This window comes from Nicotiana tabacum, chromosome 24 (assembly GCF_000715075.1).
Source record: "Nicotiana tabacum cultivar K326 chromosome 24, ASM71507v2, whole genome shotgun sequence".
Classification (NCBI taxonomy): Eukaryota; Viridiplantae; Streptophyta; class Magnoliopsida; order Solanales; family Solanaceae; genus Nicotiana; species Nicotiana tabacum.
This window is the reverse complement of record NC_134103.1, coordinates 104,839,786-104,983,964: the sequence shown is the minus strand read 5'-3', so window position 1 is coordinate 104,983,964 and position 144,179 is coordinate 104,839,786. Positions and strand designations below refer to the sequence as shown.

The 144,179-nt window shown below is 39.0% G+C and overlaps 3 protein-coding genes, 2 long non-coding RNA genes, 2 other non-coding genes and 2 pseudogenes across 7 annotated transcripts; 3 read left to right on the top strand and 6 right to left on the bottom strand.

Moving 5' to 3' along the window:
* Positions 1-69,053: 69,053 nt before the first annotated feature.
* On the bottom strand, positions 69,054-69,239 carry LOC142178744 (small nucleolar RNA U3; annotated as a pseudogene).
* Positions 69,240-70,404: 1,165 nt separating this feature from the next.
* Positions 70,405-70,746, top strand: LOC142178369 (uncharacterized). The gene has a single exon (XM_075247709.1). The coding sequence runs from the start codon at positions 70,405-70,407 to the stop codon at positions 70,744-70,746; it is 342 nt and encodes a 113-aa protein (XP_075103810.1).
* A 15,799-nt stretch (positions 70,747-86,545) lies between these two features.
* LOC107794827 (uncharacterized) lies at positions 86,546-90,534 on the bottom strand. Its single transcript, XM_075247708.1, has 7 exons — positions 90,529-90,534; positions 89,990-90,116; positions 89,325-89,415; positions 88,144-88,800; positions 87,814-88,039; positions 87,065-87,681; positions 86,546-86,957 (listed from the first exon to the last, which is right to left on the bottom strand). Exons 1-7 carry the CDS (start codon positions 90,532-90,534, stop codon positions 86,546-86,548), a joined length of 2,136 nt encoding a protein of 711 aa, XP_075103809.1.
* A 189-nt stretch (positions 90,535-90,723) lies between these two features.
* On the bottom strand, positions 90,724-90,934 carry LOC142178737 (small nucleolar RNA U3). The gene has a single exon (XR_012706998.1). It is a non-coding gene; the product is annotated as a small nucleolar RNA U3 (small nucleolar RNA).
* A 2,368-nt stretch (positions 90,935-93,302) lies between these two features.
* Positions 93,303-95,710, bottom strand: LOC142178554 (uncharacterized). The gene is made up of 2 exons (XR_012706805.1): positions 94,652-95,710; positions 93,303-93,717 (listed from the first exon to the last, which is right to left on the bottom strand). It is a non-coding gene; the product is annotated as an uncharacterized LOC142178554 (long non-coding RNA).
* LOC142178728 (small nucleolar RNA U3) lies at positions 93,419-93,636 on the bottom strand. Its single transcript, XR_012706991.1, has one exon. It is a non-coding gene; the product is annotated as a small nucleolar RNA U3 (small nucleolar RNA).
* LOC142178555 (uncharacterized) lies at positions 93,716-95,133 on the top strand. The gene is made up of 2 exons (XR_012706806.1): positions 93,716-94,496; positions 94,623-95,133. It is a non-coding gene; the product is annotated as an uncharacterized LOC142178555 (long non-coding RNA).
* Positions 95,711-96,038: 328 nt separating the features above from the next.
* LOC107808822 (UPF0481 protein At3g47200-like) lies at positions 96,039-98,460 on the bottom strand (annotated as a pseudogene).
* A 20,501-nt stretch (positions 98,461-118,961) lies between these two features.
* LOC142178584 (alkane hydroxylase MAH1-like) lies at positions 118,962-120,793 on the top strand. The gene has a single exon (XM_075248429.1). The coding sequence runs from the start codon at positions 119,073-119,075 to the stop codon at positions 120,603-120,605; it is 1,533 nt and encodes a 510-aa protein (XP_075104530.1). The 5' UTR covers positions 118,962-119,072; the 3' UTR covers positions 120,606-120,793.
* Positions 120,794-144,179: the final 23,386 nt, after the last annotated feature.

Sequence of the window (144,179 nt, the reverse complement as noted above, 5' to 3'; positions counted from 1 at the left end):
AAATATACAGTACAAGAGATCTCCCGAAATACCGTTCCATAGTCCCAAAGTAAATATGCAGTACATGGGGATCTCCCGAAATACCGTTCCGTAGTCCCAAAGTAAATATGCAGTACATGGGGATCTCCCGGAATACCGTTCCATAGTTCCAAAGTGAATATGCAGCGCGGATGATAGAAATACAACTACATCTCGAAATATTTACAATTTAGACTAAGTACCAATCAGGGAAGAAGCAGGAAATTCACTAAGCATGCAGCACATAATTCACATAAACAATTAAGGCACGTAGACAGGTTGTATTAGACTAAACATGATAGCTACATATATTGGAATAACTCAATTAAGAATGAAAATAGATTAGTACTCATTAAAACGGTATAACTCAAAATAGTAGGAAAATATATTGCTGCGCGATAAGAAAATCGGGTTTCACCACAACTAGCCCGTGTACGTACTCGTCACCTCACGTGCACGACGCTTACGTACCACAATAGTTCCAAATCGTAAGGGGATTTCCCCCACACAAAGTTAGGCAAGCCACTTACCTCGAACCAAGCTTAATCAATCGGTCACAATGCCTTTCCCACGAATATCCGACTCCGAATGGCCCAAATCTAGCCAAAAGCAATTACATATCATAAATACAACCATAATAGACTCATCTAATTAATGAAATCAACACTTTAACAAAAATTACGAAATTAACTCAAAAATTTCCAGTGGGGCCCACGTATCGAAATCGTGTAAAAGTCACAAAATACAAACACCCATTCACTCACGAGTCTAACCATATAAAATTTACTCAAATTTGACCACAAATCCCCTTCAAAACTCGAAACGTTGTTGAAGAAGTTCTTCCAAAGTTTTCCCAATTTCAACCCCAAAAATCCGAAATTAAAGAGGAAATTAATGATAGATTAGTGGGATATAACCATAGAGGAGTTAAAAATTGTTACCCAATCGATATCTCTAAATATCCCTCAAAATCTCGTCCAAATCCGAGCTCCCTATCTCAAGTTTTTGGTAAAATGGCAAAACCCCCGTTTTTTGGAAACTTTAACACTGCCCAGCGATTCCTTAATCGCGATCGCGGAAATAGCCTCACGATCGTGAAGAACAAATTTGCTGCACCAGAAATTACTCTATGCGATCGCGTAAAATACCACGCAACCGCAATGCTCTGGCTCCCCTACTCACGCGATCGCGAACATCTGCACGCATTTGCGATGAGCAAAGCGCGTGGTCCAACTTTGGTACACTTAACCCTACGCGATCGCGACCTTGTCTATGCGTTTGCGAAGAACAACCTCACATCACTACGCGTTCGCATGCCTATGTCCGCGAATGCGAAGAACAATTCCATCCTCTGCCCAGCTAAGCCTATGCGATCGCGGATCACCCCACAAGATCACATATAATGAAACTAAAACTCAGACACCAGAAAACTTCAGCAACCTTCTAAGTCCAAAAATTGATCCGTTGGGCGTCCGAAACTCGCCCGAGGCCTTCGGAACCTCGGCCAAACATACCAACAAATCCTAAAACACCATACGAACTTAGTTGAGCTCTCAAATCACATCCAACAACGCAAAAATCACGAATCACCCTCCAATTCAAACTTAAAGAACTTGAAACTTCAAAATTATACAACCGATGCCGAACCTATCAAATCACGTCCGATTGACCTCAAATTTTGCGCATACATCATAATCCACATTACGGACCTATTCCAAATTCCGAAATTGGAAAACAACCCCGATATAAAAAATTCCACTACCAGCCCAAAATTCCAAAAATTCGACCTCCAAAACACAATTCGGACACGGCCCTATACCCAAAATCACCTAACGAAGCTAACGGAATCGAGGGAATTCCATTCCGGAGTCGTCTTCACACAGTTCCGACCAAGTTCCAAATCCTAAGGCTTAAGCTCTCATTTAGGGAGTAAGTGTCCCAAAACACTCTGAAACGCAAAACAAATTATCCCGGCAAGTCACAATAGTAGAAATAGATATGGGAAAAGCAGTTAATAGGGGTTCAAGGCTCTAACTCTCAAAACAACCGGCCAGGTCGTTACATACTCCCCCTCTTAAAACAATCGTTCGTCCTTGAATAGAGACATACCTAAAGTGGTGAAAAGATGATGATAACGGCTGCGCATATCCTGCTCGGTCTCCCAAGTCGCCTCCTCGACCGTCTGTCCCCTCCAATGAACCTTCACGGAAGCAATGTTCTTTGATCTTAGCTTTCTAACTTGCCCGTCTAAAATAGTCACTGGCTCCTCAACATAAGATAGATCCTTGTCCAATTGAGCTGGGCTGAAATCCAACACATGGGATGGATCGCTGTGATAATTCTGGAGCATAGAAACATGGAATACCGGATGAACTCCTGCTAGACTGGGAGGCAGGGAGAGCTCAAAAGCAACCTCCCCAACTCGACGCAACACCTCAAATGGACCAATAAACCTTGGGCTCAGCTTGCCATTCTTTCCAAACTTCATAAGGCCCTTCATAGGCAAAACCCGGAGCAAGACTCGCTCTCCAACCATGAATGCCACATCGCGAACCTTCTGGTACGTATAACTCTTCTGTCTGGACTAGGCTGCGCGAAGTCTATCCTGAATCATCTTCACTTTTTCCAAGGCATCCTGAACCAAGTCTGTACCCAATAATCTAGCCTCGCCGGGTTCGAACCAACCCACTGTGGACCAACACCGCCTACTGTACAGAACCTCATACGGTGCCATCTGACTGATAATTGTTGTTGTAAGAAAACTTTGCAAGTGGCAAGAACTGGTCCCAAGCACCCCCAAAGCCTATCACGCACGCACGTAGCATATCCTCTAATATCTGAATAGTGCGCTCGGACTGTTCGTCCGTCTGAGGGTGAAATGTTGTGCTCAACTCAACCCGAGTACCCAACTCATGCTGTACAGCTCTCCAGAACTGTGATGTAAACTGCGTACCCCGGTCAGAGATAATAGATACTGGTACGCCATGAAGCCTGACAATCTCACGGATGTAGATTCGAGCTAGCTACTCGGAAGAACAGGTAGTCATCACAGGAATGAAATGATCCGACTTGGTCAGCCTATCCATAATCACCCAAACTGCATCAAACTTCTGTTGAGTCCGTGGGAGACAAACAAGGAAGACCATAGTGATCCGCTCCTATTTCCACTCCAGAATCTCTATATTCTGAAGCAACCCATCCGGTCGCTGATGCTCATACTTCACCTGCTAGAAATGTAGACATCTAGCCACATACTCTACTATGTCTTTCTTCATCCTCCTCTACCAATAATGCTGCCTCAGGTCCTGATACATCTTCGCGGCACTCGGATGAATGGAGTACCGCGAGTTGTGAGCCTCCTGAAGAATCAACACACGCAAACCATCTACATTGGGAACACATAGCCTGCCCTGCATTCTCAATTCACCATCATCTCCAATAGTGACCTCCTTAGCATCAGCGTGCTGAACCGTGTCCTTAAGGACAAGAAAATTAGGGTCATCATATTGACGCTCCCTGATACAATCATAAAGAGAAGGCCGAGAGACCACACAAGCCAATACTCGACTCAGCTCAGAAATATCCAATCTCACAAACTGGCTGGCTAAGGCCTGAACATCCAACGCCAATGGCCTCTCTGTTGCTGGTAGATATGCTAAACTCCTCAAACTCTCTGCCCGACGACTCAAAGCATCAGCCACCACATTGGCCTTCCCAGGGTGGTACAAAATAGTGATATCATAATCCTTAAGCAGCTCCAACCACCTCTGCTGACATAAGTTAAGATCTTTCTGCTTAAACAGATGCTACAAACTCCAATGATCGGTGTAAATCTCACAAGGAACACCGTACAAATAATGCCTCCATATCTTCAAGGCATGAACAATAGCTGCTAACTCAAGGTCGTGGACATGATAGTTCTTTTCGTGCACCTTCAGTTGTCTGGACGCGTAGGCAATCACCCTACTGTCCTGCATCAACACCGCGCCGAGACCAATCCGCGACGCATCACAATATACTGGTATAAGACCCTGAACCCGTAGGTAATACCAATACTGGAGTTGTAGTCAAAGCTATCTTGAGCTTCTGAAAGCTCTCCTCATATTCCTCTGTCCACCTGAATGGAGCACCCTTTTGGGTTAGCCTGGTCTTAGGTGCTGCAATAGATGAGAATCCCTCTACAAAGCGATGGTAATACCCCGCCAAACCAAGAAAACTCCGGATCTCTGTAGCTTAGGACAGCCTGGGCCAACTCTGCACTACTTCAATCTTCTTCGGATCCACCTAGATCCCCTCACTCGATACTATATGACCCAAGAATGCCATTGAGTCTAGCCAAAACTCACACTTTGAAAATTTTGCATATAACTTCTTTTCTCTCAAGGTCTGAAGTGCAGTCCTTAGGTGCTGCTCATGATCCTCCCGACTCCGGGAGTATACCAGAATGTCATCAATAAAAATGACGAATGAGTCAAGATAAGGCCAGAACACACTGTGCATCAAGTGCATAAAAGCTGTTGAGGCATTGGTCAGCCTAAAAGACATAACAAGGAACTCATAGTGACCATATCTAGTCCTGAAAGAAGTCTTCGGGATATCCAGCTCCCGAATCTTCAACTGATGATAACCTAAACGTAAGTCAATCTTGGAAAACATTCTGACACCCTATAACTGATCAAATAAATCATAAATATGAAGCAATGGATACCTGTTCTTCACTTTGACTTTGTTCAACTGGCGGTAATCAATACACATCCGCATAGAACCATCCTTTTTCTTCACAAATATGATAGGAGCACCCCAAAGTGACACACTAGGCTGAATGAAGCCTTTATCAAGCAATTCTTGTAATTACTCTTTCAACTCCTTTAATTTAGGAGGAGCCATACAATATGGAGGAATAGAGATAGGCTGAGTGCCCGGCAACAAATCAGTGCCAAAATCAACATCTCTGTATGGCGGCATGCCCGGAAGATTAGCTGGAAACACATCTGGAAAGTCCCTCACTACTAGAACAGACTCAACTGTAGGGGTATCAATACTGACATCTCTCACATAAGCTAGATACGCGTCACACCCTTTCTCAACCATTCGTTGAGCTTTAAGAAAAGAAATAACTCTGCTGGGAGTATACTCTAAGGTACCTCTCCACTCTAATCGCGGTAAACCTAGCAAAGCCAGCATCACAATTTTAGCGTGACAATAAAGAATAGCATAATGGGGCTACAACCAGTCCATGCCCAAAATAATATCGAAGTCCACCATGCTGAGCAATAATAAATTGGCTCTGGTCTCAAAACCACTAAGAGCAATCAAACACGACCGATACACGCGGTCCACAACAAGAGAATCTCCCACAGGAGTAGATACATAAATAGGAGAACTCAAATAATCCCGAGATACGCCCAAATATGGGGAAAATTAATAGGACACATAAGAATATATAGAGCTTGGGTCAAATAATACCGACGCATCTCTATGACAGACTGGAACAATACCTGTAATGACAAAATCAGAAGCAATTGCCTCTGTACAAGCAGGAAGTGCATAATATATGGCCTGGCCTCCCCCTCTAGGGCGACTATACCTCCCCGACCTCCACCTTGAGCTGGTTGAGTAGGTGGGGTGGCAGCTGGTGCTGTAATCATAGCCTGAGGACCCGGTGGAGCACGCTGTGGCTGAAAAGTCTGTGGAGGTGCACCCCTCCTAATCCTGGGGCAATCTCTCACCATGTGGTCGCCACACTTAAAACAAGCTCTGGTAGGGCGTGGCTGTTATGACTGGCTCGGGCCAGGTCTGCTGGACTGGCTGCTAGGAACACCCCGTGCAGGAGGCACACTAAATACTGGCAGTGCATAATAAGGCTCCTGTGGTCTAGAAGGAGCTGGAACACCGCTGGAGGCTGGAAGAGCTGAATGAACGGGGCGGCTCACATAACCCCTACCATGGCGAGTTGCTGGGGCACGAGCTCCCGAATAATAACCAGCCTCTCGAGACCTTTTGGCCTCCCTCTCCTCTCTATCCCGAGAAAACATGCCCTCGAATCTCCTGGCAATACCTAAAACCTGCTGATAAGAAATATCCATCTCTATTTCCCTAGCCATACTACTCCGGATGTTGGGATTCCAAGCCCAATCTATTATCATGTCGTACCCTCTCTCGAACTGCGACAACTAAGGCCGGTGCATGTCAGGCCAAATCACTGAAGCGAACTGCATACTCTGACACAGTCATAACACCCTGGCGTAGCTGCTCAAACTTCGTGCGCCATGAGTCCCTAAGTCTCTGAGCGACATACTCTCTCAAAAACATATCCGAGAACTGAGTCCATGTAAGTGAAGCTGCCTCAGCCGGACTACTCAACTCATAAGCACGCCACCACTGATAGGCTGCTCCTCTAAGCTGGAATGTGGTAAAAGAAACCCCGCTCATCTCCACTACGCCTATAGTATGGTGAATACGATGACACTCCTCCAGAAAACCCTGAGCATCATCTGTAGCCAATCCGCTGAAAGTAGGTGGGTGGTACTTCTTGTACCTCTCAAGTCTGATCTTCTCCTCCTCAGAAGCTACTGCCCTAACCTCGGGCTGAGCTGGAGCTACCGGTTGCGTTGGTACAATCTCTGGAACCTGGTCGACCTGAACCCGCTGCTCTGGAGTACCGGCGATGGGAGTCTGTGCTCCTCCCCCGGCCTGAGATGTGGCAGGAGCAAGTGGAATCAATCCAGCCTGAGCTAAGGTGCTGAACATGCTCAGAATCTGGGCTAGATTCTCCTGGAAGGCTGGTGCAGGAACAGGTATCTCAGGTGTCTGCCCTCTAGCTTGAGCTACTGGGGGCTCCTCTGTATCAACTCGTGTGGGTGCTCTAGCTGCACCACGTGGACGTCATCGGCCCCGGCCTTGGCCCCGGCCTCTCGTGGCTCTAGCAGGGGGCGTGGGTGCCTGGTCATCAGATCCTCTTGTACGTGTCCTCCCCATCTGTGAGAGAATAGAATACATAAGCTTATAATCTTTGAAGTCAATAAGTTGTTTTTTCGCACGACAAGGAATCAAAGTAGTGAAAATTTCCTAACAGTTTCTTAGCCTCCCGAAGATACATACAGAAGTCTCCGTACCGAACCGCAAGACTCTATTAAACCGGTTTGTGACTCACGACACCTATGAACCTAGAGCTATGATACCAACTTGTCACGACCCAATTTCCCCTCCGTGTGATGTCGTGGCGGCACCTAGTCTCTACAACTAGGTAAGCCTAACATTTTGCAGAGTAATGAAATAAAAAAAAAAGGGGACATGAGAAAGAGTAGAAGGGGACTCCAAGGTCTGCACACACGGCAGATATACATTGAAGTCTCCAAGGCTGTCCCGGCTCACTGATAGTGCGGCTGATAAGGTGCACATGGATCTGCACACAGAACACATGTGCAGAGAGTAGCATTTGTACACCACAATCGGTACCCAGTAAGTGCCAAGCCTGACCTCGGTCGAGTAGTGACGAGGTCAGGTCAGGGCCCTACAGGAAAATATAAAATAAAAATGATATAGAGTGTAATACCGCAATAAAATAAAGGATGAAATTTAACAATAATGAAATCATAGAAGGTAACAGCTCAGTACACAGAAATCACAAAAGGGGATCTCCCGAGATACCGTCTCGTAGTCCCAAACGTAAATTCGTAGGGGGATCTCCTGGAATAACATTCCGTAGTCCCAAAGTAAATATGCAGTATAGAGGGATCTCCCAAAATACAGTTCTATAGTCCCAAAGTAAATATACAGGATATGGGGATCTCCCGGAATATCGTTCCGTAGTCCAAAAGTAAATATGCAGTACAGTGGGATCTCCCAGAATACCGTTCCGTAGTCCCAAAGTAAATATGCAATACAAGGGGATCTCCCAGAATACCGTTCTGTAGTCCCAAAGTGAATATGCAGTGCGAATGTTAGAAATACAATGGATGCGATCGCGAACATCCGCACGCGTTCGCGATGAGCAAAGTGCATGGTCCAGCTTTGGTACACTTAACCCTACGCGATCGCGACCTTGTCTCTGCGTTCGTGAAGCACCACCTCACATTACTATGCGTTCACATGCCCATGTCCGCGAACGTGAAGAAAAATTCATCCTCTACCTAGATAAGCCTACGCGATCGCGGATCACCCCACGCGATCGCATCCGTTGGGCGTCTGAAACTCGCCCGAGGCCCCTGGGACCTCGACCAAACATACCAACCAATCCTAAAACACCATACGAACTTAGTTGAACTCTCAAATCACATCCAACAACGCAAAAATCATGAATCACCCTCCAATTCAAACTTAACGAACTTGAAACTTTAAAATTCTACAACTGATGCCAAAACCTATCAAATCATGTCCGATTGACCTCAAATTTTGCGCATAATTCATAATCAACTTTACGGACCTACTCCAACTTCCAAAATCAAAAAATGACCCCGATATCAAATATTCCACTACCGGCCCAAAATTTCAAAAATCTGACCTCCAAACCACAATCCGGACACGCCCCTAAACCTAAAATCACCTAACGAAGCTAACAGAACCGACATAATTCCATTCCGGAGTCGTGTTCACACAATTCCAACAATGGTCCAAATCCTAAGGCTTAAGCTCTCATTTAGGGACTAAGTGTCCCAAAACACTATGACACGCAAAATCAATCATCCCAGTAAGTCACAATAGCATAAATAGATATGGGGAAAGCAGTTAATAGGGGTTCGAGGCTCTAACTCTCAAAACGACTTGCCGGGTCATTCCATATATAAATATTTTATATTCATCAAAGTGGTAACCCTTATCCAAGAGAATGTCCCGTTGAGGGTTAGATTTGATGAAGCCAAGGGCAAATGGGCTGAAGTCCAGGACGCCATTCTTGCTGCAATCGATCGTGAGGTTGCCTCCGCTAAAAGAGTGATTAACTTGGAGGCAACCTTGAACTCCAAAATCAAAGAGCTTGCTGTTGTGGGGGAGAAACACGCCTAGCTAGAAGAGAAGTACATGAAAGCTATCGAGCATAATAGGATCTTTAGTTCAACTGTCCGCGACCTCGACGTCAGCCTCAAATGTTCTAGGTCCACCCGGGAAAGACTGTTAGTCGAGGTTACCCAACTCAAAGAAGAACTTAAGTGTCGAGCGACTTCCCTCTCTATTGAAACAACTTATTCCATATACAACATCAGGAGAAAAACCTTAGAAGAGGCCAAAGCTTGTATCATTGACGTTGATGTTGAACTTGTTAATTCCCGAGAGCTTGAGTTGGCTGCTAAAAATGGACTCCCGATGCAGTCTAATGCTCCTGGTTCTTCTGGTTCTTGTTGAGAGTCTTCAAAAACTGAAAGGGATCGAAAGGCTATGATGCTGAAGAACAAACTGGGGAAAATGTTGAGCCATCGGTGGATTTACCTACATTTCCCGGGAATGCGAACACTTCTCTTCCTCCTGGTTCCGGAGGTGCTGCAGTTTAGCTTTTCCTTTCTTTTCCCATTTTGTACTTTTATCGTTTTGGCCCGTTCTTTTAATAAATACATATTTTTTGCTCAAGTATCGCTTGAGTCTTACTTTAGTTTGAATATCCATGCAAGTCTTTAACTTTTGCACTTGCTCAAACATTCTACGCATGTTGTTCTATTCACATTTTACTATGTGTAGTCTTTTATGCCTTTTCTTCAAAGCATTTTAGTTATGAGTATTATCCCTTTTACATGAGGGTTTCTATGAATATTTGCGCAAGTTTGCTTTTTGTGTCCTTTTCATATGCGGCTTCGGGTGTAGCTTTCCCCGATGGCATTTTAGAATCTAGGCATTGATTCTTCCGGAACCAACCCTTTAACGTGAGGGTTTTTTATCATAGAGGTCCCTCTTATGTTTATGGTGCTCTTGAAGATGACGTCTCCGGTTCATTACGGTAGTAACATTTGAAGTACTTGTTTAACTTTTAAATGACAAAGTTAGCTCATCGCTAAGACAATAAACAAGATAAAAAGAAAAAGGATTTCATTTTATTCCTTCAATTTTCAAAAAATACATAAGCATTTTGCTATGAAGAAAAGAAATTGCCAGTACTTGTGGATATCTTGCACAACTTGTTTCTACAGGGCAAGCTGCGCAGTCCCCGGTCCCGATGATGCATTTAGTTTTTGGATTTTTGTTCCCCGATTGACGTGTCATTCATTATTGTCGTATCCTCATATCATCCCCCCAATGTTCGAATGTGAAGAATGCGAATTGGAACACTGGAAGTCTTGTATTTTCGAAGATTCCACTAATGAATTGCTAGGTAATCCTTTATTCGGCAACATACCTTACTTCCCCTTAGGAATCCATGCTATAGAGCGAAAGAATACCTAACAGTCCTCTAGTGATTTGTGCTCGTGAACGATCGGGTAACCTTCTTTCGATAGCAAACCTAACTTCCTAGTGGGAAATTGCTATCAAACCAAATATTATCTAATCGTCCCCGAATGGAAGCTTGTTTGTTTTCTTTGCTATCAAAGGTCTTATTGTTGTTGTCTTCGTAATATGCTTTCTATCGCTACCTCATTAAAAACCTTGCCAGAAAAAACCCAATTGGGACAAAAACTGAACGAAGGGAAAAAGAGTGCATCACATACTTTTCGCTTGAATAATGTTCATCAGCAATAATACCTTTTTAGGTGTGCCACATTCCAGTTGTTGGGCAACTTGTCTCCATTATGGTTCTCCAACTCGTATGAACCTTTCCCAGTGATAGCTGAAATCCGGTAGGGACCTTCCCACATTGGATCTAGATTTCCCGCGTTGAGCTCCCGGGTACTTTGGGTTGCTTTCCTTAGAACCGAGTCTCCTACTTTAAAATAACGGAAGTTGGCTCTACGGTTATAATATCGCTCCATTCTCTTCTTTTGAGATGCCATCCTTGCATTCGCTAAGTCCCTGGGTTCCTCGTGTAGTTCCAAGTTGATTTTCATTGCTTCGTCGTTCGATTCTCCATTTGTCTGAGAATAGCTCAAAGTGCCACGACCCAATTTGCCCTCTGTGTGATGTCATGACGGTACCTAGTCTCTACAACTAGGTAAGCCTGACATTTTTGCGGAATAATGAAATAAAAATATAAGTTTAACCAACTATTCAATAATACACAACAATCCCAAAACCCAGAACATCTTGAATCACAAACTACAGGAGGAAAATCTAGTGTCTCTATACATCAGAGTCTATAAAAAGAAACAGAAGATAATGGACATGGGGAAGGGTAGAAGGGGAATCCGAGGTCTGCGGACGCAGCAGATATACCTTGAAGTCTCCAAACCTATCCCTGCTCACTGATAGTGCGGCTGATAAGGAGCACTTGGATCTGCACACGAAAAACATGTGCAAAAGAGTAGCATGAGTACACCACAAACGGTACCCAGTAAGTGCCAAGACTAACCTCGATAGAGAAGTGACGAGGTCAGGTCCGGGCCCTACTGGAGTATGATAATATAGCAAGGCAAGAATGAAATATCACAGTAAAATAAAGACTTAAATTTAACAAGAAAGAATTCATAGAAGGTAACAACTCCATACACAAAAATACAATAGGGGATCTCCCGGAATACCGTTCCGTAGTCCCAAAGTAAATATGCAAGACAAGGGGATCTCCCGGAATACACCGTTTTGTAGTTCCAATGTAAATATGCAGTACAGGGGGATCTCGCGGAATACCATTTCGTAGTCCCAAAGTAAATATGCAAGACAGGGGGGTCTCCAGGAATACCGTTCCGTAGTCCCAAAGAAAATATGAAGTACAGGGGGATCTCTCGGAATACCATTGTCCCAAAGTAAATTTGCAGTACAGGGGGATCTCCCGGAATACCGTTCCATAGCCCCAAAGTAAATATACAGCGTAAACAATAAAAATACAACTACATCACGAAATCTTACGATTTAGACTAAGTATCAATCAAGGAAGAAGCAGGAAATTCACTAAGCATGTGCACAGAGTTCACATAAGCAGTTAAAACACGTAGACATGCTGTATTAGACTAAACAAGGTAGCTACACATATTGGAATAACTCAATTAAGAATGAAATTATATTAATACTCATTAAAATGGTATAACTCAAAATAAAAGGAAAACAGGTTGCTGCGTAGTAATAAAATTGGGTTTTTCCGCAACTAGCTTGTGTACATACACGGAGCTCACATATCACAATATTTCCAAATATTAAGAGGATTTCCCCCACACAAAGTTAGGCAAGCCACTTACCTTGATCCAAGCTCAATCAATCGGTTACAATACCTTTTCCGCGAATATCCGGCTCCGAATGGCCCAAATCTAGCCAAAAGAAATTACATATCATAAATACAATCATAATAGACTCATCTAATTAATGAAATCAATGCCTTAACAAAATTCTGAAATTAACTCAAATATTGCCCGTGGGGCCCATGTCTCGAAACTGGGTAAAAGTCACAAAATCCGAAAGCCCATTCACTCACGAGTCTAACCATATCAAATTTACTAAAATCCGACACCAAATGGTCCTTCAAATTCACAATTCAAACTTTCAAAATCCCTAGTCTCAACTCCCAGGTGTGATTACAGCAGAACAAGCACCAGAAAAATCTTCTATGTCCAAAAATGATCTGATAACCATCCGAAACTCACCCGAGGCCCCCGATACCTCAATCAAACATACCAATCATTCCTAAAACACAATACGAAGTTAGTAGATCTCTCAAAACACATCAATCAGTGCTAAAATCAAAAATCATCCTCCGATTCTAACTTAAAAGAACTTGAAACTTCCAAATTCGACAACTGATGCCGAAACTAACCAAACCACGTCCGATTGACCACATATTTTGCACACAAGTCATATTCAATATTACAGATCTACTCTACCTTTCGGAATCGGATTCCGACCCCGATATCAAAATTTTCATTACAGGTCCAAAACTCCAAAATTCGACTTTCGCCAATACAAGCATGTATAAGCTACGGACCTCCAAAACATAATCCGGACACACCCCTAAGTCCAACATCACCTAACGCAGCTAACGGAATCATCGAAATTCCGTTCCAGAGTCATCTTCACATAGTTCCGACTATGGTCCAAATCCTAAGGCTTAAACCTCCATTTAGGGACTAAGTGTCCCAAAATATTCCAAAAACCAAAATGAAACCTCACGGCAAGTCACAATAGTAGAAACAGATATGGGAGAAGCAGTAAATAGGAGATCAGGGCTATAACTCTCAAAATGACCGGCCGGGTCGTTACAATTAGGGCTTCATCATCGTAAACAAGGGAAAATAGGGTTTCTCCTATGCTCGATGTGGCTGTTGTGCGGTAGGCCCATAGAACCCCGGGCAATTCTTCAGGCCAATTGCCTTTTGATGCTTCCAACCTTTTCTTGAATTTTTGAATAATCACTTTGTTCATTGATTCCGCTTGACCATTTGTGCTCGGATGATGAGGAGAAGATGTGAACCTCTTTATTTTCAATTCTTCGAGGAACTTTGTAATTTTTGCACTGATAAACTCTGGCCCATTGTCGCATGCTAGCTCTTTTGGTATTCCAAACCTGCAAATTATATTTTCCCACAGGAATCGACCATTTCGCGTTCTCCGATCTTCTGATAAGAACCTGCTTCCATCCATTTTAAAAAATAATCTATCAAAATTAAAAGAAACCTTACCTTTCCTGGAGCAGGTGACAATGGCCCGAAGATGTCCATCCACCTTTTCATGAATGGCTGTGGGGACAAAACCGAATGTAAGGATTTTACCGGTTGATGTACTAGTGATGCGTAGTGTTGGCACTTTTCACATTTTCGTACGAAATCTTTGGAATCTTGTTCCATGCGAGGCCAATAATATCCTGCCCGTACCAATTTCAGCACCAAAGACTCTATGCCTAAGTGATTTTCGCATATCCCTTTGTGGATTTCTCTTGTGACATAGTCAGCTTCTAACACTCCTAAACACTGGGCCAACGGGCCTTGGAAAGATTTTCTATACAATTGGCCTTTCTTGAAGCTATAACATGCAGCTTTGGCGCGTAACGCCTGTGATGCTTTGGGATCGTCTGGAAAATTCCCGTGCTCGATGTAGTTGATTATTTTATTTCTCTAGTCCCAAACCAGACTAGCCGAATTCACCTCATAGTAACCATCTGTATCCAGGTCTGAGCTCATCAGCTGTACCATTGTTCCGGACTCCGATCCCTTTATTTTCGTCGATGATCCTAAGTTTGTTAATGCATGTGCTTCTGCGTTATCCTCCCTCGGGATATAAGTAATTGAACACTCCCGGAATCCTTCCAAAAGATCCTGGACCTTTACAACGTATTGTTTCATACGTTCTTCTTTGGTATCAAAGATCACGTCGACCTTGTAAGCACGTAATTTTTGACCTGCACATTAAAATTATCTTTAATAGTCTTAGTATTTTTAGAATATTTATTTGAGTTTATTTTTATAGGATTTCACTTTATTATTAATTTTAATTCTAATTTTAAAGCACAAAAATTGAAAATTACTAAAATAGTTTCATTTTTTCTATTCAATTCAGGTATTAGGTATTTTTAGAAAGATATTATTTTTAGCCCATTTTTGCTTTAGTATAATCTTTGAAAATACCAAAAATAGTTTCATGTCATAATATAGTTATTTTAATTAATTAGGATTGATTTTTCATTTTTACGGTGTTATTTTAGAAAAGAAATTAATATGGTTTTTAGCCAAATTGCAAGAATTGTAGAATTAAAGGGCCAATTTTATAACCCAATACCCTCCAACATTCCAAGCCCAATCTATTAGCCCAATATACCATCAGATTTTGTTACCCTAATAAAGAATAATAAAGGAGCTCTCATGCACTCATTTGGAAGACTGAGCCGTCACTCCTCATAAGAGAACCCTCCATCATCTCTTTCTTTGAACTAAAAAAGAAACACACAAAATACAGAAAAAAGAGAAAGCACCTTCTCTATCTCCAAAGTACCATTTAAAGATCCCCAAAAACGCATCTCAAATTCACCCAAAATGCAACAGTAAAACGATCACAAAACCAACCCCAAAACCACTCCTTCTTTGATCGAAAATTGCCGGTTAACAATCCTCTATTTCAGTCACGTAAAATCAGCCTTATATCATTGCAAAAATGCCCCAAACCAGTGTGAAAATCAGCCTAAAACTACCATCCAAACCCGGTAGAGATGAATATGTTCGGCGACGTCGATTTTGGTCCAAGGTTCTAGTCTGTAGCTCGCTTGAGGATTATTGTTCTAGAGCTTCTATTTCCATTGTATCCACTCTAAAATTTCAGCAATAGAAAGTCTATTCTTCCATCTTTTTCACTGGTTATTTCATCTATGTGTCTCGTTATTTGTCGGCATAAATGAATAGACAACATAAAACTTTATTTCATTTTTGTTGATGCTTGGTCGTTTAATCTGATTATTTCTTTGTTTCCTGGGTTAATGTTTGAAGTTAATCTTATTTTAGTTTGATGAAATCTCAAATGGGATATTATATTGAATAAAACCAGTAATGCCAACAGTAGAGAATATTGAGCTGTATGGATTTTTGGTTAAACTTTTATCTTAGTTTGTCACGACCCAAAATCTCACCTGTCATGATGGCACCTATCTCAATACTAGGCAAGCCGACAATCTCAATAAACTCCCATATATTTTATGTTTAAAAACAAAATAATTAAATTCAACGGAAGAAAATTCACAAATACATATATAAACACTCCCAAACCCGGTGTCACTAAGTACATGAGCATCTAATATGAATACAAAGTCTAACTGACAAAATCATTGTCTGAACATATAGAACAGTACAATAATTAAACAGGAAGGGAATCAAGTCTGCAGGCGTCAAATATCTACCTTGATAGTTCCCAACATAATTAACTTCTAAATCAAGCAGACGCCGCATCCGGGAGCACCTGGATCTACACACGAGGTGTAGAGTTTAGTATGAGTACAACTAACTCAATAAGTAACAAGACTAACCTCTGGGCTGAAAGCAATGACGAGCTCCGTAGGTACAGTCCAGTATGAATAATGGTACAGAAATGTAGGCATGCTTTCAAGTTCAACAGTTTAACTCAGTATAAGTGAAAAAGATCAATATTGCACGATATGAGGAATATGACATCTCAGTGGAAAGACCTCATATAATACTGGTCACAAATCATTCGGTCACTCGGCACTGTTTATGGCCAATCCGGCCCAGGGGTGTTCCAACCCATATATATATATACAGATCGACTAACAGTCAGTCACTCAATACCGTATAAGGCCAATCTATCCCTGGGGAAATTTGTCCCCAAATGTAAATGATACAGGCAAGATCCATGTCCAGGTAAATTCATTACAATATAAATAAGTAAGGCAAGTCCATGCCCTAGGAAAATCCATCCCGAATATATATATAATCATCGTAAGTAAGGAAAGTCCATCCCGAATATATATAATCATCTACGCTCACTGGGGGTGTTTATAGACTGCAGAGGGGCTCCTTCAATCCAAGCGCTATAAATCAACCACGCTCACTGGGAGTGTGTGCAGACTCTCAGAGGGCTCCTTCAGCCCAAGATCTATATAAAGCTGACATGGCCTACTACAGACGGACAGTCCCAATCCATATAATAATAAATCCAATAAGGCCTGCTGCAGGCGGGCAACCCCGATCCATTTAATAATATAGCCAATAAGTCCTGCTGCAGGCGGGAAGCCCCGATCCATAAAATAGTAATGCCAATAACACTTGCTGCAGGCGGGCAGCCCCGATCCATAAAATAGTAAGGCCAATAAGGGATGCTGTAGGCGGGTAGCCCCAATCCATATAATAATAATGTATAAAGCCATTATGGCTTGCTGCGTCGCGCAGCTCAATCCCATAAATATCTTCACAATGGACAAATATTACTGGGTGTGAAATGTATATTTTTTTGAACAATTGATTCAACAGCAACACGATCCCATGGGTCCCAAAATATTTGCACGTAGCCTAAACATGATCTTTAATAGGAGCCTCAGCTCAATTTCTCTAACACGTGGAGAATGTTCAGATAATAACACGATTCATTAATCTTACAATTGTACAGGATTTATTCAAGACACAATTTATATGGTGCACGTCCACATGCTCGCCATCTATCGTGAGTGTCACCTCCAAATAATTTATATCATACTAAATTCGGGGATTCAAACCGTCAGAACCAAGTTTAGAAGTGTTACTTGCCTCAAACCATGTAATTCTTTACTCCGGTATGCCTTTGCCTCGTGAATTGGCCTCCAAATGCCTCGAATCTAGCCACAAATAATTTGATTCAGTCCATAAAATTTATTGGAATTAATTCTATAAGAAAAAGCTAATTTTCCATAAAAATTAAAAATATAGCTAAAAATTGCCCGTGGGGCCCACATATCGGAACCCAACAAAAGTTACAAAATCCAAACACCCATTCCGATACGAGTTCAACCATATCATTTTTATCAAATTCAGATAACAACTCGACCTCCAAATCTTAAATTAAAGTCATTGAAAATGTTTACCATTTTCAACCCAATCTTTACCCATTTGAACTCAACAATCTTTCCATAAACCTTATTGATATGTATAAATAATACTATTACATCCAAAATCATACTCTTAATCACCCATCTTTACCCAAACTCGAAATTGAAGAATAGAGGTTAGAACCTTACCTCTTGGGTGGAGATCTTGTGATATTTTCTTGTTGGATTTCAAAGCTTGAACAAGATCTTGATGAACAAAGCACTTGAGCTTCATCCTATCTCTAGAACACTTTCCTTTCTCTCTAGAAATGTCAGAGTTTTGCTCCCAAATGAGTCCCAAAGCCTATTTATCAAAATGGGTATCGGGTTATGAAAATAGAAATATTAACCCTCTGAAAACAGGTCTGCGGTCGCATAATGGACCGCAAAATGGGTATGCGGGTCACAAAATATTTGCAAAAATTGGTACCTAGAACTGGAATGATGTTTGCGGTCGCAGAAGCACTTTCGCGATCGCAGAATTGTCGCACAATCTCATTTTTCCAGCCTTTAGTAACTTGGTCATAACTTCTTTTAGGAATATACAAATGATGAACGGTTTGAAGCGTTATAAACTAGACTTAATGATATTTCATTTGATAGGTAATACACCATATAACACTTCGTATCATGAGAGTTATGCTCATGTAAAGTTAGGTCTTGTGCGTACTTACTTGAAACTTTAGTCTATTATGAAATTTCCAACTTCTACATTCGATGCCGAAACCTATCGAATCAAGTCCGATTGCCCTCAAATTTTGCACACAAGTGATAAATGACGTAACAGAGGTATTTTAATTTTCAGAATCGGATTTCAACCCCGATATCAAAAAGTCAACCCCCGGTCAAACTTCCGAAGAATTCAACTTTCGGCATTTCAAGTCTAATTCCTCTACGGACCTCCAAATAATTTTTCGGACATGCTCCTAAGTCAAAAATTACCATACGGAGCTATTGGAATCATTAGAATTAAATTCCGAGGTCGTTTACACATATGTCAATATCCGATCAACTTTTCCAACTTATGTTTTCAATTATGAGACTAAGTGTCTCATTTCAATTGTAAGGCATAAATCAATTGTAAGGCATAAATTGAGTAGTAAATTGGGGGACGGGGTTATAATACTCAAAACGATCGGCAGGGTCGTTACATTCTCCCCGACTTTACCATCTTACCACACATGTACCCGGGGATGATCCCACATCACTCTATTCCACATAGGCCTGACAACACAATACGACTGACAAATCCTTAATTTAACCTTAGCCCAAGAACCTTGGAGCCAAATTTCTAACATCCAGAATTCTTTTCAAGACCCGAATCTCACATCTACACACTGTATAAGCTTGGACAAGTTGTATCCAGCCATAACCATAATCTCATATATAATCACATAACATACTACACAACTCGCATACTCGTATCTACTCAAAACCAACCAAGTAATAGTATAAACCCCCGCATTCAACAGAACCTCATTCCAAAACCTTCGTACACTGCAAATGATAAAAGAAAAAAATCAAAAACTCATAACCACTCATCATATCAACTAGCCATGGAGCCCTCTCGCCCCAACCAGGACCATAATCCTCTCCTAAGCCGGCTTTCAATATTATCCTCCCACTATACCGGAATCAAACCTGATAGTATCCGCTCTAGGTCCAATGACCTTATATTATTAAACACAACTATCCAATTGATATGCCACACCAATATAACTCAGGCCACAACTGCGCAATTTGTGTACCCAAATATGGAAAATGTCTCAAAGAAGAGAACCGTATTGTAAGGTCAACAAGCACCTCCACAACTGTAATGCTATAAGCTCGTTATATATAGTAGAAGCAAGACACACAAATTTAACAACAGTAACTAGCTCTTCTAGACCTCACATTAACATCACTCGCACGAACAACTCACGTGTTATAGTATCAATATCTGGACCCGCACGGACAACTCACGTGCCAATAATATCAGTATATGGATCCGCACGGACAACTCACGTGCCAATAACATCATTCGCCTGGCATGGTCACATGCCTCCAGTCCAAGCATATCATATTGGAGCAATCAAATAAGTACACATGTATATGATAAATGAAATAAGATTTACATGCTCATGGACTGGTATAAATAATACGCCATAGATTAAGCATGTGCAAAGTCTGCTGTCCCATTTCAAATTGGCAAGTTAACGCAAAAATAGTAACTACCCTGTTTATTCATGGGAATTAACCTCTTTGTAACCTCAAATGTATCCCAGATAGTTCTCAACAAAGGTACGAATACAAGAAACATTATAACTTTACGCTTAACAGTCAACTCTAGGCATTTCATAAGCTAAGCATTCTTTCAGGTATGAGTAGTTGCCCTGATGCCCGCACATTGTCTCAAACCTCATACATAGGCACACTTATAGCGCATAGCTATCACAAATAATTAACGCAACTAGTGCCTCCACATAGTTAAAATAAAATACTCACCTCAACCAGGTCGCAACCTGAAATAATATACTTCTGAGAAATCCCAATCTCCAAATTCATCAAACAAATGAATCACCGTAACTGATCCCAACTCGAGCACTAGAATGACTAACACGTCTTCCATTCACGATCTTCCCATGAGAAATACTTTCATAATTCTTTCGTTCCACATAGAAATAATTTAAATATTAGCAGTATGTCAACCAGGTGGGTACTGCAATATTTCCCCCTTTGTTCAACTCCACATTACATTGCCCGAATGGGCTAAAAGACACGTGCCCCATTAGCACAACAACACTCAAAAGAGTAACTCTACTTTAATACCATCTATCAAATCCATACTCCGTGCGCACTACATCATTCACAAATAACAACTCACTCATCCCACAATTTTTATATACTCATAAAGCGCAATATAACCCGTATCTAGAAATTTCCTTACTCGAGTCATTCTCAAACTCCACCTCTGCAAGTCATCACCGATTCCCAAGTATACTTCAGACCAAAACAAAAAACAAACATTTGACACATAACCATGAATTGAATTGTCAATAGCAGGCTCTACCACTTGGCTCAAATCTATAGATTAAAATATTTGATAACTCACAATACCCATACTTTATTACTGCCTTAATATCTTAGTCAGTTCAACAAACATTCTTCACAACCTCAGGACACACAAACCATAAAATACCCTAGTCATCCGCTGATCTCGCATTCATTCTCTTAACACTCAAGTCAACTTTCTAAACCAGATTCAAATTCAAGTCTCAACACATATGCCCCGCTGGTAGAAAAAAAAACTCTATATTCACATCATAAGGAACACACCTATATAGATTACTCCGCAGGAGATAATCCACCTTCTTAGTCTCAAATTGGCATCTTGTTATACCCTTTCGCAGCCACAATTACTATGAAATCACTTAATCTTTCTGAGTCCAAACTCATTAACCAGACACGAGAATTAATTTGCCCAAAAAATTTAACAACGTGAAGGATCTTTCAAAACATTCACACTCGAGATTGTACGTCACATCAAAAAAATAAAAGCACTTAATGTCCTTCCTTTACATTTCAAGGAAACACTTCTTGTCATATTCAAATCGTCTTAACACACCCCGCAATCACATCATACTCATCACAAAGACATTCCACCGCTCATCAAGCCATAAATTCCACTCGTAGGGACATTACCGGACATATGAGTCCAAATGTACAGATTACAACTGAAACTACCGAGCCTAAGCTGCGGTTTAAACCTGGCCTCAAGTCCTCTAGACTGGCCCATCACCAAAATAAAGAATACACATCTTGAACCTATTTCATAGAATCATAAGTCGGTGATGCAGATCTGATACCGAGCGCTCATGTGAGCATACAAATGCGTGGAAGGAATTCAAAGAGTTATGTTTCAAGCTGAATAAATTTTGCACGATAGAATACAAGAAAGTGAAATTTTCCTAAGGGTTTAACAACTTCTCGAAGATAAGTACAGATGTCTCTGTACCGATCCACTAGACTCTACTTAACCTGCTCATGACTCGTGAGACCTATGTCACCTAAGGCTCTGATATCAACTTGTCACGACCCACAATCTCACCTGTCGTGATAGTGCCTATCTCAATACTAGGCAAACCGACAATCTCAATAAACTCCCATATCTTTTATGTTTAAAAACAAAATGATTAAATTCAGTGGAAGAAAATTCACAAATACATATATAAACACTCCCAAAACCCGGTGTCACTGAGTACATGAGCATCTAATATGAATACAAAGTCTGACTGACAAAATCACTGTCTGAAAATATAGAATAGTACAATAATTAAACAGGAAGGGAATCAATTCTGCAGAAGTCAAACATCCACCTTGATAGTCCCCAATAGAATTAACTTCGAAATCTAGCAGCCACCGCATCCGGGAGCACCTAGATGTGCACACGAGGTGCAGAGTGTAGTATGATTACAACTAACTCAATAAGTAATAAGACTAACCTCTGGGCCAAAGGCAATGATGAGCTCTGCAGGTACAGTCCAGTATAAAGTAATAGTAAAGAAATGTAGGCATGCTTTCAAGTTCAACAGTTAAACTCAGTACACGTGAAATAGATCAATACTGCATGATATGAGGAATATGACATCTCAGTAGAAAGACCTCATGTAAATATTGGTCACAAATTATCCGGTCACTCGGTACCGTTTATGGCCAATCCAGCCCAGGGGTGTTCCAACCCGTATATAAATACACATCGACTGACAGTCAGTCACTCAGTACCGTATAAGGCCAATCCAGCCCTGGGGAAATTTATCCCCAAATGTAAATGATACGGGCAAGATCCATGTCCAGGTAAATTCATTACAATATAAATAAGTAAGGCAAGTCCGTGCCCTGGGAAACTCCATCTCGAATATATATATATAATAATCATAAGTAAGGCAAGTCCATGCCCTGGGAATATATATAATCATCTACGCTCAGTGGGGGTGATTATAGACTCCGGAGGGGCTCCTTCATCCCAAGCGCTATAAATCAACCACGCTCACTGGGCGTGTGTGCAGACTCTCAGAGAGCCTCCTATAGTCCAAGCACTATATAAAGCCGATATAGCCTACTGCAGGCGGCCAGTCCCGATCCATATAATAATAAATCCAATAAGGCCTACTACAAGCGTGCATCCCTAATCTATTTAATAATATAGCCAGTAAGGCCTGCTGCAGGCGGGCAACCCCAATCCATAAAATAGTAAAGCCAATAACACCTGCTGCAGGCGGGCATCCCCGATCTATAAAATAGTAAGGCCAATAAGGCCTGCTGCATGCGGGCAGCTCCAATTCATATAATAATAATAATGTATAAAGCCATTATGGCCATTACAAGTGTTACTTACCTCAAACCGTATAATTCTTTACTCCGGTATGCCTTTGCCTCGTGAATTGGCCTCCAAATGCCTCAAATCCAACCACAAATAATTAGATTCAGTCCATAAAATTTATTGGAATTAATTCCATAAGAACATGCTAATTTTCCATAACAATCCGAACTTTAGCTCAAAAATTGCCTGTGGGGCCAACATCTTGGAATCCGATAAAAGTTACAAAATCTGAACACCCATTTCGATACGAGATCAACCGTACCAATTTTATCAAATTCTGATAACAACTCAACCTTCAAATCTTAAATTAAAGTTATTGAAGATGTTTACCATTTTCAACCCAATCTTTACCTATTTGAACTCAACAATCTTTCCATAAACCTTATTGATATATATATATAAATAATACTATTACACCCAAGTTTCATACTCTTAATCACCCATCTTTACCCAAACTCGAAATTGAAGACTAAGGGTTAGAACCTTAGCTCTTGGGTGAAGATCTTGTGATATTTTCTTGTTGGATTTCAAAGCTTGAACAAGAACTTGATGAACAAAGCACTTGAGATTCTTCCTCTCTCTAGAACACTCTCTCTTCTCTCTAACAATGTTAGTTTTTTGCTCCAAAATGAGTCCCAAAGCCTATTTATCAAAATGGGGTCGGGTTATGAAAATAGAAACATTAACCCTCCGAAAGCAGGTCTGCGGTCGCATAATGGACCGCAAAATGGGTATGCGGGTCGCAAAATGGTCGCAAAAATCGGTGCCCAGAACTGGGCTGTTCTGGTCCATTCTGCGACCAGTTTGCGGTCGCAGAAGAACCTTCGCTATCGCAGAATTGTCGTCGAATCTCATTTTTCCAGCTTTTTGTAATTTGGTCATAACGTTTTTGTAGGAATGTAGAAATGATGAATGGTTTGAAGCGTTAGTAACTACACTCAAAGATATTGCATTTGATAGTTAATACACCATATAACAATTCGTATCATCAGAGTTATGCTCATGTGAAATTAGGTCTTGTGCGTACTTACTTGAAACTTTAGTCTATTATGAAATTTCGAACTTCTACATTCGATGTTAAAACCTATCAAATCAAGTCCGATTGATCTCAATTTTTGCACACAAGTCATAAATGACATAACGGAGGTATTCCAATTTTCAGAATCAGATTCTTACCCCGTTATCAAAAAGTCAACCCATGGTCAAACTTCCCAAGAATTCAACTTTCGGCATTGCAAGCCTAATTCCACTACGGACCTCCAAATAATTTTTCGGGCACGCTCCTAATTCTAAAATCACCATAAATTCCAATGTCGTTTACACATAAGTCAATATCCGGTCAACTTTTTCAACTTATGTTTTCAATTATGAGACTAAGTGTCTCATTTCACTCTGAAATCCTTACGGACCCGAACCAACTAACCCGATAAGTCATAAATCAATTGTAAGGCATAAATTGAGTAGTAAATTGGGGAACAGGGTTATAATACTCAAAACGATCTGCCGGGTCATTACATAGTTAGACTCATAGATAGAAATTATCAAACAATTTTGCATTTAAATTGTCTGTGTGTGTTTGTATAAACTTTGGTTTTGTTGGGTTAGGCGTTGGTCTTTGTTGGTAAACTCGAAGTAAGAGTATTGCGTCTTTAGATAAAATTAACATACGTGAGTAGTAATTTTGACATTGGAAATTTGTTAAGCTATTTTTAATTTTATTTGTATTTTTTAAATTTTGACATCACAAACTGCATCCATTTCTGTCCACAATGTTATATCCATAAATCACACCTTACAATAATCTCAAATTAGATTAGGAAATAAATCACAAACATCGTAGCTTGCTTTAGGCGCGATTAAATAAATCATCGTGATATGGGTACGGTTCCCGTGGCATAGCCGTGATACATAATCCCCAATTCGTGTGTGCATTTCATGTGACCCGACCATAACTTCAAACAATAATAATAAAAATTAACATGTTATAAATCACGGGTCCGTTTTACGTGGCACGATTCAGAATGTGTACAAAAATAAATGAGTGCGCGACATCGCAACTTGTTCAAATAAATTTCATAAATAATTAAAAGCGGTATGGAAGTGGTAATGCTTAAAAGGTGTTAAATATGTAATCAGTCAGATAATTAGGCCAATTATTAATAGTTGAGCGACCGTGCTAAAACCACAGAACTCGGGAGTGCCTCACACCTTCTCCCGGGTTAACAAAATTCCTTACCCGGTCTTCTGTATTCGCGGACCTTAAATGGAGTCAATTTTCCTCGATTTGGCATTTAGAAATAAACTGGTGACTTGGGGCACCATAAATTATTCCAAGTGGCGACTCTAAATAAATAAATAATCCCATTTAGAATAATGTCACTTTAATTGAAAAAAATCTCGTATCCCTATCCCGTCTGAAAACGGAGGTGTGACAGATCTGGCGACTCTGCTGGGGAACGAACCCAGAATCTCTGGTTCAGGGTTCAGAATTCAAGCATAGATTAACTGTTATACTTGGCTACTTGTGATTGTCTGATATTACTTGTTTAAGCCTAATGTGCTAATTGTCGTTTTTTACCGCTTTGATATTATTTGAACTGTATATAAAATTATTACGATACCCTACTTCTCTCTTAGTCTTATAAATCTTCTAGGAAGTGTGCGCTTCACGTGGCGTCTTTGCTGTTAGTCATACTATAATCTTAGAACGAGGATCGGACAAGTTGCAAAGCAGGTAAAGCTTCTATATTCCCGGTACGCTGCCCCCTCCCCCTCCCCCCCCGGCTCAAGTTGTCCGCTCGGGTAAGCCTTGTCTAGAACTCCACACCGTAGGTTTAAACATAGAAGAACAAAGCCTCATGCCGGATCCCTATTAGGTATTCTTGTTTGCATCATGTGCATTTGACTTTGGGGACTCAACACAGGTGTACCCCAAAATAAAATGACTATCCTGATGCATCTTACGTGCTACTTGTTGTATTTGTTTGTTCTGGTTTGCATGTTGACTGGCTTCTAGAATAGGGAAAGAAAATCAAGAAAAACTAGGAGAGAGAAAATTGACTCGGTTCCAAAAAATCTCGGTACTTGAAAAAAATAAGTTCCTGAAATCTTATCGAATTTTTAGAAGGTTGTCACAAATGAGTCCGAATTTTCAAAAATGACATTTTCCCTCGGTCCTCAAAACCTATAGAACTACGCGGGTCTGATTCTCACCAGATGTGAGATACGTAGGCAAACCTCATCGGTTCCGGCCCACAATTTTAAAAAGTCAAATATATTTTCCTTTACTTCCTCCTTTAGAAAAGTCTTCCTTTGAGACCCCAATTTTCAAAAAATCCAAAAATATTTTTCTTTAATTCATTCTTTAGAAGTCGTTTCTTAGAAAATCCCAAATAAAAGAAATGTTAAAACAAATATATATATATTTATTTATAGAAGTCTTTCATTCGAAAAAAGAAACAAAAAAAATCAAAATCCAAAAATATTTTCTACCTTTTTAGAAGTCTTTCTCCCAAAAATCAAAAAACCAAATCCAAAAAACAAATCCAAAATATCCGAACTACGCAAGATCTGATTCATGTTCCCACATGATACGTAGTCAACCCACATCAGGTTTGATCAACCATTTAAAAAATATGACCTTGATAATAATAAGGACCGACTGAGTCCATTCTAACGTGTCTCTTGTTTTAAATTGTAAAGAAAGGTTGAGGTGGTCGGTTTGCGGTAAGCTAACAACACAAGATCCAAGGAAAAATGACAATTGGCATCGAAGTTGTTATGAGTGCTCAAGAGGCTCAGGGTTAGAGGGTTCAACAAGAGTCTACTGTGGTTGAGTAGAATAGAGTACTGAAGCAGCAAATGACTAAAATGTGTCAAGCATGGGCCAATGGCCAAGGACCGCCTTTTCTATTCATGGTTTCCCAGAGATTACATCCATCTCGACTACTACCATTTCAGTCTCATTGTCTGATCAATCCTATATACTTGGGTTCATTTTATAACCCAACTGCACGACAACAACTCGAACGTCTATTGTGCTCTCCCATAGTATGTCATTAACAACCAATCAGACAACCACTATTGTTATGCCCGTCTTCACCATCCCACAACCGACGGTGGTGCAGAGGAAATCTCATGAGTCACAATGTGCTACCCAGCAAGAACAATACCACTTCCTGAGTAACACTCTTACTTATTTGATCTTCCTGCAAAGTTTGAGAAGCCTGCCCCAAAGATGGCACAGGAAAAATGACCCAAAGAGTGAATAGCTTAGAACATCAGTTGAAAAATATGCAAGGGTTGGCAGGTCAGAAGAGTATTGCCTTCAAGGACTTATGTATGTTCCCCGATGTTCATTTTCCACTTGGTTTCAAGATCCCCAAATTTGGAAAGTATGATAGACACGACGACCCCATAGCTCAGTTGAAAAGGTATTGCAATCAGCTAATAGGTGCAGGAAGAAATGAAGAATTGTTGATGGCTTATTTTGTGGAAAGCCTTATGGGATTAGCCTCCAAATGGTTTATGGATCAAGACACATCTCGCTGGTATGTATGGGATGACATGGCCCGGGCCTTTGTCAAACAGTTCCAATATAACAACTACATCGCCCCAAACCGCAATTCCCTTTCAAACCTGAAGAAGAAACCAACTGAAAGTTACAGGGAATATGCCATTAAATAGAGAGAGCAAGCGGCTAGAGTTAAGCCACCCATGGATGACCACGGGCTAATCATTGTCTTCCTTCAGGCTCAAGAGCCAGGATATTTTCAAAGCATGATGTCCGTAGTTGCCACATCTCAGGCCAGAGGAGGAGCACAGACTCTCGTTGCCGGTACCCCAGAGCAGCAAGTTCAGGTCGACCAGGTTCCAGAAATTGTATCAATACAGCCGGTAGCTCCAGCTCAACCCGAGGTTAGGGAAGCAGCTTCTAAGGTGGAGCAGCTCAGACTTGAGAGGTACAAGAAGTACCACCCACCTACCTTCAACGGATTGGCTACAGATGATTCTTAGAGTTTTCTGGAGGAGTGTCATCGTATTTTCCGTGTTATGGGTGTAGCGGAAACGAGCGGAGTTTCTTTCTACTACATTCTAGCTTAGAGGAGAAGCTTATCAGTGGTTGCGTGCTTATGAGTTGAGTAGTCCGGATGAGGCAATTTCGCTTACATGGACTCAGTTCTCGGACATGTTTTTGTGAGAGTATGTCCCTCAGAACCTCAAGGACTCATGGTGCTCGGAGTCTGAGCATTTGCACCAGGGTGCTATGACTATGTCAGAGTATGCAGTCTGTTTCAGTGATTTAGCCCGACATGTACCGGCCTTGGTTGCCATAGTTCAAGAGAGGGTTCGATGGTTTATTGAAGGACTCCACCTTAGTATCCGGATTAGTATTGCCAGGGAGTTGGAGATGGATATTTCTTATCAGCAGGTTATGAGTATTACCAGGAGATTAGAGGGCATGTTTCCTAGGGATAGAGAGGAGAGAGAGACCAAGAGGTCTCAAGAGACTGGTTATTATTCTGGAGCTCGTGCCCCAGCAGCTCGCCATGGTAGGGATTATGTGAGTCGCCCCATTTATTTAGCTCTTCCGGTTGCCAGTGGTGTCCCAACCCCTTCTAGGCCCCAGGAGCCTTATTATGCACCACCAGTATCTAATGTGCCTTCTGCACGAGGGGATCCTAGTGGATAGTCCAGCAGATCTAGCCTGAGCCATCCACAACAGCCATGCCCTCCCAGAGCTTGTTTTGAGTCTAGCGACACTCGCCATATGGTGAGGGATTGCCCCAGATTTAGGAGGGGTGCACCTCCATAGACTTCTCAGCCACAGCGTGCTCCATCGGGTCCTCAAGCTATGATTATAGCACCAATTGCCATCCCACATTCTCAGCCATCCCGAGGTGGAGGTCGGGGAGGTAGAGGTCGCCCTAGAGGGGGAGTCCAGGCTAGATATTATGCCCTTCCTGCTCGTACAGAGGTAGTTTCTTCTGATTATGTCATTACAGGTATTGTTCCAGTCTGTCATAGAGATGTGTCGGTATTATTTGACCCACGCTCTACATATTCTTATGTGTCCTCTTCTTCTGCCCCATATTTGGGCATATCTCGAGATTCTTTGAGCTCCTCTATATATGCGTCTACTCCTATGGGAGATTTGCTTGTGGATCGCATGTATCAGTCGTGTTTGATTTCTCTTAGTGGTTTTGAGACCAGAGCCGATTTATTATTGCTCAGCATGGTGAACTTTGATATTATTTTGGGCATGGACTGGTTGTCACCCCATTATGCTATTCTTGATTGTCACGCTAAGACCGTGACACTGACTATGCCAAGATTTCTGCGATTAGAGTGGAGAGGTACCTTAGAGTATACTCCCAGTAGAGTTATTTTATTTCTTAAATCTCAACGAATGGGAGAAGGGGTGTGACGCATATTTAGCTTATGTGAGAAATGTCAGTATTGATACCCCTATAGTGGAGTCAATTCCAATAGTGAGGGACTTTCCAGATGTGTGTCTAGCTGATCTTCCGGGTATGCCGACTGACAACGATATTGATTTTGACATTGATTTGTTGTCGGGCACTCAACCCATCTCTATTCCTCCATATCGTATGGATCCTCCTGTTTTGAAGGAGTTGAAGGAGCAGTTTTAGAAGTTTCTTGATAAGGGATTCAATCGGCCCAGTGTATCACCTTGGGGTGCTCCTGTCTTATTTGTGAAGAAGAAGGATGGTTCTATGCGAATGTGTATTGATTACCGCCAGTTGAACAAAATCACAGTGAAGAACATGTATCCATTGCCTCGTATTGATGACTTATTTAATCAGTTACAGGGTTCCAAAGTGTTTTCCAAGATTGACTTACGTTCAGGATATCATCAGTTGAAGATTCGGGAACCAGATATCCCGAAGACTGCTTTTAGGACCAGATATGGTCACTTTGAGTTTCTTGTTATGTATTTTGGGCTAACAAATGCCCCCAACAGCTTTTATGTACTTGATGCACAGTGTGTTTCGGCCTTATCTTCACTCATTCGTCATTGTGTTTATGGATGACATTCTGGTATACTCCCGGAGTCTAGAGGATCATGAGCAGTACCTGAGGACTGCGCTTCAGACCTTAAGAGAAAAGAAGTTATATGAAAATTTTTCAAAGTGTGAGTTTTGACTAGACTCAGTGGCATTCTTGGGTCATACAATATGAAGTGAGGGGATCCAGGTGGATCCGAAGAAGATTGAAGTAGTGCAAAGTTATCCCAGACCGTCCTCAACTACAGAGATCCAGAGTTTTCTTGGTTTCACGGGGTATTACCATTGATTTGTAGAGGGTTTCTCATCTATTACAACACCTATGACTAGGCTGACCCAGAAGGGTGCTCCGTTCAGGTGGATAGAGGAATGTGAGGACAACTTTCGGAAGCTCAAGACAGCTTTGACTACAGCCCCAGTATTGGTATTGCCTACAGGTTCGGGGTCTTATACTGTATATTGTGATGCATTGCGGATTGGTCTTGGCCCGATGTTGATACAGGATGGTAGGGTGATTGCCTACACGTCCAGACAGCTAAAGGTGCATGAAAAGAACTATCTTGTCTACAAACTTGAGTTAGTAGCTATTGTTCATGCCTTGAAGATTTAGCGACATTATCTGTACGGTGTTCCTTATGAGATTTGCACCGATCACTGGAGTTTGCAGCATCTATTCAAGCCGAAGGATATTAATTTGCGTCAGAGGAGGTGGTTGGAGCTGCTTAAGGATTATGATATCACCATTTTATACCACCCTAGGAAGGCCAATGTGGTGGCTAATGCTTTGAGTCACCAGGCAGAGAGTTTAGGGAGCTTACCATATCTACTAGCAGCAGAGAGGCCCATGGTGTTAGATGTTCAGGCCTTAGTCAACCAGTTTGTGAGATTCGATATCTATGAGCTGAGTCGAGTATTGTCATGTATGGTCTCTCGCTCTTCTTTTTATGATCGCATCAGGGAGCGTCGGTATGATGACCACAATCTGTTTGTTCTTAAGGACACGGTCCAGCACGGTGATGCTAAGGAAGTCACTATTGGAGATGATGGTGCATTGAGGATGCAGGGCAGGCTATGTGTGCCCAATGTAGATGGTTTGTGCGAGTTGATTCTTCAGGAGGCACACAGTTCACGATACTCTATTCATCCGGGTGTCGCGAAGATGTATCAGGACTTGAGGTAACATTACTGGTGGAGTAGAATGAAGAAGGACATAGTGGAGTATGTGGCTCGGTGCCTAAATTGCCAGCAGGTGAAGTATGAGCATTAGCGACCAGGTGGGTTGCTTCAGAAATTGGAGATTCCGGAAGGGAAATGGGAGCGGATCACTATGGATTTCGTTGTTAGACTCCCACGGACTCAACGGAGGTTTGACGCAGTTTGGGTGATTGTGGATAGGCTGACCAAGTCGGCTCATTTCATTCTTATGATGACTACCTATTCTTCTGAGCAGCTAGTTCGAATCTACATCTGTGAGATCGTCAGGCTTCATGCACGCAGTTTACATCACGATTCTGGAGAGATGTACAATATGAGTTGGCTACTCGAGTTGAGTTAAGCATATCATTCCACCATCAGATGGACGGGCAGTCCAAGCACACTATTCAGATATTAGAGGATATGCTCCGTGCGTGTGTGATAGACTTTGGGGGTGCTTGGGACCAGTTTTTGCCACATGCGGAGTTTGCTTATAACAACAGTTATTAGTCCAGCAATCAGATGGGACCGTATGAGGCTCTGTATGGTAGGTGGTGTAGGTCCCTAGTGGGTTGGTTCGAGCCCGGCGAGGCCATATTATTGGGTACGGACTTGGTTCAGGATGCCTTGGAAAATGTTAAGGTGATTCAGGATAGACTTCGCACAGCCCAGTCCAGACAGAAGAGTTATGCGGATTAGAAGGTTTGCGATGTGGCATTCATGGTTGGAGAGCGAGTCTTGCTCTGGGTTTCGCCTATGAAGGGCGTTATGAGGTTTGGAAAAAAGGGCAAGCTGAGCCCAAGGTTCATTGGTCCATTTGAGGTGTTGCGGAGAGTTAGGGAGGTTGCTTATGAGCTTGCCTTGCCTCCCAGTGTAGCAGGAGTTCATCCAGTATTCCATGTTTCTATGCTCCGAAAGTATCACGGCGATCTGTCTCATGTGTTGGATTTCAGCTCAGTCCAGTTGGACAAGGATCTATCTTATGTTGTGGAGCCAGTGGCTATTTTAGACAGGCAGGTCAGAAAGTTAAGATCAAAGAACATTGCTTCCTTGAAGGTTCAGTGGAGGGGACTGTCGGTCGAGGAGGCGACTTGGGTAACCGAGCAGGATATGAGCAGTCGTTATCCTCATCTTTTTACCACTTCAGGTAGGGCTCTATGCTCGTTCGAGGACGAACAATTGTTTTAAGAGGTGGGATGTAACAACTCGGCTGGTCGTTTTGAGAGTAATAGCCCTGATACCATATTTACTGCTTCTCCCATATCTATTTCTGCTGTTGTGACTTGTCGGGAGGGTTCGTTTTGGTTTTTGGAGTGTTTTGGGATACTTAGTTCCTAAATGGAGGTTTAAGCCTTAGGATTTAGATCGTAGTCGGAACTGCATGAAGACGACTCTGAAATGGAATTATATCGGTTCCGTTTTCTCCATTAGGTGATTTTGGACTTAGGGACGTGTACGGATTGTATTTTGGAGGTCCGTGGCTTATTTAAGCTGGAAATGGCGAAAGTCAAATTTTTAAAGATTTTGACTGGTAGTGGACATTTTGATATCGGGGTCGGATTCCAATTTCGGAAGTTGGAGTAGGTATGTAATGTTGAATATGACTTGTGTGCAAAATTTGGGGTCAATCGGATGTGGTTTGGTTGGTTTCGGCATCGGTTGTCGAATTCGGAAGTTTCAAGCTCTTTAGGTTTGAATTGGAGGATGATTTGTGATTTTAGCGTTGTTTGATGTGGTTTAAGGGAGCGACTAAGTTCGTATGGTGTTTTAGGATTGATTGGTATGTTAGGTCGAGGTCCTGGGGCCTCGGGTGAGTTTCGGGTGCTTAACGGGTGAAAGCTTGGACTTAGAAGAATTCTGATGTTACTGGTTCTGGTGTTTTCGCACCTGCGGCGGCCCCGCAGAAGCAAGGCTGGGATCGCAAGTGCGCCTTTAGGCCGGGGATTCAGTGGTCACATATGCGACGAGTGAGCCACAAGAGCAGAGCCACATCTGCGGAAGAGCAGTCATAGATGCGGAGATGAGAAGGACCCAAGGTTCCGCACTAGGTGCGGAGCTTTAGCCGCAGAAGCGGTTAATGGACTGCAGGTGCCGGTTAACTGGGGTAGACTTTGCTACTTTTAAGCGAAAGGGAAGAGCCCGTAGATGGTGGCAGTCTTATGTTCTTGGCAAACCAGCAGATTCTCCTCCCATGAGTTAGGACAGGTTCACCCGTAACTTCCTGGACAGGTATATTCTACCCTCCCAGAGGGAAGAGTTGCAGTTTCAGTTTGAGCAGCTCCAGCAGGGTCAGATGTTAGTGACCGATTATGAGGCGAGGTTTTTTAATTTGTCCCGCCATACACTTATGATACTCCTTTCTGAGGCGGAGAGAGTGTGGAGGTTTGTTGCAGGTTTACATACTGGCATTCAGGCCACTATGGCTCGAGAGGTTGAGATGGGTACTTCTTATGAGCTAGTCGTTGAGATAGCCCACAAGATTGAGGGTGTACATCAGCGGAGCCGAGAGCAAGTTATGAGAGATAAGCGGTTCAGGTATTCGGGAGAGTTTAGAGGTGCTCCGTCTGGGGGCAGAGGTCAGTTCGTGAGAGGGCAGTCCAGCAGGCCCCCATATCCAGCACCACCGCCTCCTCGAGGTGCTCCAGTGCGACCCTATCTCAGTGCTATACCAGAGAGTTCTTATCGCCCACTAGCTATTCAGGGTCCTCCCAGTGGGTATTCAGTTCCCCAGGGCCATACTCTTAGTCAGCATCCCATCGCACCAAATAGTTATTACGAGTGCGAGGATCCCAGTCACATACGAATATTCTTCCCCAAGCTTCGGGGTAAACTAGTGCAACAGGGTCAGCAGCCTATGATTACCAGACCAGTTGCTCCACCAGTTGTCTGACCACCAAGAGGTGGAGGACAGGTGGTAGGGGCCGTCCTAGAGGTGGAGGTCAGCCAGGTGGAGGCCAGTCAGTTGGCGATCCAGCTTGGTTCTATGCTTTTCCGGCAAGACCAGATGCAGAGGCCTCTAATGCCGTGATTAGAGGTATTATTTCTATTTGCGGAAAAGATGCCTCAGTATTAATTGATCCAGGATCTACGTATTCATATGTGTCATCTTTATTTGCTCCATTCCTGGGTGTTTCTCGTGAGTCCTTTAGTACTCAGGTTTATGTGTCCACTCCTGTGGGTAATTCTGTTATTGTGAACCGGATCTACCAGTCCTGTATTATTACATTATGTGGTTATGAAACTAGATCAAATCTTTTACTGCTTGAGATGACTGACATTGAAATTATTCTGGGCATGGACTGGTTATCTCCATATTATGCTATTCTAGATTGTCATGTCAAGACTATTAACTTGGCTATGCCAGCGTTTCCTAGGCTGGAGTGGAAGGGTTCGTCTGTTAGTTCATTTAATCGAGTTATTTCTTTTATAAAGGCTCAACACATGGTTGAGAAGGGTTGTTTGGCTTATCTAGCCTATGTTCGGGATACTACTGTAGAGACTCCGGCTATTGATTCAGTGCCTGTAGTTCGGGAGTTCTCTGATATATTTCCTTCAGATATTCCAAGTATGCCACCTGATCGTGATATTAATTTTTGTTCTGACTTAACTCTAGATACCCAGCCTATATCTATCCTACCATATTGCATGGCTCCGAAAGAACTGAAATAATTAAAAGAACAGCTTGAGAAGTTACTAGACAAAGGGTTCGTCAGACCGAGCGTATCTCCTTGGGGTGCACCGGTATTATTTGTGAAGAAGATGGATGGAACAATGCGGACGTGTATTGATTATCGCCAATTGAAAAAAGTCACTATTAAGAACAAGTGCTAGTTGCCGCGTATTGATGATCTACTTGACCAGTTGCAGGGTGCTAGGGCGTTCTCTAAGATCGACTTGAGGTTGGGGTACCATCAGTTGAAGATTCAGGATTCGGATGTTCCGAAGACTATTTTCCGGATTAGATATGGTCATTATGAGTTTCTGGTGATGTCCTTCGGTTTAACTAACACCCCGACAGTGTTTATAGATTTGATAAACATGGTATTCATGCCATATATTGATTCGTTTGTCATTGTCTTCATTGATGACATTTTAATCTACTCGCGCACTAAGGAAGAGCATGAGCAGCATATGAGAGTAGTGCTTCAGACGTTGCAGGAACAAAAGCTAAATGCTAACTTCTCTAAATGTGAGTTTTGGCTAAAGTATGTAGCATTTTTTGGGCATATTGTATCGGGCAAAATCATTAAAGTTGATCCCAAAAAGATTGAGGCAGTTCAAAATTGGCATTGTCCCACTTCGGCGACTGAAATCAGGAGTTTTCTAGGTTTAGCAGGTTATTATCATCGATTCGTGGAAGGCTTTTTATCTATTGCAGCACCTTTGACCAAATTAACCCAGAAGGGTGCTCCGTTCCGATGGTCCGATGATTGTGAGGTAAGCTTTTAGAAGCTCAAGATAGCTTTGATTACAGGACTAGTGTTAGTGTTTCCTTCCGGTCCGGGGATGTATACAGTGTATTGTGACACTTCACACGTTGTCTTAGGTTATGTATTTATGTAGGAAGGGCGAGTTACTGCATATGCTTCACGTCAGCTGAAGCCCCAGGAGAAGAATTATCCGGTACATGATTTGGAGTTAGATGTGATTGTTCACGCTCTTAAGATTTGGAGGCATTATCTTTATGCGGTGTTTTGTGAAGTTTACACTGATCATCGCAGTTTGCAGCATTTCTTCAAGAAGAGGGACCTAAATTTGAGGTAGAGCAGATGGCTGGAATTGCTAAAAGATTATGATATTACTATCCTATATCATTCGGGCAAAGCAAATGTTGTTGCAGACGCCTTGAGTAGAAAGGCGGGGATTATGGGTAGTTTGGCTTTCATTTCAGTAGAGGAGAAGCCATTAGCTTTGGATATTCAGTCCTTGGTCAACAGACTTGTGCGGCTGGATATTTCATAGCCCAACCGAGTTCTTGCATATGTTGTAGCTCAGTCTTCACTATTTGAGCAGATCAAGGCTCACTAGTATGATGATCCACACTTAATGGTTCTTCGAGAAACGGTACTACAGGGTGGTGCCAAGGAAGTTACTATTGGAGCAGATGGTGTTCTGCGACTCCAGGATCGTCTATGTGTTCCTAATGTGGATGAACTGAGGAAAAAGATCCTAGATGAGGCACATAGTTCTCGGTATTCTATTCATCTAGGTGCTACAAAGATGTATTGTGACCTGATGAAATATTATTGGTGGCGACGAATGAAAAAGAACATAGTTGAGTATGTAGCTAGGTGTCTAAATTACCAGCAAGTTAAATATGAGCACCAGAGGTCAGGTGGCCTACTTCAGCAGGTGACTATACCATAGTGGAAATGGGAACGCATCACTATGGACTTTGTAGTCGGGTTGCCGTAGACCTTGCGGAAGTTTGATGTATTTTGGGTCATTGTCGACAGGTTGACCAAGTCGGCACACTTTATTCCTATTGTAACTACGTATACTTCAGAGAGGTTGGCCCAGATATATATTCAGGAGATAGTTCGGTTGTACGGTGTGCCAATTTCTATCATATCAGATAGAGGCCCTCAATTTACTTCACATTTCTGGAGAGCACTACAGAGTGAATTGGGGACCCGTGTAGAGCTCAGCACATCCTTTTATCTACAGACCGACGGGCGGTCAGAGTGGACAATTCAGATTTTGGAGGATATGCTCAGGGCATGTGTGATTGACTTTGGAGGTCAATGGGATCGTTTCTTTCCTTTGATCGAGTTTTCTTATAATAAGAGTTACCAATCCAGCATCGAGATGGCTCCATTTGAGGCTTTATATGGTCGACGATGTCGTTCGACCATCGGATGGTTTGAGCCCAGTGAGGCTAAGTTATATGGTACTGATTTGGTGAAAGATGCCTTGGAAAAGGTAAAGTTGATTAAGTCGCGACTTCGTACAATGCAGTCCGGACAGAAGAGTTACGCAGAGCACAAAGTGTGTGATTTATCATTTATGATGGGTGAAAAAGTTCTCTTGAAAGTTTCGCCGATGAAGGGAATCATGAGATTTGGGAAAAAAGGGAAATTGAGCCCAAGGCTTATAGGCCCATTTGAGGTGTTGAGACGAGTTGGGGAGGTTGCTTATAAGCTTGCATTGCCTCCTAGTCTATCGGGAGATCATCCGGTTTTCCATGTATCTATGGTCCGGAAGTATCATGCCGACCTATCACATTTGCTAGATTTCAGCACAGTTCAACTAGATAATAGTTTGGGCTATGAAGAAGAACCAATTGAGATTGTTGATAAACAGGTTCGCCACTTGAGGTCCAAGAGGATTTCTGCAGTAAAAGTCCAGTGGAGGGGGAAACCAATCGAGGAAGCGACTTGGGAGGCCGAGGATAACTTGTGGAGCAGATATCCACATTTATTCAGCACTCCAGGTACAATTCTAAACCCGTTCGAGGACGGACGTTTATTTAAGAGGTGGAGAATGTAATGACCCAACCGGTCATTTTGACTTTTAGAACCCCGTTCCCTAAAATAAAATTTCATGTATGTGCTTTTAATGATTTATGACTCGTGGGGATGGTTGGTTCGGGATTTGAAAGTGTTTGGGTTGAAATTGGAACACTTGATTCCTTAAGTTGGCTTTAAAAGGCCAAGTTTGACTTCGGTCAACATTTTGAGAAAACGACCCCGGAATATAATTTTGTCGATTCCAATAGCTCCGTATGATAATTTTGGACTCAGGAGCGTGTTCGAAATTTTATTTGGAAGTCCGTAGTTAAATTAGGCTTGAAATGGCTAAAATAGGAATTTAATTTTGGAAGTTTGACTGGGGTGTTCATTTTTGGATATCGGAGTCGGAATCTAGTTCTGAAAATTTTTATAGCTCCGTTATATCATTTATGATTTGTGTGCAAAATTTGAGGTCAATCGGACTTGATTTGATAGGTTTCGAAATCGAATGTAGAAGTTGGAAATTTTATGTTTCATTAAGCTTGAATTGGAGCATAATTCGTGGTCTGAGCATCATTTTATGTGATTTTAGGTTTCAAATAAGTTCGTATGATATTTTCGGATTTTTTGGTATATTTGGTTGAGGTCCCGAGGGCATCGGGTGAGTTTCAGATGGTTAACGGATCAAAAGTTAGACTTAAAACAACTGCTGCAATTTGTCCTTTCTGCTTGACATTCTGGGCTGTGATCGAGCCCAAGATCGAGGCCCAATATCGAGCCCAAGATCGAGGCACAGGATTGAGACCCAAGATCGAGGCCATGATCGAGGGTCATGATCGAAGGCCATACACGGACGAAGTTTTAATTAATTTCAGAATTTTTATTGAAAATGTAGTATTTTCTTATGAAATTGATTCTATAATTTTTGGTTAGATTCGAGCCATTCAGAGTGGGATAATCGAGAAAAGGGTCTACTAGTAGATTAAATTGAAGCAAGATTCCGTGCGTAGCTACTATTAATTACCCCATAGGTAATTAAAGTAATAATTGTTGCTAATTGTGGGGGCTACGTACGCACGAGGTGACGAGAGTCCGTGCGTAGCTACTATTAATGCTAAAGTCCGGGTAGTTTAGGACTTAAAGCATGAATTACTTGTGTAAATTGTATTCTTTGTTTAATTAATATTATTTGATTGTATTCTTTGTTTAATTAATATTATGAAAACCTCATATATATATATATATTGTGAATTTTAGATAAAACTATTAAAGGATGGAAATCTCATATACTTGATTTTCTGTTTAAATTAATTAATTGTTAAGAGAAATTGTTCTTCCTCCCGAATTTATCTTATAATAAATATACTCTCCTTCCAAAGGTACATAAGAAAATGTCTTCCTTTCTTGTGGAGCGGGCCGAACGCCTTGGTAGGATAGATGCATCTATGGATCGTGCCGCACGTCCATCGGCAGTGTACACGACACTCTGGATCGGGACGTACGACCTCGGCAGAAATAGTGCCTAATAATAATAATTACACGATACTTTGATAGTTTATTGCAGCTTTTAAAGCTAATTGATAAATTGAAAATTTATTGGAATTGAAGGAATTTAATTAATATATTGAGAATTGTTGCATTTGAAAGAATTTAATTATTTCTGTTGGTTAAAGAATAATCATTGTAAATTCTATAAATCATGTTGATCTAGATATTGCTATTTTTATTTTAATGATTATTATTGACTCTTAGTGGGTGTCAAGTCGGCCATCTCGTCTCTACCACTTCGAGATTAGTCTTGATACTTACTGGGTGCACGTTGTTTACGTACTCATGCTACACTTGCTGCACTTTTTGAGCAGGACTTGTATTTACATTATGTCTATTTTATTTCAGACAGTATTTGAATTTTTGTATAATCTACTAGATGCTCATACACTTGTGATACCGGGTCTTGGCACACAAACTAGTAGAATTTATTTTTGGATTTAATCCCGCTCCTGGATTTTTAATTACTAGATCTTTTCATATTGTCTAGATTCCTGCAAGTAAGAAGACTTTAACTACTCGGTTAATCTTAAAAGAATTAAATGTGGGTTAAAATTAATAGTTGGCTTGCCTAGCTATAGTGTTAGGCGCCATCACGACCTATAGGTAAAATTGGGTCGTGACAGGATCGGTATTCTGGGAGATCCCTCTGTCTTGCATATTTACTTTGGGACTACGGAATGGTATTGCAGGAGATTCCCCTACACATTTACGTTTGGGACTACGAGACGGTATCTCAGGAGATCCCCTGTTGTATTTTTGTGTATTGAGATGTTACCTTCTATGAATGCTTTCTTGTTAAATTTCAGTCTTTATTTTACTACGCTATTTCATTCTTGCCTTGCTTTATTATCATATTCTAGTAGGGGCCGGACCTGACCTTGTCACTACTCTACCGAGGTTGGGCTTGGCACTTACTGGGTACCGATTGTTGTGTACTCATGCTACTCTTTTGCACATGTTTTTCGTGTGCAGATCCAGGTGCTCCTTATCAGCTGCACTATCAGTGAGCCGAGACAGTTTTGGAGACTTCAAGGTATATCTGCCACATCCGCAGACCTCGGAGTCCCCTTCCTACTCTTCCTCATGTCCATTATCTTCTATATTTTCTTTTGATAAACTCTGATGTATAGAGACACTAGATTTTTCCTCTTGTAGTTTGTGATTCACGATGTTCCAGGTTTTGGGATTTGTTGTGTATTTTTGAATAGGTGGTTAAATTTATATTTTTATTTCATTATTCCGCCAAAATGTTAGGCTTACCTAGTTGTAGAGACTAGGTGCCGTCACGATGTCACATAGAGGGGAACTTGGGTCGTGACTGGGTCTCCACTCCCTAGTTGATTTTATTTTAGATATAGGGTCTCTACTCCCTAGTTGATTTTATTTTAGACATAGGGTCTCCACTCCCTTGTATCCTTTTCCAACATAGGGTCTCCACTCCCTAGTTGATTTTATTTTAGACATAGGGTCTCCACTCCCTAGTCTCCTTTCCAACATAGGGTATCCACTCCCTAGTTGATTTGATCTTAAATGCAGGGTACACCACTACCTGATATCTTTGCCAATATAGGGTATACCATTCCCTGGCCACAGTTTTCCAACATAAGTACATCAATCCTTAGTTGAGACATACTTTTGACAATAAAGGAACACCATCCAAAAAATAACCAAAAACAAAACAACAAACAATATATCATGATCTTTTCGGGGTACACCTTTCCCGACTTTTTATTTCTTTCAATAATGAAGTAGTTTAGAGTTTGTTTTACAAATAACTCACAAAACTTTCCTAGTGAAAACTGGGGCAGAAATATTTTGTTTGTTTGTTTGTTTTGGTTCTTGAGCAGGTTATACCTCGAGGCTCAGGGTTCGAGATGGCCAAAAAGAAGTCTCAATCCAAAATAGAGAAAAGAAAAGGAAAAGAAGTGAACTCAAAATACATAAGCAAATGAAAGATGTCGACTGCTCAAGACATGGTTAAAGTCACGAGTATTGCAGTCCCCGTTTTCATCAGAAGAATCCGTAGAGGAATGAACTAGCACCTGCAGCTAGCAAACATCAAGGTTCCAATCAAAAGTCTGCATGAAGAACCATTCAAGGCTTAAGATCAAGCTTTAGAAGACTTATAGATAGGAATCTTATAATTCATAGCTGATAGGTTTGTTTAGTTCCTTTATATTTTGATTTTTTTGTAAAAACAGGATCACGGACCAGAACCTCTAACGGTACCTCACTCGAATCTCTCATCCTCTCCACATACTCCATCACTTCATTTACCTTTGAACTACACGCGGCCTGATTCCTTTATAGCCAAGAATATGTAGGCAGCTCAGATACCAGGGCTCGGTCACAATCTTCTATCCATCTTTCTTTTCTTTTGAATAAGTGTCGGGTCAGAAATCAATTACGTCGCTTACTTGTTTCTTTTCTCAAAAACACTTCGTGTTTCCAAGCAAAGAGGGGTAGTTGTAAGCACGTAATTTTTGACATGCACATTAGAATTATCTTTGATAGTCTTAGTATTTTTAGAATATTTATTTGAGTTTATTTCTATTGGATTTCACTTTATTATTAATTTTAATTCTAGTTTTAAACCCAAAAATTGAAAAATACAAAAATAGTTTCATTGTTTCTATTTAATTCAGGTATTAGGTATTTTTAGAAAGATATTATTTTTAGCCCATTTTTATTTTAGTATAATCCTTGAAAATATCAAAAAATAGTTTCATGTCGTAATGTAGTTATTTTAATTAATTAGGATTGATTTTACATTTTTACGGTGTTATTTTAGAAAAGAAATTAATATATTTTTTTAGCCAAATTGCAAGAATTGTAGAACTAATGGGCCAATTTTATAACCCAGTACCCTCCAACTTGCCAAGACCAATCTATTAGCCCAATATACCATCAGATTTTATTACCCTAAAAAGGAATAATAAAAGAGCTCTCATGCTCTCATTTAGAAGACTCAGCCGGCACCCCTCATAAGAGAACCCTCCATCATCTCTTTCTCTGAACTAAAAAATAAATAGACAAACTACAGAGAAAAGAGAAAGCACCTTCTCTAGCTCCAAAGTACGATTTAAAGATCCCCAAAAACGGATCTCAAATTCACCAAAAATGCAATAGTAAAACGATCACAAAACCAACACCAAAACCACTCCTTCTTTGATCGAAAATTGCCGGTTAACAATCCTCTGTTTTAGTCACGTAAAATCAGCCTTATATCATCGCAAAAATGCCCCAACCCAGTGCGAAAATCATCTTGAAACCACCATCCAAATCCAGTAGAGATGAGTCTGTTCGGCGACGTCGATTTTGGTCCAAGGTTCTAGTTTGTAGCTCGCTTGAGGATTACTGTTCTAGAGCTTCTATTTCCATTGTATCCACTCTAAAACTTCAGCAATAGAAGGTATGTTCTTCCATCTTTTTCACTCGTTATTTCATCTATGTGTCTCGTTATTTGTCGGCGTAAATGAATAGATAACATAAAACTTTATTTCATTTTCCTTTGTTTCCTAGGTTAATGTTTGAAGTTAATCTTATTTTAGTTTGATGAAATCTCAAATGGGATCTTATATTGAATAAAACCAATAATGTCAACAGTAGAGAATATTGAGTTGTATGGATTTTTAGTTAAACTTTTATCTTAGTTAGACTCATAGATAGAATTGATCAAACAATTTTGCATTTAAATGGTCTGTGTGTATTTGTATAAACTTTGGTTTTGTTGAGTTAGGCGTTGGTCTTTGTTGGTAAACTCGAATTAAGAGTATTGTGGCTTTATATAAAACTAGCATACGTGAGTAGTAATTTTGACATTGGAAAGTGTTGGACTTTTTTTTATTTTATTTGTATTTTTTAAATTTTGACATCACAAGCTGCATCCATTTCTGTCCACAATGTTATATCCATAAATCATGCCTTACAATAATCTCACATTAGATTAGGAAATAAATATAAACGCTCGTAGTTTATTTTAGGCGTGTAGTTAAATCATCACGATTATGAGTATGGTTCCCGTGGCATAGTCGTGATACAAAATTCCTCAATTTGAGTGTGCGTTTCACGTGACCCGACCATAACTTCAAACAATAATAATAAAAATTAACAAGTTGTAAATCGCGGGTGCGTTTCACGTGGTGCGATTCGCAATGTGTACAAAAATAAATGAGTGCATGACATCGCGACTTGTATAAACAAATTTCATAAATAATTAAAAACGGTATGGAAGTGGTAATGCATAAAAGGTGTTAAAATGTAATCAGTCACATAATTAGGCCAATTATTAATAGTTGAGCGACCGTGCTAAAACCAATGAACTCGGGAGTGCTTCACACTTCTCCCGGGTTAACAAAATTCCTTACCTGGTCTTCTGTGTTCGCGGACCGTAAATGGAGTCAATTTTTCTCGATTTGAGATTTAAAACTATTCTAAGTGGAGACTCTAATTAAATAAATAATCTCATTTTGAATAGTGTAACTTTAATTGGAAAAACTCTTGTATCCCCTATCCCCTCGGGAAAAAGAAGGTGTGACAGACCTAATTTACCACCAACTGTGAGTCACATTTGATTTCAATAACTTCGGAATCAAGTCCCGGGGCCAATTTGAGCCATGCAATCAAAGTTTCAAACTCTGCATCATTGTTAGTTAGAGGGTTTGTTCTGATGGCCTGCCTTAAGATTTCCCCCGAAGGCGTAATTAAGACTATTTTGAGCCCAGAACCTTCTACGTTCGAAGCTCCATCCGTAAATAAGGTCCAAACCCTCGATGTCGATTCCGACACCATTACTGCCTCCTTGGTTGCCATAGGTAGTAGTCCCGGACTAAAATCGGCCACGAAGTCAGCCAAAACTTGTGACTTAATTGCAGTCCTTGGTTTATATTCTATGTTGCATTCACTCATTTTGACAGCCCATTTGGCCAATCTACCCGAGATCTCGGGTTTGTGGAGAATGTTCTGCAAAAGAAAAGTAGTCATCACAGCAATCTGGTGGCATTGGAAGTAGGGCCTCAGCTTCCGAGCGGCGACTACGAGAGCTAAGGCCTTTTTTTCAAATGTGGGTAGCGAGTTTCTGCTACAATTTTGCTAACGTAATAAATGGGAAATTGCGTACCTTAGTCCTCCCGGACTAAAACCACACTTACCACAACTTCTAAAACCGCGAGGTAGACTAGCAGTGTTTCACCATCTTTTGGTTTTGGGAGCAATGAAGGGCTTGATAAGTAATTTTTCAGATACCTCAGAGCATGTTGGCACTCCGATTGCCATTCGAAATTATTCTTCTTTTTCAGCAGTGTGACAAAGCCATGACATTTTTCCGTTGACCGGGAAATGAACCTGCTCAAAACTGCTAATCTTCATATGAGTCTTTGGATTTCCTTTACATTACAATTGATCCGGGATATCATCTATGGCCTTGATTTTGTCGGGGTTTACCTCAATTCCCCTTTGGGAGACCATAAACCCCAAGAACTTACAAGAACTGACCCCGAAAGCGCATTTTTTGGGGTTAAGTTTCATGTTCTGCTTCCTCAGGATGTCGAATGTTTCTTGCAAATGCTTAAGGTGGTCACCTGCATTCAAAGAGTTAACAAGCATATCGTCTATATAAACTTCCATGGTCTTTCCTATTTTCTTTTCAAACATCTTATTTATGAGCCGTTGATAAGTGGCTTTTTCAGCCCGAAGGGCATTACATTGTAACAATATGTACCGAAATTCGTTATAAATAATGTTTTTTCCTGATCTTCCGAGTTCATCTTAATTTCGTTGTACCCGGAATAACCATCAAGGAAACTCATCAACTCGTGCCAAGTCGTGGCATCAATCATTTGATCGATATATGGCAGTGGGAATGAGTCTTTCGGGCATGCCTTATTAAGATCTTTATAGTCTACGCACATGAAAAATTTATTGTTCTTCTTAGGAATTACAACTACATTGGCTAGCCAGTCCGATATCTTACCTCTCGGACCGAACCGATTTAAATAATCGGGTTACCTTTTCTTTGATGAATTTATTCTTGGCCTCGACAATAGGGCATTTCTTCTACCTTACCGGAGGTATGTTGTGATCCAAACTCAGCTTGTTCATGGCTATTTCCATCGGGATACCTGTCATATCCTCGTGAGACCATGCAAAACAATCAGCGTTAAGTTTAAGGAATTCAATAAAACCAGACCTGAGCTCGAGGTGGACTCCTGTCCCCAAATGAAATTTTCTTTCTATGAATTCTTCGAACAATGCCACTTGCTCCAATTCTTCCTTCGTGGACTTTGTTGCGTCTGTCTCTTCCGGAACATGGAAATATCTCGGCACCTGATATTGTTCTGATGACTCTGCTCCTAGGCTAACTCCTTCTAACTCGGGAAAAGGTGTCGGTTGCTGTAATTTCTATGTCGTGTGCTCCTTCCCTTTGCTACTGGAAACTGAGATTGCATTCATCTCCCTTGTTGACGGTTGATCACCTCTTATCTGATCGATTCCTTCGGCCATTGGAAACTTTAGCAATTGGTGATATGATGAAGGTACAACTTTCATCTCGTGTAACCATGGCCTTCCCAGGATAATGTTGTATCCCATGTCACCATCTACTACTTCTAAGATAATTGTTTTCATTACTCCTTCAACATTTATGAGAAGAAAAATCTCTCCCCGGGTTGTCACACTTGCAAGGTTGAATCCATCAAGGAGCTTTGTTGCCGGAATAATGCTTCCGGTGAGTTTAGTTTGCTCCAATACTCTCCATTGTATGATATTAGCCGAACTTCTTAGATCCACTAGAACACGTTTAATCTTAAAATCTAACGCATTTAAAGAAATTACTAGTGCGTCATTTTGTGGTAATAACAATACGTCTACGTCCTCCGTGAAAGTGATATCGTCTTCCCGGAATCTTTTACTACGAGTTATTGATACTTTATCTTTTTTGCTGCCGAAATGGTGACCCCGTTAATCTCATTCCCCCCAAAGATCATATTGACCGTTTGGCGTGGGGGTTCTTCTCCTGCTTTCAGAAGTTACGCGTTGTCTCTATTACGACCACAATTGTTCTTAGCTCGGTCACTCAAGAATTCTCTATGTTGACCATTCTTTGATAACGTTGCCACCTTCTCTCGGAGGTGTCGGCAGTCCCCTGTCTGGTGACCGTTCGTCCCATGGTACTCGCACCATAAGTTAGGATCTCTCTGGCTAGAATTGAATCTCATAGGTCTCGGGAGTCATATATCTTTAATGTTTCTCATGGCTGACATCAACTCTACTATACTGATGTTGAAGTTATATTCTGATAACTTGGGGTAAGAAGTGTCTCGACCCAAACCGTAGGGCCACGACGAGCACCCGGTGCCTATCTCAACCGAGTACCAACGTAACGTATCCTTCTTATCATACTATCATGGGTAAATGAACCAGGAAAGTTGTCATGAGATAACTAAAATTAAACATAAGAGAATACTCGACATGGGATGAGCCAACATGATATACAAGGTTATGCATGCGACATACAGGCCTATAAGTCTGACATGATCATTTATATACACAAAACATAGGCCGACAAAGCCATACAAGTATCCATATATATGAAATATGTCTACAAGCCTCTACGAGTACATAAATGTCATAAAGTTCGAGATATGGAACCCTATACCAATCAATACACGTCCAAATCATACTGACCAGATAGGCAACTTTGGAGCAAGTGGAGTGCACCAACACCTTCCGCAGAGCTGATAGCCGACTAGGAGGACTCTCAACCTGTCTATCGGGACCTGCGGGCATGAAACGCAGTGTTCTCAGACAAAAGAGATGTCAATACAAATAAAGTACCGAGTACGTAAGTCATGATAGTATTATGTAAAAGACATGAAAGAAACATGGAATAAAGAACTCAACATGTAATTCTGAATAGATTTGTGAATCATGAAAAATTTATAATGTCATGCATGTGCTCATAAATGCCATACCATGCATAGGTATATGTGTACATAACATGTCACGACCCAAACTAACCCCTGTCATGATAGAGCCTATCATGGAACTAGGCAAGCCGACTCATTTCCAAAACAAACCAATATTTTCATTTCAAATATAATTTCAAAGATATTTAACATAAAAACCTTCGCAAAGGAGTTCAAATCAAAACAAAAGTGCGGAAGGAAAAGCCCGACATCGGGGTGTAACTAGTCATGAGCATCTACTACAATCTGTCTAACAATATCAAGGCTAACTCAGCCTAGAAAATAGCTAAATACAACTAGAGGAAGATAAGAGGGAGAAGAGCAGGGGCTACGGTCGCCAAGCAGCTACCTTGCTATCCCCGAGAAATAGAAATCTTCAACTAGAATAATCAACAACCGCTACCGTGTCCAGCTACACCTGGATCTGCACACAAGGTGCAGGGAGTAACGTGAGTACGCCAACTCAGTAAGTAACAACAATAAATAAAGACTGAGCAGTAGTGACGAACAATAAAGCATATCAAGTTCATATCACAAAAATTCAGTAAAGTACAGTATGCGTTAAAAATCAGTGTTTGAATCAAATCCTCTAGTTTAAACCTGGTTCGAGTAAAAAATCATTTAAAGATATTTTTTAATAGTTTTTCAAACAAGGCTCAATGCAAAGGTGAGCAAAAATGATGAAATCATAAACAGCCCCTCGGGCCAAACCTCACAGTCACTCGTACCACTCGGGCATACCTCACAATCACTCTTGCCACTCGGGCATACCTCACAATCGCTCATGCCTCCCAGTCACTCAGCACTCGGCACTCGGTACTCGGTACTCGGCACTCAGTAGGTACATGCACTTACTAGGAGTGTGTATAGACTCCGGAGGGGCTCCTTCAGCCCAAGCACTATATCAAGCCAAATCATGGCATAAATCACTCTGGCCCTCGGCCTATATCAAACATGTTGCTGCGTGCAGCCCGATCCCATAATTATTTTCACAAATCAGGCCCTTGACCTCACTCAGTCATAAACCTCTCAAGCCACTTGGGCATTTCAGTAAAAACAGGGTGCTTAACCCAAAACAACATTTATATGCATCAAAATCGAGTAATAAAACTGAGTTATGTAGTAAACAGGTATAACCATGACTGAGTATAGGTTTTCAATCGAAAACAATGAGAGGATAGTAAGAAAAGCCCCTAAGGGTCCAAACAGCACTGGCGCAAGGCCCAAACATGGCATTCAGCCCAATTTACAGAACAGAAATGTGATTAGTTGGATTCACTAAAAATAGTAGAATGATACAAAATTCCGGGTTTCGTACCCTCAGGACTAGATTTACAATCGTTACTTACCTCAAACCGGTCAAATCTCTACACCGCAATGCTCTTGCCTATGGACTCGTCTTACAAATGCTTCAAATCTATTTACAATCACTACAATACCATCAATATACGCTAATGGAATGAATTCCACAAGAAAAACTATCAAATTAAACCAAAACCCAAAATTGGCTCAAACCTGGCCTCCTGGCCCACATCTCGAAATTTGACAAAATTTACAAAACTAGAAAGCTCATTCACTCACAAGTCTAACCATACCAAATTCATCAAAATCCGACATCGTTTGGTCCTTCAAATCCTTAAATTAAACTCTTAAAACATTCAAGCCCTAACCCCTCATTTTCACTAATTACAATGATTAAACAACAGAAACTCACCATATATACAAGTATTAGGGCTCAAGAAACTTACCTCACTGATAGCCCTTGAATCACCTTTTGAAAATCACTCCAAAAGCTCCAAAAACTGACTCGAAAATGGTGGAAATGAACCAAAATTCGCGAAGTGCTATCTATACATTATGCCCAGATTTTCGCAATTCCGGCCTATTCCTCGCGCCTGTGGGACCGCACCTGCGGTCAAATATCCTTGCACCTGCGAGAATCACTTAAACTCTCATCCTCCGCACCTACGCCCAAGTCTCGCACATGCGGGCTCGCAGGTGCGTCCAAATCCTCTGCACCTGCGCTCTAGCCTTGGCCTCCCATTTTCCGCATCCGTGCTTCAAATTCTCGCGTCTGCGGTAGCACACCTGCACATTTTCTTCCGCTTCTGCGAAGCCTGCCTAGCGCTCTATTTTTCGCATCTGCGGACTCCCCTGGCGCACCAACGATCTCGCACATTCGACTCCTCCTTCCGCAGGTGCAGAAATAGCAGTAGCAGCAGCTTCAGCTGCATTTTCCAACTTCGACAATTCCGTTAACCACCCGGAATCACCCCAAGGCCCTCGGGACCTCAACCAAAAATACCACTAAGTCATATATCAACAAACACACTTAGTCGAACCTTCGAATCACTCAAAACAACATCAAGTCACCAAATTACCGTCGGATTCAAGCCTAAGAACTTCTAAATTTCCAAATTCGGCAACCGATGCCGAAACAAACAAAACCACGTCTGAATGACCTCACATTTTGCACACACGTCACAAATGATTCTACGAACCCATTCCAACTTCCGAAATTCCATTCCGACCCCGATATCAAATTTTCCACTGCCGACCAAAAATCGCCAAATTTCCAATTTTGTCAATTCAAGCCTAATTCTACCATGGACCTCTAAATCACATTATGGATGCACACCTAAGTCCAAAATCACCTAACGGAGCTGACGGAACCATCAGAATTCAAATCTGAGATCGTTTATACATATGTCAACATCTGGTTGACTTTTCCAACTTAAGGTTCTAAATAAGAGACTAAGTGTCTCATTTCACTCTGAAACCACTCCAGGCCCGAACCAACTAACCCGGTATATCATAATATAGCTTAAGAGAAAAAAGGAAGCAGAAATGGGGGAAATGGGACTATATCTCCCGAAACGACCGGCCGGGTCGTTACATCCTCCCCCACTTAAACATACGTTCGTCCTCGAACGTGCCGAGAGTTGTTCCAAAAGCCAAGAAATGGCTGTGTAACTTTCCCATGCACATACCCGGGGGTGATCCCACGTCACCCTATCCCATACAAGTCCGATAACACAGCATAACTGAAATTCCTCAATTCAACCTAGCCCACAAGCCTTCGAATCAAATTTCCAACATCCGAAATTTCTTATAAGATCAGAAGTTCGCATCTACATACCATATAAATCTGAACAAGATGTACCAAAAGCTGTAACCATAACTCAAATACTCAAATTCAAATACCGCATAGCTCGAATGCTCGAAGTAATGATTTTAAATCACAGTATCGACTCAAATCAACCCAGTGCTGGTAATAAACCTCATATCATACAAAACCTCATTCTAAAACCTTCGTACACTGCCGATGATGAAAGAAACATACCGAATTCATAGCCATTCATTAGACCAACAAGTCATGGAGCTCTCGTTCCTTATACAGGAACTATAGCCAATTTCAAAGACGACTTCCAACATTATCCTCCCAATTATACCACAATCAAATCTGATAGCATCCATTCTAGGTCCAATGACCTCATCTCTTCCAACACGACCACTCTAGTGACATGATACATCAATACAATCTAAAGCCACAACCCGTGCAATCCGTGCACCAGATAGCAATATTCCAAATGTACCCAATCGTAACAATAACCCAAACAGGAGAACCATTCTACAAGCTCGACTAGTACTACCCCGACACAATGCTAAGAACCCATCACACATCGCAGAACCATAACACACGAATCTTACACAATGGATCATATTTCCACATAACTCTGTTGCAATACGCGACCCTATCCAAATAATGGTCCATATGAAACACCTCAAGCCACCCTGCTAAAATCAATAACCATGCGCAATTCGACATCAAGTACCCAAAGTGCATTACCATAATCACAGAAAAGCAAACGACACCATGCCACATAAAACCCGAAAGAACATAACCAATACGTCATCAACCAAGCAATATCCAATATTATTCTTGCTCAAATTCCGCTATAAGGCCAAAATAGAACCGCACCATATGTGCATATAACCATCACAACTCCTCGTAGCATAGAATAGTAACTTGCAGATCATTTCAGAACACGAATAAGCTTCACATCAACCAAATGGCACATCCTTCAACAATAGCAGTATGGAGCCAATCAATCTGGCTCGGTGTAGAATACACATCCTAATTGGGCCTACCAATGGGCCCCAAATCAACTATGGTCAGCCACCAATAGATAAACAACCTCCGAAAGTCCACAATGACGGAATCATAACACCTTCTATCATCTGTCTAGCTCCAGCCACAACTTCACAGTCCACAACCATGAAACAATCTGCTCCTGAGAACTCCCAATCTCCAATTCCATAGAACACATAAATCACCATATTTGATTCCACCTCCACCGCCCGGATGACTAACACCTCTCTTATACACAATCATCCCACGAGAAATACTAAAAAAACAAATTCTTCTGTGCCACCTGGCAAAAATTTGAATATCAACAGTCGATCAACCAGGAGAGTGCCGCAATACCAATGAAGTACCCATAAGTCAAAACACACTGCCCCTTCTGAAATGTACACTCTCATCAAGATATACCAGATAGTAATATCATTTACCTAGTCATCGGAAACCATTCATGCTGCCTAAGAATTTATGTCATTCCCTTCAAAACTGAACTGTGACCTTGTACATGTAAATCCTATTCCCGCACAACACACCACATCTATTATGCCATCATGTGACAAGCATAAGAATTCCATTATCAACTCTGAGTCACTAGAAAATTACATACCTTATTAGTCAGAAACCTCTTTCTGCTTCTTTCTAGGAGGAAATCATAACACACAACACGTTCTGTACATCGGTAGAAAATATCTGGTTCAAACCATGGTAGAACCCATCATGAACACTTTGAAATCCATTTGCACATAACCAAGCTATCTGAACTGAATTCCTCTAACTCCACATAGCCACACAGGTTGCCAAATTTGAGAGCATTGCCACGAAACACGTGTAGATACTAGCCGCATCATAAGTACCCAAAGAACCGATCATACCCATTACTATGCTAACTCAACCTACTACCAAGTGTTCCTATTTCTCCAAGTTCTTTCTAAATTGCCTTCAAATTGCTATTTTTTCCTTGTTATAACACTACTATCCTTAACTAAAACTTACCCCATAAACTCTAGCATAGAATCACGCTGCCCTAAGGCTTATAAGCCACCGAATTCCCTTTTTATGTATCCCAAAGGTTCCACAACCAAAACTGCTTACTCCGAAGAGACTTTATGTGAACCTAAAATTGTTTCCTTCACCTTCTTGGTACTGAAATGCATAATCCACAATGATATAAGATGCCACGAGTCTCAACACCGTTCAATGCAACTCCCAGTTTTCTAGCCATATTTATAAATCTTGAATCCATTGGAACCATTCTCGAGAGTCATCCACTCTACTCAAATCTCGAATTAACCGACCAAACGGACCGAAACAACCTGTGCCCCATTAGCACACCAACACCCAAGGGAATAAATAGTAACCCACACTCATACGTAACCGAGAAAATTCCCGCTCCATGTACAATACATTCTTGGTGAATAACCACTCAATTATTTTATGGTCCTCCTATAACCATAGAGTGTAATACAACTTGTGTCCATAAATTCCTTTACCCGAGTCATCCTCAATCTCGACCTCTGCAAGTCATAACTGATTCATCGGTATACCCCGAACTGAAACTAATACGACCCATAACCGTGCAATTAACTCGTCTATAGCAGACTCCCCCACTCATCCTTAAGCTGCAATTATATAAAATTAGAATCCGTAAGGATTTCTCCTTCTCAATTACCAAGGTCTCGCATTGTTAACCTACTAGACTTCTCGAAGTCTTTATTAAGCCTTTCATGAACATTTTGAATCTCCAGCCAAAAATCACACACGCGACCTCCTACCGGGTAGAAAGTAATATTCCTCGCAAAAGCTTCATCAACATCACACTACCGCTAGCTGCACACAGGAGATAACCCACATGTGGAATTCATTACCGATATCTTCTAATGACACTGCACTGAGTGCAACGACCACTAAATCTGTAAATTCTCCTGAGTTCATGTTCGCCCACTATTTGTATAAGTCTGCACTTTCCCTATTGACATCAATTGTACGTCAACATTACATTCCGAACTCAAGTCATATTGCACCTGACATAATAATCAGATCTTCACGCCTATATTCATTTCAAACACACTGCTTTCTGCCATATTCAATTTTCCTTTGTACACTAACCATCACTCCAAATAGAGTCTGCAGGCCGATTCACATACTAACATGATTCCAAACCATTCTACACTTTCTCAAGGTGCACGACTACCCTACTAGTGAATTCATATGCTAATTTACCACTCTTACTTCGATTAAATCATCTCCTTTAAGAAACTTCTGAACCTCTATTTCCCCTACTTGACCTGATAGTACTTCAACCACTACGAAACACTTCTTGTCATGTCTTCCCTCATACTTTGCTACCCAACTATTGCATCAAATCGAAATTTATCTCTGTCGCGCCTGAACCAATAAAATGTTACCGACTCTAAGTCTCTTCCAAGATCATCTTTCTCGAGTCATCAACATCAAAAATACCCATTCGCAACCACAATCACTTACTCTTCTTGAGTCCAAACTCATTGACAAGACATGAGAATTTAATTTGCCCCAAAATTTAACAACGTCAAAGATCCTTCAAAACATTCACACTCGAGACCGTACGTCACATCAAAACAAAAATCAAGCGCCCAATGGCCTTCCTTTACATTTCAAGGAAACACTTCTCGTCACATTCAAATCGTCTTAACAGATCGCGCAGTTACATCATACTCATCACAAAGCCATTCCACCGCTCATCGAGCCACGAATTCCACTCGTAGGGGCATTACCGGACATATGAGTCCAAATTTTGTAGGTTACAACTGAATCTACCGAGCCAAAACTATGGTTTAAACCTAGTCTCAAGTCCTCCAGACTAGCCCATCACCAAAACACATAATACACATCTAGAACCTCGTTCATAGAATCACAAGCCGGCGATGCACAACTGATACCGAGCGCTCATGTGCGCATACGAATGTGTGGAATGAATTTAAAGAGTTATGTTTCAAGCTGAATCAATTTCGCACGATAAAATACCAGAAAGTAAAATTTTCCTAAGGGTTCTGCACCCTCTCGAAGATAAGTACAGACGTCACCGTACTGATCTGCAAGACTCTACTAAACCCGCTCATAACTCGTGAGACCTATGTAACCTAGGCTCTGATACCAATCTGTCACGACCAAAATTAACCCTTATCATGATGGCGCCTATCGTGGAACTAGGCAAGCCGACTCATTTCCAAAACAAACCGATATTTTCATTTCAAAGATAATTTCAATGCTATTTAACATAAAAACCTTCGCAAAGGAGTTCAAATCAAAACAAAAGTGTGGAAGGAAAAGCCCGACATCACGGTGTCACTAGTCATGAGCATCTACTACAATCTGTCTAACAATATCAAGGCTAACTCAGCCTGAAAATAGCTAAATACAACTAGAGGAAGATAAGAGGGAGAAGAGCAGGGGCTGCGATCGCCAAACAGCTACCTTGCTATCTCCAAGAAAATCTGCAACCAGAACACTCAATAACTGCTACCGTATCCAGCTAAACCTGAATCTGCATACAAGGCGCAGGGAGTAACGTGAGTACGCCAACTCAGTAAGTAACAACAAAAAATAAAGACTGAGCAGTAGTGACAAGCAATAAAGCATATCAAGTTCATATCACAAAAATTCAGTAAAGTATAGTATGCGTTAAAAATCAGTGTTTGAATCAAATCCTCTCATTTAAACCCGGTTCCAGTAAAAATTATTTAAAAATATTTTTCAACGGTTTTTCAAACAAGGCTCAATGCAAAGGTGAGCAAAAATGATGAAAACATAAATAGCTCCTCGGGCCAAACCTCACAGTCACTCGTACCACTCGGGCATATCTCACAATCACTCTTGCCACTCGGGCATACCTCATATTCGCTCATGCCTTCCAGTCACTTAGCACTCAGCACTCGCACTCAGTAGGTACCTGTGCTAACTGGGGGTGTGTACAGACTCCGGAGGGGCTCCTTCAGCCCAAGCGCTATATCAAGCCAAATCATGGCATAAAACACTCAGGCTCTCTGCCTATATCAAACATGTTGCGGCGTGCAGCCCGATCCCATAAATATGTAACATGTTGTGTCGTGCAGCCCGATCCCATAAATATCCTCACAAATCAGGCCCTCGACCTGACTCAGTCATAAACCACTCAAGTCACTCGGGTATTTCAGTAAAAACAGGGTACTCAGCCCAAAACAACATTTATATGCATCAAAATCGAGTAATAAAACTAAGTTATGTAGTAAAGAGGTATAACCATGACTGAGTATAGATTTTCAATCGAAATCACTGATAGGATAGTAAGAAAAGGCCCTTAAGGGTCCAAACAGTACTAGCACAAGGCCCAAACATGGCATTTAGCCCAATTTACAGAAACTCTTTCTAAAACATATAAGTATCATATAGTTTCAACAAAGTATGCAACTTTATAGTTGCTACGGGACGGACCAAGTCACAATTCTCAATAGTGCACGCCCACACGCCCGTCACCTAGCATGTGCGTCATGAAAAATATTAGAATGATACAAAAACCGGGGTTTCGTACCCTCAGGACTAGATTTAATATTGTTACTTACCTTAAACCGGTCAAATTTCTACCCCGCAATGCTCTTGTCTCTGGACTCAGCCTCCAAATTCTCCAAATCTATTTACAATCAGTACAACATCATCAATATACGCTAATGGAATGAATTCCACAAGAAAAACTATCAAATTAGACCAAAACCCGAAATTGGCTCAAACCCGGCCCCCGAGCCCACGTCTTGAAATTCGACAAAATTTACAAAACTGGAAAGCTCATTCACTCACAAGTCTAACCATACCAAATTCATCAAAATCCGACATCGTTTGGTCCTTCAAATCCTTAAATTAAGCTCTTAAAACTTTCAAGCCCTAACTCATCATTTTCACTAATTATAATAATTAAACAATGGCAAATCACCATGTATACAAGTATTAGGGCTCAAGAAACTTACCTCACTGATAGCCCTTGAATCACCTTTCGAAAATCACTCCAAAAGCTCCAAAAACGACTTAAAATGATGGAAATGAACCAAAATCCGCGAAGTGCTATCTATACATTCTGCCCAGATTTTCGCACTTGCGGCCTATTCCACGCGCCTACGGTAAAAAAATCCTCGCACCTGCGAGAATCACTTAAACTCTCAGCCTCCGCACCTGCGCCCAGGTCTCGCACCTGCGGGCTCGCAGGTGCGTCCAAATCCTTCGCGCCTGCGCTCCAGCCTTGGCCTCCCATTTTCCGCATCTGCACTTCAAATTCTCGCGCCTGCGGTAGTGCTCCTACGCATTTCCTTCCGCTTTTAAGCCTTCCCAACTCCCCTTGCGCTCCAGCGACCTCGCACCTGTGACTCCTCCTTCCGCATGTGCGGAAATAGCAGTAGCAGTAGCTTTAGCTGCAATTTCCAACTTCGACAAATCCGTTAACTACCCGGAATCACCCCGAGGACCTCGGGACCTCAACCAAAAATACCAATAAGTCATATATCAACAAACAAACTTAGTCGAACCTTTGAATCACTCAAAACAACATCAAATCACCAAATTATCCTCGGATTCAAGCCTAAGAACTTCTAAATTTTTAAATTCGGCAACCGATGCCGAAACCAACAAAACCATGTCCGAATGATCTCACATTTTGCACACACGTCACAAATGATGTTATGAACCCATTCCAACTTCCGGAATTCCATTCCGACCCCGATATCAAATTTTCCACTGCCGACCAAAAATCGCCAAGTTTCCAATTTCGCCAATTCAAGCCTAATTCTACCACGGACGTGTAAATCATATTTCGGATGCACTTCAAAGTCCAAAATCACCTAACGGAGCTAATGGAACCATTAGAATTCAAATATGAGATCGTTTACACATAGGTCAACATCCGGTTGACTTTTCCAACTTAAGGTTCTAAATAAGAGACTAAGTGTCTCATTTCACTCTGAAATCACTCCGGGCCTGAACCAACTAACCCGGTATATCATAATATAGCTTATGAGCATAAAGGAAACAGAAATGGGTGAAACGGGGCTATAACTCCCAAAATGACCGACCGGGACGTTACATAACATCATCAAGTCTCTGAGGGCATCCCGTCATATCATCTTGACCTTTGTGGGCAAAATCATCAACGTATACCAGCTGATCAGGTGGTGGTGCATATATAATGCCATAACATTTTCCCATATCCCATATACATACAAATATATGTGTATATAATACCATCTAGTTATGGGTCAATGTACATGTATAAATGACTGCAATACATAATGGAGTAAGTCAGTAAGATTTCTCGGAATGTCATAAGATCAATATGCCTTAGGATAAATTTAGCAACTTACAAATTTTTTTGATACCCATGAACAGAAGATATAATAATAGGACACATGGGGAATCAAGAACATAGGCACCCCCTAGTACTTCTATGAATAGAGTCATTTATGAACGTTTCGTGTTTGCACGTTTCGTTTGCATCATATAGATTATGCAAAAAGGAAATAATGGATAGCCTTAACATACCTATATGATCTCTTCCTTATTACTCAACCAAGATCAACACAACTTCTTGCATCTACAACAAGTGAAATAATATTGCCTTTAACATATAATGTCATACCATCGTATTTGGCTAGTCGTATGGCTTAAGGAAAATTGGGAAGGAACTCCCCTATTTTTAATACATCCCAAAGACCACTAAGGGTCATCAACATCCCAACAACAACTATAACTAACAATAGCAACAACAACAATATAATCCAATATGAGTTTCTCTGATTATCTTAACAATCATATTGAGCGGCAAGCTCGTTTTTACTCATAAAAAGATATAAATTGAATCCAACTCTTATTACATAAATTAGTTTACAACCTTCAGAACATCATTTATATATACTATATTATTTTTAGTTCAAAACATCCACAAAATGCCTTCCAAAACAGCCCCATACATCTAACACCTTAATTTTTATCGTCAATCACTTGTTTTTCATCTTTTCTTCTTTAATCAACTTAATTAACATCTAGAAAAGCTTAAAAACAGAAGACACAACATTATCAAATTATTTCTCACAATTTTCAGCCACCACAAACCATATATTTAGCCACAAAACAGTCCAATCAAAAAGATAACCATATCCCATGTGCTTTCAAGTGCTATCTTATGGTTCTTCACTCAAACAATACAACCAACACAAGATTAACCTTAGGCACAATCAAGAAGATGTTATACATACCTTGGACAGAAGCTATAACTCTAAACCCTATCTCAACTTAACTCACAATAACCCTCAATCACACCACAACATCATAAAAGCATTCTCTTGTAGTCTTTAACACCTTTGATGATGATTTGAGTTGATTTTCCTTGAGTTTGGTTCTTGGGATCTTGGGATATGTTAGGGAGGGTTTTAAAGAGCTTTTGGACGAAATTTGGGTGAGAAATGATCCTAAATGAGGCTGAAACATCTTCTAAAAGACGTAAGGTCGGTGGTCGTCTCAAGTGGGTCTCAACCGAGCTGCTTGTGCAGTCTCTCGAAAACGTAGATATCTCTCTACTCCGACGTCGTATCGACAAACGATTTAATGTGTTAGAAACTAAACTCAAATATCTTCAATTTGTTATATAATATGTCCCAAAAAAAACATCATAAAACTTAAAAATGTATTTCCCGAAAAGCTTCATTACAAGGCAAATCCTTAGTCGGTTTTTCCGCAACCTAAATCCGATTTTTCCCAAACTTTATATTTCATATCCAAACATCATATATAGTCATATCATGACTTTAAACTCATTTAAATCATGATTAACAAGTCTCATATTCATATTAACTTACTTAAGACTTCGGTAAACCTTTCTTATCCTTGTAGAAGGATTTCGTCCTTTTTGAGCTTACATTAGATAATCCTATAATGACAGTGACGTTTGAAGTACGGGGTGTAACGACATGTCCACTTAGAAACATTTGTCCCCGAATGATAAATCTTAAAAGTTTACGAAAATGGGACGTACCATCATTAAATTACTTTATATACTTTCAAAGAGGATCTCATTTTCAAGCTTACATCAATTGATTTACGATGTACTTTCACGTACAAAAACATGGGGTGTGACATCATTCCCCCCTTTGGAACATTCGTCCTCAAATGTTGACTAATGCGCTTATCATTCTCATATCCTATGGCTCTTATAAATACTTTAATATTGTCCTTTGTCATCTAGGCAATTGTTCTATGAATAAATCCAAAGGCCATGGCATTCCCCCCTTTAGGCCTCTTTCTCACGCCACGACTCGTTGTCAGAATTCTTTCAATCTCGTAACTATTGCTACCTTCTATCATATAGTCTGTACAACATTGTCCTTGTATGTGCGCCTATGCGACTCTTCTCTCATTCTCCTCAGCTAGTCTTTCTTTGTAGTACTTAAGGAGACCTTCTGGCTCTTGTAAAGTTGCGAGTTTATTACATTATATACCCGAAGGAATTGTCGATGTTCTTACTCGCCTACAAATATCCTTAGTTACATACCTCTGTACCCTTGTGCTTGTAAGGTCACTTCTGAACTCAAATTTTGATTATTTCCTTAGTGGTACTCTCTCTTATTTCCGTAACACTTTTACGGTACCTTTAATTACCCCAACTCCTATATAAAACAAATTCAACGATTGCGATCTCGTATAAAAGAGACCGAATTCCCTATGATACGGTTCACTTATGTTTATCTTGCATGATCTGCTGATTTGTCTATAACCTCTTGTCTAGCCATAACTAGGCTCTTCCTGAATCAACTACAGACTACTCGTTGATCCATTCTCATATCTATATTCTGTGTAACCCCTCTTGGGTTATCTCTTTTGTCTTAACTTACCTTATTATGTATCAAGTGTTCATTCCAATTATTTTTCAAAATCATAGGGTGCGGAACCCTTACTGCTTCTCCCCGGCGTCATGCTTGCATAATGTTCTGGAGTCATATCATATATGTAGGATCTGAATAAATGCAATCTCATTCCTTTCACCTTTTTACCGCATTCTTTATTTACTATTCCATAGTTACCTTTTCATCTTTGGCGTCTTTTCACATCTTTACTGCCATCTTACCCGCCTTGCGATAACCCTTCTATACCAAGGATAACTAAAGTTCTTACGCACGAGGGTGACACCTAGTATAACTGGCACACTTAGTCCCTTAAGCTTAACTTTGCTCACGGTGCTCGCTTTAGGGAAGCATCTTCTTGAATGACCTTTAAAGGTTATTCTTCTGTTGTCTATTCTATTATCACCAGAATGTGATATCTAAAATTCTCATGATGTAGGCTATTGTCAAATTGTATATTTTGGTTTACTCTCGTTCATAGGCTGAGCATGCAGATCATTTACGTACTGTACTCAGAGTTCTACAAGCAAAGGAAGTTGTATGCAAAATTCTCTAAATGTGAATTCTGCTTGAATTTTGTAGCCTTCCTTTGTCATATTATTTCAGGTGAGGGTATCCGGGTTGATACACATAAGATTGAGGCAGCGAAGACTTGGTCTAGACCCACGACACCGATGGAGGTTCGTAGCTTCTTAGGTTTGGCAGGTTATTACGGGAGATTTGTAGAGGGTTTTTCTTCTCTTTCAGTAGTTTAGGGGCAAATGTCATGCATGACCTACACTTATTTCATATTTATATATTAGATGTATGCTTAGGGGTGTTCGGTAGGTAGAACTCGGGTACTCGTCACAGTCCATCAGTTTGGGTCGTGACAAAAGTGGTATCAGAGCACCTTTATCACGACCCAAACCGTAGGACCGCGATGGGCACCCGCTGCCTAACTCAACCGAGTACCAACGTAACATAACCTTCTTATCCTACTATCATGGATAAATGGACTGGGAAGACCGTCACTAGATAACTAGAATTAAACATAATAGAATACTCAACATGGGATGAACCAACATGATATAGAAGCTTATGAATGCGACATACGGGCCTATAAGGCCGACACAATCATTTGTATACTCAAAACATAGGCCGACCAGGCCATACAAGTATCCATATACATGACATCTGTCTACAAGACTCTACGAGTACATAAATATCATAAAGTTCAAGATATGGCCCCACTATACCAATCAATACATGTCCAAATCATACTGACCAGATAGACAACTCCGGAGCAAGTGGAGTGTACCAACACCTTCCGCTAAGCTGATAGCCTACTAGGAGGACTCTCAACCTGTCTATTGGGAGGGCATGAAATGCAGTGTCCCCAGGTAAAAGGGACGTCAGTACAAATAAAGTACCGAGTATGTAAGGCATGACAATAGTATATAAAAGACATGAAAGAAATATGGAGTAAAGAACTCAACCTGTAATTCTGAATAACTCTGTGAATCATGAAAAAATAATAATGTCATGCATTTGCGTATAAATGCCATACCATGCATAAATATATGCGTACATAACATCATCAAGCCTCTGAGGGCATCCCATCATATCATCTCGGCCTCTGTGGGCAAAATCATCAATGTATAACAGTTGATCAGGTGGTGGTGCGTATATAACGCCATAACCTTTTACCATATCCCATATACATATAATATACGCGTATATAACGCCATCTGGTCATGGGTAAATGTACATATATAAATGAATGCAATGCATAATAGAGTAAGTCAGTAAGATTTCTCGGAATGTCATAAGATCAATATGTCTTCGGATAAACTTTAGCAACTTACGTATTTTTTTAATACCCATGAACAGATGATATAATAATTGGACACATGGGGAATCAAGAACATAGGCACCCCTAGTACTTCTATGAATAGAATAATTTATGAAAGTTCTGCGTTTGCGCATTTCGTTTGTATTATATGGATCATGTCAAAAGGAAAGAATGGATAGCCTTAACATACATGTATGATCTCTTCCTTATTACTCAACCAAGCTCAACATAAGTTCTTGCATCTACAACAAGTGAAATGATATTGATGTTAACATATAATGCCGTACCATTGTATTTGGCTAGTCGTATGGCTTAAGGAAAATCGGGAAGCAACTCCCCTATTTTTAATACATCCCAAAGACCACTAAGGGTCATCAACAGTCCAACAACAACAACTATAACCAACAATAGAAACAACAACAATATAATCCAATATAAGTTTTTCCGATTATCTTAACAATCATATTGAGCGGAAAACTCATTTTTACTCATAACAAGATATAAATTGAATCCAAATCTTATTACATAAATTAGTTTACAACCTTCAGAACAGCATACTTATATATACTATATTATTTCTAGTTCAAAACATACACAAAATGCCTTCCAAAAGAGGCCCATACGACTAGCACCTTAATTGTTATCTTCAATCACTTGTTTTTAATCTTTTCTTATTCAATAAACTTAATTAACACCTAGAAAAACTTAACAAAAGCAGCCACAACATTATCAAATTATTTCTCACAATTTCCAGCCACCACAAACCATATATTTAACAACAAAATAGTCCAACCAAAAATACAACCATATCCCATGTTCTTTCAAGTGATATCTTATGGTTTTTCACTCAAACAATACAACCAACACATGATAATTTCCATAAGGTCGGTGGTCGTCTCAAGTGGGTCCCAACCGAGCTATTTGCGCAATCTCGCAAAAATATAGATATGTCTCTACTCTAATATAGTATCGAAGAACGGTTTAATGAGTTAGAAACTAGACTCAAAGACCTTAAATTTTGTATATAATATGTCCCAAAAAGACATTATAAAGCTTACGAAATGTATTGCTCAAAAGCTTCATTGCAAGGCAAATCCTTAGTCGGTTTTTCCGCAACTTAAATCCGATTTTTTTCAAACTTTATATATCATTTCCAAACATCATATATAGTCGTATCATGACCTTAAACTCATTTAAATCATGATTAATAAGTCTCATATTCATCTTAACTTACTTATGGCTTCGGTAAACCTTTCTTCTCCTTGTACAAGGATTCCGTCCTTTTTGAGCTTACATTAGATAATCTTATAATGACAGTGACGTCTAAAGTACGGGGTATAACAACATGTCCCCTTAGAAACATTTGTCCCCGAATGATAACTCTTAAAGGCTTGCAAAAAGGGGACGTAACATCATTAAATCACTTTATATACTTTCAAAGAGGATCTCATTTTCAAGCTTACATCAATTGACTTACGATGTACGTTCACGTACAAAACCATAGGGTGTAACAAGAAGGATCCCGAGATCCTGACGTCTCCTTATCCTGGAGTGATCTATTGTTTCTACCACAATAGGTCCCTCTGTTAGCGATGAACTTGTTTGCTGCCCGAAAGTTTCTGCCACGGCCTTAGGTCCGCTCATAGGGCAAAAACCGGCCCCTCAAAGTCCGTATATCCGCGTCGTAGTCATCCTTCCATTTTTCTCTGCTCTTCTCCCATCCTTTGGCCGATAATGTAGAAATGACTTGATCATCTTCGATCCTTATCTTTGACTCATATCGGTTGTGTACATCTGCCCAAGTTGTTGCTTGAAACTCAAGTAGGCTCTCCTTCAGCTTCCGGGAAGCATCTGAACTTCTTGGATTTAATCCTTTGGTGAATGCTTCAGCTGCCCATTCACCCGGGATGGCCGGGAGCAACATTCTTTCTTTCTGAAAATGAGTAACAAGCTTTCGTTATAATTTAGATTCTCCCCGCGCGATCCTGAATATGTCAGCCTTCGAAGCTTGTACTTTTCTGGCCCCAGCATGAGTCTTGATGAAGGAATCTATGGAATGCTTGGGTAATAATGAATACCATGTTTGAGCTTCCCTCGTGAGAGTTTCTCCGTATTTCTTTAGCAACACAGATTCAATTTTGTGGCGAGCTAAATCATTTCTTTTCACCGTCATGGCATATGTAGTAATATGCTCATGTGGGTCTGAAGTTCCATCATACTTTGGAATTTCAGGCATTTTGAACCATTTTGGGATTAGTTTTGGAGCCGGACTCGGCTTGTACGGTAATTGACTATACTTCTTCGAGTTCGGGCCTTTCAATACTGGTGGCACACATGGGATTTGATCCATGCGGGCTTTTACTTCCCTTATGAACCAAAAATGTTCATCCTTGAATAGATCGTTCTCATTGTTGAGAACGGATCTGCTCCCCACAACCCTGTCGGAGCCGAATTCACCCCTGGAGTCTTATTATCGACTCTCTGCGTTGTTTGGTCTACGGGAACAACGGGAGGAATTGGATCTCTTCTGTTTACATTATTTGAAGGACCTAATAGCGCATGATTCAGTTCTGTCATAACCTGATCATCCCGCGTGAGATGGCCTAGAATGATTGCATGTTGCTCTTACAGGTCCCTTACCACATACGCTACATGCTCCTCATCATCATCATCGGTAGTTGTCACCCAAACCTGTCGAGGGTACTGTCTGTCATGCACCGGCATGTCGTCATTCCCCTCACTACGGGTTTCACTGATTGAATCCTCGAAATGAGGTTGATCCCCTAAAATTTCAGGGTTGCGTATGTCGTTAACAGTGTTATCTCTCATTTTTGTGATTTTTTTCTTAGACAAAGTAATCAAAACACGTTAGTAAAAATGACAAAGATCAATTTAATTGCATAACTGTCTAGGCCCCACGGTGGAGGCCAAACTGTATACCCATAAAACGGTACAGTTGACAATTTCGGGATATTTTTTCCGGTCACAATGATGATGAGATCAAAAAGCAAGAAGGTACAATTGTATAAAGCTTTGTATAGAATAGAGTATAAATTGAGCCAGAAAGTTTGTGTCCTTTACAATGATGACTGAGCTCACTATTGTAAGTTTCGGTATCAAATGTAGAAGTTGAAAATTCTTAAGTTTCATTAACCTTGAATTGGGGTATGATTCGTGGTTTTAGCGTTGTTTGATGCGATTCAAGGCTTCACCTAAGTTTGTATGATGTTTTAAGACTTGTTGGTATATTTGGTCAAAGTCTCGGGGGCCTCGGGTGAGTTTCGAGTGGTTAACGGACTAGAATTGGACTTGTGAGAATTGCTGAAGTATTCCAGCTTCTGGTGTCATCGCACCTGCGGAGGGGTTGTCCGCAGGTACGAACTCGCAGAAGCGAGCGTGTGGTCACAGGTGCGAAGCTAGCTTGGCCCGGCCAGGAGCGCAGCTGCGAGAAGAGAGACGTAGATGTATAGACGTGACCGTAAAAGCGGAAAGGTCCGGCCTAAGGCAGGGTCGCAGAAGCGAAATGCCCTCCACAGAAGCGGGCTCGTAGGTGCAAGCCTTGGTCCGCATGAGCGAGATTTTTGGCTTTAAGTCGAATTTGTACCTGCGATGGAATTTCTGCAGGTGCGGCATCGCAGGTGCGACTGGAAGCCCGCAGAAGCGAAAATCCCTGGACAGAACATATAATTGTTGGCCATTTTTACCCATTTTTTGGATTTTAAGAGCTCAGGTAAGGCGATTTTCATGAGTGATTTCAAGGAAAATATTGGGGTAAGTGTTCTCAACTCAATTTTGGTCAAATTACCCGAATCCATGATTGTTTTTAACATTTAATTGGTGATTTGAGTTGGAAGATTTTTGAAAACTCTCTTGGTTTAAATTGATGGTTTGAGGGTCGAGTTGATGTCGGAATTTAGTAAAATTTATATTTTTGGACTCGTGGTTGAATTGGCGTTCATATTTTGTAACTTTTGTCGGGTTTTGAGATGAGGTCCCCAAGGACAATATTTGAGATAAATTTTGGATTTTTATTAAAAAATTTGTACTTTCATATGGAATTAATTCTTATAATTTGTATTGACTGAATCGAAGTAGACTAGACTTGAGCCGATCGGAGTCAGAAAATCGAGGGAAAGGCATTCTTATTGACTGATTGAGCTTGGCTTGAGATAAGTGACTTGTATAACCTTGTATGGGGGAAATCCCCTTGGATTTTGGAACTATTGTAACCATTTGTGATATGTGAGCGTCGTGTAAGCGAGGTCACGAGTGCGTACACAAGTTGAATATGTAAAATTTGGTTCTTGCTGATTTGTCATCTTTTGAATTTCCTTAACTGAGTTGTCTTCTTTTAAATTCTTTAACTGAGTTGCCTTAGCATATGTAGTGATCATGTTTATCCTAGTATCACATGTCTATGTGCCTTAACTCTTACGTGCAATATGTGCAACATGCTTAGCAAAATTACCTGCTTTACTTGATTTGATTTAAATCTTTATCTGTAAGATTTCTTGCTGAAAATTTGTTGTTCCTTCGACTACCTGCTGCATATTTACTTTTGGAACTATGAGGCGATCCTCAGGAGATCCCCTTATACTGCATATTTACTTTTGGGACTACCAGACGATTCCTCGGGAGATCCCCTTGTACAACATATTTACTTTTAGGACTATGAGGTGGTTCCTCGGGAGATCTCCATGTACTGTATATTTATTTTTGGGACTACGAGGCGGTTCCTCGGGAGATCCTCCTATACTGCATATTTACTTTTGGGACTACGAGGCGGTTCCTTGGGAGATCCCCATGTACTGTATATTTACTTTTGAGACTACGAGGCGGTACCTCGGGAGTGCCCCTATTGTTTACCTCTAATTGTTGTGTTGTTATCTTTCTGTAAATTTTGTTTATTTCTCAGTCACTTCATTACCCTATTATAAATTTCTGCCTTATTTATTATTATTTTCAGTAGGGCCTGACCTGACCTCGTCACTACTCTACCGAGGTTAGGCTTGGTACTTACTGGGTACTACTGTGGTGTACTCATACTACACTTCTGCATATCCTTTTGGCAAATTCAGGTACTTCCTATCAGACCAGGTATCTGTGAAGTAGTTGTACACAGAGACTTCAAAGTACATCTGCCAGCGTCTGCAGACCTCGGAGTCCCCCTCTATATTTATTATGTCGTCTTCCTAATTTCTCTTTAGACTCTAATGTATTGAGACACTTAGAATAAATTCGTAGAAGCTTGTGACTTATATCTACCGGGTTTTGGAAGTTGAAATCATTGAATTGCAGTTTTATATTAATTGCATAGGTTGAGAATTTGGCTTCAGTTTTATTTTATGTATTTTCGCAAAAGAATTTAGGCTTACCAAGTCTTAGAAACTAGGTGTCATCACGACATCCTACAGAGGGTGAATTTGGGGTCGTGACAACTATTTATAGCTATCTCTAGGGAAGGAGGTCCTAGGATCATGTCCTCCTTTAATGTCAATTATGGGGGTCATTGATGAAGATATAACGTTGAACATAAATGCCAAATTCTCTATAACAGACCGTCGCTCTTAATATTGTAGAATATTCCCTAGTAAATGCTACCGGGCTCAGAGCATTTACTACACCTTTATGATTGTTATCCTTTCCGATGACAAGCGGAACTGCTGCATCCGGACTTCCGCCATTCTCATCTTGGGTTTCATGTGTCCTCATTTTAGATAACCACGTGTCATATCATATTTTACCTTATACATAGCCATTATTCCAATGTACAGATTTTTCTCCTCTTGACCACCCTAAGTACCGATTTTTCTCTACCCAGGGTATATTTCTTTCCCGGTGTAACTTTTATTCTCTTTCTACGTCTCCCTCAGAACTTTTCCTTTTCCCCCTACGTTTTACTTTTCTCTCTCTCTCTTCCATTTGCATTTATATTTTTTTTATTTATTTGGTTACTTAGTAGTTAGCAAGTGGCTTTTACAAAGACACTTATATAAACCTGAACATGCATTTGTCCACTAGCACAATTTATTTAACATCCTCTCCTTTCCATATATTCATTTCTTTTTATTGATTCATTTTGTAATTTGAGCTGCTACTTTAAAAAAATAGTGAAACGCAATAATTTTGCTTCTTATTCTGTACAAATGTCTGCTTCTTCTTCTTATTGTTTGTTTATGTGATTGCTTATTATTTTTCTTCTTCTTTTTCGGGTCCTAATAATATTTTATGAGTACAGATTTTTTGAAGTGGGTATTGGTGGTCAGTTAAGATTTTAATGGTGTTTGGAAGATACAATGTAATTTCATATAAAAGTTTTATATACGCAATGTATAAAAGTTTATTTGTTCATAGTTTCCAAGAAATAATTTGATGAAATATTTTCAATAATTAGAGGAGAAATTTGTTAGAATGACACAAAAAATTTAAAAAATGTCTATACATGATTCTTTTATATGTGCTTTTATATGAGTGATACCTTAAGGAGAAAAATATGAAGGTATACTCAAACTTTTCGAAATTCTTAAGGGGTCGTTTGGTACGCGAACCAAATTATCCCGGGATTATAATCCCAGGATTAATTTATACCATATAGGAGGTGGGATAAAATAATTCCAAGTTTGATTGGATAATGTGGGATAAGATGGGATATCCTGGATTAAGTCTGGGATTAAATTTATACTGTGTTTGGTTGGAGGTATAAATTTATCCCACGATTAATTTATACCTCCAACCAAACACGGTATAAATTTAATCGCACGTCTTATCCCACCTTATCCTTCGTACCAAACGACCCCTAAGGATAAAGAGAGATTTGAAATTGTAATTTTTATAATATTCTAGCATTGATTTTTTTTTTTAATCCAAAATAACAAATACTTTTGGTAGAGGTGTCTTGTCCAAATCAGAATTTAGAAATTACATTCTAGCATTGAGTATTGTTTGGTTTATGTGGAGTCTTGTTTCCCCAGAAGGTTCTTCAAGTGAATGTAGGGTTGAAGCAGGTTTTTGGGACGGCTTAAGACCAGCTTCAAGTAACAGAAATGGAGAAAACCAAGAGTAGAAAAAACCATCCCAACACCCATGGTTAGGGGCTGAGAACGATCATCTACGGGACCATAACCCGAGGGCCGTCTGGTCTAATGACCATGTATCATCAACCATACTTCATTTCTCGTCTCCTAAGAACTCAAGGATACAGTGGAGACGAGCCTATAGAACAGATCTTGTTCAAGTAAGGTCGTGAACTTCATCTTCGCCATTTGTGCTTATAAATGCCTTTTCTGTGCTGTAAATTTTTAACAGGATTTCATTTTCTACTATTTCGAAATGAAAGCAGACCGCTTGGTGTTAACAATTTCTATAGGGTTATGGAATATTGGAAGTTTTGAGAAATTCAACAAGACGAGAAAGGGACAAAAGTAGGTTTTGAGAAGATTGAGAAATTTTGCCGGTTCTTATTGTACGTCTTCTCTCTCCAAATCAACCAGAACTATAACACATTTGTAATTTTTTCTACACATGGAAAAAGAAGAAAAGTTATACATGTAGACTCTACTAATAAGGAAATTAGATATGCAGTAACAGTTTAAAGCAAAAAGAAATCTCTTCAAGTTTAAGGTACATCTTTCCCATTTTTCTAATGTCTTCTATGGCATTACTAACATTTTCTGATATATAGAGATAGAGAAATTTACTGTGACATTCAAAAGCTAAAACATTTAAATGGAACGATTTACATATATATATATATATATATATATATATATATATATATATATATATATATATATATATATATATATATATATTCGATATGTTATATCGGAATCTTGCAATTTTTTAATATAAAAATCTGATTTAAAGCTTGCCAGATTAGAGGTACATACAACTTTTAACACTTGGCATTCTTTTGAGGAATTACATGTGATACTTTATTTGAGTTTGTTAAAGGTGAAAAATGCTTGCAGTTATTGTTGTTGTTATTTTTGAAATTCCACCATATACACAAACTGCATTAATTTGTCCTTTGTTTTCTACCTTTCACTCATATGCTTATTTGTTTGGAATACACATGTATTGAGGATATAGATACAACGGTAGTTAAGTAGTTATAGTGTAGAGGGTAATTATGTAATTTATGGATTAGTTTGTTTAGAATAATGTATTAATACAGTAGCTTCCTTCTTCAATACACATATACAAGAGTTCTCATTTTCCTCAGCCTCTCTTCTCTCTTCTAACTATGTCCAAGCTTTAGCTCAAGCACTTTCATGGCAGTCTCCGACATGGTATCAGAGCTATCAGAGAAGATCTAAACACGCCTCTTCATCACTTGATTGCAGAAGCTAGAGCTCAGTTAGAAGATAGACGATTTCTCAAAACTCTAACATTTTCTTCGATTCAGAAATGGGGGAAAACAAAATTGACCATACGCATCCGTTGTTCGTGCATCCATCAGAGACTCCGAGCTTAATGCTAATTCCGGTTCAGCTCAAAGGATCCGAGAACTATGGCTTGTGGTGGAGATCGATGAAGATTGCACTTCAAGCTAAGCGAAAATTAGGGTTTGTTGATGGTAAACACACCAAGGCTACATTTTCGGCAGCATTGCATGGGGATTGGGAAACTTGTAACGCTATAGTCCTTTCATGGATCATGAATACTGTATCACCAGATCTGCTCATTGGGATAGTGTATGCATCGAATGCCCGAGCTGTGTCGGAGGATCTTCGTGAAATATTTGACTAGGTTAATCGAATGAGGATCTATCAGCTACATAGGGAAATTACAACAATCTCTCAAGGTACCGAATCTATTTTTACATATTTTACAAAATTGAAGGGATTGTGGGGCGAATTTGACGCAATTGTGCCGCCTCCTAGCTCAGTGAAGGACTATGTTGAGCTCTTGAATCAACAGAGGCTACTTCAATTTTTAGGAGGTCTAAATGACTCATATAATCAGGCAAGACATCAAATCCTTGTGAAATCCACTGAATCTAGTCTAAATCAAGCATATGCCATGGTTATCGAGGATGAGACTCAGAAAGGATCATCAGGGCGTGACTCTACATGTCTCAACTCACTAATGGAGGGCAATGACATTATTGCACTTTGGAGTGCTAAAGGGCCTCAGATGCAGAAATCTAGAAAGAATTTCAATATACAGTGTGAATTCTGTAGAATGAAAGGACACATCAAAGAGAATTGTTATCAATTGATTGGATATCCAACAGATTTCAAGGGCAGAAGAAAGCCATTGGCTAATTCAGCACATTTTGGTAACTCTGCACAACTAGGGAATCATGGACAACATCAAGGAATGGGAAATAATTTAGGAAATGGAAATACATGTTATGGAGCTACATGACCATTAGGTCCAAATGTTGATTATACCAACGCAGGTTATAGAGGATCAACATGTAGTTTTGCAGATGCAGAGAAAGATGAAGGATTGAGCATGCAGATGCCAATGCAATTCACTCCAGAACAATATGACCAGATTCTGAAGATGCTACAAAAGGATAATACACTTGAGCCAACAGCTAATGCAGCAGGTATAACTGGCCCTCTAATGCTTACAAATACAGTTAGTGTAACTCATTCTACTGATAGTAAAGAAAAGGATGATAAGTAGATAGTAAATACAGGGGAAACAGATCACATGGTGTCAAACAGTGAAATGATCTCTAAGCCTATAGAGCAGTCTAAAAGTATAGGTGGAAAAGTTCATTTTCCAAATGGAGATAGCTTGGCCATTTCTTGTGTAGGAAATTCTGAATTGGATCAAGGGATTATATCCAATGTGCTTTGCATCCCAGGTTTTAAATACAATTTACAGTCAGTATCAAAAATGACTAGGGAACTATACTGTTGTATGTTGTTCTTTCCTGATTTTTGCCTAATGCAAGACCTTCACACTGGGAAGGTGAAGGGGACTGGTAGGTTGAAAGGAGATCTATACTATTGGCCTCACAGTGATAGAGATAGGGTTCAAGCCTCGCAGCACTGTGTGTGACCAATGAAGAATATCCATGGTACAGAAGACTTGGGTACATTCCACATAAGGTTCCACATCAGATGCACATAATAAAACAGAGTAGGTTGCATAGTAATAATGTCTGTCCTATTTGTCCTTTGGCAAAACAGACAAGATTTCCTTTTCCACAAAGTACTAGTAGGGCTTCTAAAGCGTTTGATTTGATACATGGTGATATATGGGGTCCCTATAAAATCCCTACCTATGATGGGAATAGATTTTTCCTCACTTTAGTAGATGACTATAGTAGAATGGTTTGGATATTTCTGCTCAAACTTAAAAGTGATGTACCTACTGTAATAAAAGACTCCATGACTCTTGTAAAGACTCAGTTTAACAGTGCAATAAAGGTGTTCAGGACAGACAATGAAATAGAGTTCTTTGACTCACATTGTACAGACATGTTTAGGAATGCAGGTGTAGTTCATCAAAGTTCCTGTGTCTACACACCTCAGCAGAATGGAGTGGTAGAAAGGAAACACAGACAGATTCTTGAAGTTGTTAGGGCCATCAAGTTTTAGGGAAGAATTCCACTGAGGTTCTGGGGATTTTGTGTGCAGAATGCCCTAGATTGCAGCATCTCAGGGTTCTGGGAAGCTTATGCTATGTTACTGTCACTGATAGAAGTGACAAATTTGGAGCTAGAGCAGAACCAGCAGTACATATGGGATATTTATCCACTCAAAAGGGTTATAGGCTATACAGTCTCACTAACAAGCTTTTTTTTCTAAGCAGGGATGTATCTTTCAAGGAATACACTTTTCCTTTCAAGACCACAACTTCCACAGGAAGGAGGCCTAATGCTGAGCAGTTTATTGATGCATATGATGCTTTCATCATTGATTCTAGCTCTGAGGTCTCAGAGATAGCTCTTGATTCAGTAATAGCACCTTTACCTTCTCCTGAGGCTTTCTCAGCTCCTAACCTTGAGAATCCTCAGCTCCTAATCCTGAGGCCTCCTCAGCTCCTAATCCTGCTGATCCAGATTCTGAGACTCTGCAGCAGCCTCACTTCACATCACCTCCTACAGCAGTGATGCCACACCCAACTATGTCTCCCTTACATGATTTTCCAGAAGAGGGACTAAGGAAGTCTACTAGGACTTCCAAACCACCTGGATGGCTCAATGGCTTTGTTCATGGAATGCCAAAAGCTAGTCCTTCTACTGCTTTGGGTTCCAGTTATACCATGTCTGCATACATGTCATATGCTTCATTGTCTCCACCTTACTTCAAAGCACTTTTCTCTTTCTCGGTTGTTACAGAACCAACTTTCTATGTTGTTGCTCTTCGAGATCCCAAGTGGATTGCAGCCATGGATGTAGAGTTACAGGCCCTACAGGACAACCACACCTAGAGGTTAGTTCCTTTGCCACCTGAAAAGAGATCTATAGGGTGTAAATGGGTGTTTAAGGTGAAATACAATGCCAAAGGTGAGGTGGAAAGGTACAAAGCTCGCTTAGTGACCAAAGGTTACGCACAACAAGAGGGTATTGATTATCAAGAGACCTTCTCACCTGTGGTGAAAATGGTCACAGTAAGAACTGTTTTATCCTTAGTTGCTATGAAAGGATGGAAGTTGCACCAAATGGATGTCTTCGATGTTTTTCTTCGAGGTGATTTGCTGGAAGAAGTGTATATGACTCCACCCCCTGGTCTTATAGGTGAGGGGGAGCCTCCTAGAGTTTGCAAGCTTCATAAGTCCTTGTATAGGTTCAAGCAGGCCTCTAGGAAATGGAACTTGAAGCTCAGTGAGGCCCTCTCATCCTCAGGTTTTGTATAGAGTCATCATGACTATTCCCTCTTCAGTAAGAGGTCTGGTTCTGACTTGGTCATTATCCTCATATTTGTGGATGATCTCTTAATCACTGGATCATCTCCTCAGTTAATTCAGGATGCCAAAGTTGTGCTTCAACATCACTTCAAGATCAAGGACCTGGGGGAGATGAGATACTTCCTTGGTCTTGAAGTTGCAAGAAGCAGACATGGCATTTTGGTTTGTCAAAGGGAGTTCACTCTTGATCTGATTGCCACACTTGGGCTTGCAAGTTCTAAACTAGCCTGCACACCTCTAGACATAAGCCATAAGTTCACCAGTGCAGAATATGATCATGCCAATGCACATGGAACTCTAGATATTGATGAATTGCTTAGTGATCCAAGCAGCTATCAGAAATTAGTTGGGAAGCTGTTGTACCTTACCATGACAAGGCCAGACATCGGTTATGCAGTACAGAACTTAAGCCAGTTCATGCACAAGCCAAAGAAGTCACATATGGAAGGAGCATTGAGGGTGGTAAGGTACCTAAAGAATGCACCTGGGTTGGGGATTCTGCTATCATCTCAATCTTCTGACCAACTCACAGTATATTGTGATGCAGACTGGGCCACTTGCCCAATGACTAGAAGGTCAGTGAGTGGGTTTGTAATAAAGATGGGTGACTCTCTTATCTCTTGGAATTCCAGGAAATAAAATACAGTGTCAAGGAGCTCTGGAGAAGCTGAGTACAGAAGTATGGCCAATGCAATAGCAGAAGTGGTCTGGTTAACAGGGTTGTTCAAAGAGTTGAATGTGGGCTTGAAACTTCCAGTGAAGTTGTATTGTGATAGTAAAGCGGCTATTCAGATTGATGCAAATTACATCTATCATGAAAGGACCAAATATATCGAGATTGACTGTCATTTTATTCTAGAGAGAATTCAACAAGGCCTAATCCAGACTGCACATGTCTCTACAAACCTGCAGATAGAAGATGTACTAACCAAAGGACTGGGGAAGGCATAACATAATTTTCTATTGTCCAAGGTGGGAGTGTACAACTTATTCACATTACACAGCTTGAGGAGGAGTATTGAGGATATAGAAACAAGGGTAGTTAAGTAGTTACAGTGTAGAGGGTAATTATGTAATTCGTGGATTAGTTTGTTTAGAACAATGTATTAATACGGTAGCTTCCTTCTTCAATACACATATACAAGAGTTCTCATTTTCCTCAGCCTTTCTTCTCTCTTCTAACTATGTCCAAGCTTTAGCTCAATCACTTTCATGGCAGTCTCCGACAATATGTTTTGGAAAAGAAAGATTGCTGCAATCAAAAGGTTGGACACAACACTTCTGCCGAGGGACCTATGAATGATCATGCACTTCCCAACAAGATGAAGATTTTGAATAACCCTATATTACAACGGACCAATTTAAAATCAATCATATCATTATTATGTCAATATGAGCTGTATACATCAGAGCTAGCATCAGGCTGATTGTGAGAGCCTCAAACCTTAAATAGATTGGCTCAGGTCTCGTGCCTTTACAACGGTCAAATTTTGTAGGCTTGTAATTTCTTAGAGAGCTTATACATCTTCTAATTCTATCTAGAACATGTATAAGAGTGAAATTGAGCTTATATTATTAGAAGGACATGTCCTTGATCAAGGAATGGTTTTCATTAGAAAAAGCAAAGGTAGATCTGCTAATGTTTAATATCGGTGTGATGAAATTAGCTTGTTTCTGTAGAAATGGATCGGACGGAGCTCCTAAGTCATGAAATGCAGTGTCCAGTTTGCACCGTGGAAAGAGCATTATTTCATCTTAGTGAAAGACTTAATATTACTCCGTACAAAAGGTTTTCATTGGCAAACATATGAAGTAACTATCAAATATTAAATTTTATCATACGGTTCCTTCTTTACTAGTAGGTCCGTCATCCTATTGTGCTAATAGTTTTGAAAGGAAGTAGCTTACCGATAATAATTTGTTTTGATTTTTAAGTTCAAGTTGAATCATTTTGAAAATTAACAACATGTAGATTATTAGTCTCTTGCCTTGTCGATAAAGTGTGTATAGGTAATCATGAAGGCTTATGACTTATAGCCCGTTTGTGCTTTTCTCAAAAGTATTTTTGTTAAAAAGCAATTTATGGTTGATTAATTAATTTGAAAAGCACTTCTGAGCAGCAATTAGTGTTTGACCGAGCTTTTAAAAATTATTTCTAAGTATAGTTTTTCTCAAAAGTGCTTTTCAAAAAGTGCTTTGGGAGAAACTACTTTTTTTTACTTATCTAAAACTGCGTCTACCTCTCCTCAAAAATACTTTTTTTTCTTTCAAAAGTTTAGCCAAACAAAACTTTGAAAAAAAATATTTTTTTTTAGGAAAACAAAAGTGTTTCTAAGATTGGAGAGGGGTGTTAGACTAGTGGCCTCCATCGCATTTTAGAGGGGTGTCCGATTAAGAAGCACCAAGCAGTGGAGCGTCATAATTTATGATAGCAAAGGCTTGCGTCTGTGCGGCACCTACCCAATTCTAACTCCATGATTTATCGGCCCAATGAGTAACATTATTGTTAAAAGAAATTGCAGAAAATATGATACTTTTGGGGGTGATCTGTAACTTTTGAATTCCACTAAAATTCATCACCTATAAATGATTTTTGGGACACTTTAGAATATAGATGACAAAATACTAAGAAACTATAATTTAGTTGAAAAATGTCTAGTTTGCTAAAAGCTTAACCAAAATTACTCATGTAAAAGAGTAATAGAATACTAGAAGAGAACTATTCTAAGCTTCTGTTTGGATAAGTTCTTCTTCTTTTTTATACTTCTTTTCAAAATATTTTAAAAATATTGTTTAGTTGTAAAATATTACTAGTTCTGGGCAATTTTTGAAGATAATTTTTTCAAGTTTGAAAAAGTGGTTTATACTAGTTTTTCAATTTTTTGTATTTTTCTACTCGTAAAACATCAATTTCTTTTCAAGTAAAATGCATGTTCAAACATAATTTTAACTTTCAAAAACTATTTCTTATCTCATCTTTAAAAATATTTTTTTTCAAGTTTCAACCAAATTTATATTCAAATGCTAGTTAAAACTTTGATGTAGTAAAATCTAAGCAAAGTCCAAACCCATTATTTTATATTAACCTCAACTAGAATTTGAGAAAATAAATGTGGATTTGTATATATCATAAAGATATGTTCAAGTTCATTGAAAGTTTTAAGAGAAAAATCTGGTAAAACACTTTGAAAATGAAAAGAGAACATCAAAGTATCACGTGAAATGAATGGGATTTCAGGTTTGAGCCCCGAGAATAGAAGAATTCCAAATATTACAATAATAACAACAGCAACAACCCAGTAATATCATATAGCTAAGGGGTCTGGGGAGGGTAGTGTATACGTAAACCTTATCCGTGCCCCGATGAAGGAGAGAGGCTCGACTCAATAAAACGAAAAAGACGAAAAGGACAATATATCAGTTCCATCAATAGAAAAAAGACCATAGAAATAATAACATAATTATAAGAACCATAAAATAGTTGAAACATAATAACAATAACCAGTAAATAAGGCCTGGTGCTATGAAAAACAGGAGAATAATGTGAACACAACATTAACCACTAGCGATCTAAGACAAATCCTATCAGACTAGCCTCACACCCGGAACGAAGTAGAAAAATGCCTGACTACCTCCTAATATACAACTCTAATGCTCGATCTCCACACCATCCTATCAAGGACCATGTTCTCAAAAATCTGAAATCACACCATGTCCTGCCTTATCACCTCTCCTCAATACTTCTGAAGTCGCCCTCTACCTCTTCTCGTACCCGCCAAAGCCAACCACCCACGCCTTCTTACCGGGGTATCATGGCTTCTCCTCTGCACATGTCCAAACCATCTAAGCCTCGATTCCCGCATCTTATCATTTATGGGAGCCACGCCCACTTTCCAAATATTAGATGGTTAAAAAGATTGAAAAGAGATTTAAAATTCCAAATTTTATATGTTCGTATTGAGTAATTTTCACCTTTTTAAAGAAAAAAAATACTTTTTGTGAGAATCGGCTTGTGTTTGGCTAATTAATTTGAAAAGCACTTTTGAGCAGTAATTAGTGTTTGTCTAAACTTTTGAAAACTGCTTATAAGTATATTTTTCTCAAAAGTACTTTTCAGAAAAGTGCTTGGGGAGAGAAGCTACATTTTTCTGCTTCTCAAAATCAACTTCTTATCACGCCCAATTATGCCTTATAAAAAGGACTAAGCGGTCGCTGCAAAAATAATCCGGTTCACGAGTCCGGAGTCGAATCCCACAGGGAACTAACCTATTTGCTACAACCTTTAGTATCCTAATGATAAGCTCATACAATTTTCAGAGTTTGAGATTTTATTTGATAATTAACAAAAATTATTTAACTAAGGAAAAAATGACAATAAAACTATCAATAAGCAAGAATGAAGTTAAATTCAATGGTAAAAGAATCTAGGGTTATTGATTTCCACAATTGTCGGATTAATTCCTGACACGTTAGCTATAATCTCGATGTAGCACTCTATAAATATGATGAGTTCTTGCTTACCGTACTTATCTCTCGATCAATTACGATAATTTACTAAAAGCATTCTCTCGAACTACTCTAGTTGACAAATTGTACAACTCATAAATATCACACCAAAGCTTCGTTATCTCTAATCCTGCTTTTAAATTCCAGTAATTAATCTCTTAACTTACTCGAAAGTGGCATTGTTTAACAATAATCTAATCAAGTGTTCTTTCTCAAGCAACACTAGACAACTAGACACGATTAATCAAGGGTCCTTTCAATTAATCACAAGGAACACATAGTTGAACAATTATAAAGTAAAAACAGCTCAATTATATCAAAACGTAATCAAGACTTCATCCAATAATTAGTTCCATCAACCCTGGATGACGGGTTTAGCTACTCATACTACTATGCAAGATTACAATATAAAAAGTCATACCCTGCAATGGAATTAAGAAGAACATGATGAAAAACGCGTAGGAGAATTCTCCGTCTTGCTCCTTTTGTGTTCTTGCCTCCAAAGTTCTTCTAAAAACAGAGCTACCCTCTTTTTGGGCGAGCTGGGCTTCATATAAGTCAAGGTTATTCATCTTTCAAATTACAAAACTGACCTTGGACGATTTTTCTCGGAAGCACATGCACGGCCGCGCATCGACCGAGCACTTTGACCAGTTTCTGCCTGACATGTGTTGCCCAGTGCGCAGCCGCGCATCGACCGCGCACCTAGAGGTTTTCTGCAGCATTTTTTTCTTTCTTCTTTTTAAGTGCGCTAACTTCCAATTGGCCTTCAATGCTCCATATTAGTTCTGAAACACTCTTTAACGTCCCCATAGCCCGGAATTGCTCCTGCAAAGCATAAAGTTCTTAATTAGAGCAATTTGTTATAATTTAACATTCAAATATCAATAAAGTGCAGCTAAGTTAGAGTGCAAATAGTAGCTAAACTACATAATTAAAACCTACTATCAATACCCCACACTTAAACTATTGCTCGTCCTTGAGCTATCAAACCACACCCTACAGAGGCCTAAACTCACTAAGCGACTTCCCTAACTTATCACACCAAGAATATTTAACATAGATTGAGCATAGTAGTGTAGCATCTTCACCTCAAGAGTTGACTCCCACGCACCACGCAATATTCCTAACTTACTCACTTACTCTAACGCAGATGTCAAGAATTACCTTTCCTTCATAAATCAAGTGCATGTTCACAACAAAAGAGACTCATTCCACAATCAATAAAATTCATGCACAATGAGGGACTTCAAAATAGACAGAATTCACTCACCCTCAGAAACGATATTCTTGTCCCACAAATGATGCTCCATAGGCTTGCCCGTAGTGTACTACTCTACTAATCGAGCTCATTCAGTCTAGGATCAAGTAGGACTTTATTTTGTTGTAATGTAGGTTATGGGTCGGGTAGGATATATTTGGATATAAGAGCGACTACACCTCCCTAAGCACTTTAACACATATATTTTAACATTCAAGTCCATACTTATGTCAAACCAACACTCGACTTTCATATCAACGTATATTACCCCATACTTCTTTAAGCATAATTATATCAAAAAGCCACCAAAGGAATATTATTCACCACAATACAACTATTGTTTTTTAACACAGTGCACCTTTCTCCTTATTTCATTAGTTTCACTCAAATACCCCACCAACCACCCCAGACTTTAACATTTACAAGTTCATATCAATTCAAGTGCTCATGAAAGGTGAACAAGTTTAAATAGATGGTTAATTCAAACAAAGGAGTAAGGCTTGTAATGTGGTTGCCAAAGAAATAGGATTACAGGATCAAAGGGGTTAACTACGATACATAACAATTAGGCGGGTGGAATATATATATGGCTCAACAAATAAACGCCTATATCACTTCCAAGACTGAACAAGACTACTATTTCGCTTTGCAAATACATGGGGCAAGTTCTAGGCATCAAATGCAGTACACAAAATACAACAAGCCTCACACACACATGGCACAAGAGTCACTCCATATTGGATCATCAAAACACTCTAGTCAGGGTACTTAAGCCAAGTTAAGAACATACAATTTAAGGCACTCTTACAAGAATCAACAATTGAGCATAAGTGTCACACTAAAGTACCCGCTATATTCAAGGCATAATGAAGTTAAGAGATCCTATTTCCAATTCATCCCATAGCCCAAGGGTTCCTAACATAAAAAAATTAAAAAAAAACTAACTACACCCGGTTCAAACGAAACTCTTGGAAAAGAACCGTGGCCCAAAGAAAAACCAAGAGGGAATTGATACACTCCTAACAATAGAAAATCTTTTTCTTTGACTTGAATCCCTCAAGAAGCCCGTTGAATGATATCCATCGTCGGGACAAATCGAAACTTTTGAAGATTTTTTTTTATATATATATTCAGTTAACTAACGAAACTACACTACTCTACATAACTCTATACATACAACATACATACAAAATATTCCCTACCCCACACTTAAAATGGTGGCATGTCCCCATGCCACACATAAAAAATAAAAACAAATTTGCGAGGTAAAGGAAACTTTGCTAGTACATCAATCCTGATTGGAAACAGTGTCGGGGTCGAGATGGCAAGCCCTCCCCAGCGCACGCAGCCAAGCCATGATCTTCTTCTTAGATTTTACATTTTGGGTGTCCAGTGCATCAACTCGAGTCCCCAAATCTGTGACAAAAGTGCGTAACCCTGCCATATCATGTTCTAGGGTTGTCATCCGTCTATCCCATCTGACCACAGATGTTCCGTCAGCCTCAGCAACTTGGTCGTATGGGGGTGACTCAGCCACAGCCTCAGCCTGCCCTTCATCTCCCTCCTCTGGCGCATCAGACTCATCACTATTAGCTCTTCCAGGTATCACAGGAACCTTTCTAATGGTCACTTTATCTGCCCAGAACTTTGTTTTTTTTTTTTCACTCTTCCATCCACATTCTTGTTCTCCGGCAACCGTGCTGCCCAGCATAATCTAGTGACTAGTGAAGGGAAGAAGAACCCATACCTCTGCACTGGACAGCGGATGAACATCTCGTCGTGAATAACTTTAGCCACATCAAAATCGTGGCCATTCATGAAGCACCAGATCAGTGCAGCTCTGGTACCGTTCACCTCAGTGGTGTTGGAGGAAGGCAGCAGGAGGCTATTGATGATATAAAACCAACACTTCCCTTCAAAGGTGAGTAAGGCCGAGTGCAACTTCCGCCTCGGCATAACCCACACCATGTCTTTGTTTGGCACACAGATTGTTCTGAAAAATAGGTTCCATGAGGTTGGTTCTCGGCTATACATATCATAATAGTCCTCCTCCCCACCAAATACTGGCAGTCGATACGCCATCCTAATGGCGTCTATCAATGCATCAATATTTTTTTGTCGCACAGTGCAAATATGGTCCTCATGTTCAGAGCAGTTCGCGTAGAACTCTCGTACAATCATCAAGTTGGCCTCCTCAGGTTCTTCAAAGAAAATATTCAGCCTGCGTCGAACCAACTCCTGATACATATTGGGGCAATCAATCTGCAAGGACCCCTTATCGTCACCCCGTTCCGGTATGGGATTCTTAGGAGCCTTCTGCCTAAAACGTTCCTGGGCTGAGCTTGATATAAATCTTGTGCTATCAAACTAAGGCGCATTGGTTGAGGACCGTGCCCGGGACGAGGCCATATGACCACTAGAAGAGGCGCCTGTGGTTCGTCTTTTCTTTGAGGGTGTCATAATACCTACAAAACAAATACCACTATCAGTACAAGGCGGGATGTGTGAACCAAAAGCAGTTACTCAGAATTCACCCGCACAATTGGTCACAAATTACATTCACGAAATCACTGTGGCATTTAAACAAACACTTGATGTGCAAATTCACCCTAAATTCCCCAAACACCCAATTATACTTCAATTCCACCACAATCTTAACAATGACTAATCCAACCCAACAAGATGAAATTCTACTATTCTCACATACCAACAAGTATACTTAGTAATACAAAGCAAAGAAAAGAATAACAATGACTTCTACTACCATACAATTAAAAGAGAAGAAAAAAAATCGAAATAACTAAAAAAAATAAAAACTGAAGGAAAAGGAAAAAAGAAGCCATGGCACTTACCTGAAGAAGCTTGTGAGGAATAGAGATTGAGGGGTGATTGAGTAGGGAAGAGGAGAAAAGGGAGGTAGGTTTTTGCTTTTGAAATTGGGGAGAAGAGAGGGTTTTAGGCGTGTGTTTGTTGTGAGAGAGGGGAGGGTTTGTTTTGTTGTTATTCAGATTTTAGGGGAGGAGTAGGGGGGTCGGTTATTAGTAAGGGAGAAAAACAAAATTAAAATTAACTAATGAAATAACCTAAAAATGGTGCCCAGTGCGCGGTCAGTGCGCAGCCGCGCACGTGGGGCAGTGGAGGTCGAAATATGCGTGGTCCATGTGCGGTCAGTGCGCGGCCACGCATGTGCAATAGAAGGGGTCCGAAAGTGCGCGGCCTGTGCACGTTTGTCTCTTCGAACTTCCTCCCTTTTGCCACTTTTTACCTATCTCCGGATGGATTTCTTCACCCCGAGTCCTTCCGTCGCGTACAATTGCATCCCTGCATAATAATAGACCTATCAATACTTTCACCATTAAAAATCAAATACGGAAAAAATAATAACAAAGAAAAAATATTGGGTTGCCTCCCAAGAAGCACCTGATTTAACGTCACGGCACAACGAATTACAACAAAACCATGGGTTGCCTCCCAGGAAGCGCCTGATTTAACGTTGAGGCACAACGCATGCTTTCATGATTGCACTTGGCTCAATTATTGGGGCTCTTCCAAAGACATCACAAATTTCTCCCATTTTTCTTCCACCATTCCAAGGTAGTGTTTCAGCCTTTGCCCATTCACTTTAAACCTATTCATTCCATCTTTGGACTCAATTTCTACTGCTCCAGTTGAGAACACTTGCACAACTCTAAATGGTCCTAACCATCTAGATTTCATCTTACCCGAAAACAATCTTAATCTCGAATTGTATAACAACACTAGATCTCTGGGTTTGAAGTTCCGATCTAGAATATGCTTATCATGCATCATCTTCATCCTTTCTTTGTACAATCTTGCATTCTCGAATGTATGGAATCGGAATTCCTTGAGTTCATGTAGCTCTGTGACTCTACTTGTGCCTGCAGTTTCCATATCCAAGTTCAACTACCGCAGTGCCCATAAGGCTTTATGCTCAAGCTCCACCGAAAGTTGGCATACTTTTCCAAACACCAACTTGTATGGAGACATACCAATTGGAGTTTTAAATATGTGCGGTACGCCCATAATGCATCATCCAACTTCTTTGCCCAATCAGTCCTCGTCGCATTCACTGTTTTGATCAGGACACTTTTGATTTTCCTGCTGGACACTTCCACTTGCCCGCTCTTTTGTGGGTGGTAAGGTGTGGCAACCTTATGGCAAACTCAATACTTTTCTAACAGCCTTGCGAACGCTCTATTGCAAAAATGGGTTCCACCATCACTGATTATAGCTCTCGGAGTGCCAAAACGTGTGAAAATGTTTTTCTTTAGAAAGCATGTCACTCCTTTGGCATCATTTGTTAGAAGAGACACAACTTCAACCCATTTGGAGACATAGTCAACTGCTACCATTATGTACTTGTTACCATACGAGCTGACAAATGGTCCCATAAAATCAATCCCCCACATGTCAAATACTTCCACCTCTTGAATTGTAGTCATCGGCATCTCGTGACGGCGAGATATGTTGCCTGTCCTTTGGCACTCCTCACAACTTTTCACCCAAGCATGGGCATCCTTGAATAAAGTCGGCCAACACAAACCTGACTCCAACACCTTTGCCGTTGTCCGAATTCCTCCAAAGTGCCCACCATAAGGTGAAGCATGGCAAGCCTGCAAAATCGAAGATTGATCTTTCTCGGGGATACACCTCCGGATCATGTTATCTATACATATTTTAAAAAGTAAAGGTTCATCCCAGTAATAAGACCGACAATCGCGAAAGAACTTTTTATTTTGAATCGAAGAGAGTTCATAAGGTACAATACCGCTTGCCAAATAATTAGCAATATCAGCATACCATGGCGTCTCCTCCATTACCGCTGCTAGTTATTGTTCATCCAGGAATGTCTCAGTTATATCTTCAACCTCTACTTTTTTTTAGCTCCCTCCAACCTTGAAAGGTGGGCTTCCACTTGGTTATCTGTCCCTTTCCTATCGCGGATCTCCAAATCGAATTCTTATAGCAACAGAACCCAACGGATTAATTGTGGCTTTGACTCCTTCTTTTCTATCAAGTACCTTAAGTGATGCATGGTTAGTATAAACAATCACTTTTGAACCAATCAAATAAGACCTGAATTTGTCGAATGCAAACACTACAACCAACATCTCTTTCTCAGTCATGATATAATTGAGTTGTGCAGCGCTTAGTGTTCTGCTTGCATAGTAAATTGGTGCACCAGTTTGTCCTTTCACTGCCCCAGGGCTGCTCCTATAGCATAATCACTTGCGTCGCACATGAGCTCGAACGGCTGCTCCCAGTTGGGTGCAACGATGATTGGTGCAGTCACCAGTCTCTTCTTCAGCTCCTCAAATGCCAACCTGAATTCATCAGATAATACAAATGGATGATCCTTTTCAAGGAGTTTACATAAGGGGTTAGCAATTTTAGATAAATCTTTTATAAATGGCCTGTAGAATCCGGCGTGCCCAAGGAAACTTCTCACTGCTTTGACCGAAGTGAATGGTGGCAACTTCTCAATCACGTCAACCTTATCATGGTCAACCTCAATGCCTTTACTGGACACTCGATGCCCCAACACTATACCTTCTTGTACCATAAAATGGCATTTCTCCCAGTTCAGCACTAAATTTGTCTCCACACACTTTTTAACACTCTTCTTAAATTGTGAAGACAGTCTTCGAATGAATCCCCCACCACTGAAAAATCATCCATAAAGACTTCCATAATATCCTCCACCATATCAGTGAAAATTTCTAACATACACCTCTGAAATGTAGTCGGTGCATTGCACAGGCCAAACGACATTCTCCGAAAGGCAAAAATTCCATATGTACAAGTAAAGGATGTTTTCTCTCTATATTCAAGGGCTATTGAGATCTGATTGTACCCCGAATATCCATCCAAAAAGTAGAAATGAGACTGCCTAGCCAACCTATCCAATATTTGGTCAATGAATGGCAAGGGGAAATGATCTTTCTGGGTGGCTGAGTTCAGTTTTCTATAATCTATGCAAATTCTCCAACCCGTGATTGTACGAGTCGGGATCAACTCGTTATTCTCATTTTGCACGACCGTCATTCCACCCTTCTTTGGCACACACAGAACTGGGCTAACCCAGTTACTGTCAGAGATGGGGGAAATGATACCCGTATCTAACCACTTGATCACTTCTTTCTTCACCACTTCTTTCATGTTCGAGTTTAGCCTTCTTTGATATTTTCTTGAAGGTTTGTGCCCTTCTTCCAAGAGAATCTTGTGCATGCAAAAGGCCGGGTTGATACCCTTTATATCTGCCATGGTCCAACCAATAGCAGTCTTACAATCCTGTAACACCTGTAGGAATAATTCTACCTACACAGCTAACAAACCGGATGAGATAATAATAGGTAAAGTAGAGTTAGGGCCTAAGAAAGTGTACCTGAGGTGACCAGGAAGCGGTTTCAGGCCCAACTATGGTGGCTCCTTTATTGATGGCTTTGCATGTGGTGTTGCCCTTTTATTCTAAGTGTAGTGGCTCGAACTGGGGTTCCCTTTTCCAGAACCCTTGACCTTCGAGAGCCATGACCCACTCGTCCAACTCTTCACCATCCACATCTTCCAAATTCATCAAGCAAGCTTCTAATGGATCTCTGACATTAAGGGTCTCATCCTCCTCTTGTAGTATTACATCCACTGCCTCCACTAGCAAATAATTTGCAACTTTGCTGGGCCTCCTCATAGATTGTTGAACATTGAATATTATTTTTTCATTATTCAGCCTCATTTTTAGCTCTCCTGTCTCATAATCGATCAATGCTCTCCTAGTGGCTAAGAACGGCCTCCCCAAAATTATTGATATTTCTTCGTCAACTTGACAGTCAAGAATAACGAAGTCGGCAGGAAATACAAACTTCCCCAATTGGATGAGCACATCATCCAAATTCATATCGTCCTTTTGACTGTGCGATCAGCCAGTTGCAACAACATTGAGGTCGGTCTAGCTCTGCCAATGCCTAACTTTGTGTAGATTGCCAAAGGCATCAAGTTGATACTGGCTCCTAAGTCACACAATGCTTTAGCAAAAGCATAACTTCCAATTATGCATGGGATAGTCAAACTACCGGGATCAGATAATTTTTGAGTCATAGGTCTTGTCACTACAGCGCTGCAAGTTTGATTTAGAGTTATAGTAGACAAGTCTTGGAAGTCAAATTTTCGAGACATCAGATCCTTCATCATTTTTGCATAGCCTGGCATTTCCCTCAAAGCATCTATCAGCGGAATATTCAATTGAATTTGTCTAAGCATTTCCATGAATTTCCTGTATTGATCATCTCTCTTTTGCTTTGCCAACCTTTGAGGGAATGGTGCAGGAGTTAACTTCTGCCCACTGCTTGGTGTCTTTTCTTTATTAGGAGCCTTTTCCACCACCTGTTCTGGAGTTGTTCAAATTCCTTCTACTTGCCTTTGTCCACTTGTGCCTGTTCAATTACAACTTTTGTGAGCTCCTTTGACTCGTCGGTCTCTAATGTCATTGGAGTAATTGGCACTGCGTCTCTCCTAGATTGAGAAACTTCTTGCTCTCTATCTAAATCCCTTCCATTCCTGAGACTCACTGCCATTAGCTGATTTGGGTTCTGCTCCTTTAGATTGATGTTTGTGTCTGCAGGCAACGTTCCTTGTGGGCGATTGTTCAAGGCCATAGATAACTGGCCTAATTGAGTTTCGATGCCTTTAATAGCCGAATCATGTGATGCTAACTTTTCTTGCATCTTTCTATTTGTCCCAATGAGTTGTTGCAGCATGCCCTTTATTTCTCTCATATTACTGTCCTGCTGTTGATGAGGCAGTTGGTAAGCCAACTGTTGTTGGTATTGCTGATTGTAGCCATGCTGCCTTTGATAAGGCACGACTTGGCCTTGTGGTCGTGTTCCCCTTGGAATGGTATTGTATTGTTGCTGGGTTGTTCTGTACTGCTGATTTTGAGGTCCCCATTGCTGTCCACCTTGCCTCTGACCCCCAAAATTATTGATGTAATTCATGTCTTTTCTGAAGCCCTGGTTATCATTCTTTCCACTCTACGAGCAAACATATGACTCATTTATGTAGGGAGGCCTATGGTTATCATTCTTTCCACTCTACGAGCAAACATATGACTCATTTATGTAGGGAGTGCATAGGCCTCCATTTGTCGTATCAACAATGTGCACCTGTTTTGTACCCATTTCATCAATTTTCTTTGTCAACAAGCTCATCTGGGTCATGAGAGTGGCTATGTTTTCTGCATTTGTATTGTTTGGGTCAAGAGCAATAGAATGCACTATTGGAGTGAGTGTTGTATCTTTCGTCATCCATCCTGAATTTTGAGCCATCTTGTCAAGAAGAATCTTGCACTCTGTGAATGTTTTGCTCAAGAATGCACCCCAGCTGAAGCATCTACATTGGCCTTCAGACCGTCAACCAAGACTATATAAAATCTCTGTCCTAGCATCTGATCTGGAATGCCATGGTGTTGACACTTCACTAGCATACCCTTAAACCTCTCCCAGGTTTTCTGTAACGTTTCAGTCGATTTCTGCCTAAATTGCAATATCTCATCAATTTGTCTCGCAGTTTTGTTGGGTGGATAGAACTTGTTTAAGAACTGCTTGACTAGTTCCTCCCAAGTAGCAATGGAGTTTATTAGGAGCGAATTCAGCCAAGTTTGAGCCTCCCCAATCACTGAGAATGGGAACAGTAATAATTTGATTTCTTCAGGAGTCACATTCGACTGTCTTTGAGTGACAAAAATTGATAGAAACTTCTTCAAATGTTGTTGTGGGTCTTCAATGTACGAACCAGAGAACAACTCTTTATTCTGTAGCAAGTGCAACATGTTGTTGGTAATCTGAAACGTCTCCGCTTGTATCGGAGGGACTGCAATTGCGGTGGCCAGGTTATCAGCAGTTGGTTGCGCCCAATCATATAGAGCTGCTTCCGGTATAAGAGGTGCTACCACTCCGATGTTTGGGTCAACTCGATCATTCTTATTGTTCTCGTTGACGCTCTTGACGTCGTCCATTTCAATTTTGAATTGTTCGTCTTGTTTTAGCTGTTTGCCCTTCTTGTTAGCCCAATTCAATGCCCTGAATGCTTTCTCAGGATTTGAGAGTCCTTCAAAAAGTTCACCAGTTCTCAAGGAGATTCTAGGCATGCACCTGAGTCACAGAAAAGTTCAAACGTGAGAATTTCAATGGAAATATTTTTTAACACCACAGAAAATTGATCTAAATTAAAAATTCTAACAATTATTCCAAGCTGTAATAAATAACACCGTTAGTTCCCCGGCAACGACACCAAAATTTGATCACGCCAAACCATTCCTTATAAAAAGGACTAAGCGGTCGCTGCAAAAATAATCCGGTTCAAGAGTCCGGAGTCGAATCCCACAGGGAACTAACCTATTTGCTACAACCTTTAGTATCGCTAATGATAAGCTCAGACAATTTTTAGAGTTCGAGATTTTATTTGATAATTAATAGAAATTATTTAACTAAGCAAACAATGACAATAAAAACTATCAATAAGCAAGAATGAAGTTCAATTCAAGGGTAAAAGAATCTAGGGTTATTGATTTCCCCAATTGTCGGATTAATTCCCGACATGTTAGCTATAATCTCGTCGTAACACTCTATAAAGATGATGAGTTCTTTATTACCGTACTTATCTCTCGATCAATTACATTAATTTACTAGAAGTATTCTCTCGAACTACTCTAGTTGACAATTTGTACAACTCATAAATATCACACCAAAGATTCGTTATCTCTAATCCTGCTTTTAAATTCAAGTAATTAATCTCTTAACTTACTCGAAAGTAGCATTGTTCAACAACAATCTAATCAAGTGTTCTTTCTCAAGCAACACTAGACAACTAGACACGATTAATCAAGGGCCCTTTCAATTAATCACAAGAAACACATAGTTGAACAATTATAGAGTAAAAACGGCTCAATTATATCAAAATGTAATCAAGACTTCATCCAACAATTAGTTCCATCAACCCTAGATGACGGGTTTAGCTACTCATACTACTATGCAAGATTACAATATAAAAAGTCATAACCAACAATGGAATTAAGAAGAAGAGGATGAAAAACTCGTAGGAGAATTCTCCGTCTTGCTCCTTTTGTGTTCTTGTCTCCAAAGTTCTTCTAAAAACAGAGATACCCTCTTTATGGGCAAGCTGGACTTCATATAGGTCAAGGTTATTTTCCTCTCAAATTACAAAATTGACCTTGGATGATTTTTCTCGAAAGCACGTGCGCGGACGCGCATCGATCGCTCATCGACCGCGCACTTTGGCCAGTTTCTGCCTAATATGCGCGGCCGCGCATCGACTGCGCACCTGGAGGATTTTCTGCAGCATGTTTTTCTTTCTTCTTTCTAAGCGCGCTAACTTCCAATTGGCCTTCAATGCTCCATATTAGTTCAGAAACACTCCTTAACGTCCTCATAGACCACCGGAATTGCTCCTGCAAAGCATAAAGTTATTAATTAGAGCAATTTGTTATCATTTAAACATTCAAATATCAATAAAGTGCAGCTAAGTTAGAGTGTAAATAGTAACTAAACTACATAATTATAGCCTACTATCAGCTTCTTCTCCTCAAAAGTATTTTTTTTGCTTCTAAAAGCTTGGCCAAACACCTCAATTTTTGGCTAAAAGCACTTCTAGCAACAAAAAAAATACACTTTTGGCCCAAAAAGAAGCTTGGCCAAAAGGCTAGTAGATTGCTTAGCTTATTCAGAGTCTTGTTGTCCCGAAAAGATGCCATAGAAGTAGTCATCTATGGTGTAGTTTGCAGGAGAGCTCAAGCTCATCTTCAAGTAACAGAAATGGAGAAATTCAAGAGCAGAAAAAAAGATGTGAAGAGTCTATCAGACAGCCATTAGACCATCCCAACACCCAAAAAAAAGCTTAGCCAAACAGGCTAGTATATTGCTTAGCTTATTCGGAGTCTTGTTGTCCCGAAAAAATGCCATAGAAGCAGTCGTCTATGGTGTAATTTGCAGGAGAGCTCAAGCTCATCTTCAAGTAACAGAAATGGAGAAAATCAAGAGAAAAATAAAGATGTGAAGAGTCTGTGGGCCATTAGGCCATCCCAACACCCATTGTTAGGGGCTGAGAACGATCATATACGGCACCATAACCCGAGGGCCGTGTGAGTTGTTAATCACGATCTGGTCCAATGGACATGACTCATTAACCAGACTTGGTTTCCTGTCTCCTTAGAACTCAAGGATACAGTGGTACGAGCCTATAGAACAGATCTTGTTCAAGTAAGGTCTTGAACATCATCTTCGTCATTCATGTTTATAAATGCCTTCTTTCTGCTGTATATTGCCGATGTGGGACGGTAAGTGTGTCGTTCCTAGTAAAACATGTGGAATTGAGTCTATATTTTGTACAAAAGCTTTATTTTTTAACAAAAATATTCAAAAAATTCATACGAAATTAAAAAAAAAAACAATTTTAATGCTCGATTGTTCTATGCGTGTACATCTTACCTTTTAGTTTAAAGAACTAGACTTATGTTGATAGATTTATCTTCTCTTTTATTTATTAGTTGGATAACAAAAAGGAAATCAGGATGGTAAGATCAAAAGTCAAAGTTTAAGAAAATATGATAGGAGTAAAATATTTTGAATATCCCAAAAAAGACTAGAAATATGCACACAAAAAAAACAAATTCCATGGCTACTAAGTGGTACTTTATATGGTATTAATCTTATAAATTTCACACACAAAGTATATGCTTTAATTGTTCTATATTAATTTAAATTGTATAGTTAATATTTGTACAGATAATTAGTCGGACACCTATGCTCTCAAAAGTTCTCTCTTCGTAAATTTCTTCTCATTATGCAAATTTTAAGAATTTTGTTTCCTATGAAATTTCATAATCAATAAAATAAGCTAAAATCATCTAACTTTAGTATAAATTACCTACAGAATATAATGAGTAATTTGACTATGATATAAAGCATAAATTAATCAAATAAATCTTATAATAAATATTTTATATGATTTCTTTAATGAGCATAAAAAAAATTAAAAAGATATTTATTTTAGATATGAGGTAATATTAAATGTGAACCTAATTGTAGTTGCATTAGATAACTTGACACAAAAGAAGATTGTTATTGCTTATAAGTTAAATAAAAATTTTATAACTCCTACCAATTCGCACAACATGATCATCAAACAAGCTCTTTTTAAATTTAAATTTTCAAGTAATAGTTGGGACCAATAAAATTATAATATTTTAATGACTTTAGGTATTTTAAGAATAACTTTAGTATCCTTTGGAGATGAACTCGATCTAACACTACCATACGACAATAGTATTTAGGTAATAGTATTATTGGGCCAATGCACAACATGGGCTACCCCCTACTATATCATAAAGATATGTTCAAGTTTTTTGAAAGACTTAAGGGAAAAATCTCGTAAACACTTTGAAACATCAAAGTATGACATGAAATGAATGCTATTCTAGGTTTGAGCTCTACTAATAGAGAAATTCCGGATATTAAACGGTTAAAAATATTGAAAAGGAGATTGAGAAATTTAAAATTTTAAAATTTAATATTTTCATATTGAGTAATTTTTACCATTTTAAAGAAATAAATACTTTTGGTAAAGCCTCTTCATCCCAATCAGAATATATACTATATTAAAAGCACGAAGGCCCTTAGCGAAATATCGTTCGCCTTTTTTACCCTTTAAAAATATATTTTATATTGGACAAAATAGTAATTTGTTTATCTTCCTAATATTTAGGACTTCTAAATCAACTAAAATTTTATTTATTATATCTTTCCTTATACATATATATTGAATAACTCACCACGCTGCGAAAATATTGTAAGGAAAGGATTCAGTGGCAATAAAGATAAAAGAATAGTACAATTAAAGTGAGTGTTCAAGCTAAGTGATTTTTGCCAAACAAATTAAAATACTCTTAGTGGAAAGGAAAATTGATAACGTAGATTTATGGAAATAATCCGCCTATTCTATTTCTTTTTTTCCTAAATATTTGAAAAAGTATAGTTATAGTTGTGTCATAATTAAATTAAATAATTCTTATAAGGTAAAATTTTAATTAATTTTAAAGTTATTTTCTACAAAATTCAAATAAAGAAAGATATAATAATTAAAATTTTAGTTAATTTAGAAGTCCTAAATATTAGGAAGATAAACAAATTACTATTTTGTCAAATATAAAATATATTTTTAAAGGGTAAAATACCAAAAGATTCAAATTCTTTAATTTATTTTGTTATGTTTGAATAATTATAATAAAAATATTTTTTGTGTTATTTGCTTATAGTGTTTGGTAACAAAGATAACAATAATTTTTATAAGATATTTCACGCCTCATAAATCATAATAAGGGCATATAAAAACTTATGTGGAATAGGATTTTTTTATTTTATTGAGCTAGCTTAGTGAGATTAAAATTCGTTATTTTAGGAACTTACATTTCTTTCTTTAGTATTTGTTCAATAACGAAAAATACATTATTTATGTAATTTTTAAAATTTATATATTCATTGACACGTGCAGCACACGAAAGCGCCTACTAAGACTAGTCTAAAACCAATATACAATTGCTTAGCTTATAGGGAAGGGTTGTTGTCTCGAAAAGTTATTCTAGTGAATATGAATGGTGAATTTTAGCAGTCATCTATGGTGAAAATTGCAGGAGGGATTCAGCTCAACTTCAAGTAACAGAAATGGAGAACATCAAGAGCAAAAAAAAGGAATTGTAGTCTGTCAGACAGCCATTAGACCATCCCAACACCCATTGTTAGGGGGCTGAGAACGATCATCTACGGCACCATATAACCCGAGGGCCGTGGGAGCTGTTAATCACGCTCTGGTCCAATGGCCATGTCTCATCAACCAGACTTGGTTTCCTGTCTCCTTAGAACTCAAGGATACAGTGGTACAAGCCTATAGAACAGATCCTGTTCAAGTAAGGTCGTGAACTTCATCTTCGTCATCTGTGCTTGTAAATGCCTTTTCTGTGCTTTATATTGCCGATGAGGGACAGAGAGAGTGTCGTTCTGCAGTGCAAGAAGTGGAATTGAGTCAGCTTTCATATGCGAAGATTAACAGGTTTGCTTTTACAACTATCATGAAATGAAAGCAGGCCGTTTGATGTTAACAATTTGTATAGGGTTATGGAACATTGGAAGATTTCAGAAATTCCACAAGACGGGAAATTGACGAAAGTAGGTGTTAAATGGGTTTGTTTGATGATTTTGCTTTTTAATTTTATTTTATTTTAAGCTGGAAGTTTGCTATGACGAAGATCAGAAACCTAGCCAGTTGTTGTCCTTTTGATCTCTCCAATCAACTAGAACTATAAAACATTTGTAATTTTTTCTATGCCAGGACTATTTGAGGCCAAATAAGAAGAAAAAAAGTAAAAGGAGAAAAAATTATAAATGTAGAATCTGCTACTAAAGAATTTGTATTTCCAGTTACAGATTAAAAAAAAATCAGAATCTCTTCTTGAAAGAAAGGTACATGTCTACCTACTTTTTAATACTTGTACTCACTGTAGTATCTTTCACAGTGACAAGATAAATTCATTGTGATATTTAGAAGCTAAATTTTCAAACAGAATGATTTATATATATAGTGCAAGTTCTGTGTGTTTCGGGAATAATAAAATAAATGATGAGAAAAAAGAAGCTCTGGCTACAAAATCCACAGCAGAAAAAAGAAGCTACTACTTGAGAGTTCATGCTGCATAAAATATGATGAAATGCCTCCTATTAGGGCAGTTATCACACCCCTGGAGGCAAGAGTTAGAGGCTTAAAGTGTGCCCAATTAGAGGTACATACAACTTTAGCGCTTTGCATTTGTTTGAGGAATTGCATGTGCTACCTTGTTTAAGTTTAGTAAAGGTGATTCTTCTTATCTTCTATCCATGCCTGTTTGGAGGATGGGTTACAAATGCAGGACGACAATAAAGCTCTAGATCAACTTACATCTAAAGAAGCTGTTGTACTGGAGGCAGAACGACTCAACGAACTATTAATTATATGGCATTGGCAAGCCTGCAAAGACAAACCAAGATCTGATGAAACAGAGAGCGGTATGCCAGGTTGCTTATGGTCCTTCAGTTTTGTGATACCAATAGGAGCATATTCTCCTGTTAGCTGCCACTATCAAGATTTTCATGTAAGCATCTTGACTCTTTCTGAAGCAAGAGGAAAACATAATGCACAGACAAGACAAGAGGTTGCAAAGTTGAAAAACTAACATTACCTGTCGATGTGCTTGAGGAAGCTATATTGGCTGGTGGAGCTGCAGCAAATGCTGCTGTACAAGAATACCAGAGAACAGTTCAAGAAAATAATTTAAATGGCTATCGACTTTTTAACTCTTCTTTATTGCTAGCTTTTTTTTAATTGGTTATCTGTTCTTTGGTTGTTTGTTTTTTATAAGTTTATACATATAAATTATGAGCTGGCCCGTGCAAAGATATCTGCAAATAGAGTAGAAATTGTTGTTGCAAATGACTGGAAAGATGCCAATGACAGTAATGCCCATAACCGGGCATGTCTGTTGTTGTGTCATTATATTGCTTTTCTTGTAACTGTCATAGCAGCGTAATTAAAGAACCTTCCCTATAAGTTTGGTGTCCTGCGAGGGAAAATATCGTGACAGCAAAGCAAGTCAACATCCTTAATCTTCCCTTTTAGTTGTTGTAGTTCTATCGAGTCCTTTCCAGAATGTTATCCCCTTCTTTTAAATGGAAACTCTTTCGCTTCACTATTTATTACTCTTTGCACTACTCCAATATTTTTGTGGACCCTCTTCTGTTCATGTAGTTTAATGTCTCAGAAAATTAAAAGATAAAACCACCCCTTATGGTGTCCTATTTTTTGCCATTTTCCAAATACACTTTGATATCTACTCACTTACTCCATCATAAGTTTGATGGATCGGAGTTATTATTGCCTCAGATGAAAATCACTATCTTGTCTACATAAACCAAATGACTAATTGTGATATAGGTCGTATTCATGCTATAGGGTACGTATGAAGTTGTCATTGTCCTTCAATTTGCGGAGTTTGAAAAGCACCTCTGCCCCTTAAACAAAAAGAGATGGGAAGAGTGCATTCCCTTGCTTGAGACCTTGACTAGATGTAAAAAAGTCCTTTCTTGTAGATTACTTCCAACTTGAAAAATTTGTTAGGTTAAATTCCATTATTCATTCAACCTCCATTTAATTTTTACACCTGAGGATTTTGAAAATTCCTCATAGTATATGTAGAAATTTTAAATTTGGATTGGATACACAAATAATAGTAAGGAAAACCAGATTAACAAAATCAAACAACCATTGTGTATAATTAGAACAATGACTTTTAAACACCACCTCTGAAAGGTAGAACAGTCTGCATAGCTGTGAGTATCAGGAGTATGATAGCTCCCACAGTTGAAGCTCCTACCCATTAACTATTAAAATAATTGCGTGAAGAAAAATATTTTATTATAACTCTCTAAAAGCTATCTATAATTCTCACAAATCTCCACGCATTAAAATAAGCTAGTAATATCCTTATTTATAATAGTACGAAACCTATTTTAACTAGAAATAGGAAAGGCTATTCTTATATTAATTCTGATTACAAATCCTATTGAGACATGAATTAAATAAACCAAATCTCAAACAATTAAGGTTTTCTACAACTTTGAATTACTTTTTCAACATTCCCCCATAATTAAAGGTTGTATGTTGTGTGTTGAAGCACTTCTCTCCAACTTCTACTTTTGCTAAAGTACATGTCTCCATCCCTCATTAAAGTACTTTGCCACCAACAACCAATTTTATTGAAGCACTTGTCTTCAACTATCGTTGATGCACTTTGTCACCAACAATCAATTTTGTTGAAGCACCCGTTTCCAACTCACGTAGATGCACTTTGTCACCAATACCCGATTTTGTTGAAGCACCTGTCTTCAACTCTTGTTGATGCACTTGGTCATTTCTCTAATTTCTTAGAAGAGTCTATTTCTCTTGTGCCATATTTGCTTGCACCTCTTTAATCTTGCAATCTCTTTGCTCAATCCTTCTCAGCATGATTGTTTTACATGCATGTATTATAGACTCGTCTTTTGCCAATATAATCATTGGTCAGGTGTTTGTCAATATAATATTTGGCCAAACGGGCGACACATATTGGTTAGTGTCGCCCACTGGCAACAGAAGCTACTTGATTTTCTCACAAGATCGTAGAAACTTTGATACCTATATGAAGTAAAATATATTATTATTAAATCTCTGAAAGCTCTCTACAATTGTCACAAATCTCCACGCATTACAATAAGCTAGTAATACCTTTATTTATAGTACAAAACCTATTTTAACTAAAAATAAGAAAGCCCATTCTTATATTAATTCTGACTACAAATTCTATTGAGACATGAATTAAATAAACTAAATATTAAACAATTAAAATTTTCTACTACAACTTTGAATTAGTTTTCCAACATTGCGCCTCAAACCTGCCTTCATTGGGTTCCATGGTTTTTCACAATGTTGAACCAATTTTCTGCATTCTTCTTTATAATTGAAGTTCTCAGATGAAACGATGACACATTTCCCGGTCTTGTTAAAAAAGGTAGCTATTTCTTTGTCCTCCCTTATCCTATTCCTAATAATTCCTTTTTGGCATGGAAAAATCACATCTTTCTCTGAGTCGATAAGATAATCCATAAAAATTACAAAACCAATGAAATATCTAGTATGTACATGAGACGACTGTTGCTCAAACGCTATCATATTCTGCAGGAGAGTCTATGTACTATCAAGGACTTTAAAACTAGGTATTTTCATTAACCCATTCTCAAATTTGATATCAAATAAACTTGTGTTATCTCCAAAGTTTTCTCTCTTCAAGTTATCATAAATATATCCGACTTTTACGAAGCTAACTCCAGCTTCGAAAAGCTCTGTTGCATTGGGCATGACCTTATGCCCCGTTAGGTGGTCCTTATCTATTGGCTTAATCTCTGAAGGGTGACATGACATGTGCACAAATTGAAGTAAATGTTTGATTTATGCGGTATTACCTTCACTCTCCCGATAGGATACAAGGTCATCTTCGGTAATAAATGTAAAAAAAATCTTCTTCACCATTTTTATGAATGGTATTCGATCAACTCTCTTTGTCATGTCATGACTTGATGAGGACAAATACAGGAAGTTGGTTTTCTACTAACTACATATCTCGAAGTTCTTGATTACATAAGCAATTTCCAGGGATAATCCAACTTTCTCCTTCTAGACACATTCCACAATGCTCTCGAATACATTCAACTAGTAAACAACCATCAAGTAACAATATTTTTGAAAATGTGGCAACAATATCACTTTCAAGGTTCTATATCATCATAACACTTTAATGCTTCATCCTCCAATTCCCTAATGCAACTTTCCACATCAATCCCCTCTTTCCTGTGAAGGAACTGTTGTAGGTAACGTAGTTTATACTTTTCCATGGAGCGAAGTTCAGGATTGTGTTTATGGTGAGGACCAATGGAGATCACATTTGGCTTGTAAGCAACCGGTTTTGATTCACTCAACCCCACACTTAATTTGAATATGGTACAACATTTGCCGGATGAATCGTTGAAATCCGCAAATATTTCATCAAGGATTTCATTTGCATGTTTGCTTGTATTCAGTCCTGACCGATCTTGACCATTTGTTTGCCTTATCCCAATTAAATGATCCACTTTCCTCCCTTTTTTATATCTGTATTTAATGGGAATGATGCATATCATTTCCTTGTATTGTGTTTCTTTTCTCCACATAAATTGTCAATAAATAATTATCAGAATAAAAATCTGAAGAAAGATTTTCTCCTCTTTTTTCGATTCCGGTGCACTAAGCTCTCGCTATGTGCGGGGGCCGAGGAAGGACCGGAACACAATGATCTATCGTATGTTGCCTTACCATCCATTTCCACAAGAGACATTGTCACAGCTCGAACCAGTGACCTAGTCACATGACAGCAACTTTACCAGTTACGCCAAGGCTCATCTTTTTCCAATAAAGACTGAAATAGTCCAAAATAAAAATTGAAATTATTTGAGATAATTTGTAGCGACCCGTCCGATCATTTTGAGTATTTTAGACCTGTTCCCCCATTTACTAAGGGCTGATCCCGTCTTCTCCCACATTTTGGGTATTTTGAAATACATATCGGATTCCACCATGGATGCTATCTTCGGGGCCGAAATATTTGTTTGTTTCGATGGCCACATACGAATTAAGGTCAATTGGATCCACAGCCCGAGTCCCAACGGGGTCAGCGGGTGGCCTTCCATCCCCGAGGGTCACGTTGTTATTCTCATCATGATGGTCGGATTCGTTGTCGGTATGTAGGGGTACTAATTGAGAGTTCATCATTTTTAGCTTGAAATCAAAGATACTTTCAAGAGTAAGTGTGAAATAGTGTGTTTTACAACGATTTGTATCAAATAACCACTATTATCCTTAGCCCCACAGTGGGCGCCAAACTGTTTACCCAAAAAATGAATAATTAATTGAATTTGTACGCGGCTCTAAGGACACGTGGTATAATTCGATACAAATTGAGAAAATATAAAAATGAATATCAAAATAAACTGTAAAGGAAAATAAATGTAAACCGAATTAATCAATTAGCCTAAGCCTTCAAGTATTATCACCCTCAAACTGAATGGAGAACAACTGATAGAAGAATAATATGGCTAAATATCCAAAACCAGAAGAAAGACATGTTGCTTTGTATTCTATGAATCTGAACCAATCTCCCTTACAAATAATCAGACCCTCCTTTATATAGTGGGGAGGTTCTGTTCTTAATATTATATTTTTAAATACAACAAAGAATCTCATGATAGATTAATTAATTGGTCTCTCCTTGATATGCATTGTGATTTCCGCCGAGATTCTCGCCCAATTGCGGATATTCCGGCTTTCTGTTTTTGGCTCGATAAGCTTTCCTCGATCGGTCTATGTATTTAGCCCGATCTCGATCTTGGTCAATCTCGATCTTTGAACGGTCTCCATTTAGCTCGATCCTGATCTTGGCTGGTCTCGAACTTGACCGGTCTCTATTTTGCTTGACCTCTGGGTCTCGAACCCGGTAACCTAACTTCACATCATGGCATGATATTACACAAAATTGAACCTTGGTCTATCACATTCCAATCTCGATTATTCATACGAAGGGCGAACTCGGTTTTGGCTGTATACAATCGAATTATATGATGTATAAGCTCTCCAAGAATTACAAGCACGAGACCTGAGCCGATCTATTTAAGGTTTGAGGCTCTCACAAGCACCATGATGCTAGCTCTGATGCATACAGCTCATAGTGACACAATGGTACGATTGATTTTAAATTGGTCCATTCTAGGCTTAAACAATTTGAAAGTACATGATCATTGCAGTTGAACTAGTCGTTTCACTAGACTACATTCATTTCTGATCCATGAATTGGACACACTTTTCTTGATCCACTTATCTGCTATTCCATCGGATGAGCTAGCCAGCTATGCTGCCATTGGACCGAGATGATCCATATTGGAAACTTGTTTTCCTTGATGAAAAGCCACCAGAGGAGAGTCTAGACAAATTTTCAATTCCTCCAAGAGACATGTTGTTAGCACCCGGTGCTTATGCATCGACCTCACACACCATGAGAGAAGTTACATTGGTATATGTCTCAAGTCTTTCTTCCAAAACTCAAAGCATAGTTGCTACTTTTCCTGAAACATCAAGATGCCATTAGTAGGAGTCCACAAGAAGAGCAGAGCGGTATAATTTTCTGAGACATCTAGTTCCACACCTTCAACTATGCTTCTGCCTCTGCAATCGCTAGTTTATCTTTTAAGGTATTGCATTTCTCCCTACAAGAATATAGCTAGTCTAGTCGGGCCAAGAAGTTCTTAGTGCTTAAATACGGTCACATTAAGTGTTGTTTTTATCTAGCAGCCAATATAGCTTCTTCAAGCTCATCAATAGGTGATGTTAGTTTTTCAACATTGCAACCTCTTGTATGTGTATCTTGTTGTCCTCTTCCTGCAGAAAGAGTCAAGATGCTTTACATGAAAATCTTGATAGTGGTAGCTAATAGGAGAGTATATATGCTCCTATTAATATCACAAAGTGATGGCAGATCTCGTCTATATCTATATGTTATATCAGGTCTTGGTTTTTGTGTTGCAGGTCATCAACAAAAGGCAGCCCTTGTGCCTACAGAAGAGCAGCTTCTGTAATCTAGAGTTTTATTGTCATCCCGCACCTTTGCAGCTTGGCCAAACAGACTTTTAATCTCGCATTGTCTCCCATTTGTAGTACAACCCTTCAAGATATTCGGTTTGAAGTACAAAATGGAGTCAAAGAGAAAAGGACGCAAATTGATTTTGTAAAGTTAAGCCTGAGAATAGGTGTGCCCTAAGCTTTGATCATGCTCATTGCCATCACGGATTGCAGCAATCTCATTTTCAATGGCTACAAGTACTTCTTTCTGCACTTTTTGGCCTGAAGTTCATTGCCTTGTTCAATGTTTCAACTTTCTTTTTCCAACATCAATGTATTCCATACAAAAATAAGGATAGGATTTAAAGGTAGAAAACAAGAGGGATACAGTGTATATGGTGGAAAATCATCTGGTCAAAATGTCAGAGAAAATAGAGCATGGACCTCATAGCATCAGCTTTTTCCTTAGGCTCTTATCCTTCTCACAGCAAGATTTGCATAAAACAATAACCTCTTTATGAAGCAAATCATCTAGTGCTCCAGAAACATATGAAATTTCATCCGAGATAGGGTCTAGACTAATTTCAATTCCTCCAAGAGACAAACATCATTAGCACCTAGATGGTATGCTTCGGCCTTCAGACACATTGAGAGAAGTAACACTGGTAAACGTCTCAAGTCTTTCTTTCCAAAATTTTAAAGCAAAACTGTTGAGAAATCAAGACATCAAGATGCCATTAGGGCAAGAGGGGGGTGCTCAGATGGTCAGTACCCCCACCTACAACCTCAGGGTCGTGGGTTCGAGTCACCAAAGGAGCAATAGCTCCAACAAAGTGGGATCAAAGGGGAGGGAGAAAAAAAAAGATGCCATTAGTAGGAGTTGATAGGATTCTCGTGCCATCATACCGGCACCGGTTGCTTCACCGCCTGCTCATCCAGCTAGAGGTAGGGGTCAGGCAGCTAGAGGTGGAGGTCAGGCCATTAGAGGTGGAGGTCAGACCGTTAGAGGTGGAGGCCAGCCTGTTAGAGGCTGTCCCAGGGATGCAGTTCAGAGTGGTGGGGCCCAGCCTCGATTTTATGCTTTTCCAGCTAGGCCTGAAGCCGAGTCATCTGATGCTGTGATCACAGATATTATTCCAGTTTTTCATAGAGATGCTTCAGTTCTATTTGATCTAGGATCTACTTATTCTTATGTATCCTCCTATTTTTCTTCATATTTGGTTGTGCCTTGTGATTCTCTGAGTGCCTCTGTGTGTGTATCTATACCGGTGGGAGACGCTGTTATAGTATATCATGTCTATCATTCGTATGTGGTTACTATTGGTAGTCTTGAGACTAGTGTGGATCTTCTACTTCTTGATATGGTAGATTTTAATGTCATCTTGGTTATGGATTGGCTATTACCTTATCATGCTATATTGGATTGTCATGACAAGATAGTGACCCTAGCCATGCCGGTGTTACCTCGGTTAGAGTGGAAGGGAACTCCTGGTCATTCTGCCAGCAGGGTTATTTCTTATATGAAAGCTCGGCGTATGGTCGAGAAAGGGTGTCTAGCCTATTTGGCTTATATTCGCGATCCCAGTCCGGATGTTCCTTCTATGGACTCAGTACCAGTTGTTCGTGAATTTCCAAAAGTATTTCCTGCAGATTTTCCTGGTATGCCACCCGACAGAGATATTAACTTCTGTATTGATTTAGCTCTGGGCACTCAACCCACTTCTATCCCACCATACCGTATGGCCCCGCCAGAGTTGAAATAATTGAAGGAGCAGTTACAAAACTTTCTTGATCAGGGATTCATTAGACCTAGTGTCTCGCCCTGGGTGTACCAGTATTATTTATAAAGAATAAAGATGGTTCAATGCGAATGTACATAGATTATCGGCGGTTGAACAAGGCTACTCTCAAGAACAAGTATCCACTGCCAAGAATTGATGACTTATTCGATCAGCTTCAGGGTGCCAAGGTGTTTTCAAAGATCGAATTGAGGTATGGTTACCATCAGTTGAAGATTAGGGCATCTGATGTCCCTAAGACAACTTTTCGAACTCGGTATGGGCATTACGAATTCCTAGTGATGTCTTTTGGGTTGACAAATGCCCCAACAACATTTATGGATATGATGAATCGAGTGTTCAAACCCTATTTTGATTCTTTTGTGGTTGTATTCATTGATGATATCTTGATTTACTCCAACAATCGAGAGGAGCATGAGCAGCATCTTCGGAGTGTGCTTCAGACTTTGAAGAATAATCAGTTATATGCCAAATTTTCAAAATGTGAATTTTGGTTAGACCCAGTTGCCTTTTTGGGGCATGTTATATCGGCAGAAGGCATAAAGGTGGATCCTATGAAGATTGAGGTTGTTCAAAATTGGCCTAGACCTACTTCAGTTACAGAGATCCGGAGTTTCTTCGGTTTGACATGTTATTATCGTCGGTTCTGTGATGACTAAAAATGTTATATTTAAATTTAATAATTAATTCTATGTTCTAAGACCTCAAAAAGTACTATTTATCATTTCTCGAAAAGCACTATTCTCGAAAAGCACTATTTATCATTTCTCGAAAAGCACTATTTATCTGGAAAGTTTTGATGTGAAAAATAGATTAAAATATGAATTAGAGCTTTAAAAACTCAACTGAGTTGACTTTGGTCAACATTTTGAGCAAACGGATTCGGATCAGTATTTTGACAGTTCCGGTAAGTCCGTATCATGAATTGGGACTTGGGAGTATGCCCGGAATCAAATTCCGAGGTCCCTAGCCCGAGATATGAAATTTTGATGAAAATAATTAAACGTTTAAGTTCAAATAGTGACCGGATGTCGAATTATGTGCAAATGACCCCGGAATAGAATTTTGATGATTCCAACAGCTCTGTATATTGATTTTGGACTTAGGAGCGTGATCGGAACTTTATTTGGAAGTCCGTAGTGGAATTAGGCTTGAAATGCCGAAAGTTGAATTTTTGGGAAGTTTGACCGAGGGGTTGACTTTTTGATATCGGGGTAAAAATCCGATTCTAAAAATTTGAGTACCTCTGTTATGTCATTTATGACTTGTGCGCAAAATTCGAGGTAAATCGGACATGATTTGGTAGGTTTCGGAGTCATTTGTAGAAATTAGAAATTTCAAAGTTCATTAGGCTTGAATCTATGTGTGATTCGTGTTTTAGTTGGATGTGATTTGACGCCTCGACTATGTTCGTATGATGTTTTAGGACTTGTTGGTACATTTGGTTGAGGTCCTGGGGGCCTCGGGCGAGTTTCGGATGGTTAACAGATCAAATTCGGACTTAGAAGAAATAACTGAAGTCTCTGCCCTCTGCTGCATTCGCACCTGCGAAAATTCTATCGCAGATGCGAGCTCGTAGAAGCGAGCCTGGCAAGCGCAGATGCGCAAATGGACTATGGGGCAATGGTCGCAGGTGCGAGGGAAATCCCGCACCTGCGTGAGCGCAGATGCGGAGGAAACGCGCAGAAGCGGCCTGCGCAGGAGCGCAACAGGCGCATAGATGCAGGCAAAGGCGCAGATGCGGGACGTTTTCTGCACATGCGGTTGGCGCAGAAGTGGCCAAGTTGCCGCAAATGCCAAAATCCCTGGACAGTACAAAAACATAGGGGTTCCGAGCTTTTGCCATTTTTGGGCATTTCAAGCTCGGGTTGGGCGTTTTTGAGCAAGGTTTTCACGGAAAAACTTGAGGTAAGTCCCTTGTGATCATTTCTACTCAATAATATTGAATTATCATCAAATAATCCGACTAGATTACATGTTTTTGAGGTGCAAATCGGGGGTTGGAACTTAGGGATTTGAAAATAAGATTTAAAGCTTTGAGGGTCGAGTTGGGGTCAGATTTTGATAAAATTGGTGTGGTTAGACTCGTGGTTGAATGGGCTTTCGAATTTTATAACTTTTGCCGAGTTTTGATACGTGGGCCCCACGGGCCATTTTTGAGTTAATTTTGGATTTTTATTAAAAAATATAGTATTTTCTTACAGAATTAATTCTATAATTTTTGTTGACTGTATCGAATTAATTATGACTAGATATGAGTCAACCGGAATCGAAAAATCGAGGAAAAAGCATACTACTTGGTCAAATTGGAGCAAGTCGAGGTAAGTGACTTGTCTAACCTTGTGTGTGGGAAATTTCCCCTAGGATTAGTATTAATTGTAATGTGATGAAAGCCGTGTACACGAGGTGACGAGTGTGTACACGGACTAAATGTGAAGGATTATGTTTTTAAATTGTGAAGATCACTGTTGCATATTAATTAATTTATTAAATCTTATTATATTTTTCATCATTGATTTGATTAGTATACTTTAAATTTGCTTGACCTTTTCCTACTAATTATTTTACCTGTTTAGTTGAAATTTGGTTCCTTTTATTCTGTGGATTATTTGAAATTGATTTTCTTAAATTTAAATATTATTAATATGAAATATTTGACATTTTAAATTTGGTATTGAAGCAACGTATTAAAGATTTTGAAATATTATTTTGCCGAATTATTTATTCCTGAATATTTGCGTAAGATTTTTGTACTCATTGTGATAGAGTCGTGAGCTCTTAATTGTGAAAAATATTATTGATGACTTATTTTGGCATGAGCCGTGAGCTTTTTATTTTGGAAAACATTGTTGTTGAATTATGTTGGCACGTTAAAGCATTTGAGCACTTGAGGTGCAAATTGTGATATATTGTAATATTTATACGCATGCGGTGGTATAAGGTTTGGGTATTGAAACGCATGCGGTGAGATAAGGGTGGCTTGATACGTGTGGCTAGTAGGGGGAACTACTAGAAGTCATGCGGTGTGATAAGGATGGCTAAAACGCGGGATGCTATTTCGGGAAAAATATTTTCTTTAAAATAAATTGGGAAGGCTCCCGCGGTGAGATAAGGAAATGAGATATTGTGAATTTATTTATGATTTGGGACTACGAGGCGGTACCTCGAGAGTGCCCTTGTTGATATTGATTTATGGACGCAATTGTCTTGATTATTTGTTGTGATTTTCTTAAAGTTGAAAGGAAATTCGGTTTTTATTTCCACGAGATATTATTTGAAATTCTGTTTTGTTTCCACAGGATATTATTTGCCATTATTTTTCTTAATTAAATGGTGACACACTACGTGATTCAATTCCAATGTCATTTTATTTTAATATATTGTTAAATATTTTACCATGCCATTATTATATTCCAGTAGAGCCTCACCTGACCTCATCACTACTCTACCGAGGTTACGCATGGCACTTACTGGGTACTGCTGTGGTGTACTCATACTACGCTTCTGCACATTTTTTTGTGCAGATCCAGGTAAATCTTACCAGTCTAGATGTCAGTGAGTTACCTGCGCACGGAGACTTCGAGGTATATCTGCCAGCGTCCGCAGACTCCGGAGTCCCCTTATATCATTTTATGTTGCTTCCTTATTTTTCTTTAGACCTTAATACATAGAAACATTGAGAATAAAATTTTAGAAGCTTGTGACTTATTGCTATCGGGTTTTGGGAGTTGTAATTATTTGAATTGCAGTTTATTTATTTCAGATATTTATGATTATTTCGCATTGATAGGCTTACCTAGTCTTAGAGACTAGGTGCCATCACGACCTCATACGCAGGAAATTTGGGGTCGTGACAGGTTCGTGGAAGGGTTTTCATCTATAGCAAGCCCATTGACCAAACTGACCCAGAAAGGTACCCCATTCAGATGGTCAGACGAGTGTGAGTTGAGCTTTCAGAAGCTCAAGACTGCTTTGACTACGACGCCAGTGTTGGCATTACCCACAGGTCCAGGATCTTATATGGTGTATTGTGATGCATCTCGCGTTGGGCTTGGTACAGTATTGATGCAAGATGGCAGGGTGATTGCATATGCGTCGCGACAGTTGAAAGTTTATGAGAAGAATTATCCTGTTCATGACTTAGAATTAACAACCATTGTTCACGCATTGAAGATTTGGAGGCATTACCTCTACGGTGTCTCGTGTGAGGTATTTACTAATCATCGTAGCCTTCAATATCTACTCAAACAAAAAGATCTTAACTTGGGGCAGAGAAGATAGTTGGAGTTGTTGAAAGATTATGATATCACCATTTTGTATCACCCCGAAAAGGCCAATGTGGTGGCCGATGCTTTGAGTAGAAAGGCAGTGAGTATGGGAAGCCTTGCTTATATTCCAGTTGGTGAGAGACCGTCAGCTGTAGATGTCCAGACTTTGGCTAATCAGTTTGTGAGGTTAGATGTTTCAGCACCTAATTGGGTTCTAGTTTTCACAGTTGCTCGGTCTTCTTTATATGAGCGCATCAGAGAGAGACAGTATGATGATCCTCATTTACTTGTCCTCAAGGGCACGGTGCGGCACGGTTATGCTAAATAGGTTGTTGTGGGGGAAGATGGAGTTCTGCGAATGCAGGGTCGTATTTGTGTGCCTAATATGGATGGGCTTTGTGAATTAATTCTAGAAGAAGCCCACAGTTCCAGGTATTCTATTCATTTAGGTGCCGTCAAAATGTATCAAGATTTGTGGCAACATTATTGATAGAGGTGGATGAAGAAGGATATAGTTGCATATGTAGCTCGGTGTCTGAATTGTCAGCAAGTCAAGTACGAGTATCAGAGACCTGGTGGTTTGCTTCAGAAGTTAGAAATTCCTGAGTGGAAGTGGGAGCGTGTCACTATGGATTTTTTTTGTTAGGCTCCCACAGACTCAGAGAAAAATTGATGCAGTTTGGGTCATTGTGGACAGGTTGATCAAGTCAGCACATTTCATTCCAGTGGCAGTTACCTATTCTTTAGAGCGGTTAGCTAAAATTTATATTCGTGACAATGTTCGCCTTCATGGTGTGCCCGTGTCTATTATTTCAGATCGAGGTACGCAGTTTACCTCACACTTCTGGAGAGTTGTACAATGTGAGTTAGGCATGCAGGTTGAGTTGAACACAGCATTTCATCCACAGACAGACGGACAGTCAGAGCGCACCATTCAAATATTAGAAGATATGCTTCGCGCTTGTGTTATAGACTTTGGAGGTTCTTGGGATCAGTTATTGCCACTTGAAAAGTTTGCCTATAATAATAGCTACCAATCGAGCATTCAGATGGCTCCATATGAAGCATTGTACGGGAGGCGATGCCCTTCGCTAGTTGGCTGGTTTGACCGGGAGATGCTCGGTTATTGGGTACCGATTTGGTAAAGGATGCCTTGGATAAGGTCAAAATTATTCAGGATCGACTTCGCACAGCTCAGACTAGGCAAAAGAGTTATGTAGACCGTAAGGTTCGTGATATTGTATTCATGGTTGGAGAAAGAGTATTGCTCCGGGTTTCACCTATGAAAGGTGTACTGAGGTTTGGAAATAAGGGCAAATTGAGCCCTAGGTATATTGGACCCTTTGAAATTATTGAAAGGGTGGGGTAAAGTAGCCTACAGACTTGCACTACCACCTAGTTTATTAGCAGTTCATCCGGTGTTTCATGTGTCTATGCTCCAGAAATATCGTGGTGATCCGTCCCATGTATTTAATTTCAGCTCAATCCAATTGGACAAAGATTTGACTTATGAAGAGGAGCTAGTAGTTATTCTAGCCCGGCAGGTCCGACAGTTGAGGTCTAAGAGTTATCCATCAGTTCGAGTGCGATGGAGAGGTCAACTGCTAGAAGCATCCACCTGGGAGTCCGAGTCGGACATGCGAAGTAAATATCCACACCTTTTCACCAGCTCAGGTACTTTTCTAATTCCGTTTGAGGACGAACGTTTGTTTTAGAGGTGGAGAATATGATGACCTAAAAGGTCATCTTTAAATTTAATAATTAATTATGTATTCAAAGACATCGATAAGAATTATTTATCATTCCTCGACTTGCGTGCGCAGTCCGTATAATTTTCCGAAAAGTTTTTATATGAAAAATTGATTAAAATGTGAAATAGAGTCTTAAAACTCAACTAAGTTGATTTTGGTCAATATTTTGAGCAAAGGGATCCGGATCAGTATTTTGACAATTCTGCTAGGTCGGTATCATGATTTGGGACTTGGGCCTATGCCTGAAATTAATTTTGAGGTCCCTAGGTCAAGTTATGACTATTTAACGGAAACTAGAAATTTAAAGGCTAAAGATTTTCAAATTTAATAACGGAGTTGACTTTTTGATATCGGGGATGGAATCCAATTCTGGAAATTTGAATAGCTCTGTTATGTCATTTATGACTTGTGTGCCAAATTTGAAGTCATTCCGGATTCATTTAACATATTTCGGCACAAGATTTGTAAATTGAAAACTTTGAAAACTTAAAAGTTCGAATCGGGGTATGAATTATAATTTCAGCGTTGTTTGACGTGATATGAGACCGCGACTAAGTCCGTATTATATTATGAAACTTGTTGGTATATTCGGACGGGGTCCCAAGTACCCCGAGTGTGATTCGAATCGAAATCGGAACAAGAATTGGACTTAAGCAAAATATGAAAGTTTGCTGCTTCTGGTGCCTTCGCTTCTGCTAAGTCTTGGCCGCAGAAGCGAGCTCGCAGAAGCGGATGGGCTGTCGCAGAAGCGCGACTGTAGATGCGGCCCACGCGTCATAGAAGCGGGAAAGGGGGAAGGGGCAGCCTTGTGCAGAAGCGGACTCCTCTTTGCAGAAGCGAGTCCGCAGATGCGAAAACGTTGGGCAGAATACATAAAATCAGTTTTTAGCCATTTTTACTCATTTTTGAGTTTTAAGTCTCGGATTTTGGCAATTCCAAAGGGTTTTTTCATGACTTTGAATTGGGTAAGTGTTCTATAACAAAAATTAATTATATTTCATAAATCGATGTCTATATTCATCATTTATTTCGGATTTCGATAGAATAAATTGGAATTATTGTAAAACTTTCCAAAAACGAAAAACTAAGATTTGAAGGTCCTTGACATCGAAATTTGGTAATTTGTTTATGGTTGGACTCGTCTCGGAACGGATGTTTGAATTTCGTAAGTTTTTCTGAGATTCGAGACGTAGGCCCCACTGATAAATTTTGAGATGAATTTCGGATTTTAATCCGGAAAATTAGTAAATTCATATGGAATTAATTCCTACGATTTGTATTGAGTATATTGAATTGTTTATGACTAGATTTGAGGATTTTGGACATGAATTCGCGAGGTAAAGATTTATTGGATTCTTGAACTTGGTTGCAAAGCGAGGTAAGTGTCGTGGTTAACCTTGACATGAGGGAATATAACCCCTGAATTATTTGCTATGTAAATTTCATGTACAACGATATATAGGCAAGGTGACGAGTGCCTATACTTTGTCAATTTAATTGTTTGCTTCATTATTTAAACATCTTAAATTATTTTAAGATACGAATTAATTGTTATAATAATTATTTCTCTCATATTCCTTGTCAAATATTAATTCTTGAATTCATGTAATAATTGTCACATGCTTATTTGATTTATCTTTCTTAATTGTTACATGACATTTAGCATATTAAATATTATACTGCCTATTTTCTCCCTGATTTTCACAATTAATTGCTACCCTTCATTGTTTGTTTCATAAATAAATTATAATTATTGTATGTCTTGATGCTTAATAGTTTCTCATCGAACATGGCATTTATTGGAGTATTTTTATTACATCTAACAGTTGTTAAAATATATGGAGGGATCGGGTTGCACGCCGCAACGAAAATAAAAATAAATATATTGCGGGATCGGATTGCACGCCGCAACAGAGTTGTTTAAAGTTTATATTGGGGGATCGGGTTGCACGCTGCAATAAATTTATTTAAAGTTTATATTGTTGGAGCGGGTTGCACGCCGCTACGGAAAATTATTGAGGAATTATATTGTTGGGGCGGGTTGCACGCCACAACAGAATTGATTGAAATGAATATATTGGAGGAACGGGTTGCACGCCGCAACATAATTAATAGAAATGAATATATTGGAGGATCGGATTGCACGCCGCAACAGAATTGAATGTGAATATATTGTGGGATCGGGTTACACGCCGCAACGAAAACTGGTTGAAATGATAATTGGTTATGACTGCCGAGTTGGCTTCAATTGTTGAAAAGAGATACCTGTTTTATTTCTATTATTGTTGTTATTACTATTATTGCGTACAGATTAATGTAAGTGACATGCCTTAGCCTCGTCACTACTTCGTCGAGGTTAGGCTCGGCACTTATCAGTACATGGGGTCGGTCGTACTGATACTACACTCTGCACTTCTTGTGCAGATTTTGGAGTTGGTCCCAACGGCGTACCATAGACTTGCTCGGATTTCAGCTACCCAGAGGAGACTTGAGGTATAACTGCACAACGTCCGCAGTTCTGAAGTCCCCGTCTACTTTATTTTAGCTATGTGTTTGCTTTCAGACAGCTTTATTTTATTCAGACCCTAATTTGTATCATTGTAGAAGCTCGTGCACTTGTGACTCCAGTTCTAAGATGGTATTTAGATATCGCGATTATTATGGATTATTTCAGATATTATTTTCGCATTTGTTTCCTTAGTATTAATTAATTTAAAATTTTGTTAAAATGGCTAATTATATTCTAACGTTCGCTTGCCTAGCAAGTGAAATGTTAGGCGCCGTCATGGTTCCGAAGGTGAGAATTTTGGATCGTGACATTACGTCTCATTCAATCGTTGCTACTTGATAGTAAGGAAATTAAATAATTCACATATATTTAACTTACTAGTAAGTGATAACCCGTGCTGCGCACGAGCCCAATAACATTATTCGGAGATTATTTTTTTAGTTTTTGGCATGGTATGACAACGTACCTACATAATTAGTAGAAAAAGCTATAGTTATAGATATTGATACTATGTAACCAATAAACGTATATCACAACATTAATGTGTATATCAAAATGTATCTGACAACTTTATTTTTCTTCTTTATGTATATCAAAATGTATATCAAAATTTTATTTCCTTCTTTGTATATCTAAAATATAATATGTATAGCTATTTAAAATTTATTGTTGTCTCTATATCAATATATATCACAACAAAAATAATTGTATTATTTGTATATCTAAGTGTATAATACATCAAATAATGTGTATACTAAAATATATCACATTTTATTTTTCTTCTTTGTAAGGCTGCGTACGATAGGCCTTTGTTGTCCACCCCTCCTCCCCCCGCGAATAGCGGGAGGTTAGTGCACCGGGGCTGTCCTTTTCTTTGTATATATCAAAAATTTATTTTTCTTCTTTTTGTATATCATAAATTTCTTTTCTCCAACAATTATATTTATTATTTTTATATTAAAACTTGCTCTAAACATGTTATATAAAAAAAATAGCTTCTTTATTCGTATATCAAAATTATTTACTCCCATAATTATATTTGTTATGTTTATATTTTAGAACTTGCTCTAAACCAATTATACATTAATATAGTGAACAAAAATATTTAAACAGAAGAGAATACGTATGCTGCTACTTAAACAAAAACTTTGATGGAAATGAAACTTAATTTCTAGGAACATGGCTGCAACCGCGAGAAGAGAGAAGAGAGATAGATGGTTCTAAATACTTTTTGCTATAATTAATAAAATTCATTTTGGTTATTAGGTGTTAATTTTTTTGGCCTTCTGTTGTCAAACTTAATGAAGGCTAAAAATTGTCAATTCTCTTATGCATTGTCATACCATGCCATTTTCTATTCTTTTTCTTCCTTTTTTTGTTCTATGAATTAAAAGAACTCATATTAGAATTCATGTTCAAACAATGGTAAAGTTAATTTTAATTTTGTTAGGTCCAATTTACCTGAAAAATTAAAATTGAAATGGAGTTTTCTTCATGATAATGTTGCATTAATTAGTATGAGTAAATGTTCAGCTTAACTTATTCATGTTAACAATAAATTCTTATTTAAGACATTACATTTTTACTTACAATGTAAAGTTATTTAAAATAGTCGTGCATAAGTTCTCAGGTAACACTATCTACGGTCTAAAATAAGTGTCATTTATAATTCTTGCACTCCCACTAAGAAAATCATTTAATATCAATAATATAAGAGTTACTTAACTTATTTTCCGTTATATCTTCTCAAACTACTCTTTATATATTCTCATAAAATTGAAATGGAGCTTTCTTCATAATAATGTTGCATTAATTAGCTAGCATGAGTAAATGTCCAGCTTAACTTATCCGTGTTAACAATATAAATTCATACTTATAACGTCATGATTTTTACTTACAATGTCAAGTTAATTAAATTAGGAATAAGCATATACTCTACCATCTAAAATCGGGTCAATGTCATTTAAATTTTTGCACACTCATTAAGAAAATCATTTAGTATCAATAATATAAGAGTTATTTAATAAATTTTTGTTGTATCTTTTCAAATTACTCTTTATATATTCTTATATTTTATAGATTATTTATTGGATTAAGGATAGATTTGAAAAACTATAATAAATTTGTTCTTGCTTTTTCAAACGAACATCGATCTGTTTTTGCCAAATTAATTAAGCTGAAATGACACTTATTCTCCACCAGAGAAGTTCATAGCTATTTGAATATGAATAAGGAAAATAATATCTTTAAGATTTGAACGTTTGATTATATTGGCTACATTCTTTCCCATTTTTCATTTATATCAATTTAAGCAAATATGGAACAAAATATATATTAATTAAAGGAGTACATACTCAAATAAAATAGCCATGCCAAATTTTTTAAGGTTTTGAGGAGTTTACACAATAGTTCTCGGGAAGCTCCTTTTTATCCGTTTACCAAATACTAATCCTTAATTTTATTTAATTTTTTGAAAACTTATCCAAACAATGGCAAGGAGTACAAAGCAGCGTCGGTATTACTCAAAATTTTGAAGTATAGGATACATTATTAATCAATTTTATTTTGATTTAATGATGCCTAAAATATAATCAAGAACTACTTTATGACTTTTCAATTGCCATTGAAGCAACGCTAGAAGTTAAGAACGTAAAATTGTACTAAATTTAAAAACAAAATAAAGAGACAATTGTATTTTTAATTTTATATACATTTATTTTCATAATTTGCTTAACTTGTTTTACAAAAAATAATTTTATATTCAAGAACTACGTTTGCTATAGAAAGACTACCATTAAATTAGCTGGTGTTAAATATCCCAGCAGAAACGATTAGTAGCAATCGTTTATTTTTATTCATTAAAATTTGACATTGCATTTCAATCATACGTCAAATGAACATGAATTTTTTTCCTACTTTAACAATGCTTTTTACTGAATATATATGCGGGTAATATTTTTGAAACCCAAACTGAACAGGTGGATTTTATTCATTTCCTAACAAATAAAATGTCGACTTTCAGAAATATAAATGAACCTTGATTAAGAAATTAATTTATTCTATTTAAAGAAAGTAAGTAATAGCGCTCTGAAAGTTCTAGGTAAACAATTATTGGTTCTATTTAGGTATATAGGCAAATTGAGTTTGAGTGTGAAATAAGGCTGTCCAACGGGACGGGCCGTCCTGTCCCGTCCCACTTAATTTTAAACGGGATGGGCCCATATTAAACGGGACTCGTCCCGTTTATCCCGTTCCGCCCGTCCCGCCCGTCCCGCCCCGTCCCGCGTCCCTTATTTTTTGAATTATAGCCGTTGGGCAACGGCTATAATTGCAAAAATAGCCGTTCCCAACGGCCAAAAAGGTCATATTTGGCCCCCACTCCCACCAAAACACCCCCTACCCCCCTCCCAAACTTTTAATATAATCCCTAAATTTATTAAATTACACTTTGACCCTATTTTCTACTATAAATACCCCCATCCTTCTTCATTTTTCCCACAAAAATAAATCATTCTCTCTCAAATCTCTTACATTCTATCTATATTATTCTATCGATTTTCTCGCAATCAAGTGATAAGTTTCAAGTATTTTGGCAAATTTTTGGAGCAACTTTCAAGCTTCAAATTAATTCGTCAAGTATTTGGAGCAATATTTTAGGCAATTTCTTCAAGTTTCAATGCTTAATCACGGTGCACTCGTTCCATCTCTTAATTTTAATATATATTTTTTGCGCATTATTTTAGTGCTTAATTTTTGTATTTACTTTAAGTGTTCTATTTTTGTATTTCATTTGTGTTTTTAATTTTTGTGTTCACCTTTTTAATTTAATTTCGTATTTAAATTATGACACCTAAAAATGTATTTGGCGTATTTAAAAAAATTAGTAAAGGTGAAAGTAGTAGTAATCTTAATCCTAGTCCTAATCCTAGTCATTCTCCTATAATTAAAAAATATATAGATGAAATGACTCATGTTAATGAAATTTTATTTTTTCAGCCCCCCGCATGTTATAATATTAATTTCGGAGAACAACTAGATCATGAAACTTTACAAAGATAATTTGGCAATGATATTTTTATTGAGGAGGAAGAAAATGAGGAAGAAGAGTTAGATGAAACACCCACTAGTCCCGCAGCACAAGCTCCAACTCAAAGTCAATCTCGGAGCTTTAACCCCTGTACCACATGTAAGGGGTAAGTCTAAGGGTGAACGTCCCAAAACATCACTTATATGGAAACTTTTTAAACATGATAAAGTCAATCAACGTGCTACATGTGAAATATGTAAGCAACAATTTGCGCACACCAAAAGTGGTGGGACGGGGGGTTTATCTAGGCACTTAGGTAGGGACCACAAAGATTTATGGATACAAGATAAAATAGAAGCCGGACAAATACCGGATCCTAGCACCGGTACTATCACTCCTAGTAGATCTGGCGGGGGTTCTAATATTTTACAACAACAACTTGACCCTGCTTCTGGTACTATTTTACGCCCCTATAACAAAGATAGAGATCGTGAGAACTTAGCAAAAATGGTGGATGTCTGTGGCTTACCTTTTACTTTTCCTTCTCACCCTGCTTTTTAACTTGGTTATAAAAGATGGTATTAATTTATTTTCTGATGCTTGTAGTAAAGTACAACATGCTTGCGGCTATATTTTTCGTGCTAATAAAGCGAGTAGAATCCGTGAATTTGCTCAACAATGTGCTAGTGCTAACCTTCCATATAGAAAAGTTCCAAAAGATGTTTGTACTAGGTGTAATTCTACTTATGAAATGCTTAAAGTTGCTTATGATTATCGGGTGCCTATACAAAAGGTATTTAATATGCATAATGGTATCCCCGCTGATCAAATTGTTGATTCTGATTGGGATCAGATCAAAGAGCTTACTAAATTTTTAGAAAAAATTTATTATGCAACAAAATAATTTTCTGGTATATATTATCCTACTATTACACAAATATTATGGTATATTTGTGAAATTTCTATTGTATTTGGTAAGTATAAAACTAATCCAACTTATGCACCGGCCATTAATGAAATGATTGCAAAATTTTAAAAGTTTTTTTTTCTATTCCCCAAGTTTATTTAATTTCTACTATACTTAACCCATCTTTAAAATTAAGAGGTGTAAAGGGACTTGTTCGTAAAATTTATGAGAATTTAGCAATTCAAGAAAATGAACAACCATCTCTCGAAGAATGCCAAGCTTATATATATACTTATGTTAGATCAATGTTTGATAAATATAAATCTATGGAAACAAGAGGTGGTGAAACTGTTCCTTCTACTTCTAAGTCTAGAGTAGAAGTTCTATGGGAAGATATGGATGATATAACAGGTTTTGATTCCTCTATTGATGATGAACTTGATTCTTATCTTAATCAAGGATTGAAAAGTATTAAAAACGAAGAAGGCAACGAACAACTTTTGGCATGGTGGAGGGAGCGTGGGAAGGCTTTTCCAACACCTTCAATAATGGCCCGAGATATCCATGCTATTCAAGCATCATTAGTAGCATCGGAGAGTGCTTTTAGCGCGGTAAGATTTTAAATCGGAGATCATAAACATTCATTAGCAGAGGACAGCCTAGAGATTTCCGTATCATTCAGAGATTGGATTAATTCAGAAAGAAGAAATCTTGGCTTTTAACCACTAGGAAAGAAGAAGAATACAATGAGATACTTAGCATTGGGAGCGATGACGGCATGGAACTCATGGAACATCAATCAACATTGCCAATTCCAGAACAATGTCCGAGAGAAATTATAGATAAGTTACAACGAAGTTATATAGGAGCTTACAAATATTAGTATGATAATTTGTAATTATCTACTAAGAGGCCTAGTTCAAACAGAACCCTTCCTAGAAGGTGGCTGCGTAGATTAGGTGCTCTTCAAAAGAATTATATTTGTATGTGAGATTTGAAAGTTCTATTAATAAAATAAAAGGCTCTAAGCGTTGAATTCTTTTTATGAATTGTCTTACACTCTTACTTAGTTACTTTATGGCTTGAAATTATATTAAATAAATTATAACTCTATTGTAAATTTATAATTACTAGAATATTTCATTACAAGTCTTTTGTTTTAATATTTTATAATTCTTTACTTAGTTTCCTAATTTCTGTTTAATTTTTAAATTGATTAAATAAGTCAAAAAACTAGATGTTGCAAACTTTAAAAACTTAGTCATTGTCAAAAGAATATCTGTTGCCAAACTCAATGCTTAAATAATTTTTTTTTTAAAATGGCACTTAAGGCCCGTGAACCCGTCTCGTCCCGTCCCGTCCCGTCCCATCCTGTTTGTTAGCAATACGGGATGGGCCTATCGTTTCGTCCCGTTTGTCTCGTCCCGGCCCGGCTAAATATCGTACTGTCCCGTTCCGTCCCTTCCCGTCCCGTCCCGTTGGACAGCCATACTGAAATACGGGAATGTAGTGGGCCAGCATGGTCAGATAAGTGATAACCTCAAAAGAAAAGTGGGCCCACTGGTGTAATGATGTAATAAAGTTGCAATAACTCATCTCAAACCAGAAGGGTACATTAGTCAACATACATTATATATATATATATATATATATGAAGCCTTTAGGTACAACAACAGCGAAGCATATATATTACAAACTACCAAACATACCCTCGTGATGAAAGACATGTTGACCGAGAGCTCTGTGCTATTCCCTCTTATAAGAAGTATATATATATATATAGGAATGTATCAAAAGTATTTTTTTAATTCAAAAAATTTTGTGCAGAATCAAATAACGTTACATAAAATGAGACAAATAGAATTATATTTATCGTACTTTCTTAAGTTACATGCATGATCTTAAAATAGATAATTAAGATAAATTTTAAAACACTTAAAAGCTTTTTACAAAATATTATTCCACTCCTTTCTAGTAATTCTCTATAGTACATTGGAATTATATTCCAATCCTACACAGGTAGATTTGAATGAATAATCTAAAAAATATGGTAAGTTACCAATCTGCTATAACGATTAAGTGTCGTACGTAATGAACCTTCGTTTTCTACTGATAGTGACTTTCCTCAGAAAAAGAAAAGAAACTAATTGACATTAATGCCGGCATTTCTAAGTTTATCCTATGATGGGGATACATATATAACAAGACATGTATGGTTTCAAGGTAGGAGCTGGAAAATGCCAATCCTATTATTACGAGATGTGCTTAACTTCTTGTGTATAATTTTGTCATTAAGGACCCAAACAAGTTATTTTTTCGGTATAATCTGATATTAACATATTTCACCGGCACTTGAAAATAACTATTTATTTTTTTACCATCAAAGGTTGTGATGAGATGATACACACTCATTCATTCTTAATCAGATATTTCCAAAGTTCAATCAGACAAAATAAAAAATCGCAATTGATATGGAGCTAATGCTTTGTCCTAAGACTTTTGAGTTCGAAAACGGGTACATAACACGTGATTGGGAAGAAAAAATCTAACTAAACAAATCTTGAAATCCAAAAATATCGACGCCTATCTTGAAAAGTTAGTTTGAAATTGAATGAAGTTGTTTATAATTAGAAAGAAATGAATCAATTCTTAAATGAAATTGCCCATTCCTTTTCAAGAACGTGTACAATCTATGTCAATTGTCAAACTCCTCAACTAATTATCACATACTTTTAAATAATATTGGGGCCAGCTCAAACTTAAGGTGCGAATATTGCAACTCTTATATAAATTTTTTGAAGGTAATGAATTGCTCAATCCTACAAAATTACTAAAAGAACCAAAGCTAGCTTGACCAAAAAGAAAAAAAAACCTCCAACCCGCAATGAATTTACTTGAATATTCCCCTCTTCTATTGATAATTTTTGGTTTCACTTATTTTATTGTATGGTACCTCCGACATAGATGGACAAAAACATCGTCAGAACCAACAAATTGGCCATTCATTCGGATGTTACCTGCAGTTATTATGAATCTTCATCGTATCCATGAATATATGACTGAGGTTCTTATAGATGTTGGCGGCACTTATGAGTTCGAAGGTCCTATGTTTGCCAACTTGGACATGTTCGTTACTTGTGATTCTGCAAATATTCATCATATATTTAGTAAAAATTTCTCAAACTATCCAAAGGGACCCGAATTTCGTAAGATATTTGATATCTTGGGAAATGGGATCTTTAATGTTGATCATGAATTATGGGAGATTCATAGGAAAACCACCTTGTCCATAATGAGCCATGCAAAGTTTCAAACTTTGTTAGAGAGGAATTTGCGGGACACTGTCGAAAAAGGGCTTCGACCAATTCTTGATGCTTTTGCTGAACAAGACAAAACATTAGATTTACAAGACGTTTTGCAAAGGTTCACTTTTGATTCTATCACCAAGTTGTTACTTGATCATGATCCGAGAAGCTTGTCCATTGACTTACCTTATTTGCCATATGAAAAGGCATTTGGCGATGCTCTTGATGCTCTTTTACACCGACATATAACGCCAGAAAATTGTTGGAAATTGCAAAAATGGCTTCAAATTGGTAAAGAGAAGAAGCTCACTCAAGCATGGGAGTCTTTTGATCAGTTCATATATCCTTGCATTTCACAAAAGCTAGAGGAGTTGATGAAGAAAACCATCAAAGATGAGGAAAGTTTTACATTTTTAACTGCCTATATTAGAATGTACAATCTATGGAACAAAGGAGATTTGGGTACTTTACAAAAATTTCTCAGGGACACTTTCTTGAATTTAATGTTTGCTGGGAGAGACACAACAGGTGCAGCTCTCACTTGGTTTTTCTGGCTCTTGGCTAAAAATCCCTTAGTCGAGACAAAGATTAGAGAAGAGATTCAGCAACAACTGCATCTGAAAAAAGATGAAAACCTCAAGTTTTTCAACAAAGAAGAAACACGAAAATTGGTCTATCTACATGCTGCCTTTTGTGAAACTCTTAGGTTCTTTCCATCAGTTTCCTTAGAGCACAAAGTCCCACTTGAACATGACATCCTTCCTAGCGGTCACCGTGTTACTCCAAAAACGAGAATGATTATACCATTCTATTCAATGGGGAGAATGGAGACTATATGGGGGAAAGATTGCTTAGAATTCAAACCTGAGAGATGGATCTCAGAACGAGGAGGGATTAAACATGAGCCATCTTTCAAATTTCCAGCGTTTAATGCGGGTCCAAGAACTTGTATAGGAAAAGAAATGGCATTTGTTCAGATGAAAATAGTGGCAGCCATCATCCTATACAATTATGATATCCAATTAGTGGAAGCTCAAAATAGCTCTCCCACTACTTCTATTATCATGCAAATGAAACATGGTCTGATGGTTAGGGTCGTCAAGAGGGCATAGCACATATATGCATGTGTTGGAATACTTATGAAGATGTGTTTTGCTTGATGGAATCAATCAACCACTTCAGTTGAATCATATTTTAGCTCTTTTAGAAAATCCAAATAATGTTGTTTTCTTTCTTTAATGATCTTCTTTGAGGTTTTTTTTTTATCCAGCAATATGATTGAAGTTTGTTTAGCCTAAAATATGCCCACGTTTAAGCTACAAGAACGGCAGAGGAGTACCAATCTTTTGTTTTAGTCAAACGTCTCAAGGTATAAAATCTTGTCTTGATTTTATAGTCATCTAGTTTTGGAAAGATGACCAATTAACTTGCTAAATTTATATACAGATTGAATTCTTTGACGCAGAGAAAGCAATATCTTCTTCTTCTTTTTCTGTGGTCCATATGATATTTACAGTTCCTAAAATTAGACTTATCACGAGCTAAACTCTACAAACTAGGATGTCTCGTGAAAACATTTTTTAAACTCAATTTATATGCTTAAGGAATTATTATTCCTTCTTTTTTGGTATTCATTAGGCAGGTGGGATTTGGGAAAGCTAAATTGAAGAGGATATATATTTATGTTACACTTTAATACCTCTCTACTCTTAAAGGGCAAAAAACTTGAAGTAGACAAAGTTATGAAACTTGCTTTATCATGGACTTCTGCCTACATTGTATAATTTCTTAATTTTTTAAATGATTTATGTGAAGGCAGTCAGGTGATTTTGAAAGTAACCTCTAGTGATGTACTTCTTTTATATAATTTTAGATATGTATATTTTATTAAAGAGAAACTTCTCTTTTATTTTTTAGGACTCTTTTTGGACTGTGAGGAGTACAAGTTCGTGACACTTTAATTTAGTCGATTTATTTTTAAAAAAAGGGTAAAATTTGCCTGTCTACTATTTGAAAAGACATAGCTGTCCCTAACGTTATAAAAATGGTCCAAAATTGTCCCTCGTCCGTTAATCATCTTCAAGAAAAATATGGATTTGTGGGTGCTGAGATTAAAATTGCAGAGGGACAATAGAGTTTGACGCAAGGGAGTTATTGTTTTATGTGGAAATTACGTTTTTGTTTTTATTTTAGAGAAATCGAAGATGAATAAATGGGTTATGGTGAGTTGCTGAAAAATGGTGGAGGTGCTGATGATTCTGAATAGGGTAAGAAGACGAATAAAGGGGAAGAGAACTATTTGGGCACTACTAAAAAAAGGGAAAAATCGACCGTCAAAACAGACCGATCTTGATCGGTAATTGGCAAAAATCGACCGAAAATTGGCCGATTCGTGGCGGTCGGTAATCGTAAGGTCGGTAGAGCTAACCGACTAACTTTGGTCGGTATTTTCCGACCTATTTCGGTCGGTCAATTAAATTCCAAAAAAGAAAAAATTGCCAAAAAAACCGACGGTATTTTAATTATGTAATTAAAATCTTCACTATCTGAAAATTGAGTCGGGGTCTGTACTGTGGTAGGATACTATTCTACCACTAGATCATTGGTGCATTTGTTTTAAGACAATCTTTTATTTTATTTATATTCTTTAATTGCATTTTTGTGCGAAAATAACTCACCGATGTTCGATTTTATTCAAAAATAAAATTACCGACCGAATTCGATTGGTTATCGTGATTTGATCATCATTAGGTGGTGAAAAAGCACGCCTTATGACGAAGGGGGGGTATTACGCCCGATCAAGACAACAATCTGCCCTCTAATAGAGGGTGCTATGGAAGAAATTAGGCACTGAACTAAGGTTTAGTAGTGCTTAAAATGACCATAAGAATTAAGCGACCGATTTCGGTCCGTTTTTCTAATATTAATTTTAATTTATTTTAAATAAAAAACTGACCAAAGTTGGTCGGTTTATTGAAAATTTTAGTTTCGCGGGACGCAAAAATAGTTTTCCGCATTTTTGCGCCAAAGAAAACTGACCAGAGTTGGTCGGTTTTGTAAAAAAAAAGAATTTTTTTTTAAAAAAAAACCGACCGTCTTCAGTCGGTTTTTCGGCCAACCAAAATCGGTCGGTCAATCGTGGTCGGTTTTTCCGAATTTTTAGTAGTGGGGGAAAGGGTGGCAGCCACATGAGATGGTATTAGCCATGATGGAGGAGATTATGTTAGGATATAATAGATATGCCTTAGATTCAGTCTCATATTTGATGATTTGAACATATTTTTATGAACGTTATTTGATATAAAAATATATGGCATCTGATATTCTTTTATCATTATTATTATTAATTATTTGATTAACTTGATAAGGTCCTTGATTAAATTTTGAGACTTGACATTGTGAAGGAGATCATGATAATGAGAGTGGAGTTTCTTAAAATTTAATCTAAATTTGTTCTTGATCAAAGAATTATTAATTTGGACATTAGTAATCTGGTTAAATCAATATTTATGTGATCGTCTTTATTGGATAAAGATTAGTTGATCTCATTAACTAAATCACATAGATAGATGCATATAGAGATATGATCATTGAACCGACGTATTGGATAATTCCTAATGGTTAGAAATACCATAAATTGTCAATAGGATATTCTTTTGAAAAATGTGATGTAAGAGTTTCCTTTGACCTGAGACCGTTATAGTAATTAACAAGTCATTTATTGTGCTTTGATACTAGACACATATGGCCCTAGGGCGATAATAGAAAGGATATTGGGTACGATTAAATACTTGTAGAATTAGTGATTGATCAAGATGGAATCTGTCAACTCTTGCTAATGAGTTTAAGCTCCATGTTGTCATGAATTATAAACGACCAAATTAAGACATTGGCCAGGGCAATTAAATGAAAGAAGAAAAGAGTTTCTTATATTTGACATGAACACATAGTTGATCGCCTATTAGGATTTGACAGTTAAACCATATCCTAAGTGTCACGACCCAAAATCCATTAAAGATCGTGATGGCGCCGGACACCGCTGTCAGGCAAGCCAAAAATAAATATTGATTTGGTTCTCATTTTAATATTTTTGAAATCATATTTCCTTCAATTAAATAGTAAAATATGAAATTTATAGAGTAATTAATAATATTTTTAACAATTCAATACAGAGCAACCCATAATCACCCCAAACCTCAGTGTTACAAGTGCATGAGCATCAACTAGGAACGTAAAAATAAAATATAACATCTGTCCGGAATACAAAATTGGACAGGAGAAATATAAATACTCTAAAGGAGACTCTACCGGATGTAGGTCGTAATATGGAATGCAGCTCACGTAAGTCCCCGCATGCATACATGCCTATGCTCTCACAAGACCGCTAGTCACATATGTACCTACATAAAAATATGCAGCAAGTGTAGTATGAGTACGTAATCAACGTGTACCTAGTAAGTATCTAGCCTAACCCCGGAGGAGTAGTGACGAGGGATCGACATCGACACTTACTAGTGGTCCAATAATATCATGTACAATGAAGATGTAAGTAAATATGAGGTAGAGTAAATAAATAAGATAAACAAGAATAAATCACGTGGTACAAATACCCCTTTTTACGAGGAACTCGGGATCTTCATTAGAAATTCTCTCCTTAACGGGAGATATATATATATATATATATATATATATATATATATATATATATATATATATATATATATATAGTGGATCTCATCAGATAAGTTGTCATAACTCAAATAGGGAAAACTCACAAATACATTGGCTTCTCGCTAAAGATTACGCATGATTCCATGAGGATATGATATAGGAAATGCCGAGGCGTACGACCCAATCCAACATAAAATTTAAACTGTGCATTGAAAAGGGTCGAACGGCGCGAACTATAGATGCATCTATTAAACTGCCGAGGCGAACGACCTGCTCCCATGAGAGTGTGGTACATAAATCCTGCCGAGGCGAATGGCCCAATTCCATTAGAATAAGAAGTACATAATCCTGCCGAGGAGAACAGCTCGATCCCATTAGAATAAGAAGCTTTGACGGGTCCTTGAACCCACTCACGAATAAACGTGTGAGTCGTAATTTCTTTTACAAAAGAAAAACTTTCAACGAAACATGTATTTCACGGAAGCATTTCGTAAGAGGAGTAAAATTATTCGGTGACAAATTATGAACTCGTGGAGTCTCTACAATAGCAAGTCTAGTCTTGTAACGACCCGGTCGGTCGTTTTGAGAATTTAAGTCTCGTCCAGCGGCATAAGGCCCTGAGCAGCTTCGTATTATGTGCTTTGACTTGCGTGCGTGGTTGAATTCAATTATCGCGTGATTCAAAGTGATTTGGGACACTTAGTCCCTAAATAAGAACTTAAGTCTTAGAATTTGGACCGTAGTCGGAACTGTGTGAAGACGGGTCCGGAATAGAATTTTATCGACTCTGTTAGCTCCATTGAGTGATTTTAAGCTTAGGAGCGCGTCCAGAATGTGTTTTGGACGTCTGTAGTAGATTTAGGCTTGAATTGGCGAAAGTTAGATTTTCGGTGATTTTGGCCGATAGTGGAAATTTTGATATCGAGCTTGGAATGGATTTCCGAAAGTGGCTGTAGGTTTGTAGCGTCATTTGTGACATGTGTGAAATATTTGAGGTCATTCGGACGTGGTTTGATAGGTTTCGGCATCGGTTGTAGGAATTTAAAGTTTCAAGTTCTTTAAGTTTGAATTGGAAGGTGATTAGTGATTTTAGCATTAGTTGATGTGATTTTGAGGGCTCGACTAAGTTTGTATGGTGTTTTAGGAATGGTTAGTATGTTTGGTTGAGGTCCCGGGGGGGGGGGGGGGGGGGGGGGAGGATGAGTTTCGAGTGCTTAACGGATCAAAAGTTGGATTTGTGTTGCTACCGAAGTCTTCAGGCATCTGTCATTTTCGCACCTGCGGTGGAGAGACCGCAGGTACGTGATCGCACATGCGGGGAGGCAAGTGCAAAAGCGGAAAAATGAAAGAGTGCCAGGGTTCGCACGTGCGAGGTGAATTTCGCATCTGCGATGCCCGCAGATGCGTTAGGGTCACGCAGGCGCGGAGGATATCGCAGAAGCGGACAATAGTCCGCAGGCGCACACTCGCAGGTGCGGCCCTTTTTCCGCAGAAGCGGACCCAGCCCTCTTAAGTCATTTCCGCACCTGCGAAGGAAATTCCGCAGGTGTGGCATCGCAGGTGCGACCCAAGATCCGCAGATATGGAATAACTGGGCAGAAAAGGGGCAGATTCGAGGGTTTGAAGTTCACTTCACAAATTTGATTGAGAGCTCGGTAGAAGGTGGAATTTGGAGATATTTTCGGAGGAAGTTTTTGGGTAATGATTCTTAACTCCCTTATGGTTATATTCCACTAATCTATGCTAGAATTCATCATTTAAATTCGTATTTGGGGTGAAAAATTGAGAAAAGTTCTTAGGCGGAATTTTGGGGTTTTGATCGAGATTTTGGTGTCGGATTTTAGTAAATTCGATATGGTTATACTCGTGAGTGAATGAGCTTTCATATTTTATGACTTTTACCTGATTTCAAGACGTGGGCCCGTGTCAACTTTATAGGCCGAATTTCGGATTTTTTGTTAAAGTATTGATTTAATTAATTAGATGAGTCTATTATTCGACTTAATCAAAGATTTTACCTCTTCTTCGTGGTGCTATATTTTTCATAACTGCTTATCTTTAATTGAAATCATTATTTTCTCATCCTATAATTATTTAGTCTTAATTGGAGTTATGATTATCTTCCGCTGCTTATCCTTACTTGAATTGTTGAATTTTCCTCGTAATTGCTCAATCTCAAAAGGAGTTTAGATAACCTATATCTTAGTTGACTTGCCATTATTTGGATCTATTTGACTCGTGTTGGCTTCTTATTGTTGACTTGAATATTGTGGAGTTGTTGCTATATTTTTGTTTTGTTTTCCCTTTTTAAGTTGTTCTCCTTGTGCCTAGCATTCTTTACTGTGGTTATTCCTTGTGAATGAGTTCTATTGTTTTTGTGATTTAAATTCTTGAGTTGATTTGCTCGTCGTACCTTGCATTTCTGTCATTGTTGCTTTTGTACTCGTTGTAGTGATGTACGAGGTTTCTGTCGTATTATAGTTGTTATCTCTGTTGTTTGCGCTGCATATATGAATTGGGACTACAGATGTATTCCGGAAGATCCCCAGCACTACATATTTAAATTGGGACTACAGATGTATTCCAGGAGATCCCCCAGCACTGCATATTTATTTTGGGACCACAGACGTATTCCGGTAGATCCCTCGGTACTGCATATTTAAATTGGGACTACGGATGTATTCCGGGAGATCTCCCAGCACTGCATATTTAAATTGGGACTACGGACGTATTCCGGGAGATCTCTCTATCTTGCATAATTAATTCGGGACGACGGAACGGTTTCCCAGTAGATTTCCCCTGTGGTTATATCTGTATTCGAAGCTGCTAATCTTTCATGCTTAGGTGTCACAGGGTGACTTATACTCGAAGGATATTACTTGAAGAGTTTATATTTGAAAAGTATTTATCTTGAAGGAACTATGTTTGAAGATATTTATTTGAAAGGGTTATACTTGAAAAGTATTTATCATGAAAGAACTATGTTTGAAAGCTAATTATTTGAAAAGTTTATATTTGAAAGGTTTTATCTTGAAAGAACTATGTTTGAAAGATATTTATTTGAAGGAAGTATATTTCAAAAATAATTTCTTATTGGAAAGGATTATATTCTAAAGACCCCAATTTAAAAACTTACGGGTGAAAGTTTACACTTGAAGGATTTGACTAATTTATTGGGGTTGTTGGCTGAGACCTGATGTGAAAACTATTGCAGCTGCTGAGTTACTACTTGCCTTTACTGTATTGTGATTTATGGATTTGGGTTGTGTTTTCGTTCATTCTTCTATGTCTTATTCTGGTGTTCCGCTGTTACTTCCTGTTTTTCCTTCCTTATTGAAGTTGCTATGTCGTTAGCTATATCGCGGGGTCCTTAGATAGATGTCATGTTCTGCCATCCCTATACTTATGCTTGTTGAATTTATTAGACCAGTGGGTGTCTTGACTAGTCCCCGTCACTACTTCACCGAGGTTAGTCTTGATACTTACTGGGAACCGTTGTGGTGTGCTCATGCTACTCTTCTGCATATTTTTTTGTGCAGATCTAGGTAATTGTTCGTTAGCTATCTGTGTGGACTGTTGTTGCGGAGACTCAAGGTAAACCTGTCGCTGCGTTCGCAGGCTTCGGAGTCACCTTCAACTTTTCGTTTTGCACTGTTTATTCTTATTTCTAGACAGTTGTATTTAGAAGTTTTCTAGTAAACACTCTTTAGAGCTTATGACTTGTACTACCAGTTTTGGGAACTATAAGAGATTCTATTTAAATAATGCTGTTGTTTTAATTATTGTTTGGCTTACCTAGTCCTTAAGACTAGGTGCCATCACGATACCCAAACGGAGGGAAAATTGGGTCGTGACAAGTTGGTATCAGAGCCCTAGGTTCATAGGTGCTATGAGTCATAAGCGAGTTTAGTAGAGTCTTGCGGATCGGTACGGAGATGTCTGTACTTATGTTCGAGAGGTTACAGAACTATTAGGACAATTTCACTTCCTTCATTCCTATTGTGTGAGTTCATTGATCTTGAAGTTTGAAATTTACCAGTCCATTTTCTCACAAATGGCGAGGACACGAGCTGTGGTTCCTGATGATGTTACTCCCGGAGTATATGCCGCTATGGTCAGAGGCAGAGGCCGATGAGGAGAATGTGCCGTATCTAGGGCACCTACCAAAGGAGCAGTTGGGGAGCCGTCAGTAGTTCCAGTTGGGGGCAAGAACTGGAGGCGCCTGCTATTACCCCCGGACTTCAGGAGGCTTTAGCACAGTTCCTGAGCATGTTTGGTATATTGGCTCAGGAGGGGATATTCTGGTTGCACCAGTTACTTCACAGATCGGGGAAGGAGCCCAGACTCACGCCGCCCACACTCCAGAGCAGCGAGTTCACGTTGGTCAGGTTCCAGGTGTCATGGTAACACAGGCCGTGGTTCCAGTTTAGCTTATGGTCAAAGCAGCAACATCCGAGGAAGGGCAGCTTAGATTTGCAAGGTTCAAGAGGTATAACCCTCCTACATTCAGCGGTTTGGCTTCAGAGAGTGCACGAGGTTTTCTGGAGGAGTGCCATAACATCCTCCGCACTATTGATATTGTTGAGACGAGTGGGGTTGCTTTCACTATGTTCCAGCTTAAGGGAGCGGCTTATCAGTGGTGGCGGGCATATGAGATGGGTAGCCCAACCGAGTTAGCTTCACTTACATGGGTTCAGTTTTCATAGATGTTCCTGAGAGAGTTTGTACCTCAGTCCCGTCGAGATGCATGGCGCGCGGAGTTCGAGCAGCTGCGCTAGGGCACTATGTCAGTGTAGAGTATGCCGTGAGATTCAGTGATTTGGCCAGGCGTGCACCTGTTTTGGTCGCCACAGTTAGAAAGTGTGTCCGTAGATTCATTGAGGGACTCAGGCATGATATTCGGTTCAGTATGGCTAGGGAGTTAGAGTCAGATATTTCATTTTAGCAGGTGGTAATGATCGCTCCCCGTATAGAGGACATGCGGGGCCATGAGAGAGAGTACATGCGAGATCAGGAGAGAGAGGACAGGGAGGTGAGGAGGCCTCGTAGACTGGAGAGATCTACTGGTCCTTATTTTAGAGGCAGGGTACGACATGGTAGAGGTTTTGTGGGTCAGCCAGTTTAGTTTGCACTTCAGTCTTCGCACAATGTTTCTGGTGCTCAAGGGTCTCAGAGTACCCGTACCGCACAGTTTCCATAACCACGTTAGCAGAAAGGTTGCTTAGAGTGTGGAGATACCAGCCACAGGGTGAGAGATTGTCCTAGATTCCGGACATGTGTGTCACAACGGAGTATTCAGGAGAGTAGAGGGTGCCCACGAGGGGAAGGCCCGACCCGTTGATGTGTTTCATATAATAGGCTTGAGGCCACTGTGCCAGATGATGTCATACAAGTATGCTTTTGATTTGTTACAGAGGGGCATCATTCGTATTTTGATTCGGTTCTGCTTATCGGCGCGAGTTCCCCTATTTGTTGTCCCACTTATGGGTGAGTTCATGACTTAGTATTATATTTAGGTGTTTACCACTGTTGGGAGACTCTATGAGTGGTAGCCCGTGTCTATCATTTGTTTCTATTCATTATCGAAAGTTTCAAGACTAGAAGTGAATTCATGTTATCTATTATGGCAGGTTTGATGTGATTCTTGAGTAAATTGGTTACGATTTGTAATTTGATACTCTACCGAGGTGAGGGTTTAGTAAGTGTTGTGATTTTATTAGAAGAATTGAATTAGTGAAATATTTCCATTGGTATGATATGTATTCGACTTGTGATTCAGAGTTGAGGGTAAGACCCTCGTGATTCCAGGTGATTTGATATGTTTGAGCCGAGCTGCGTGCCGCGGTGGAAGTTATATCAAGATGAGATTCTTGTGATTTGTTCAAATACTTTGATTTTTCCTATTTAAAATTGATTCGTAGTATGGTACTGTTAGAGAGTTGTGCCTGTCGGGCTTGTTTGATATTTCTCTTATGTGTTTCTCTTTACGTATTCAGTCATTCTCGTTATGTGCTTCTTGAGTTTTTGCTCGTGGGGTGTGTGCCCGGTGGTGTTAGTTGTGACTTGTTGATTCGGGTGTATAGTTAATAGGTCTTCATGTTTTTTTGCATCGTTGTTAGTGTTGTGGAGGTTGAAACATGGTTCTAACGGATATGAGGCTAATTGCCGGTGATGGTTTTGATTTCGGGCAGCTATTGTGATCAGAAATGTTATTTTGGGCCTATGTGTGGTGTGTCTTGTTGTGAGGTCGTACCTTGTGGGTGTAGGCATTAGTTGTTACAACTGGTTGAGACTGATATGAATTTAGAATCGGGTCTTTTGAAGACAAATGAAAGTTGAGAATATTTTACTCTAAGGCTTATCGGTGTTGATAGAAAGGATAAATTACAGTTGGGATGGTATCGTTAGTCTTATGTGGATTGGGGTGACGTGAGGTCCCCCGCGGGTGTATGTTGAATATGTGCTTTTGGTGATTGAAGACTTCAAGACGATTCTTAGCACGTTCGAGGACGAACGTTTGTTTAAGAGGGGAAGGATGTAACGACCCGGCCGGTCGTTTTGAGAATTTAAGTCCCGTCCTGTCCCAAATTAGAGCTTAAGTCTTAGAATTTGGACCGTAGTCGGAACTATGTGAAGACGGATCCGGAATGGAATTCTGTCAACTTCGTTAGCTCCGTTGAGTGATTTTGAGCTTAGGAGCGTGTCCAGAATGTGTTTTGGAGGTCTGCAGTAGATTTAGGCTTGAATTGGCGAAAGTTAGATATTCGGTGATTTCGGCCGATAGTGGAAATTTTGATATCAAGCTCGGAATGGATTTCCGAAAGTGGATGTGGGTTCGTAGTGTCATTTGTGACCTGTGTGCAAAATTTGAGGTCATTCGGACGTGGTTTGATAGGTATCGACATCAGTTGTAGGAATTTAAAGTTTCAAGTTCTTTAAGTTTGAATTGGAAGGTGATTCGTGATTTTAGCATTAGTCGATGTGATTTGAGGGCTCAACTAAGTTTGTATGGTGTTTTAGGATTGGTTCGTATGTTTGGTTGAGGTCCCGGGGGGGCTCGAGTGAGTTTCGAGTGCGTAACGGATCAAAAGCTGGATTTGTGTTGCTGCTAAAGTCTTCAGGCATCTGTCATTTTTTGCACCTGCGGTGGAGAGACCGTAGGTGGGTGATCGCACATGCGGGGAGGCAAGCGCAGAAGTGGAGAAATGGAAGAGTGCCAGGGGTCGCAGGTGCGAGTTAAATTCCGCATCTGCGATGCCCGCAGATGCATTAGGGTCACGCAGGGGCGGAGGAGATCGCAGAAGCGGACAATAGTCCACAGGCGCGCAGTCGCAGGTGCGGCCTTTTTTCCGCAGAAGCGGACCTAGCCCTCTTAAGTCATTTCTGCACCTGTGAAGGAAATTCTGCAGGTGCGGCATCGCAGGTGCGGCGTCGCAGGTGCGACCCAAGGTCCGCAGATGCATAATAACTGGGCAGTAAAGGGGCAGATTCGAGGGTTTGAAGTTCACTTCACAAATTTGATTGAGAGCTCGGTAGAAGGCGGAATTTGGAGAGATTTTCGGAGGAAGTTTTTGGGTAATGATTCGTAACTCCCTTATGGTTATATTCCACTAATCTATGCTAAAATTTATCATTTAAATTAGGATTTGGGGTGAACATTTGAGAAAAGTTCTAAGGCCGAATTTTGGGGTTTTGATCGAGATTTTGGTGTCGGATTTTACTAAATTCGATATGGTTAGACTCGTGAGTGAATGAGAATTTTGGAATTTTTGTTAAAGTATTGATTTAATTAATTAGATGAGTCTATTATGATTATAAATATGATATGTAATTGCTTTTGTCTAGATTTGGGCCATTCAGAGCCGGATATTCGTGGAAAGGGCATTCTTACGGATTGATTGAGCTTGACTCGAGGTAAGTATCTTGCCTAACCTTGTGTGGGGGAACTACCCCTTACGATTTGAGTCATCTATGGTGATTGTAGTCTGTGTACGCGAGGTGACGAGTGTGTTCTCAGATTTATTTGTGGAAAGTTGGCCTTTTAGGGTTCTTATGTCCTTATATTCACTGTGTATGATGTTGTTTTTTATACGTTTGAATTCGTATTTGCTAGTTTCCCCTCTACATGCTTTGATTAGAGATAATTGCTTTAGGATTCACTCTTACTGTCTATTTGACCCTTATGTGACGTAACCAAAGATTTTACCTCTTCTATCGTGGTGCTATATTTTTCATAACTGCTTATCCTTAATTGAAATCATTATTTTCTCATCCTATAATTGTTTAGTCTTAATTGGAGTTATGATTATCTTCCGTTTCTTATCCTTACTTGAATTGTTGAATTTTCCTCGTAATTGCTCAACCTCAAAAGGAGTTTAGATAACCTATATCTTAGTTGACTTGCCATTATTTGGAACTATTTGATTCGTGTTGGCTTCTTATTGTTGACTTGAATATTGTGGAATTGTTACTACATTTTTTATTTGTTTTCCCTTGTTAAGTTGTTCTCCTTGTGCCTAGAATTCTTTACTATGGTTATTCCTTGTGAATGAGTTCTACCGTTCTTGTGATTTAAATTCTTGAGTTGATTTGCTCGTCGTACCTTGCATTTCTGTCATTGTTGCTTTTGTACTCGTTGTGGTGATGTACGAGGTTTCTATCTTGTTATAGTTGTTATCTCTGTTGTTTGCGCTGCATATTTAAATTGGGACTACGGACGTATTCCGGGAGATCCCCCAGCATTGCATATTTAAATTGGGACTACGGACGTATTCCGGGAGATCCCCTTGCACTGCATATTTATTTTGGGACTACGAACGTATTCCGGGAGATCCCCCAGCACCACATATTGAAATTGACTCTACGGACGTATTTCGGGAGATCCCCCAGCACTGCATATTTAAATTGGGATTTCGGACGTATTCCGGGAGATCCCCCTGCCTTGCATAATTAATTTGGGACTACGGGACGGTATCCCGGTAGATTTCCCTGTGGTTGTATATGTATTTGGAGCTGCTAATCTTCCATTCTTAGGTGTTATAGGGTGACTTATACTCGAAGGATATTACTTGAAGAGTTTATATTTGAAAAGTATTTATCTTGAAGGAACTATGTTTGAAGATATTTATTTGAAAGGGTTATACTTGAAAAGTATTTATCATGAAAGAACTATGTTTGAAGGCTAATTATTTGAAAAGTTTATATTTGAAAGGTTTTATCTTGAAAGAACTATGTTTGAAAGATATTTATTTGAAGGAAGTATATTTCAACAATAATTTCTTATTGGAAAGGATTATATTCTAAAGACCCTAATTTAAAAACTTACGGGTGAAAGTTTACACTTGAAGGATTTGACTAATTTATTGGGGTTGTTGGCTGAGACCTGATGTGAAAACTATTGCAGTTGCTGAGTTACTACTTGCCTTTACTGTATTGTGATTTATGGATTTGGGTTGTGTTTTCGTTCATTCTTCTGTGTCTTATTCTGGTGTTCTGCTGTTACTTCCTGTTTTTCCTTCCTTATTGAAGTTGCTATGTCGTTAGCCATATCACGGGGTCCTTAGATAGATGTCATGTTCTGCCATCCCTATACTTATGCTTGTTCAATTTATTAGACCAGTGGGTGTCTTGACTAGTCCTCGTCACTACTTCACCAAGGTTAGTCTTGATATTTACTGGGCACCGCTGTGGTGTGCTCATGCTACTCTTCTGCACATTGTTTTGTGTAGATCCAGGTAATTGTTCGTTAGCTAGCTGTGTGGACTGTTGTTGCGGAGACTCAAGGTAAACATGCCGCTGCGTTCGCAGGCTTCGGAGTCACCTTCAACTTTTCATTTTGCACTGTTTATTCTTATTTCTGGATAGTTGTATTTAGAAGTTTTCTAGCAAACACTCTATAGAGCTTATGACTTGTACTACCGGTTTTGGGAACTATAAGAGATTCTATTTAAATAATGCTTTTGTTTTAATTATTATTAGGCTTATCTAGTCCTTAAGACTAGGTGCCATCATGATACCCAAACAGAGGGAAAATTGGGTTGTGACAAGTCTCAAGTACCCAAAGGAATTTAATAGGCGAGAGACTGCTCCAATTGTACAGCTATAGCATGATGTGAATCTAAACCTACCCGGACAATAACATGAATGTAGCTACGTATGAGCTCTCATCACCTTGCGCGTACATAGCCCCCACAACAAGTAGCATGCATCAATATACAACACCTAGGGGTAATTTCCCCCTCACAGAGTTAGACATGAGACTTACCTCACTCCAAAGTTCCATAACCGGCTCCAAATCTTTTCCAACAACTCGAACCGATTCCCATCGCTCCAAAACTATTCAATAAATGTGCAAATCCATAAATATATTCTCTAATACTCATTATAATTCAATTTACAACAATTTAACACTATGCTCGAAAAGTCGATAAAATCATCCACGGGCCCGGATGCCAAAAAATTTCGAAGATAAACACTACCCATAGCATTACGAACCAAAATACATAAGGCATTTCCATTTCCAATTCCATGTCCAATTTCGTGGTCAAAATCCAAATATACTAATTCTAGATTTTTCTTCAAAATCCCAAATTTCTACTAATTTCCATGTTTAAATCCATATAAAAACTATGTACTTAAGTTACAATGGATGGGAATAACTTACCTTGGAATAGATGATGAAACCCCCCCACTTGAAGATCTCCAAAATCGCCTAACCAAGTGATAAATGGGAGAAAAATGGGCCAAATCCCATTTCTAAAGAAACCTCACTGCCCAGCTCGAATTCCGCTTTTGTGGTGAGGCAGCCTCTTCTGCGGCTCCAAGCCTCGCATCTGCGAGGAATCACGCTTATGTGGCCTATGTTGTGCATCTGTTGTAATGACCCAACCGGTCATTTTAACTTTTAGAAACTCGTTCTCTAAAATAAAACTCTCCGAACATGCTTTTATTAATTTATGACTAGCGGGGATGGTTGGTTCAGGATTTGGAAGTGTGTGGGTTGAAATCGGAATACTTGGTTCCTTAAATTAGCCTTAAAAGGCCAAGTTTGACTTCGGTCAATATTTTGCGAAAACGACCGCAGAATCGGGATTTGATGTTTCCAATAGGTTCTATGATAATTTCGGACTTGAGCGTATGTTCGAATCGGGTTTTGGATAACCCGGGAGCGTTTTGGCGCTTAATAGTGAAAATCAACTATTTGAAGGTTTAAAGTTCTTTAAATTTGGTTTGGAGTAGGTTTTTGAGAAATTGAAGTCCGTTAGGAATTCCAAGTTTGGGAATAGATCCGTATAATGATTTAAGACTTGCACGCAAAATTTTGTATCATTTCAGATAGTTTAAGTACGTTTCGGCGTATTGGAAGTAAACTGAAGAACTTGAAGTTCTTACGTTTGATTCAATTTGGTTTGGGGTGTGATTCTTAGATTTGATGTTGTTTTACAGGTTCCGAGAGTTCGAGCAAGTTTTTTTTATGATTTCAAACCTGTTGGTATGTTCGGGCGGGGTCCCGGGGACCCCGAGTGTCAATCGGACGAGGATCGGACCAAGTTGGAAGTTGGGAGCCAAAACTGAAGCTCCCAGCTACTGTCAGAATCGCACCTGTGCTTGGCCAGTCGTAGGTGCAACATTCGCAGATGCGACAGAAGCTCACAGGCGCGGCACTCGCATATGCGAGATTTTGAGCGCAGAAGCGAAAATGGGAAGGGGCAATCCACCGCAGATGCGGACGATTTGCGCACCTGCGAACGAATAATTCTCCCTACAATACGTTTCCTTAAAGACGTTACTAATTGCCTCAAAAATATAGTTAAGCCAAGTTCCTTTAATAGTTGTAGAACTTCTATTCTCTAGATTCATAACTCGTTCATGACTTTTATTCTGAACGTTTGTAATCTAAGTGCGTATTCAATATAGACTCTGGTTTGATGTACCCAAGTCTCAGTATAGCTTAATCTACAAGTCATAAATAGTTGAAGTTTCAATGTTCATAATCAGTTCAAGAATACATGTCTCAGTCTAGTCCTTTTCAGTATTTTTGTATTATGTAACTTATCCGGTGGCTTTTGATTTCAACGGACAGTTCCCCTATCTTAGGTAAAAACTATCACTTCTCTCACATCTGACTTCTATCTGACTTCTCTGATTTCACTCGATGTTGCTCACATAATCAGTTCATCGTCACTCTCCACTACCATTACTTGAATCTATTGAAACCCTAAGCCTCAATGGCCACTATAAATAGCAGCCTTCAATACTCTCAACAAGAACACACCAACACCTAACATTTGAGAAATTAATATAGTATATTGTTGTTTAGGAATTTTTGATTAATGTTCGAGTTCTTACTCAATCTATGCTTTTCTCTCTCTTTCTGGTTCTGAGTTCATTACTGATTGAAAGCTTAATCTTTTGTCTACCTAAACGGCTAATTTGAATACTCGTTTGGTTTGGTGCTCCAAAGGAGGTGAGCAAAACCTTGACCCTATTTTTCTTTTGTTAGTTTTAATTACCGAACATGAATTATTCTATTACCTCTTTCTGAATGATGTTGTTACTAATGTGTTCATTATTGACTATTTTATGTGCTTATTAATGATTGTTAAATAGATTCTGAGCTCATGAACTTCCTTAAGTTATAGAAACTAGAGTTAAGTATTGATCCTACTGACATTTGATAACCTACCTTTCTTGTATGTATTAAAAATAGCCTAAAAACTCCCAAGCCTTCCTGATATTTTGTTTCTGATGTTCTTTTAACAATACAATGACAGTTATGCTAATCTGCCTCGAGTGTTAATTGCATTTCGTGATGGTTCACTTAATAACCTAGACTTAAACAAAGTGTGTACTTGTTTAGTGGTGAAAACTAGATTGTTATCTTAGTTTAGGTACACTGGCTCATGACCTTTAAGTTAGTTTTATCTCTTTGACATGTCTTTGTGGTTCTGTTTATTTTAGAAGCTTATTAATCATCTGATCGAACTCATGACTGCTCATGTAAGCATGCCCTAAGCAGGTTGGATCTTTGTATCACTTTTATGTATATTCTAAGATTGTTATACACTTAGCTTAAGCTATAAGGTATGGATAAGATTTTTTATGTTATGATATCATATTTGTTAAGGTAAAGTGTTGCTGTTAAGTTCCACTATACTTGAAACTCCTTACTTGATATGCTTAAAAATGTTCCCCGATATGATGATACCTCTACCCGTTTCCTGAAGCTCGTATGGTGACACTGTTATCTTGATGATGATAATTCTTTCATTTTGAAATAATATGACACCTGCTAAATGTCCCCTGTGTGTTCTTGTGATTTTGCACTTATCTTGATTCTTCAATACTTCTACTTGCCTTCCATAACCATGTATATGTCTATGTTGTCCTTAGACTTTCACCAAACTTACATGAATGAACCAGACAGAGTTCATGACTTTTAAATGAATCTTCTGTTGCTACTATTTGAGTATAATAGCATGTTTGATCTCTAATAAGGTTTTCATGAAGTTGAGTGCTTGTATAAGGAAATGATCATGCCATTGGTTTTATTTAGAGTAAAGCAGGACTGATAGCTTGAGATTCTGTTAATACTCTTAGAATTTCTAATTGAAGGTGTGAATCTATGACCATGTTAATACCTTTTAGAAGTTCTTATTATGTTTGTATCTCTGTTAGTACATGTAGAAGTTATAACTATGGCTGCTGGTTTGAATCTCTATTAATACTCTTTGGAGGTTCTACTTGAAGTCATTAATCCGTACATCCTAGTTGAAGTTATTGATTTGTACCTCTAATTGATGTTGTTAACGTGTATCTATATTAGAATAATTTAGAATGTATCAGTTTGTAGTGATTAACCTGTAATGTTGTTAATACCCTTCTGAAGCTCTAATTGTAGTTATTAATTTGCACCCCTCATAATACTCCTTGAAAATTCAACTGAAGCTGCTAACTTACATCAATGTTAATATTTTTTAGGAGTTCCCACTGAAACTGTTAACTTGTGTGTGTGCTAGAAAACCGGACTTAAGTTAAGACCAATCTTTGATTAAGCTAACTAAAAGTTATTTTTGAGAAGTGTATCTGTGAGCATGGATTTTACAAAATGCATTTACTTTACTCCTAAAACATGTGATCTCAGGTGTTTGATTTTCTAACAGAAATCTGATGATGCTCTTGTCTTTATGTATGCTTGAAGTTGATTTCTTTTGAGCATACGTAACATGTCATGTCATTCATAGTGAATCATACACTTATATTTTGAAATGTGGTTACAACAATGTGAATAGGTTGTCTTGCAGTCTTATGATATTCTACATTAATTATTAGGGGGAAAATATATATACTTTTGTGGTATGATATCACTATGATGTTGGGATTTGCATTTAAAGTCCGTCATAAACATTTAGACCTATAGGGAAGAATGAGCACGAGTGTTTAGGTGTATTTGGGAGTAGAGTTTAGTTCCTTGTTAGGTTACTCTCCCTGATACAAGCAGTGCCCTAGGCCCTGAGACACTTGGGAACTTTGAAGTGTCAGGGATCCAAAGAGTGTTGTGGCCTTGGATGTAATACTACCCTTAGACTCTAATCTATTGACATTCATTACTCCCTTTAGGTTTAGTTTTTAATGACAATAAAAGGTTTTTAATATGAATCACATTGCCATAAGTGACCCCACATTGGTATGGTTTTCATATTCTGGATTATTCTTATTGTTTGTTATAATTCGTTAGGCCTTTACTAATTTATTTAAAGTATGAATTTATGCATAGAGTAGAATATCTAATGACCTTCTTTATTTCTTTCTTGCTGAACATGTATTACCATTGGGCCTGCCGAATTCTCAAAGAACTCAGGCCCAAGTCATGTACCTGTGCATTTGGAAGTATGAAGTCTGTTGTTGTCCATTTTCTACAATTTGCTGGGCCTACCTCTCTTCAAGCCCAAACCAGAGTCACTACTTCCTCTCTACTGCTTTATTTACGTTCATTATTGTTTTACACCTGTATATAACACTTACCATATTTGATTGAATGTTTTACTCTATATTTTGAATCATGTAGATAATCTAGGAAAGCTTAAAAAATATAGGATTAAAAGAAATATTAGTCCTAGTAGTAGATAATCCTAATTCATTAATCATATGTTGTTTATACTACTAATCTCTACCAATTTACGAAGTCTTTTGGAATCAAAAACAACTTTTGCAAGGGACTGTCTTCTCTTTCAAAAAAGAGAAATGGAACCCGAAATTGGCCTCCTAAATCGAGTATTCCTATAAAAGTCCCGATGCCTAGTTTTAAAAGGCTTCCCAACGATTTCTTCAAAGTAAAAATAAAATATGAAAATCAAAGGTATATTTTAGACCCATTTTTACAATACCCTTATTAGAGTTACATAAATTGCCACAGTCTTTAAATTCAAATAATTTTTTATAACTTTGCCCTCGTCTCACATGTTTTATAAACATAAACATCATATACAATACCTCAAACCTCTTTCAAGCATATATACATACAAACATTATCTTCAAGACTTTTATAAACTTATATCATTTCAAAACTACACATCCTCTTTTTAAATAGCAAGTTCTAAATTGGATATATATAGTATGTCGTACCCCCAAACACTAGTTAAGCAGAATATAGACAACTAATCCTTTAAATCTAGTCTAAGTCCTATGGAGCTACCTCAGGTAGATTTTAAGGAGTGCCTAACACCTTTCCCTTAGAAAAACAATAACCCTTACCCAAAGTCTCACCGGTTAGCAGACTAATAAAGAAATGACCTTAGTAATTAAATTGATACCCTAGTATGCCTTGAAATTGGTGGCGACTCACTTTTATCATCAACAGAGAAACCACAAGTTGAATCTTGTTTTGACTCGTGAAAAATAGGGTGCAAGAATTAAGGATATGATAATGCAAATAACAGTAATTAACTCAAACGGTTCCGTATTCAGCTCGATCACAAATATGGGAAACGTAGACATGCTTTACAAGTATAACAACTTAAGTCCAAATCATTCATGGAATCACAGAAATATGAGTTTATCAAGAACTATGATTCTCCCACACTTTCAACTACAGATACGCCTTTTCATTTACAAGTTAGCATGAGGTAAATACATCTCTATGCCTACATGTCAATATACATTCCAAGTCATCAAATATCCTATTACCGTCTATCATGAGGAAAATGCATCTCTATGCCTATATGTAAAATATACATGTCAAGTAATAATTTCATAGAGATATCATCAAATACATACAATCACTGCCGTGACCCAAATCCCACTTTGAACCGTGATAGCGCCCAACATTGCCGTTAGGCAAGCCAACAGTGAACGTTTCGTGAACAGTCAACAGAAATATTGGTTTTGTTTCGGGAACGTTTTGGGTTGATTTGGCCCCTTTGGTTCTTAGTCTAGAATCTTAAGTTAGAAATATTGATCGAGATTTGACTTTTGTGAAAACCAACCCAGAGCGGTGTTTTGATGGTTCCAATAGGTTCGTATATTTATTTTTTACTTAGGCGTGTGCCCTAAATTGAATTTGAAGGTTCCTAGCCTAGTTTGGCTTGTTTTGCCGAATGTTGGCAAATTTAAGGTTTTGAAATTTCTTAAGTTTTATTTTAGGTTGACTTTATACCAATTGGGTTTGGATTTTCGTTTTGGGACTTGGAATAGGTTCGTTTTATCATTTGGAACTTGTCTACAAAATTCGGTGTCATTCGAGTTAGTTTGATAGGAATCAGACACTTGGTTGTGATTCAAATAATTCTTGTGTTCATGGTGCAATTTCATGCGTTTTGATGTATGATTCGTGGTTCCGGATGTTATAGCGGTGTTTTGATGGTGTGAGCGACTTTGTAGGAGGTTTTTAGACTTGTATGAATATTTGGCGTAGGGCCCTGAGGGCTCAGGTGAGTTTCAGACTTGTTTCAGATTGGATTGAGCTGGTTACAAGTTGCTGGTGCTGCACTTGTCGCAATTGCGAAGAGGGCAGTGGAGGTCTATATATCGTAGATGCGACTCCCTTATCTCATTTGAGAAGACAATATAGAGTTGGGTTTGGTCGTATTTGTGACCATTGTGTCGCTTTTGCGAAGTAGGCTACCATCACAATTGTGACATCTGAGTGGGCTATCAGGGTTTGCTTTTGCGATACCTATTTCACATCTGAGTGCCTTCTATAGCTAAAGAAACCGGGACTTAGCTTTGTTTATCATATATTAGAACCCTAGACTCAGTAAGAGGCAATTTTAGGAGGCATTTTCACTTATAACAATTTGGTAAGTGATCTTAATCTATTTAATGTAATGACGAGACCGGTCATTTTGAGTGTACGATCCCCGATCCACTATTTACTATCCCCTCTACTTCATATTATGCTCACATGACTTGCTGGGGTGCACAGTGTCGGGTTCGAGAGAGTTTCAAAGTGGAATGGGACACATAGTCTATAAGTGTGAAGTTTGAGTTGTAAGAGGTTACCGTAGTTTGACTTGTGTGAAAACGACTCCGGAATGGAGTTTCGTCTGTTCCAATAGCTACATATTGTGAATTTGGTCTTATGAGCGCTTCCGAATATTAATTTGGAGGTCCGTAGGTCATTTTGGCGTTAGTTGGCTAAAGTTGGACATTTGAGGATTTCTAGAAAGTTTGTCCTGGAGTTGACTTTTTGAGATCTGGGTCGTATTCTGATTCCGAAAGTTGGAATAGATATGTAATGACAAATTTGACTTGTGTGCAAAATTTGGGATTAATCGGATGTGATTTGATAGGTTTCGACGTCGTTTGTAGAAGTTGGAATTTCTTAATTTCAATAGGTTGAATTGAGGTGCGATTCATGTTTGCGATGTTGTTTGATGTGATTTGAGGGCTCAACTAGGTACGTTTGATATTTTAGGACTTGTTGGTGTATTCGAACGGGTTCCCGGGGCCCCCGGGTATGATTCAGACTTGAATCCGGAACAAAATTGGACTTGGTGCATAACTGAAGCATTGATGTGTCTGGTGCAATTGCACCTACGCATTTTGGGCCGCATATGCGACACTGTAGAAGCGAGAAAATGAGCGTAGAAGCGGAAAGTCCTCGGAGGCTTGTTGATCATCGAAGCGGACATGGTCTGCAGGAGCGCGTGCACATAAGCGCTCCTTGGCCGCAGAAGCGAAATTGCAGGTGCGCATTTGGGTCCGAAGAAGCGGGCGTGCCTTGGCTAAGTGAGAAGTTCACCTGCGATGGAAATTTCGCTGGTTCGGAACTGTAGAAATGGATGTTGGTTCGCAGGTGCGACTTTGCTTGGCAGAAAAGGGCCAATTCTGAGGGTTTAAGTTCATTCTCCATTTTTGAACTTAGAGAGCTCGTATTGAGGCGACATTTCGAGGGTTTTTCAGAGGAAACATTTGGGTAAGGATTCTTGACTTGTTTTTAATTAATTTCCACTAAGATATCATTTATTCTTCATCTAATTACAGTTTTGGGTTGAGAAATTTGTGAAAAAGGTGGAGAAATCCTTAGGCCGAGTTTTGAGGTTTTGATTGTGATTTTTGTATCGGATTTGAGAAATTTTGGTATGGGTGAACTTATGGTTGAACGGGTGTTCGAATTTTGTGACTTTTACCCAATTCTGAAACGTGGCTCTGGGTCGACTTTTTGGGGCGATTTTCTAATTTCTTGTTGAAGTCTTGATTTCATTAATTGGATTAGTTTCTTATAGTTATATTCATGGTATGAAATTGGTTTTGGCTAGATTTGGGCCATTCGGAGTCGGAAAGTCGAGCAAAAGGCATTCTTATTGACTGATTGAGCTTGGCTTGAGGTAAGTGACTTGTCTAACCTTGTGCGGGGGAAATCCCCTAAGGATTTGGTAGTGTCGTAACAATTTGTGATATGTGAGTGTCGTGTACGCGAGGTGACGAGTGTGTATACGAGCTAAATATTGAAAATTCGGTCTTTGCTAGGTAGTATCCTGTCTATATCTGAATGAGTTATTCCAGCATGCGTAGTTATCATGTTTTTCCTAATATCGCATGTCTACGTGTCTAAATATTTATTTAAAATTTGTGCAACATGCTTAGTCCAATTCCTGTTTCCTTGATTTTGTATTTAGTCTTAAACTGTAGGATTCCTTGCTGTGAATTCGTTGTTCCATCGGTTAAGAGTTATGTATTTACTTTGGGGACTACGAGGTGGTACCTCGGGAGCTCCCCTGTTGCATATTTACTTTTGGGACTACGAGGAGGTACCCGGGGAGCTCCCCCGTAGCATATTTACTTTTTGGACTATGAGGCAGTACCTGAGGAGCTCCCCTGCTGCATATTTACTTTTGGGACTATGAGGTGGTACCTCGGGAGGGCCCCTGTTGTTTACCCCTATGTGTTGAGTTGTTACCTTTCTGCAATTTCTCATTGTTAAACTCTCAGTCTTCCCATTATATTACTATATCTTCTGCATGTTTTCCTTTTATTCTAGTAGGGCACTGACCGACCTCCTCACTACTCTACCGAGGTTAGGCTTGGTACTTACTGGGTATCGTTGTAGTGTACTGATACTACGCTTATGCACATCTTTTTGTGCAGATCCAGGTACATCCTACTAGCCCCGATATCAGTAGAGTGCGTGTTGTTGCTTGGAGACTTCAAGGTATATCTCCCAGTGTTCGCAGACCTCAGAGCCCCCCCACCAAACCTTTTATGTTGTTCTTTCAATTTTTCTTAGATATTGATGTATAGAGACACTAGTACATTCCTTAGAGCTTGTGGCTTGTGACTACCGTGTTTTGGCACTAATAATTCTCTGAGTTGAACTTTTGCCTTTACATGCTGAGCAGCAGTTTTCAGGTATATATATCTTTTGAAGTTTAGTCGTTATTTAGTTAATATTTTCAGTATTTCTGAAATTGTTAGGCTTACCTAGTGTTGGAGGCTAGGTGCCATCACGGTATCTTACGGAGGGGAAATTCGAGTCGTGACAAGTTGGTATCAGAGCCCTAGGTTCATATGTGATA

Excerpts from the sequence above, each read along its gene's own strand:
- LOC107794827 (XM_075247708.1), bottom strand. Across the intron at positions 88,801-89,324 it reads AATACTTCTAGTAAATTAAT|GTGCATGCCTAGAATCTCCT; the intron begins GTAATTGATCGA and ends TCTGTGACTCAG. Across the intron at positions 88,040-88,143 it reads TTACAGAAAACCTGGGAGAG|ATGCTTCAGCTGGGGTGCAT; the intron begins GTTTAAGGGTAT and ends AGGCCAATGTAG.
- LOC142178369 (XM_075247709.1), top strand. The coding sequence starts at position 70,405 with ATGGGGGAAAACAAAATTGACCATACGCATCCGTTGTTCGTGCATCCA.
- LOC142178584 (XM_075248429.1), top strand. The coding sequence starts at position 119,073 with ATGAATTTACTTGAATATTCCCCTCTTCTATTGATAATTTTTGGTTTC.